Raw genomic sequence first — 105,829 nt, forward strand, 5'->3', positions numbered from 1 at the left:
TGACCCTTACGCACAGAGATTGTTCCAGATTCTCTGAATCTTCGGATGATGTTATGCACAGTTGATGATGATAGATGCAAAGTCTTTGCAATTTTTCGCTGGGTAACACCTTTCTGATATTGCTCCACTATCTTTCTGCGCAACATTGTGGGAATTGGTGATCCTCTACCCATCTTGGCTTCTGAGAGACACTGCCACTCTGAGAAGCTCTTTTTATACCCAATCATGTTGCCAATTGACCTAATTAGTGTTTATTGGTCTTCCAGCTCTTCGTTATGCTCAAATTTACTTTTTCCAGCCTCTTATTGCTACTTGTCCCAACTTTTTTGGGATTTGTTGACACCGTGAAATTTTGAATCAACATATTTTTCCTTTAAAATGATACATTTACTCGGATTAAACGTTTGATCTGTCATCTACGTTCTATTACAAATAAAATATTGACATTTGCCATCTCCACATCATTGCATTCAGTTTTTATTCACAATTTGTTTAGTGTCCCAACTTTTTTGGAATCCGTATTGTAAATGCTGTGCTGTGCTGTATATCTACTGTATGTACTAATGCACTCCAGGTTTATAGAGTAGTTTACTGCAAAACACACTGTGTATAGTACAGTAATGACTGTATTGCATAACCTTACCTGGACGTATTGGTGATGGAGTACTGTGATGCGCTCACTGATCCTTTCAAAAGGAACTTTGTATAGTTATTTCATTCGAACTCTGTGTTTAGCTAGAGTCCGAGAAATGGATGATATGCTGTTTGCTGCAATGTTCCCAAAGACAAGGTTCTCCTCTACAATTCTGGAGTGAATGTCCTTCAGTTTTATTTCATTGTCAGCAATCACCATGTTGACAATAGCATGTTCCTGTTCTTCATTCAAGAGCTTTCCTCTGCCCCCTGAGGGAGGCAGACGTTGAATCCTTAGAGGGACAAAATACAGTTACATATTAGAGACCGGAGGCACACAGTCACTCTAATACAGTAAATGGTAAAATTATTTACACTTTGCTGTAGGAGAAGGAATATCCTACCTGTTGGTTTCTCTAAAAATACGGACAATGGATGCCACTGTGTCCCGGCTGAGATTTGGCTGTACTCGTTCACCAGCCTCTCTGTATGATAGCCCATGGTTTATGACATGGTCAATGATAGTAGCTCTTACTGTATTTTGATCAGTTACGCTAGCTCTGGTCCTTCTTTGAGTGCCACCACGCATTCTAACTCCTCTCCCTCTACCTTGCCCCACTCCTCTCAATTGTCCTGGTACTCGTCTTCCTCTCCCTCGTGCAGGCATTCATTCATTCATTCATTCATTCATTCTTTCTTTCTTTCTTTCGCTCTATATTGTTCCTTTTCCACACAAGATCACCCCAAAGAGTCCTCTTTTAGAACATATGATCATGTGATTGGAAAAACCTCAACACCTGAGTGTGGTTCCTAGATGGGAATCGGCTGTGATTTATATATTTGCATAACTGCAATAAGCTGTTTCTCATTGGCAATGGACTAAAATACAGGGAATATATACTCAGCAAAAAAAGAAACGTCCCTTTTTCAGGACTGTGCATTTCAACAATAATGTTTTAAAAATCCAAATAACTTTACAGATCTTCATTGTAAAGGGTTTAAACAATGTTTTCCATGCATGTTCAATTAACCATAATCAATTAATTAACATGCACCTGTGGAATGGTCGTTAAGACCTTAACAGCTTACAGAAAGTAGGCATTTAAGGTAACAGTTCTAAAAACGCAGGACACTAAAGAGACTTGTCTACCGACTGTGAAAAACACCCAAAGAAAGATGCCCAGGGTCCCTGCTCATCTGCGTGAACGTGCATTAGGCATGCTGCAGGGAGGCATGAGGACTGCTGATGTGGCTAGGGCAATAAATTGCCATGTCCGCACTGCGAGACGCCTAAGACAGCGCTACAGGGAGACAGGAAGGACAGCTGATCATCCTCGCAGTGGAAGACCACGTGTAACAACACCTGCACAGGATCGGTACATCCGAATATCACACCTGCGTGACAGGTACAGGATGGCCACAACAACTGCCCGAGTCACACCAGGAACACACAATCCCTCCATCAGTGCTCAGACTGTCTGCAATAGGCTGAGAGAGGCTGGACTGAGGGCTTGTAGGCCTGTTGTAAGGCAGGTCCTTACCAGACATCACCAGCAACAACGCCGCCTATGGGCACAAACCCACCTTCGCTGGACCAGACAGGAGTGGCAAAAAGTGCTCTTCACTGATGAGTCACGGTTTTGTCTCACCAGGGGTGATGGACGGATTCGTGTTTATCGTCGAAGGAATTGAGCACGTCTGGGACCTGTTGGATCGCAGGGTGAGGGCTAGGGCCATTCCCCCCAGAAATGTCCAGGAACTTGCAGGTGCCGTGGTGGAAGAGTGGGGTAACATCTCACAGCAAGAACTGACAAATCTGGTCCAGTCCATGAGGAGGAGATGCAGTGCAGTACTTCAAGCAGCTGGTGGCCACACCAGATACTGACTGGTACTTTTGATTTTGAGCCTCCCTTCATTCAGGGACACATTGTGAAACATTTTTAGTTTATGTCTTATGGTGTTGACTCTTTTACTGTTCATACAAATATTTACACATTAAGTTTACTGAAAGTAAAAACAGTTGAAAGTCAGAGGACGTTTCTTTTTTGGCTGAGTATATTTGTGTTTCAATTCACAATATGAACAGCTGTTCACTTTGACTTTAGCCTATATAAGTTATGTTTAGAACATGATGTTATCTGTTCTGACATACAGTGTGAAAGCATTTGTAAATTTGACTGTAAAATTACATTGTTTTGGTCTTGGTTGAGCTTGTGTGTAAAAGAAGTTCAAGCATTTTAAATTGGTGTTAACTGTATGCATTTTGTATCAAAGCAACAAGAAACGTGTTAATTGTATAGCCTACAAAGACGGATGTTGTGCTAACCATGTTCAGAGTTTAGGAAACTTGCTATGACAGTTTTGAAAAAACTGTCATAGCGATTGTAAAAAACTGTAGTCACACGGAGAGAAAAAAGTTAAGAGGGCTGCACACAGTCCTGCACTCAATTGTGGATGACGAAGAGATCATGTACTTCTGTTTTATACAACAAATCCAAGATTTCCAAATAAAGGTAACCTAAAATGAATTTTCACCCAAACTCAAAAAAGGAATGACGTAAGTAAAGGGAATACAATCAAGAATGCAGTAAAGACCCCTCAATAGAGGACAAAGAAATCAAGTAAATTAAAGAAAAACCACTGGAAATGATCTATATAGACAACTACATGGACGTCCAAAGAGGAGAAGTTACGGAGAATATCATTAAACAATACCACATGCAGTATTAAAGTCAAGGTCAACAAATCCACAACTTACTGTAAATAAAGCAAAACCAGCAGCATATGATGAACATAACAGTCGACGGGATCAGAACTGAGCATTAAAGCTCATCGCTTCTCAACCAACAAAGCAAAAGAAAATCAGATGAAGGAGAAACCGATAAAGCAGCAGCACACCTTGGATGAAACAAATGAAAGAAAATAAAGAAGCTGCGTTGGGAAGTGTCATTAATCCTGGCCAACAAGAAATATATGTCAAAATACGAAGATGTGAACTTCACAACAGCAAGTGGGATACTCAAGTTAAGAACATGCAAACAAAAGCACAAAGAGAAGATGCAGAACACAATTGTTCAAGGACAACCCAGAATATTTAATGGAGTGCCTCGGAAGTAACTACGGTACACCACCAGACAAGGAAGAAGTTGAAATATTTTGGAGAAGCATATAAGAGTATGCTCAAGAATAAAAAAATGAAGGAGATTGGTTAAAAACAAAGTACAGACAGATGAAGAAAACAATGAAATTAAAGAGATAAAATGTGCAAAGGGGGCAATCGAAGAAACCAGGCAGCTTAAGACATCCAGTCCAGATGGCTTACCCAACTTCTGGTGCTAAGAACTAAATGCACTGCGCCAGGATATGTCCGAGTGTAAAGACATGTTAATAAAGCATCTGCAGTGTGTAGATGGCCCCTGATCAATCCTCCATGTTGTTTCTGGGGTGGGGTTCTGGATCTCATGGTGTTGCTGACAAATAAATTGGCTAAACGCTCTGGTGATGGATGGATGAATTGGCCTAAAAGTTTTGATCACAAATTTATGTGCAAAATACCTCATCTGCTCAAAGGTGTTTGTCTGGGCTGTGTGAAAATTCTCAGTGGGTAAATGCATCCCACCACTGAGTTATAATCAAAGAGTTCTCTTTGACCTAGGAATGTAATGTGAGTTAAAAGGACACAATTCTGTAAAGACTGTAATTCTATCTATTTAATTGATGAAAATATAAAGCTGAGTCCCATGGCCTCTGCCCCAAATGGAAAATATTTATAAGTAAAAGTTTAGACTTTGTAGGGAAAAAATAGTCCTCAGTAGGTTCAAAGTTCACAGCCACTCACCCGGGGGTGGTGGGGTGGTGGTAAGGGTTTGATCTCTTCATCTCACACCCAGATGTCATCTAGGTGAAGTTTGCACCTTTGCACCATTTTCTTAGCTATAGCATCAAGTCAATGAAACTTATGGGATATTAATCTGGTCAGTTAAGTAGCAGAGGGGGTTGTTAATCAGTTTCAGCTGCTGTGGTGTTAATGAAATTAACAACAGGTGCACTAGAGGGGCAACAATGAGATGACCCCCAAAACAGGAATGGTTTAACAGGTGGAGGCCACTGACATTTTTCCCTCCTCATCTTTTCTGACTGTTTCTTCACTAGTTTTGCATTTGGCTACAGTCAGTGTCACTACTGGTAGCATGAGGCGATACCTGGACCCTACAGAGGTTGCACAGGTAGTCCAACTTCTCCAGGATGGCACATCAATACGTGTCATTGCCAGAAGGTTTGCTGTGTCTCCCTGCACAGTCTCAAGGGCATGGAGGAGATTCTAGGAGACAAGCAGTTACTCTAGGAGAGCTGGAGAGGGCCATAGAAGGTCCATAACCCATCAGCAGGACCAGTATCTGCTCCTTTGGGCAAGGAGGAACAGGATGAGCACTGCCAGAGCCCTACAAAATGACCTCCAGCAGGCCACTGGTGTGAATGTCTCTGACCAAACAATCAGAAACAGACTTCATGAGGGTTGCCTGAGGGCCCAAATGTCTACTGCGCCCTGTGCTCACTGCACAGCACCGGGAGCTCAATTGGCATTTGCCATAGAATACCAGAATTGGCAGGTCCACCACTGGCATCCTGTGCTTTTCACAGATGAGAGCAGGTTCACCCTGAGTATATGTGAAAGACGTGAAAGGGTCAGGAGAAGCCGTGGAGAATATTATGCTGCCTGTAACATCATTTAGCATGACTGGTTTGGTGGTGGGTCAGTGATGATCTTGGAGGCATATCCATGGAGCGACTCACAGACCTCTACAGGCTAGACAACGGCATCTTGACTGCCATTAGGTATCAGGATGAAATCCTTGGACCCATTGTCAGACCCTACGCTGGTGCAGTAGGTCCTGGTTTCCTCCTAATGCACGACAATGCCCGGCCTCATGTGGCAAGAGTATGCAGGCAGTACCTGGAGGATGAAGGAATTGAAACAATTGAATGGCCTTCACGATCCCCTGACTTAAACCCAATAGAACATCTGTGGGACATTATGTTTCGGTCCATTAGGCGCCAGGTTGCTCCTCAGACTGTACAACAGCTCAGGGATGCCCTCATACAGATCTGGGAGGAAATGCCACAAGACACCATCCGTCGTCTCATTAGGAGCATGCCCGACGTTGTCAAGCATGCATACAAGCTCGTGGGGCCACACAAGATACTGAAAAGCATTTTGAGTAGCAGAAATTAAGTTTTTGAAAAATGGCCTAGCCTGCCACATCTTCATTTCACTCTGATTTTAGGGTGTCTACACAATTGAGCCCTCTGTAGGCAGAAAACTTTTATTTCCATTAAAAGACTTGGCATCCTTTTGTTCCTAAGACATTGCCCTGTCGTTATTTGTATAGATATCCAACTTCATATTGAGATCTGATGTATCTAATGTGTTTCTTTAAAGTGTTCCTTTAATTTTTGTGAGCAGTGTATATATATATATATATATATATATATATGTATATATATATACACACTAGCAAAATACCCGCGCTTCGCAGCGGTGAAATACTGCCTTAAAATTTTTATTAAGAAGAAAATTAAACCTGGGAAAATATGCCAATAATTACTTAAGGATCTCTTTGTATACAACATTGTGAGTTCGGCCCTCTGGTTGTAACATGACCAAGCTGTGTGCTGAGCTTACTCTTGAGCATGCAACGTACAGTTGGCCATGTGAACAGTAATCTTGTTTCAAATCTCACAGCATGGATTTCTGCTGTCATAATCGGTTTGAGTTTCATGGTTTGTTTCAATTACGACAGTATTTGCAGGACTTGTGTTGAAGTGGCATTTGGCATCTGTCAAGCGTTGTAAGTATACAACCGGTTTCATCAATAACTTCACATCAAGCTTTTGAGAGTTTAAACATTCATAAACATCAAAGTGTCCACTACTCAAATCATCACCTGTCAATCTAAGATGTTTAAGAGGCATTGGCGGTTGTCGAAAGGTGTAAAATATTTGGCCATTTTGGTACACTTGAAGTGACAACCAAACAATTCAGCGGAAGCCATCAACTCACATGAAGAACCATAGGTGAAGGGCTTAAGCATTTCACTCTTCTAGTGCTCCTGTGTAGTATAATTATCTCCTGTACCGTCATCAGTCCACACCTTGAACCTGTCCCAGTCATTCAATACATAAGACACAAAGTTCCTCCGGATATCAAGAGTGAGCCTGATATGGCCGCAATATGTAACAAAGAGAATGGAAAGGCAGGTGCCATCTCCGGGCATGGAAACCACTCGGTAAGTGACAGTTCTTTGATCGATGGTGATCACCTCGATAGACATGTTAATGGGGGTACGGTTGGAATGATAAAGGAAATGGGTACCTGAGCAATGTAAAGTAAGTCTAAAATACCTACACAATAACTATAATCGTAATAAACAAACAATAAAACACCGGATAAGCCTTGGATTAAATAAAAAGGCTGTAGTTATCAGCAGGGAGATGTGAATCCTGTCGCGAAGCAAGGAAGGGAATGTAGAGACTGGAGCGACAGATGGCCTTATATAGGCAGGCAGCCAACAACGTGGGAGGCGTTGGAATGGGGGACCCAACGCCACCTCACACGGTGACCAAGCTGCAGGCTATGGACGTATATATGTACGTAAGTAGGATTCAGTTAGCGTTGGGAACCCGCGTACCAAATTTTTTGAAGATGGGCCCATAAGTAACAAAGACCGTTGAAAAAAGTTCAACGTGGCGGACGTTGTTGACCATTTTGACCGTTATGCGTAGAATTTCGAAATGAAACCTGCTTAACTTTTGTAAGTAAGCTGTAAGGAATGAGCCTGTCAAATTTCAGCTTTCTACCTACACGGGAAGTTGGAGAATTAGTGACATTGGAATGTTCAATATGGCAGCCGACAGTGGCATCATACCACTGTAATAAGTACGTACATCAGTTTTGGTTAGCGTAGGGAAGCCACCTACCAAATTTCGTGAAGATGGGGCCATAAATAAGAAAGTTCAACATGGCGAACGTTGTCAACCTTTATAGGTAGAATTTCGAAATGAAACCTGCTTAACTTTTGTAAGTAAGCTGTAAGGAATGAGCCTGACAAATTTCAGCCTTCTACCTATACGGAAAGTTGGAGAATTAGTGACGTTGGAAAGTTCAATATGGCGGCCGACAGTGGTGTCATACCACCGAAATAAGTATGTACATTGGTTTCGGTTAGCGCAGGGAAGCTACCTACCAAATTTCTACCTACATGGGAAGTTGGAGAATTAGTGATGTTGGAAAGTTCAATATGGCAGCCGACAGTGGCGTTATACCATCGAAATAAGTATGTACATCGGTTTCGGTCAGTGTATATATATATATATATATATATATATATATATATATATATATATATATATATATATATACACCGACAGATAGGGGGCGCTATCGCTCCCTTGAACCCTTGACCAAGACGTCAGACACAAGGTAAAAGTCCAATATTCATAAATCAATAATCAAATACACTACAATAAACAATCCGCCACACCCAGACGCATTGCCACTCTTGCACCCAGCTCAGCTCGCTGTCTGGGAGTTCCCGCAATTCTTTTATAGTCCCTGACCTAGAAGTGTTTCCCATCCTTCAGTCCATGATTCCTTATTACTTTCGGGTCAGATAAAAAGTCCTTTTCTTCACCCCGGAAGCACGTCATTCCTCTTGTACACATGACTCAGACTTAATTCCGGGGCGTAGGTCGAATAATCTTTTCTCCTCCCTGCAGCTCCATCTAACGGCCCCTGTGGTATCCAGCAGGTTTGAGGATGAAAACTCCACTGTCCATAATTCCCTGCTGGTATTCGGGGCACCTCCATGCTGCAGGGAGGGCTCCACCTGGTGGTCTGGGGGTATTGGCTGGGATGACGGGCCAGCAAATACAGCTATATATATATATATATATATATATATATATTTTAAAGTGGTACCTCGGTGTACATCCTTAATCCGTTCCAGATCTTTTGACTTATACCAAACAGGACATATACCAAACAAATCTTTCCCATTAGAAATAATGGGAAAATGATTAATCCGTTCCCATGAAAAAAAAATCCTATTGTAATTGGCATATTATACATTGATGGGGTTGTATAAAATAATTTAAACACTGCTTGATACTAAAATACATAAATATAAAAGCAATTAGATGAAATAAATGAAAATTTATCCTCACTTTACTTTTTAATAACGTCTTTGTTTTTCACAATTGTAGATACTGTCATTCTCGCCATACGGTATGCAGCAGCCAAGTCCCAGATACACATGCCACCTTCACACTTTTCAACAATCAATTCAAATTTACACGAAAAAACACAAAATCACGTGAAAATTTACAGAGAGTTATAGCGCTGGTTGTTCACTGAATGCTAGCAACTGGCGTACTGATGCTTGTGGGCCGATGTGGCTTTGTCACGAGAGAGACAAACAAGGGTAGTTGCGCGGTGTTCTTGCATGCAAGTCGTATTCCAAACAAAGGTCGTATACTAAGCAAAATTTTTCGTGCCCAAACAGGACGTATACCAAGTTGGACTTATTCCAAAGCAGACGTATACCGAGGTACCACTGTATGTGTATGTATGTATGTATATACACTGTGTGCACAATTATTAGGCAAGTTGTATTTTTGAGGATTAATTTTAATATGGAACAAACACAGTGCTATCAGTCAATCCAAAATGTTAATAAACCTGAAACTTGAATGTTTCACAACGGAAATGTGAGTGTGAACATCATCAGGGGAATACATATGTGCGCACAATTATTAGGCAACTATTAGTGTGCAGATTTATTATGCAACTAAAGGAAAAATGAAAATTTTCCCATCTCACTTGTTTATTTTCATCTGTTATAGTGAGAATAATAAACAAACACCTCAAAATTTACAAATAAACATCTCTGACATTTAAAAAAAAATCAATCAATCAATCAATGACCAATATAGCCACCCTTCTTTCCAATAACAGTCATAAGCCTTTCCATTCATGGAGTCTGTCAGTTTCTTGATCTGTTGACGATCAGCTTTTTGTGGAGCAGTGACTACAGCCTCCCAGACACTCTTCAGAGAGGTGTATTGTTTTTCTCCCCGTAAATCTAGCGTTTAAGAAGTGCCCACAAGTTCTCGATAGGGTTTAGGTCAGATGAGGAAGGGGGGCCATGTCATTATTCCTTCATCTTTAAGGCCTTTACTGGCTGGCCACGCGGTGTAGAACTTTGATGCAAGTGATGGAGCATTGGCCTGCATACAAATCATGGTCTTTTCCTGTATCACTGTTTGAAGAAAGTGTCTTCAAAAACTGGCAGTAGGTTTGGGAGTTGATTTTGAGTTCATCTTCAATGCAAAAGGTCCAACTAGCTCATCTTTAAAAATACCAGCTCATACCAGTACCCCACCTCCACGTTGGAGTGGAGCTCTGTGCCCATTACTGATCCACAGGTCCATCCATCTGGTCCATCAAGAGTCACTCTCATCTCATCGGTCCATAAAACCTTTGAAAAAAATCTGTCTTCAGATATTTCTTGGCCCAGTTTTGACGTTTCAACTTATGTTTCTTGTTCAGTGGTGGTTGGGTTTCAGCCCTCCTTACCTTGGCCATGTCTTTGAGCACTGAACACCTTGTACTTCTGGGCACTCCAGGTAGGTTGCAGCTCTGGAATATGAAAGTACTGGAGGATAATGGGTTCCTGGTAGCTTCACGTTTGATTCTTCTCAAATCTTTGGCAGCTAATTTGCGTCTTTTGTTCTCAACACGTTTCTTGCGACCCTGTTGACTATTTGCAACAAAATGTTTGATGGTTCTGTGATCACACACCAATATCTTAGCAATTCCAAAAGTGCTGCATCCCTCTGAGAGACTTTTTACAATTTTTGACTTTTCAGAGTCAGTTAAATCTCTTTTTTGGCCCATTTTGCCCGAGGAAAACTAGCTGCCTAATAATTCTGCACACCTTGATATAGGGTGTTGATCTCCTTAGGCCACACCCTCCCTCATTACACAAATACACATCACCTGACGTGCTTAAATCCAATAAGCATTCAAGTTAATACAGCTTGGAGTTGGAATATACGCATTAAAAATGATGATATGGTCAAAATACTCACTTGCCTAATAATTGTGCACACAGTGTATAATATATACACACACACACACACTAGGGGGCTCCATCCTCTGCTCACTTCGCTTGCCCACCCCCAGGTTTGGTTTACTGGATATACAGTTTAAATAAACTGTTATTTTCATGGGAATTGTTATGTATTATTTTCACTTTTAATTTAAAACTTTTGTAAAAACAATACTTGTCCTTTTTTTCCAGCCCTGTCGTGGTTAAATCTCTTTCTCACAGGACGTATAATGCAGTTCGTGTTGTGAAGGGGGGTTGGCTGAACGCACGCTAAGGAGATACCATCAGATAAGCTGCTGTCTTTCTGCTGCTGGCGAGCTGCGTGTTTTGTTCGTCACACTGTGCATCGATCATTTTAAAACCTATACACCAGCTGTCCTTTTGCCACTTTGCGTCTCTGCCACTCGCGTTGTGAAGGAGGAGTGGGCTGAACGCACGTTAAGGAGGAGCGGTTGGATCATCTGCTGGCTTGCTGCTGCTGGCGAGCTGCGTGTTCCGATTCATTGTTTTAAGAGCTGGGAGCACATGACGTGTGTCTGCCCAAAGCATTCCAACAACTGCTAGGTTAGATGTCCGTGAACTTGTTTTAAATGTTGTCTCACGTGACGTTAAAGTGCTTCTCGCAGTAACGTCAAATTGTCTTCCAAGAAGATCACGTCTCATCTCCCTCGTCTCCCTACCAAGATTTTTTTTTTTTTATAATAGAGAGAGATCTATTATAATAAAAATAAATCTTTGGTCGATACATGATCTTCTCGGAAGACACGTTGATGTCCCGCCAGAGACACTTTAACATCCCGTGAGACAAAATGACAGCTGCTGTACAGGCTTTTAAATGATCCACACGCAGCATGACAAGCAGAACATGCAGTTTGGCACCAGATAAACAGCAGCTGATCCGTCTGCATCTCCTTAGTGTGTGTTCAGCACCCACCTTCACAATATAAGCGGCAAAGACGCAAAGAGGCTGATGTGTAACTGCCCATTTGGGGGGTTGGGCAGGTGGTTGAGCAAAGCGAGCAGGGGGCTTTGCCCCCTAGTATATATATATATATATATATATATATATATATATATATATATATATATATATATATATATATATATAAAATCGAACATCTGTCTGTCCACCTTTCGCAAAAGAACTACTTAACGGAGTTAGATCTGATTTTTTTTCTATAATTTTCTTGAACATTCCGGCTGATTTTGCGACTTCTGTCATCATAGTAAGTATCATGGTTCACTTGCAGTTCCAATTTATTTGCGCAAATCCGAAAGAGACGCAGCGAGCTGAGGGGATGGGGGTGGGCGTTGCCCTCCTCACTCACACACCTGCCTCTGGCTGTAACCTTAACTCCGCTTAGCTAGCAGATTTAGATCGGGCTTTTTTCTAGATGTTGTTTGAACATTCCTGTTGATTTTGCGACTTCTCTCATCATACTAAGAATCATAGTTCGCTTGCAGGTGTGATATATTCGCACTATTATGAGACAGAGGCTGCAGGCCGAGGGGAGGTGGAAGCGTGACGTCAGGAGTGGGGAGCCGGGCAGGGCCCTTCTTGCTGTCCTGTTTCACTACTACACTGGCGAAGCTGCAGGGGACGGCTAGTGTAGTATAAGTTCGTCTCCTTGGCAATTCCAAGCTGGTCCTGTGTGAGTGTGGGTGGGCGCATGAGTGGCCCCTGTCCATGGCTGTTTCCTGCCTATGCTTTGATTCCTCTTGGATGAAGTCAATTTGAGAAAGCTGCCACAAGTCTTTTTAAACTGATGCAAGCTTCAGAGCGGGGAGCTGCCCTGTCTGTCATTTAACACAGCTTACAAACAGGCGTTTGGGTCTTTTTATTTATCATTGTGAGGATTCTTCTTTCCTCAGCAGTGGTGGTCCTCCTTGGCCCACCAGCTCTTTTTTGATTCCTGAGCCCACCAGTGTATTCTTTCTTCTTCATGATATTCCAGACAGTTGATTGAGGTCATCCTAAGGATTTACCGATGTCTCCAGTGGTTTGATTCTTGTTTTTCACCCTTATGATGGCTTCTTTGACTCTCACTGGCATAGCTCGTTTCCATGTTGAACAATGATAACTACAGACTCCAAAGGGTAGAAGCAGGCCGAGGTATCTGATGAAGCAATAGAACCCACCTGAGGAATCACAAACACCTGGGACACCAATTGTCTCACACATTATGGTGCCCTGAAATGAGGGGGACTTTGTAAAAAAAAAAAAAAGTGTTGTGTGACCGAAATGTGTGCAGATTCCCTGAAATGAAAGTCTGCAGTGTGCTCTTTACTCAAAATATCTGAATTGTTTGATTTGTAATTTTAAACGGGGAAGCAGAGGGGAAAATCAAGGAGAAATGTGTCTCTGTCCCAAATACCTCAGTATGTGCATCTCGGGAACTGCAGGTCTGATATTGTGGGCAGCAGCACAGGAGCGCCGCAGGGGACTGTACTTTTCTCCGGTCCTGTTCAGCCAACATACATCAGACTTCCAATACAACTCAGAGTCCTGCCACATGCAAAAGTTCACTAACGACACTGCTATCTTGGGCTGCATCAGGAGTGGGCAGGAGGAGGAGTATAAGAACCTAATCAAGGACTTTGTTAAATGGTGCGACTCAAACCACTTACACCTGAACACCAGCAAAACCAAGGAGCTGGTGGTGGATTTTAGGAGGCCCAGGCCCCTCATGGACCCCGTGATCATCAGAGGTGACTGTGCAGAGGGTGCAGACCTATAAATATCTGGGAGTGCAGCTGGATGATAAATTGGACTGGACTGCCAATACTGATGCTCTGTGTAAGAGAGGACAGAGCCGACTATACTTCCTTAGAAGGCTGGTGTCCTTCAATATCTGCAATAAGATGTTGCAGATGTTCTATCAGACAGTTGTGGCGAGTGCCCTCTTCTACGCAGTGGTATGCTGGGGAGGCAGCATAAAGAAGAGGGATGCCTCACGCCTGGACAAACTGGCGAGGTGTGCAGTCTCTATTGTAGGCATGGAGCTGGACAGTTTGACATCTGTGGCAGAGCAACGGGTGCTGAGCAGACTCCTGTCAATCATGGAGAGTCCACTGCATCCACTGAACAGGATCATCTCCAGACAGAGGAGTAGCTTCAGTGACAGACTGCTGTCACCGTCCTGCTCCACTGACAGACTGAGGAGATCGTTCCTCCTCCACACTATGCGACTATTTAGTTCCACCCGGTAAAACGTTAACGTTATACAAAGTTATTGTCTGTATACCTACATTGTTATCACTCTTTAATATTCTTTATCAGTATGCTGCTGCTGGAGTATGTGAATTTCCCCTTGGAATTAATAAAGTATCTATCTAATGAAAAAGTGTTTTTGGGAAAAGCTTCATTTCTTAATATTCAAATTTATTTTTATTAGACTTTCACAACATTTTCTTTCTGAAACTCCCCATCAAGCGATTAAATAAATTTGCCAATCTTTCAAACACTCTGCTTCCTCCATTACAAATCAACCAGCGGAGGACTGGAAATATCAAATCCGGTCGTCTGTAAAAGGAAATGGCATCTCCTCCCACCAAAACGAGGAGAACAAAGAAATGCAAGCAAGTTTTGAAATGCATGCGATTAGTTAAGTGAAAACAGTGCAAATTTAATATCTTTAGCATTGATATTTTTTACTAGGAACATGAACGCTAAAAACATAGCAGCAATATCAGCACAATACACAGCAGGAGCTGTCTATCTTTGGTGCCAACGAGTTAATATTTCAATTAGTCTTAAAAAAAAAAATTAAAATCAATCACTCAGATAGCAGTAATAATGTTGGACTGTTGCTTCCATCAGCTAGACTCTCAGCGTCCTCGTTCATTTTGGAGGGTCATTCAGTAGAAGCCTTCTTCGTTACACCTACTGGCATGCGACTCCATTGCTTATGTTTCTCTTTCTGCAACTTCCCCATGGAGCAACCAGACTATATACACATGTGTATACTTATAGTAGGGTTAGTATATAATGGTTTGTATCAATCAATTGGGGCTTACAAGATCATAAAAGGCCTGTACAGCTCACACACAGGCTAGTCACGTCACTTGGTCAGGCTTCTTTCCATTTTTGCTTAACTCCAGTGTTTGTAGCCCAGAGGATTAGAGAGGAGCTACACAGCATGGGACCTTATTCTTCTTGTGTTCCTTGCTTTCCTATATATTTTAGTTACAGACTTGTTTCCCTTCCATATAAAAGGTTGTGTTCAGTGACATTTATTGATATTTCCTGGTGTTTTTCCTCTACTTTCTGTCTCAGTGAGGTCCAGAAGACTTTCTTTTCATTCCTGGGCCCCTTTGTCCGGTGTCAATAGCACTCCTCCTGCCTTTGTGCAGGTTTATTTGCCCTCCTGACCTTCCATTATCGGTCTTGGACTTAATGGTGTTCAGCATACTTAGTTCTAGCTTTATACAAGAGATGATCTTGTCTTGAAGACTTGTGCACCTTGTTTATGAGGTCTTTGTCACTTTCAATCATCCCATGCTCAGTAAACCCCCTGCACACTCCTCTTTATTGTGCTCACTGCATATTTTTTTAATGTGTGCCATCATTCTTGTCAATGCAGCTTCCCTCTATAGAATTAATTTCTGTCCCATGTGAATTCGTTCATGACACTGAAGACTCCTCTTATCTTTGAATTGCCTGCCACATTCTAAACAGTTGAATGGCCTTTCTCCCGTGTGAATTATAATGTGTCTCTGCAGACCACTCCTGTAAGTGAATTGTTTGCCACATTCTGAACAGCAAAATGGCCCTTTGCCTGTGTGAATTTTACTGTGGCTCAGAAGATCACTCCTGAGAAGGAATTGTTTGCCACATTCTGAGCAGCAAAATGGCTTTGCTCCCATGTGAATTTTACTGTGCCTCTGAAGATCACCCATGAGAGAGAATTGTTTGCCACATTCTGAACAGCAATATTGCCTCCTACTCTTCAAATTCTCCCCCATGTGAACTCTACTATGGCCCTGAAAACCTTCCTTGCTGCAGAATTCTTTGCCACATTCCAAACAGCAGTACGGTTTCACTCCAGTGTGAATCCTTTTGTGACTTTGAGCAGTTCTCTTATCTTTGAATCGCCGGCCACATTCCAGACAGCTAAATGGCATCTCTCCGGTGTGAATCCTAGAGTGTCTCTGAAGATTCTGCATCTGTGTAAATTCTTTTCCACATTCTGAACAGCAGTATGGTTTGTCTCCGGTGTGAATTCTACCGTGGGCAGTAAGGTCACGATCACTCCAGAAGCGTTTGCCACACTCCAAACAACAATATTTCTTCTCTACAGTATGAAAACTTTTGTGGCTCTGTTGATTGCTTCTTTGCGCAAACGGTTTGCCAAATTCAAAAAAGGCATGAGATGCGCTTCCTATATGAATTTAAAAATTAAAAAAAAAAAAAGCTTAAATTTCAATTCACTTCTCTAAATTTTTCCACATTAGATAGAACCATTAAAAACCGTTTTACGACATGCAGAAATCAATTTGACGCTATCTGGGAAATGACCACACACTATCTGTTCTCTGTTGCTCTTCACACTCTACTTTTTATCCATCCCTATAACATTATTAACTATATCTATATCTATATATATATATATATATATATATATATATATATATATATATATAGGGGTCAGTTTGCTTCTTAAAGGCATGGAGGGAACACTACAATGTCCTTTAAAAATGTAACAGGAGAATGTCAGGGTAGAACAAGCATAACAGAAGCTGGGTGATGAAATGAGAGAAGGAATGGAAACACAGGAAGAATTCAACAACTGAAAGGATTAAAACAGGAAGTAACTGGTGTTCTGGAATAGCCAGAGTCCATAACCCAACAGAAATGGAAATGTTGGCATCTGATCTGAAGAGAGCTGGACATGCAAGAAATCTCAGCAATAGTTTGGAAAGAAAGAAAAGGCATATCAGCAGCTACAGGAAATAGTTGGTGGAGGTCACTGAAGCTAAAAGGAGGGTCAACAAGTTAGTAAAGATTTTGAGTGATGGGTTCAAGATGGACAAGCCCAATTGTTTGTGCTGTTAATAGTTTAAGACAGGTCTGTTTGTCTGTTATTGGGACTTAACAGAAGAAGAACACACCACATTGTTTGGAGGAATTAATGCCGAAATCTGAAGAATTCCAAAAAAATGTTGGCAAACATTCTTACACTCATACCCTTTGTATAACAAAAACCTGAGATTTTGTACTGGATTAAGGCATTTGAAACTACATTTCTATGCTTTTTTTAAAAAGCACCCATCTTTCAGGCCCATACCTTTAACTCTAAATCTTAGATGTATTCGTATTTAATATTCACCTGTGCCAGACTGATCTGTAGGTAGCTCATGACCTTCTTGAGTTCCAACGGATGCATTTTTCTTAATTCCTTCGGTGTCAAACTGCAGGGATTCAGTCATCACCTTGACAGATGAACACTGTCTGCTTTGTGCAGAGACTAGCACAGTCATTGGTTCATCTTGACATTCATAATGAATTTCTTCAACACTTTGATTACAGTGTGCCTCAATGCTGACAGACCGCTCTTCAGCCTCTTCTTTAATTTCCATGGACCCCAGCTCACAATCCTCTTCCTTAATGGCCAGACTTTCCTGTTTTGGGGGGAGAGACTCCCACTCACAGTCCTCCTCCTTAACATTCATGATCCTTACTTCTAGGATATCCGCCTTGGTAATCTCCTCTTTCACATCCATCTGGATAGTACAGTAAAATGGCAGCTTTTTCCTTTCTCTCTGCAGATAAAACAGGATTAAAAAGTCAATCATAACTGCATCATTCAGATAAAAAGGCATTTCAGTTTCATGATACAGCATTCAAAGGTTTATGGTTTACTTCATGTTGACAGAAACTCGGTTGCCCCTGAGATCAAAACTATCAGGTGTGAAATTTGGAAAGTGTGGAGTGAAGGTCCAACACGCTGAAAGAAGACCTTCTCCTGCAGTTATGGGCCAGACGTGTTCAACACTTGGATTCTCAGGGTCCTGGTTTTGAGGAGGAATGTTTATACAAGCAGAACCTGAGGATTGTATTAAGAAACAAGTGAATGTTGGAAAGAGGAAGACGAAAGAGGAACAGCACTTTGCTGAACCACACAAGATGCCAAGTGACCAAACTAATGGGTTTTCTAACTTCTCACCTGCTTAAATTTCTGATGATTATCCTCAAAACCTTGATTTCCGAGACCAAAAGACATTGCTTCTGGTTCCGAGGCCCAAAGACACCACTTCCCTTTACTGACCTTAAAATCCCACCACCTTCCCCACACTGATCAGTTCTGTTCTGGAATCAAGACTGTCCTCAATGTGCTTGTTATTTGCCTTTTGCAGGCAGGGTGCAAGTATGTGCGTGGCCACCCCACACCTTTTTTTCGTGTAGCGTGGCTCTCATTTCAGTGTTTAAAAGTCAGAGGGCTGTATGGCCGAAAGATTTCCTTAATTTAATCAAAAACACATTAAGTGAAACCTCTATGGCAACTTAGTGGATATCAAGTAAATCTGTCCCTTGTTTTCTTGAACAACTTATTTTGAGAGAGATAGATCAATAATGCATATACATAACGAAATTTTTTTGTTGGTAGGACTTGGCTTCAAGGCAAAATACTTAAATACACTTAAAATAACAAACAGAAGTATAAAAGACAGCAGCAATAAAACATCATCAAGTTCAGACTTTTCCTGAAGTAGTACGCCTGTAGAGACCAGTGATCTGTGAGTGCAGGTCTGCAGGGGAAGAATACGAGGGGAAAATGCGTGTGCATGTCTACAGGGGGGCAGGTTAGGAGTAGATGTAGATTTGTGTGTGTGTATGTATGTATGTATGTATGTATGTAGGTCAGCAGTGCAGATGGACTTCATAGCTCTGGGGGAAAAAAGCGGTCTTTCAGTCTGCTGGTACGTGTTTATGTTTCTGTACCGCTTTCCCAAAGGCAGTGGTACAAACAGTCCATTTCCCGGATGGGTGAGATCTGCGGCTATACATTTGGCCCCGTTCTGCACCGTTCCAGCATATACAGAGTCCAGGTCTAGAAGAGGACTTCCCATGATCCCCTGTGCTGTTCTCACCACCCGTGCCAAGTCCTTCCTGTCCTGTCCAGCTGCCGTACCACAATGTCATACTGTGACAAAGAATGCTTTCTAAAGCTGATCTGTAGAAGTTTTTGAGCAGCCGAGAGGTGAATCCAGCACATCTCATCTTCCTGAGGAAGAAGAGTCTTTGTTGGGCCTTCTTTACCAGGCGAGATGTGTTCAAAGACCAGGTCCGATCCGATGTGCATACTCAATAACTTGATATTGTCCACACACATTACAACCTTCTCATGTATGAATAAAGGAGCATGTTCTGTTCTTCTGGACCTCCCATAGTCCACAATTACCTCTTTGATCTTCTTAGTGTTCAAGATAGTTGTTGGTGGAGCACCATAGTGCTAGGTGTTGTATCTCCTCTCTGTAGCGAATCTCATCATTGTCTGATACGAGACCCACCACAGTCATATCATCCGCAAACTTCACAACCATATTTGTGGCATGAATGGCAAAGCAATCATGCATAAATAACGTGAAGAGTGCTGGGCTGAGCACACAACCCTGTGGTGTGCCTGTGTTCAGAACCAGTGTGGCTGATGTACGATCTCCAATTCTAACCACCTGAGGCCTGTTGGTGAGAAAGTCTCTGATCCAGAGACACAATGATGTGGACAGATCCAGATTATGAAGCTTTTCTACCAGCTTCTCTGGGATTATAGTGTTAAATGCTGAACTAAAATCAACGAATAGCATCCTAACAAGTGTTAGGGCACTGCAGACGAGTCAGGGCTGTGTGAAGTGCTATTGAGACAGCATCCTCTGTCAATCGGTTTCTCCTGTAGGCGAACTGATGGTTGTCAAATCCAGCAGGGATTGCCTCCTTGATGTACTTTACACTGTGTGCACAATTATTAGGCAAGTGAGTGTTTTGACCATATCATCATTTTTATGCGTATATTCCAACTCCAAGCTGTATTAACTTGAATGCTTATTGGATTTAAGCACGTCAGGTGATGTGTATTTGTGTAATGAGGGAGGGTGTGGCCTAAGGAGATCAACACCCTATATCAAGGTGTGCAGAATTATTAGGCAGCTAGTTTTCCTCAGGCAAAATGGGCCAAAAAAGAGATTTAACTGACTCTGAAAAGTCAAAAATTGTAAAAGTCTTTCAGAGGGATGCAGCACTTTTGGAATTGCTAAGATATTGGTGTGTGATCACAGAACCATCAAACATTTTGTTGCAAATAGTCAACAGGGTCGCAAGAAACGTGTTGAGAACAAAAGACGCAAATTAGCTGCCAAAGATTTGAGAAGAATCAAACGTGAAGCTACCAGGAACCCATTATCCTCCAGTACTTTCATATTCCAGAGCTGCAACCTACCTGGAGTGCCCAGAAGTACAAGGTGTTCAGTGCTCAAAGACATGGCCAAGGTAAGGAGGGCTGAAACCCAACCACCACTGAACAAGAAACATAAGTTGAAACGTCAAAACTGGGCCAAGAAATATCTGAAGACAGATTTTTTCAAAGGTTTTATGGACCGATGAGATGAGAGTGACTCTTGATGGACCAGATGGATGGACCTGTGGATCAGTAATGGGCACAGAGCTCCACTCCAACGTGGAGGTGGGGTACTGGTATGAGCTGGTATTTTTAAAGATGAGCTAGTTGGACCTTTTGCATTGAAGATGAACTCAAAATCAACTCCCAAACCTACTGCCAGTTTTTCAAGACACTTTCTTCAAACAGTGATACAGGAAAAGACCATGATTTTATGCAGGCCAATGCTCCATCACTTGCATCGAAGTTCTCACTGCGTGGCCAGCCAGTAAAGGCCTTAAAGATGAAGGAATAATGACATGGCCCCTTCCTCATCTGACCTAAACCCTATCGAGAACTTGTGGGCACTTCTTAAACGCTAGATTTACGGGGGAGAAAAACAATACACCTTTCTGAAGAGTGTCTGGGAGGCTGTAGTCACTGCTCCACAAAAAGCTGATCGTCAACAGATCAAGAAACTGACAGACTCCATAAATGGAAAGGCTTATGACTGTTATTGGAAAGAAGGGTGGCTATATTGGTCATTGATTGATTGATTGATTTTTTTTTAAATGTCAGAGATGTTTATTTGTAAATTGAGGTGTTTGTTTATTATTCTCACTATAACAGATGAAAAACAAGTGAGATGGGAAAATTTTCATTTTTCCTTTAGTTGCATAATAAATCTGCACACTAATAGTTGCCTAATAATTGTGCGCACATATGTATTCCCCTGATGATGTTCACACTCACATTTCCGTTGTGAAACATTCAGGTTTCAGGTTTATTAACATTTTGGATTGACTGATAGCACTGTGTTTGTTCCATATTAAAATTAATCCTCAAAAATACAACTTGCCTAATAATTCTGCACTCCCTGTAGGAGGATTTTCTCAAAGCACTTCATTATTGCTGGGGTCAGAGTCACAGGACGGCAATCGTTAAGACAGGTGACTGCTGTTTTTTTTAGGCACTGGCACAATAGTGGAGGATTTGAGGCAGACAGGGACCATTGCAAGTTGTAGAGACTGTCCGGTCCTGCAGCTCCGTTGGTGTTGAATCTCCTCAGGGTGGACCTCACTTGGTGTAATTGCAGGACTAGAGGCTGATGCTACTCCTCCTGCCAAGGGAGATGTATGGTCTCCCTACTGCTAGATGCATCAAAGCATGCAAAGAAACTGTTCAAGGTGTCAGGGAGACAAGGGTCATTGCTGACCTGCTGATCGCTGCGCTTATAATCCGTTATGGTCTTTAAGCCTCTCCACATGTTCCGTGGGACGATGATCTCAAAATACTCCTTGAAACGCTGTTCGTATCTGTATTTTGACAGGTTTATTCCTTTTTTTTTTAGTTCTTTTTGGGCTTTGCTATATGCCAGCCTGTCGTCTCACCTATAGGCAGCATCCCGGGCTTTAAGCAGTGGCTCCACCATACTGTCCTGCCATGGTTTCTGATTTCTTAACATGGACTAATTGATCAATTAGTGAAACTGATAATTGATTCATGTATTGTCATTTGAAGCGAGTTTGAGTGAGAGGAAGTTTGCCCAGAGGGGACTGGGCGGTCTCGTGGTCTGGAATCCCTGCAGATTTTAATTTTTTTCTCCAGCCGTTTGGAGTTTTTTTGTTTTTTCTGTCCACCCTGGCCATTGGACCTTACTTATTCTATGTTCAATAATGTTGACTTATTTTTATTTTTTATTGTGTCTTCTATTTTTCTATTCTTCATTTTGTAAAGCACTTTGAGTTACATTTTTTGTATGAAAATGTGCTATATAAATAAATGTTGTTGTGAGTGAGCAAAATGTCATGTCATTTGGACAATAGGAAGTGGGTTAAATATCGATGACAAGGTTTGTACCAGACAACAAAACAGGTGAAATTAAAAGAAGTGGTGGTAATAATAATAAAAAAAACTGGAAAGCCAGATTTATTATTTCTAATGGGACAAATAATTAAAAGGTGCTCACATTGCTAAGCAAATCTTTATTAGTAATCTGGTTGTCTAAATGGATTATGAGCCAATTTATATTTTTATTTATGCATTTCATGGGCAGTAGAGGTACAGTAAGGATTTGTTTTGATGAATTTCATAATTCCTGGTAAATGATGCCAAAGAAAACTAGCAGTTAACTACTTAGATGAGGTAAATGAAAGTTAATTTGATTTAGCACTTTATAACCAAGTATTTTATTTATAAAAAGTGTACACAAATACAACCATAGGACAATAAAAGGACTGGGTTAACTGCTTGAAGGTAGCTTCATTTTGCAAACAGAATGGCAGTGTTACAAAGTCAACAATCATAATAAAAGACCCCCTTTCTCCTCCTCCCCTTCTACTTTATGATTTGTAGCACTTCGACGCCTTTCCAACAACATGAAGTTGGCTAGAAGGTCACACCACACCTCAATCACAAAGAATTCCAGAAGACCCGAGACAGAAAGATGCAACTAATTCACCTAAACGTCACAGCCAGCCGGCCATGTTTGCTTAGGGAAACAGTAATAATGACAATAATGTTAATAACAAAACTACATTTGACATTTGAAATAAAGAAAAGCCATTAAAACAAAGGCACTCCTCCATGTACTCAACACATGGCCATTTCATCTTTAACATGGAGTGCATGAGAACATTGTAGAGGTCTCTGTACAGAATTGTGGGTATCTAAAAATAAATATTTTTAGGTACTAGTATGTTGGTACACATGCTTTTGTCACAATTTACATTCTATAACAGAGCACGGAAATAATGAGACGAGAGCAGGCCATTCAGTCCAGCAAGCTCAACTGTTCTGTTCACTTTGATTATTCAAAATAAAATCAACTCAAGATTTAAAGGCCCCTCAAACTCTGCTCTCTATCACACTACAGGGTCCCATCTTCCATGTGCCTGTGGTTCCTTGCATGAAGAAAACCGAACACAAGTTTTTAAAAGGGACAAGTGGGAACTACCGTGTCAATTACTTGAATAATATTTAAACACTTTGGGAAGATCAACTCAGAATCTCCGCTTGCTTAAACTCGCACCTCTTAAAATTCAGCTCTCTCATATATTACCTACATGCACAGTTGATCACGGCAGATTAAAAATAAAATATACAGTTTAAAAACTTGTAGGAAACATTCAATGGTAATGGTTATCTACTGTGCTGCCTTGCAAAAGAAACACTGTGTGGTTAAAATGGTACACAGCATCTTTAACACTAGAATTACCAGAGTCTACGAAAAAACTCGTAGATCCGTCCCACCTTAAATCGCTTCTTAAAACCGTTCTCACCTCTCCGCCAGCCTCCTTTGTCCTGTAAATGTGCCGATAAAAACAAACTGCAAGCAGCCGGCTATTCCATCCCCCCACCGATTTAGAACGTGCACGAACTTCTCCGAGCTCATGCCTCGATTATCTGGGAACGAAGTGGAGTTTTAGAGTGGAAATAATAGATCGTTATTTGGAACACACGCATTTCATGTGTGTTCCGTTTCTACGGTAATCTATGTAAACACAATGTTAAAACAGAAACTTTTTCATATTTTAGTAATAAACGTTACAAAATGTAGGCATAAACTATAAAATGTGTGAATAAATAATAATCAAATAAACACTTTCACAAAAGGCTCAAGAACTTAATGTGGCGTACTGGTAAGATTTCGTCACTTAGAGCGCAGCAGACTTGCTGTATTTTAAGAGATACGAGTTCAATTCCCCACTGGGGAGAAAATTTATATTTAACCTTTGCCGTTCTGCCTGCCTGAACTCCCTGTCTGTCTATATAGTAATAACAGTAATTTTATTATTATATAGGAGCTTCCCTGTCTGCCTATCATATAGTACCTTTCCTTCCTATCTATATATCTATCCCCTTAGCTGTTTTTTATTTATCTAATATACAGTGCCTTCCCAGTTTATTTATATACTCAGCAAAAAAAGAAACGTCCCTTTTTCGGGACTGTGTATTTCAACAATAATGCTTTAAAAATCCAAATAACTTTACAGATCTTCATTGTAAAGGGTTTAAACAATGTTTTCCATGCATGTTCAATTAACCACAATCAATTAATTAACGTGCACCTGTGGAATGGTCGTTAAGACCTTAACAGCTTACAGAAAGTAGGCATTTAAGGTCACAGTCCTAAAAACGCAGGACACTAAAGAGACTTGTCTACCGACTGTGAAAAACGCCCAAAGAAAGATGCCCAGGGTCCCTGCTCATCTGCGTGAACGTGCATTAGACATGCTGCAGGGAGGCATGAGGACTGCTGATGTGGCTAGGGCAATAAATTGCCATGTCCGCACTGTGAGACGCCTAAGACAGTGCTACAGGGAGACAGGAAGGACAGCTGATCATCCTCGCGGTGGAAGACCACGTGTAACAACACCTGCACAGGATTGGTACATCTGAATATTACACCTGCGTGACAGGTACAGGATGGCCACAACAACTGCCCGAGTCACACCAGGAACACACAATCCCTCCATCAGTGCTCAGACTGTCTGCAATAGGCTGAGAGAGGCTGGACTGAGGGCTTGTAGGCCTGTTGTAAGGCAGGTCCTTACCAGACATCACCAGCAACAACGCCGCCTATGGGCACAAACCCACCTTCGCTGGACCAGACAGGAGTGGCAAAAAGTGCTCTTCACTGATGAGTCACGGTTTTGTCTCACCAGGGGTGATGGACGGATTTGTGTTTATCATCGAAGGAATGGGCGTTACACCGAGGCCTGTACCCTGGAGCGGGATCGATTTGGATTGATGGCTAGGGCCATTCCCCCCAGAAATGTCCAGGAACTTGCAGGTGCCTTGGAAGAGTGGGGTAACATCTCACAGCAAGAACTGACAAATCTGGTCCAGTCCATGAGGAGGAGATGCACTGCAGTACTTCAAGCAGCTGGTGGCCACACCAGATACTGACTGGTACTTTTGATTTTGAGCCTCCCTTCATTCAGGGACACATTGTGAAACATTTTTAGTTTATGTCTTATGGTGTTGACTCTTTTAGTGTTCATACAAATATTTACACATTAAGTTTACTGAAAGTAAAAACAGTTGAAAGTCAGAGGACGTTTCTTTTTTTGCTGAGTATATATCTAGTGCCTTCTCCGTCTGTCTGATTGCATATAGCGCTGAACTTACTGCTCTGTCCTCTGCATGTCCTGGAGTACAAAAGAAACAGCACCATACAGCAACATGTGCGAACTGGCAAGATCGAGGAAAAAAAACATGCGGCCACTGATTACAAACCGCAAGATGAATGAAAGAGACAATATATGTAAAAACATCATCGCACTAATGCAATATTATTTGAAAATGAACAGCGTCAGATCGGGTTTGAATATGATCCGACGCTGTTCGTTTTCAAATAATATTGCATTTACTATGTGTGGAAACTGCTGCACTGAATAAGCCGACTCCTTCTGTAACAGCGTCAGCGTGTATTCAAACCCAATCTGACGCTGTTTGTTTTCAAATAATATTGCATGTACTGTACTATTTTAGAATAGAAACGTACATTTGATTTCAGTCAGTCTGTAAGAGCCAGTGTAAATGCATGATAATTGTAAAGGTTAGCTTTTTTTTTTTAAATTCAGTTCCATTCTCTCAGTCGCATTCACGATCCCCCCTCTCCCCATCTGACAATGCTGTTTTCACATAAAGATGCGTTATAACTCAAATGTGATTTATTTGGAGACGCGCTATACTCAAATGTTATTTATATAGGGAAGAAAGTACAATGTCAGGTGCTCATTCAGTGTAATAGGAACCATAGCACAGAGAGATGTGTACACTGCAACAAGTACACATGTCGTGAATGTAGGAAGGGTGTGTGGAAATTGTTAATATTTGAATGTGATGATTTTATATAGCACGGATCGGAAATCAGCAGCTCTTAGCATTGAACCGCACAACCTGTCGTATCAACCACCTACTGTAACTTGCTTTATTTTTTCTTCACTAATAGTCTTGAATGAAAAGTGTACCTGTCTTGTTATACTTGTACACCAACATATGTTCTTGTGTTTGAGCGACACGGGCAGAGCTTTAGCGCATCTTTATGTGAAAGTAGCCGTGTCAGATGGGGGGTTGTGTTGGTAGGGTAGGATCCTGAACACGACTGAGAATGAAAAGTGAATAATAAAAAAAAACCAAAACTAACCTTTACAAGTATCATAAATTACATCGGCTGTTACACACTGAAATCAAATGCATGTTTTTATTATAAAATAAGAGTAAGAGCGAGCCGTTTATTTCTCAAAATTGAATCGTGTAGGAATCGAACTCATGACCTTATAATTACCAGTCAGCACCGGACACCATTACGCTACCGTGGCTATTGTAGTAAGTATGTGTCAATGTGGCATGCTAAGGCGGCTTTTCTTCTGCAGTTATATTTTTGAATAAAAGCATACTTATTCTGTTATATTTGTACCTTTTGTGAAAGTATTTCTTTGATATTTGGACTTCAAGCTTCTTACATTATATAGTTTATGCCTATATTGTCATTTACTACTACAATATGAAAAACGTTTGTTCTAAAAATGAGTTTACACGGATTACTGTAGAAACGGAACACGTGAAATGCGTGTATTCCAAATAACGATCTATTATTTCCACTCTAAAACTCCACTTCACTCCCAAATAATCAATCAAGGCATGAGCTGGGAGAAGTTTGTGCACGTTCTAAGTCGGTGGGGGGATGGAATAGCCGGCTACTTGCAGTTTTCTTTATCAGCCCATTTAGATTACAAGAGACGCTGGCGGAGAGGCGAGAATGGTTTTAAGAAGCGATTTAAAGTGGGACGGATCTACGAGTTTTGTAGGCTCTGGTAATTCTAGTGTTAATAAGCCGATCCGTCGGTGTTCGATTGAACTCTCATAGCTGATGTGTCGGCCCATTCCTTCCGCCAGAGGGCACTCGTTCCTACAGTGGAGCCTTTGCCATATAAACACACACACACACACACCGTCTTCCACATCGCTACTCCATCCTATCAATGGTAGGACGACGCTCATCTACACAGTTGAGCGCCTTTTTCATCTAAATAGCCTTCTGTTCTTAAAAATGAACACTAAAGATCTAAAACTTAGCTAAATCTACTAAATAAAAATAACTCTGTGCTCCTCTGTCTGTTCCCCTAGAAGGGACACTCATTTACAAGACTACAGCTTCTTGAAAAATGAACATTATAATTTAAAATTGTATCTAAATATTGTGTCAAATCTATTTAAACTGACTTTACATTCATAACAATAAAAGGAGCCAGAGTGGTTCTTTACAGAAATGCCATAGGGAAACCATTTTTGGTTTAAAGATCATCCACCCACACAAAAGGTTCCAGAAAGAATCCACAACAGGCTCCAAACATTAAATAACCCTGATTAGATGGTAACAGATACGCGACAAGGAGCACCGATTTTAGAATACAACAGCACAGGCCAAGTCCAAGTTATCTTGATCCGTTAGAGTTCTGCTAGGTAGCCCACCACACTAACGATTTTGTATCTTTTACTGCAAGCCGAAAACCATCTACTGTGGGGAGCCGGGGCACTCATTTTCATAACTGGAGTACAGCCATGGACTTGTGTGTCCCAAGTCTGCGGCTTGCAAAATAAATCACTGGATAAAGGAGATTGTCAAAAAACACGCCAATAATCTATGAAGTGGACTCTAAAAGGGTATTACTCCAGCTCTCCAGTACTGGTTTAGCAGGAAATATAGTGGGCACCGTAAAACAATTGAACAAGGGGCACGGTGCAACCCGGTAAAAAATACGTAGCCTAATAGATCTGAAAGCATAAACCGCATTGCAGACTTCAAGACATCGACTACGTGCGAGACGAAACAGCAGACAGGATCTTTGCACAGAGCATGCGTTAAATCAAAAGTGGCGCAGAATGAAGCGCGAACGTGAGGAGATCCGTGACAATGACACCGCAGCGCGCCTCCGCTGAATAAAAAGGATACCACGCAGATATCTCTGTAACAACCCCTGCTCTTGTGCTCCGCTACTTGTAAAGTTAGCCCATTTATCTGAGTAAATAAGAAGTTCCCCGTAACTATAATATTCTCCGCTAAACTTGATGAGATAAATCTGAAAGATATTTTCTTCTCTCCTTTAACGGTGCGGTCGCGCGTGCAAGTTATCGCCGCACCGGACTATGGCACGGAGCATGCGCAAAATCAAAAGGTAAAACAAAGCGCAGAGGTGAGCGAGCACGAAGATAATCAGGAACCATCTTAACGACTAAATACTGCGTTTTGCTGGGTTTATCTTTTCACCTTAATCATGGCTATTAACATATTTCCTCTTTTAGGATTATATCAACGAAATGAACGGCGACGAGTCGTAAGTGCAAAGGGAAACAAAGAATCGAGCTTTTAAACACCCCAAGACTAAATAAACCATGAAAAGGTTCCGCGTTCTGCTCAAGGACAATAAGCAGAATATGTGACGATGGTAACCCCGAGTACACACTCTCTATGTCCCTCTCTCTCATATTCAGATGCAGCTACATACCTTATCCTTGCGGGGGTTTGTTTCTCCGGCGTCTGTGCACAAACTGCACTCAAACAACCCAATGAGTGACCACGCCGACCTTTCGACACGACACTGCAGCCTGAATTGTTCTTATGGTTTTTCTTTTTTTTATTGGCGCCCGCTACGACGACGGCCACGAACCGCCCTCTGACGTCAGTCTGGCCACGCCCATCGTCAGCTTTGTGGGAGTTGGGAGGAATTCCAGTGTTTGAATAAATCTTTGCAGCCAATTATTGAGTAAAGAGGAACAAGACGGAGTTAGAGTTTTAAATCAAGATGGGAGTAACCTTTGCTAATGTTAGATAACATTTGCTTTATTACTAAGGACCGAACCGAACCTGAATGTGATAAAAATGTTAGTTGAGTAGCTATGCAAGTAACGTGGTAATACTAAGTGCGCTGAGATAAATTTATTAAATGTTCACCAACAAAAATGTCAGTTGGTGTAGCGTAATGCTACTGGGGTCTGTGGAATACTACATTCTGAATATTAAATCGATGCACTCAGTCAATTATTTATTATAGTTGTTATATATTATTGAACATTGTTGTTAAATACTATAGTTAAAGGTAGCAGACTGTTATCAAGTCTCAATGACCGTAAGTGATTATAATTGTCAGAAGATATGGCCTGTGAGTCATGTATCCCCTGCTGGATCATCAGAAACAAAGGCTGTACTGTGGTATGTTATATCCTAAAATATAGAGCTAAAATTGTTCACAATTTTAAAAATACTTCTGTATCAGTTTAATAATAAATGTGCTAATTCATCCCATCCACTACAGGGTGCACTCATTTCCACGGCTGAGCCTTTGCCATAGAAATGCATTATAACAATGGTAACAATTATGCCATTCCTATTTGAAGAGATTGTAGGTCACCTTCCATATCATCTTCTCCACTATGTCACTCCGTCCCATCCACAGGAATAGACACTCATCTGCACAGCGGAGTCTTGGTCATAGACACACTCTTCTCTTTAGATAGATACATCATTCTTCCTCTGTGTGCCCCTTTGTCCCTTCCACTGGAGGGGAAACTCATTTCCAAGACTGGAGTAGAGCCAAAGAAATGTGTGAAGCCCGTGTGCTTCTTTCAAAATGAACACTGAACAGCTGTAATTGAGTCAAATCTATTTAAACTAATTGTACACTCTGAAAAACAATGGGTGCCAGCGTGGTTCTTGAGAGCAATGCCATAGGGGGTCCATTTGTGGTTCTCAAAAGACCCATCCAAAGAAATGTTTCAGAAAGAGCCTTTATTATTTTTTTGTTTAGATCCTTAACACTAGAATCCCTCGTAATCCCGGCCCACTTTAAATCCCTTCGCACCTCTCCATCAGCGTCATTTGTGTTGTAAATGTGCCAATCAGCACAAGCAGCAAGCAGCCTGCAATCCCATCCTCCTGCCCACTAACGCAGAAAGGGTAGAAAGTTCTCTCAGCTCAAGTCTGTTTACCTGCGTGTCAGTTGCCGGGAGTTGTAGAGGGTGAATAATATATCGTTATTTAGAATACATGCATTTCATGTGTGTTCCGTGTCTACAAAGGTTTGGGCAAGTGCAGGAAGAAAAGAAATGCTGAACACATACCTAAAGCAGAAACTCTTTCCATGTTATACTAATGATGACATGAAATGTGTGAAGATTTTCGTCCAAATATCAAATAAACGTGCACTTCTATTCAAGAATATACAGGGAGTGCAGAATTATTAGGCAAGTTGTATTTTTGAGGATTAATTTTAATATGGAACAAACACAGTGCTATCAGTCAATCCAAAATGTTAATAAACCTGAAACCTGAATGTTTCACAACGGAAATGTGAGTGTGAACATCATCAGGGGAATACATATGTGCGCACAATTATTAGGCAACTATTAGTGCAGATTTATTATGCAACTAAAGGAAAAATGAAAATTTCCCCATCTCACTTGTTTATTTTCATCTGTTATAGTGAGAATAATAAACAAACACCTCAAAATTTACAAATAAACATCTCTGACATTTCAAAAAAAATAAATCAATCAATCAATGACCAATATAGCCACCCTTCTTTCCAATAACAGTCATAAGCCTTTCCATTCATGGAGTCTGTCAGTTTCTTGATCTGTTGACGATCAGCTTTTTGTGGAGCAGTGACTACAGCCTCCCAGACACTCTTCAGAGAGGTGTATTGTTTTTCTCCCCCATAAATCTAGCGTTTAAGAAGTGCCCACAAGTTCTCGATAGGGTTTAGGTCAGATGAGGAAGGGCGGCCATGTCATTATTCCTTCATCTTTAAGGCCTTTACTGGCTGGCCACGCAGTGGAGAACTTCGATGCAAGTGATGGAGCATTGGCCTGCATAAAAATCATGGTCTTTTTCCTGTATCACTGTTTGAAGAAAGTGTCTTCAAAAAACTGGCAGTAGGTTTGGGAGTTGATTTTGAGTTCATCTTCAATGCAAAAGGTCCAACTAGCTCATCTTTAAAAATACCAGCTCATACCAGTACCCCACCTCCACGTTGGAGTGGAGCTCTGTGCCCATTACTGATCCACAGGTCCATCCATCTGGTCCATCAAGAGTCACTCTCATCTCATCGGTCCATAAAACCTTTGAAAAAAATCTGTCTTCAGATATTTCTTGGCCCAGTTTTGACATTTCAACTTATGTTTCTTGTTCAGTGGTGGTTGGGTTTCAGCCCTCCTTACCTTGGCCATGTCTTTGAGCACTGAACACCTTGTACTTCTGGGCACTCCAGGTAGGTTGCAGCTCTGGAATATGAAAGTACTGGAGGATAATGGGTTCCTGGTAGCTTCACGTTTGATTCTTCTCAATTCTTTGGCAGATAATTTGCGTCTTTTGTTCTCAACAAGTTTCTTGCGACCCTGTTGACTATTTGCAACAAAATGTTTGATGGTTCTGTGATCACACACCAATATCTTAGCAATTCCAAAAGTGCTGCATCCCTCTGAAAGACTTTTTACAATTTTTGACTTTTCAGAGTCAGTTAAATCTCTTTTTTGGCCCATTTTGCCCGAGGAAAACTAGCTGCCTAATAATTCTGCACACCTTGATATAGGGTGTTGATCTCCTTAGGCCACACCCTCCCTCATTACACAAATACACATCACCCGGCGTGCTTAAATCCAATAAGCATTCAAGTTAATACAGCTTGGAGTTGGAATATACGCATTAAAAATGATGATATGGTCAAAATACTCACTTGCTTAATAATTGTGCACACAGTGTAACTAACGTAAAAAAGAATAAAATGAAAAAAAAAAAAATCACTTAATTTATGTGTTGCAGTCTACAAGTTAAAAGCCCAAGCTCAAATGTCAATTGACAGAAAAATAATAGATATTCCTGGATGGTGCAGAGGTAAGAGCTGCTGTCTTATAACCAAAAGGTTGCCGGTTAATCCCTGGCACTTCATGTTTTGAGTAGTGAGCTGCCATTATTATATTTACTATAATATAATAAAAACATACATTAACGGTAGGGTACATAGATACCGGCAATCAAACATATGATGTCTCGTGACAGCTAAAGGCAGAACTGTAACAACAGACAGCTTCTTTACAGCACTTTTGCTGGCTAATAGACTGCTGCACCACAACACAACTCTGCTTGGCACCATAAAGTGGGACTTCCACCTGCAGCTAAAGTCACTTCAGTATGTGAGCATTTCACCACGCTAGTGTTTAGATCTGGCAGTGCCATGCATATCCAAATGACAACTCATGTTGAAATGTCATAGTGTTTTCACATAGAGACGTTTTCATGTATGAATGTGTGTGTGCACGCGCGAGAGAGGCAGAGACAGATTTGATCTAATTCAAGTGGTTACAGGAATATAAAATAAACACTTTCACAAAGGTATAATGAAACAAGTGCGCTTTTATTCAACAATGAAACTGAATAACAAAAAAGTCAAGTGACAACAAGATACAGACGTGATTCAGCAGCGTTTGTGTGTCTATCTTATGTCCAGTCTGATAGCGGTCAGGGGACATCGTATTTTTGATTACTAGTACAACAAATAGTTCTTAGCAGGTATCAAACACAGTACCAACTGTGGTCATTGCTGCTCTTGTGAAAAGAATGAAGATCAACGCTGTCAACTCAGAGAGAGAGAGGCAAGTTTGTTGTAACACATGAATGTGACTAGGAGAATAAAAATAAAAAATAAAAAAAAAACACTAACTTCTACAAGTAGCCAAAATTTACACCGGGTGTTACAGACTCAAATCAAATGTACAGTGGGTATAGAAAATAATCCCCCTTCGAAATATTCCCATTTTTTTGCTTTACAGCCTTAAATGAAAACACACAAACCAATATTTCTTCCCAGCTTTACTTACTCAATGCCACCTCTAACATCCGAGTGAAAGATATCACAGCTACAGTTCAGAAGAATTATAAAAAAATCAAAAACAAGACCTACTGAGATGAATAAAGGATCCCCCCCCCCCCAATGTCAATGTCATTTTGTTGAACCCCCTTGTGCTTTAATGACAGCCTTGAGTCTGTTGATTCTTCTCTATCAGTTTTGCACATCTAGATTGAGCCCACTCAGTATTTGCCCCCCACTCTTCTTTACAGTTGAACTGTTCAAGTTCGGTCACATTGGTGTTCTGCTATCTTCAGATCTTTCCACAGATTTTCAGTGTGATTTTGCTCTGAGCCGTGACTGGCCACACCAGAACATTCACTTTTTTCTCCTTCAGCCACTGTGTGCTCCATTTTGCTGTGTGGTTTGGGTCGTTGTCCTATTAAAAGGTGAACATTCTGCCCATCTTTAACTTTCTGGCAGAGGGTAGCAGGTTTTCCTCAAGAATTTGATGGTATTTTGCAAAATCAATTTTTCCTTCTACCCTAACGAGAGCCCCAGGCCCCCCACAACAGGATGCTGCCCACTCCATGCTTTACTGTAGGTATGGTGTGTTGTGGATGGTGAGCTGCACTGGTGTACCGTTTGGTATTGAGGCCAAATAGTTTGATTTTGGTCTCATCTGACCATTAGACCCTTTCCCACTTGGCATCAGAATCTTCAAGGTGAATTCTGGCAAAGCTCAAATGAGCCTTCATGTGGCCTTTCTCGAGAACTGGCTTTATCCTTGCAACCCTCCCGAACAAGACACAATTGTGTAGCACACACCATTAATGACCACTCTGTGCCATCAAATCCTGTAACTCCTTCAAAGTGGCCATTGGTCTCTCGGTAGCCTCTCTTACCAGTTTCCTCCTTGCTCTTCCATCCAGTTTGGAGGATCCAGGGAGGGTCCTAGTAGAACCAAACACTTGCCACTTCTTTATTATGGACTTTACTGAGCTTCTGGGGATTTATAAAGCCTTTGAGATTGTTTTGTCTCCATCTCCTGCCTTATGTCCATCCACAACTCTATCCCTGAGATCTTTTGAAAGTGGCTTGCCACCCATAGTCAGTGGTTTGCTGTCAGTTGCTCTACCAAGCAAGAGAATGAATGCTCCAGGAACAGCTTCACTAATCACACTCATTACAACTGATCACCGGTGGAAGGAAGCCAGTAACCGCAATGGAAATGGTGGGCACTTACACCTGATTGAGTTTTGGGGGATTGTCCTTTATTCATCTCAGGATTTCTTGTTTTTGATTTTTGAAAATTCTTCTGAACTGTAGCTGTGATATTTTTCATCTGGATGTTAGAGGTTGCATTGAGTAAGTAAAGCTGGGGAGAAATATTGGTTTGTGTATTTTCATTTAAGGCTGTAAAGCAAAAAAAAAAAAAAAAAAGGGAACATTTTGAAGGGGGGGGTTCTTTTCTATACCCACTGTATGTTTTTATTATAGTAATAATAAATAATAATAATAATAGCAGTGCACTACTCAAAACGTGAAATGCCGGGATCAAACCAGCAACCTTTCGGTTATAAGACAGCAGCTCTTACCTTTGCACCACCCAGGAATACGTATTAACTTTCTGACAATTGACACATGAGCTTGGGTTTCTAAATCATTGGCAGCAACATAAATTGAATGTTGTTTTTTTCTTTGGTTATATTATTTTGAATAAAAGTGCATGTGTTTATTTGATATTTGGACTAAAGTCTTCACACAATATACACTTCACATCAATATTAGTATAACATGGAAAAAGTTTCTGCTTTAGGTATGTGTTCAGCATTTCTTGCATTTCCTTCCATCCTATACTTACCCAGATCTTTGTAGACTTGGAACACACATGAAATGCATGTATTCCAAATAACGATATACTGTATTATTTACCCTCTAGAACTCCAGGCACCTCACATGCATATAAGGAGCCTTGGCTTGAGCTGGGAGAGTTGAGCTCTGTCAAGGCAGGGGATGGGAGAGCAGGCTGCCTGCTGCTTGTGCTGATCGACACATTTACAAAACAAAAGACGCTGATGGAGAGGTCCAAAGGGATTTAAGGTGGGCCGGGATTACAAGTTTTTCATTAACAGGCTCCACACAGTACATAACCATTAATAAATGGTAACAGATTCATGAGATACCAATATGTCAAGTTATTTAAAGAACTGTTGCTGCATACAATAACAAAGGCAGAAATAAAGTGTTTTGTGCCGTGTTCTAGTGCTTAAACTGTACTATACAGTTGGGAAATGGGGGAAGGCATTTCCCATGAGGAAAAAGAAAAACAAAATATTTAAAATGTGTGTGCATCTGTCTGTGTCAGGTTTGGACAACAGGAGCTCCCCCTGCAGGCCACAATATGTTAACATACAACACTGCATTGTCATCTGTTGCACATTTGGTTAACGACTTGCAATCTCAATCCTTCGATCTAGGCTTTAATGAGTCTCTGGTCTATAGTGGTGGAACCAGCAACACTGCCCATCTAGTCGGTAACCACAAAGGTTCATCAGAAGATGTTGCACTACTGCTGCTAGTTTTACGTTCCCTAAAAGTAGTTTGCCTTAATAAGATTTAGTTTGGACTTTAAACAATAAAGCCCACAACATAAATGCAGTCAACAAGCTTTGAGTAGTTAGGTGGATGACTTTTGACTCGGTCCTCAGGGCTTCTTTTTAGTGTAGATTCTAGTGTGCCTTTGAAGATAACTCATAGAATTGTTTTCCACATTCCAAAGAGCAATATGATTCAACTCTGTGTGATATCATGTGTGTATCTGCAGATCCCTCTCTCCCGTATGAATTACACTGCGTCTCCGAAGACTCCTGTAATGGACAGTGCTATGGCTTCTCTCTTTCCAAATTCACTCCATTGCGTTTTGGAAGACAACTCTTGTAAGGGAATTGTTTGCGATATTCTCTTCAGCAATATGGCTTTTCTCTCTCCCTCCCTTTCTCAATTGTCTTCAATGTGAATTCTGGAGTGTTTCTGAAGAGTCCTCCTGTCGCAGAATCTTTTGCCACATTCCCAGCATGAAAATGGCTTTTCTCCTGTGTGAATTCTAGTGTGGCTTTGAAGATCACTTCTGTCACGAAACTGTTTGCCACACGTTGAACAGCAATACCTCTTCTTTCTCTCCAATTTCTCTCCAGTGTGAACTCTAGTGTGGCTCTGAAGGTTACTCTTGCTACGGAATTGTTTGCCACATTCCAAACAGCAAAATGGTTTCTCTCCAGTGTGAATTCTAGTGTGGGTCTCAAGACTGGCGATACGTGAGAATCGTTTGCCACATTCAGAACAGCAATACGGCTTCTCTCCAGCATGAATTCTTTTGTGGATCCGAAGAGAGCTCTTGTCATAGAATTGCTGGCCACATGCTAAACAGCAATATGGCTTCTCTCCAATGTGAATTATTTTGTGGCTCTGCAGAGTACCCCTGTTACAGAATTGTTTGCCACATTCCAAACAGCAATATGGCTTCTTTCCAGTATGAATTCCTTCGTGACTTTGAAGAGTGGTGGAACACGAGAATTGTTTGCCACATTCTGAATAACAATATGGTTTCTCTCCAGTGTGAATTCTTTTGTGGCGCTGCAGTTGACTACTCTCACGGAATTGTTTGCCACATTCCAAACAGCAATATGGCTTCTCTCCAGTGTGAATTCTTTTGTGGCTCTGAAGAGAGCTCTTGTGACAGAATTGTTTGCCACATTCAAAACAGCAGTGAGGTTTGTCTCCTGTATGAAGTTTAAAAGGAAAACAAAACAAAAAGCTTAAATTCACTTTCCTATTTTTTTACATTGAATCAAAACATTAATGCTGATTGAAATGATGTACACACTTTTATAAGAATATGAAATTACAGAACTGCATCACAGTTTTTTTCATATCATACACTTAAAACACTGAGTTACAGTCGGGTCCATAAGTATTTGGACAGTGACACAATTTTTACTCTGTATGCCACCACAGTGGATTTGAAATAAAGAAATCATTATGAGATTGAAATGTATTCTTTCAGTTTTAATTTAAGGTGTTTACCAAAAATATACAGTATGAGGTGTTTAGAAATGACAGCCATTTTTAAAAATGGTCCCCCCCGTTTTTAGGAGCTCAAAAGTATTTGGACGTTTGACTGACAAGATGTTCCATGGACAGGTGGGAGCAGGTCCCTCGTGATTTCATTAACCATTAAGCACATAGAAGGTCTGGAGTTAATTACAAGTGTAGAATTTGCATTTGGAAGCTGTCACTGCAAACTCTCAATACTAGGTCCAAAGAGCTGTTCATGCAAGTAAAAACAGGTCATCATTAGGCTGAGAAAACCAAACAAAACAAGAGTCACTGCAGAGACTCCAGGAGTGGTCAAACCAACCATTTAGTACATCCTTAAAGAAAAGTAACACACTGGTGAGCTCAGAAACACCAGAAGGCTTGGACAACCACAGAATACGATTGTGATGGATGATTGCAGAATTGTTTCCTTGATGAAGAAGAACTCCCTCACGACAATTAGCCAAACCAAGAACACTCTCTGGGAGGTAGACCTATCATTGCCAAAGTCTACAATCAAGAGAAGACTTAATGAAACTAAAGACAGAGGGTTTACCATAAAGTGCAAACCACTGGTAACCTCAAGCATATGAAGGACAGAGTAGACTCTGCCAGAAAACATTTAAAAAAAAGTCCAGTTCTGTAAAAGTTTTCTTTGGACAAATTAAGCTAAGATCAATATGTACCAGAATGACTGACAGAGAAGAGTATGGAGAGGAGGAGGATGGCTATTGAGCCCATGAATACCACATCATTTGTGAAACATGTGGAGGCCATGTCATGGCATGATCGAACATGACTGCCAATGGAAGTCGGTCACTGGTGTTTATTGATGATATGACTGCTGACAGAAGTACCAGGATGAATTCTGAAGGGTACAGGGCCCTACCATCTGCTCAGATTCAGACAAATGCTGCAAAACTCATAGGACAACATTTCACGGTACAGATGGACATTGAGCCAAAACATACTGTGAAAGTAAACCAAGTGCTTTTCAAGGCAAAGTAGTGGAATATTCTTCAACGGTCAAGTCAATCAACTGACCTCAACCCAAGTGGACATGCAGTTCACTTGCTGAAGACAAAACTGAAGGCAGAAAGTCCAACGAACAAGCAGCAACTGAAGAGAGTGGCAGTAAAGGCCTGGCAAAGCTTCAGTAGTGTGGACACCAAGCACTTGGAGATGGCCATGACTGGAAAGGATTTAAACCAAATATTGAAAATGATCATATTTATGATTATGTTAGTGTGTCCAAATACTTTTCAGCCCTTGAAAAAATAGTGGACTATGTATAAAAATGGCTGTCATTCTTAATCAGCTCATACAATATCTTTGGTAAACCCCTTACACATAAATTACGCAATGATTGCTTTATTTCAAATCCATTGTGGTGGCAAACAAAGACAAAATAATGAAAAAACTGTGCACTCTCCAAATATGTATGGATGTGACTGTATATGTTGTTCTTGTGTTATTCAATTATTGGAGGAAAAGAGTGATAATGTTTAGTTAATATAATATTGAAGAGAGTTTCTGCAACAAGCGTGTGAAATGCTCTTTTAATAATTAGGATTTCCCACACTTGGACAAAAGTCACTTGACTCCAAAATGTATATAAAAATCACCTGTTCAAATCAAAGAAAAGCAGATGGATAAGCAAAGTGATTTATTCATGTACAGGCCTACAGGAGCTGCAGGGGGTCTGGGAGATAAATTAAAAGATGAGAAAACCCAGGATCAGTGCAGTTATTTGAGTGTATTCAGAAAAGAGGGTAGCAAGTGAAGCCAAGACTGGTCAGCTTTGTGACATATGGGAGTCAATGTGATGCTTATGGAGAATGATAGCACACTAGCTGCTCTCTGTTGCTCACCTCTTGCTCCACAGTCTCTACCATATATATTTTTTTTGTGTTCCTGTACCATTATAAATAAGCTAAAGAATTAATCTCCTTATTTGTTCATAATGATAGCCTCTCTTGAGTAGTACTCCTGATTCAGCAACTCTTAGCCTAGTAAAGAAAACCCACAATACCAGGCACAACACCACCTTAATGGTTGATCCTGACCAGTCATCTTCGATAATGATCAAGCACAAAAATTTTATGGTGTGGCGGTTGGCTGGGACCCTTGCCCAGCCAGGATGCCTGGAGAATGGACGAGGTGGGAGAGAGGCAATATCTACCCCGTGGATGCAAGACAGCAGCCCCCCTACATTACATCGGGGTCACAGGCTTGGAGCATGGTAACCCAACCCTGTGAGGGCCCATGGCCACTGCCAGGGGGAGCCTGGACAATCCTGGAGCCCTGGACTAAAGCACTTCCACCAAACCAGGAAGTGCTGCCAGAAGAGAATCCAAGTGCAACATAAAAGGGGCCACCTCATTCCATTCGAGGAGTCTGAGTCGGGAGGCAGAGGACAGACCTTGCGAGAAGGAGTGGGGGCGGCAGAAGAACAAGAGGAGGAGAGGAAAGGACTGTGAGATTATGGTAGTGATTGGAGCACTGTTGGTAATTTGTGCTATAAAGGAAAAACTGTAAATAAATGTGTGTGTTTTGGGACATTGTGAGTCTGTGTCTGTCTGTAGCTGGGCTGAAATTTCCACAATGCAAGTACAAAATATTACACTTCACGTTTCAATACATGCAGTTAAAGTAGTTTTCAGATTTAATTTAATGTAATGCCCTGATGGGCAAGAAGAGCAAATCTTCTAAATCTTGCAACTTTTTTTATCAGGGCGGACTTGAATGACACAACCTGGATATTTCCAGGCAGAGTTTATCTAACACACGCAGGCTCACACCTTCTCTTCACTGATCCTAAGATGACATTAGAAGCGATGGATATCTTTCTCTCCATCAGTGCTGGGCCTATCTGATTGTTTCATGTGATTATTTTCCAGTTGGCTACTGAACAGAGTCAGCCACTCTTATCTGGACATTAAAATTCAATAACAGTACTTGCTGACAAAGTACACGCTGGACTAAAACATACCACGTCCCCGAGGCGGAAGGGTTCCATGTAGGAAGATGAGGGGGAAGGCCAAGCACACAGCAAATTTCATTTCAAAGGGATAACTCTCACAATATTAATAATAATAATAATAATAATAATAATAATATATTTTATTTATGTAGGTGCTTAAGGTGTTTAAAATGTTTGGCGTGAAGTCTCAAAAAGGGATATATTTTGGTAAGTTTAAGGTCTTTGTTTTTCACATTTTGACTCCAGTGCCTTTAACCTCCATTATAAAGTGCATCAGCAGGTTCGGTATTTTTTAAAAACATTAAAAAAAAATTCACTTTAGAACACAACTTCATGTGGCAAATATACTAGGAGTGTGAAGAAATAATTTCGAACTATCTATTCACATAAAGTGAACAAGACCTCCCTTTTGGGTCCATAATCCCAACAATACAACTAATGCTTATTTAATTCCACACTTACTTTCTCCAGACTGATGTGTCGGTGGTGGTTGATCATCAGGAGTTCCAACAGGCAAAATATCCTCAGTTGTCTCCGTGTCAGACTGTAATGATTTAGACCTCAACTTGACGTCGTCGTGTTCCATGATTTTATATTTGTGCGTGTCAATGCCGACGGACGTCTCCTCAGCCTCTTCTTTAATGCCCACAGTTACCAGTTCATAAGCCTCATCTTTAATCTGGAGACTTTCCTGTTTAGGGTGAACAGATTCCACTTTCAAATCCTCCTCATTAATATTCACACTAGTTATCTCCATGGTGTTTATTTCAGCCTCACATGTCTCCTTTTTCACATCCATCTTGGTGTTACAGTAAATGGTAGATGCCTCCTCGGGAACGGGATTTAATTCTGTCATAAATACACCGATCAGATCTAAAAAAATAAATAAATAAAAACTATAATACTATATTAATTAGTTAATGTTTATGTCTTGTCAGGCAGTTTAGAAAAATCATATTACTGCAAATTGACTGTAACTCATTATTCACCACATCATCTCTTCTTCCCAGTCACATTTGCTATTGAGGGTCATGGTGAGTAACTCATTAGTTCGATCATCATTACTCATTAATTAGATCAAATTAGGATGTGTGGGGTAAAGATCCAAAATGTTTGAGGAAACCCACCCCAAGCAGTTCTGCACCCACTGGTATTCACTACTTTGCTTACACAAATTGTGTTTAACAGTAAAAGTGTTGAATGGCAGGCCTCTGGATTTGCTTCATGTATTAGTTTAACTTGTGCTCACTGAATTTTTATTAAGACATAAACGGAACAAAGCAGTGACATGTGACCTACTAAGACATACTTACAGTGTGAAAATCAAACGGACCTTAACACAGATGGCATTACTGACATTAGGTGGCATAATATGAAGGTACAGCTGTCAGTATGCTAGGAGGCAACATGTAGGAAAAAATCCTATGAATATCCCATGAGCCTGTGTGATTTAGTACATGCATCAGCATTTCAGTACGGCTGTACACAAAACATGTCTACCCCAACTAAATGGCACCTCATTCATTACAACGTCCCACATTATATCTGTTCTTCCAGCTTCAACATGGTAAACTCTTCAGTGTGTGTCAGTATTTTCACGTGGCACAAGCAAAGTAAGCCGACTGTTTAGCATTTGTATACATTGTCAGGTCTGCCGTGTTTGTAAGCAAGCAGCTTTCAAGTTCCTGACTTGCTTCATCCACAAAGTGCCATCTTACGTGTTCTCCTTCCCCATGTCAGACTGATGCTGGCTCTAAACCTCATATACCAAACTGTATGGAAAAATACTGTGATCCAATTTCAAATAAGTTTATATTAGTCGTCTATTTAAATGAAGTATAAAGGGCAATAACAAATTTTCCAGATTTGTTTAGTTTTCTCTTTATCACATGCAATAATAACAATACAAGTGATTACAAGTGTGATTATTTTCTGGTTGCCTGCAGTAGGCAGAAAGCTAGGTAACTGTGTTCAAAAATGTCAGTAACTGTGGCAGGGTTGAGGCAAAAGGGATATGAAAATATGATCAAGCTTCTTAATTTTATGCAGAAAAACAATCCACAAAATTGAAGAGGTGGTGATTAAAAATAGAATACCAGAGAAATGAAGCTCTCTGTCGGAGGTCTCCACACTCAACATAACTATTCAAATTAGCCGTACCAAAAAAGGTTTCTTAAAAAAATCCTTTTAGCAAATCAAACTAAAATACCCAATTTCATTGTTAGCAAAATTCTCAGGTCAGAGTTTCTGCTGTTATGACCCGGCAAAAAATAGTAAGGTACCGATAAAATTGACTGCTATTCATTAACAAGTATGGATGAGTTGGCTTTTAATAAATAAACATACAGTGGTGTGAAAAACTATTTGCCCCCTTCCTGATTTCTTATTCTTTTGCATGTTTGTCACACAAAATGTTTCTGATCATCAAACACATTTAACCATTAGTCAAATATAACACAAGTAAACACAAAATGCAGTTTTTAAATGATGGTTTTTATTATTTAGGAGAAAAAATCCAAACCTACATGGCCCTGTGTGAAAAAGTAATTGCCCCCTTGTTCAAAAATAACCTAAATGTGGTGTATCACACCTGAGTTCAATTTCCGTAGCCACCCCCAGGCCTGATTACTGCCACACCTGTTTCAATCAAGAAATCACTTAAATAGGAGCTGCCTGACACAGAGAAGTAGACCAAAAGCACCTCAAAAGCTAGACATCATGCCAAGATCCAAAGAAATTCAGGAACAAATGAGAACAGAAGTCATTGAGATCTATCAGTCTGGTAAAGGTTATAAAGCCATTTCTAAAGCTTTGGGACTCCAGCGAACCACAGTGAGAGCCGTTATCCACAAATGGCAAAAACATGGAACAGTGGTGAACCTTCCCAGGAGTGGCCGGCCGACCAAAATTACCCCAAGAGCGCAGAGACGACTCATCCGAGAGGTCACAAAAGACCCCAGGACAAGGTCTAAAGAACTGCAGGCCTCACTTGCCTCAATTAAGGTCAGTGTTCACGACTCCACCATAAGAAAGAGACTGGGCAAAACGGCCTGCATGGCAGATTTCCAAGACGCAAACCACTGTTAAGCAAAAGAACATTAGGGCTCATCTCAATTTTGCTAAGAAACATCTCAATGATTGCCAAGACTTTTGGGAAAATACCTTGTGGACTGATGAGACAAAAGTTGAACTTTTGGAAGGAAATGTCCCGTTACATCTGGCGAAAAGGAACACAGCATTTCAGAAAAAGAACATCATACCAACAGTAAAATATGGTGGTGGTAGTGTGATGGTCTGGGGTTGTTTTGCTGCTTCAGGACCTGGAAGGCTTGCTGTGATAGATGGAACCATGAATTCTACTGTCTACCAAAAAATCCTGATGGAGAATGTCCGGCCATCTGTTCGTCAACTCAAGCTGAAGCGATCTTGGGTGCTGCAACAGGACAATGACCCAAAACACACCAGCAAATCCACCTCTGAATGGCTGAAGAAAAACAAAATGAAGACTTTGGAGTGGCCTAGTCAAACTCCTGACCTGAATCCAATTGAGATGCTATGGCATGACCTTAAAAAGGCGGCTCATGCTAGAAAACCCTCAAATAAAGCTGAATTACAACAATTCTGCAAAGATGAGTGGGCCAAAATTCCTCCAGAGCGCTGTAAAAGACTCATTGCAAGTTATCGCAAACGCTTGATTGCAGTTATTGCTGCTAAGGGTGGCCCAACCAGTTATTAGGTTCAGGGGGCAATTACTTTTTCACACAGGGCCATGTAGGTTTGGATTTTTTTTTCTCCCTAAATAATAAAAACCATCATTTAAAAACTGCATTTTGTGTTTACTTGTGTTATATTTGACTAATGGTTAAATGTGTTTGATGATCAGAAACATTTTGTGTGACAAAACATGCAAAAGAATAAGAAATCAGGAAGGGGGCAAATAGTTTTTCACACCACTGTAATTGTTCTTCACATGACTTTTGTCTCTGAGAAACTGAACACATCTGCCATGAGACTGCTATTCTTAAGCAAATGGTTTAATAACATTCTTATCAGTTCACTAATTGATTGATGAAAATCATCTTAGGATTGTCTATTCAGACTTTTGTTTAAAATTTGGAGATTTCTTTTCAATAAGAGAATATAAAATTGTATGCAATTTTTTTTTTTTGTCTTTAATTAAAGGCAATCACACCACTCAACTCCATTTTTTTAAATAAATTATGCCATATAAATGGAGTGAACATAACAGACAGGTAATAATTTTATACAGAGCTTAATAATTCATAAAAATTAATAAATTGGTCACCTCAAGAAAGGAAATGCTGCCAATCTGAACCTTTTCTTTATATTTAATCAATAACAAAATGAGAGATTGGCTGTTTAAAACACTGCACAGAGACCATCCAGTTAATAAAACACCGTTTCAGTTCTTTGATATGCGTGATGCTTCTAGGGCTGCAGAATCTACTGAACTCTTATTTTTAATTGTACATTTGTCAGCTCTTTTTGGAGTGTTGTTTTCTTAGATTCAAAGAAGAGAAATGTTAGGGAGATCCACCTCAAAGTTGCTGCCATTACGTTGTGAGTAAGCCTCCTTTACCTGAGATGAACACGATAAAATCAACTGACTGAAGTACCCAGCGTTGCTAGGGGGGAAAATAAAGTTGTTTTTTTTTTTTTTTAATTGTTTGAGAAAAATTATTAAAAAAATACAACTTTAAAAATAAAAATAACAAACAACTAATGTGCATGTAGTGCTTACTGAAGTGTCTTGTTCTATTCAGTGTTTTTAGTTTTTCCATCTTTAGCCAATATAGAAAAGGTTCTTAGGACTTCCCACTCTTGATTGTGCCACATAAAGTTGTCCACATTGATTCAAGCAATTTGCAATGATTCTCCTTGAGATTTATCTATCGATATGGCAAAAGACAAAATGAACCAAAAATATTTGGTCTATACTTTACCTTCGATTTGATAACAAATTAATTTTTTGATTAAGAACGTATTAAAAAAAAACAAAAAACTGCCTATTACATTTTTTTTACAAAAAAGCTGTAACACCAACACATTAGCGATGATGCTGTGAAAACAGATGACATTTCCTTTATTAATGAATAAATAAAAAAAAAAAATAATCACAAAGAGAGCCTCTGAATCCACAAAATAAATATAGAATGTTTATGGTAGATAAAAAATAAAATTGCTTACTTATTTTATACATAATATAATCTTCATATATAATATGTTACCGTGCCTGTCCGTTTGTCTGTCCAGGAATTTAAATCACATGTAGCTTGCAAACAGTTTGACCTGGAATTTGATACATATATACTACGTGACCTCTACTGTCTGCTTTTGGGGTGATGATTGACCTCCAAGGTTCTTCCTCTTTTAATTTTTATTTTATTTTATTGTAGAATCAACTCTCGGTAGCAGGGTGGCCATGCAGCGTATGCGTACAGGTGCGGTTGTCATTCCTACCACCTTCACAGTCACTTCCCCTACCTCTTCATATCTTAAGTGTTGAATCTGCCTCAAGAATGACTTAAGTGCCAGATTAAGAGAAAAATTAAGAAAAACGTACTAAGTAATTGCAACACAAATACTGACCTATTCAGTTTTAATGTGAAAAGATGCCGACAGAAGAAGAGAAGAACCAGGCCGCTAGGGTGGAGAAAAGAAGAGCTGCTCAGGAAACAGCAAGCGCATCAACCTCTGCACAAACGAATGCTAAACGTACAGAGAAAGAAAGAGGATGAAAACTAGGAATGCTGAAGTCAAGTGTATTCCCTGCACGTTATTGTGCAGTGCGCCGTTACTGGTAGACAGCTTATATTCATCAAAATATAATCATGGAATATATTCAAGGTAGTGTAAAAACGATGGTAAAAGCAAAGCCTTTTTTAAGGTTTTTTGACAGATACATTTTTGTTTTGTGGTGTAGTAATAAGTTTTTAAATGCAGAATTTTTGCCGACAGAAAAAAAAAAAAAACTCAACTAAATTATTATTAGTATTAGGTTTATTTAATTTGATTACCACTACAACATTGTTACAATAAGAATAATCTTCTTCTTCTTTCGGCTGCTCCAATTAGAGGTTTCCACAGCAGATCATCTTCTTCCATATCTTTCTGTCCTCTGTATCTTGTTCTGTTACCCCTATCACCTGCATGTCCTCTCTCACCAAATCCATAAACCTTCTCTTTGGCCTTTGTCTTTTCCTCTTACCTGACAGCTCAATCTTAAATATCCTTTTCCCAGTACACCCAGCATCTCTCCACTGCACATGTCAAAACCAACACAATCTTGCCTCTCTGACTTTGTCTCCTAACCTGAGCTAACCTTCTAATGTAGTCATTTCTAATCCTATCCATCCTTGTCACACCCAATGCAAATCTTAGCATCTTTAACTCTGCTACCTCCAGCTCTGTCTCCTGCTTTCTGGTCAGTGCCACCGTCTCAAACCCATATAACATATCTGGTCTCACTACCGTCCTGTAGACCTTCCCTTTCACTCTTGCTGATACCCGTATGTCACAAATCACTCCTGACACTCTTCTCCACCCATTCCACCCTACCTGTGCACTCTTTTTCACCTCTCTTCCACACTCCCTGTTACTCTGTATTGCTGATCCCAAGTATTTAAACTCATTTGCCTTCTCCAGTTATACTCCACGAATCCTCACCATTCCTTTGACCTCCCTCTCATTTACACACATGTATTCTGTCTTGGTGGTCCTACTGACCTTCATTCCTCTCCTCTCTAAAGCATATCTCCACCTGCTCCCTAACAATGCATGCAGACAATAACAATAATACAATATGAAAATATAGTTAGCAAAAACAAACATTAAAATGACAAACAAATAATACGGATTTTTGATGATAAAACTGTTGGTTATTTTTACAGAGCACACCAGAGAGGGTGGAAAGAAATAAGGAGATAGATACATAGAACTGGGATTTTAAATAACATAGCTACACTAACAAGTCTGTGATGCCGCCAAAACAAACTATTAAGCAAATTTACTACTGAAAGGCTTTTTAATCCCAATAGGTTTACGCATAATCTAAAAAATATTAGCATCCAGTGCTTTTTTCCTTACTTTGTATATAAATATCAGATTATCAATGTTTACGTTATATATTCTTCATTTAGCAAAGCATTTATTAAAAAAGTAAACTTCAAAAGCATCTTATGGCCTGCACACATATCCATCTTGCTTAAATGGAAGAATCAAAACATACCTCTCGTATGTCAACGTAAAAAACAAATGTAGACCTTAAATCGAGGGGAAAATGTGTTTCTCAGAGGATCGGTTTTCTTTTTCTTCAACGGATTTTAACATAACAGCTGCACTTTGACTAAGTTGTGTGTTACTGTGGCCGTGCTGCTTTTCTTTAAAATAAACAAACAAATACATAAATGAATGAAAGCGACGCCTTTTTGATTTCAAAGTATTCCCCAGGGGACTGAAGAAACAGACGGCACAGAATGAATAGGAATAAGTGGCGGTGTTCGTGGGAGCTCTAAAGCAGAAACGGGAATCGAGAAAGTGCAGTGAGCCGCAGAAAGCGGTAAAGAAATGACAAACAGAAATTCAGTGAAGCAGAATGAAAAATCCCACATTCCTTAAAGTGACGGACCCGACCGCTTAGCGCTTACTTTTCTTTCCAAGTATTGTGACAAAGCCGAGTCACTCAACCACACGAGCACAGGGTCTTCTTTTCTGCCTCCAGCTGACTGCTCAAGTTTTGGGACACTACTGTTTTCGTCGCCCTTGATGACGTACTTGGAGTACTTTGGCCTGTGACGTCACTGAAAGCGGCAGATACGGAAGTCGGCGCGCGTTTCTCGCTTTCCTTGCAGGCAGCAAACCGAAATAGGCTGCTGAGTAGGTCGGCTTTAAACATATAACATTGCACACAGGGTGAAGGTAAGTGATATGGGTTTGGGGCCGTCATGTTATGAATGGGGATTTTTCATTTGCTCCAGACGGTGTCAGTTTTGGAAGAAAATCTTTACCGAGAGACGGAGGGTAAGTATTCTTGGTTTGGGCTCGTCAGTTTACGAATGCGTGAGTTTCCATCCGCTCCAGTCAAAGTAACTAAGCAGAGGTAAGCAGGTCCTTTGTGTCTATCACGTCAATTTCACTAACACACACGGCGCTTTACTTTGTACTTTTCTTTCTTCTTTGTCAATTCCGTGGTGTTCGTGATCGGTCGGCATTTCAGAAAGTAGCGAGGAGTTAGTCGGGCTTTACACTTCTGATCAGAAAAAGACAAACACGAAGTGAAACAAACTGGCGTCCGCGACCGTAGAGAAAAGTCGAAGTGCATGCGAAACCAAGAACGAAAACAAATGTATGGAGGGAGAAAGTGTAGCGCTGTCGTGCTGGTATTCCTCGGGTAACCCGCCTGGAGAAGTCTAAATGTAATGTTCATATCTGTTGAAGACGGGCGTCCATAATCAGTATGTGTGTATTTATATACACGGCTTAGCATTCTGAAACCTGCTTAATTCAATGTAGTCACCATATTGTACAGTTAGGTTCATAAATATTTGGACAGAGACAACTTTTTTCTCATTTTGGTTCTGTACATTACCACAATGAATTTTAAATGAAACAACTCGGATGTGCAGACTTTCAGCTTTAATTCAGTGGGGTGAACAAAACGATTGCATAAAAATGTGAGACAACCAAAGCATTTTTTTTTTATAACAATCCCTTTATTTCAGGGGCTCAAAAGCAATTGGACAAATTAAATAACTGGAAATAAAATGTTCATTTCTAATACTTGGTTGAAAACCCTTTGCTGGCAATGACAGCCTGAAGTCTTAAATTCATGGACGTCACCAGATGCTGGGTTTCCTCCTTTTTAATGCTCTGCCAGGCCTTTACTGCCACGACTTTTAGTTGCTGTTTGTTTGTGGGCCTTGCTGTCCGAAGTTTAGTCTTCAACAAGTGAAATTCATGCTCAATTGGGTTAAGATCAGGTGACTGACTTGGCCATTCCAGAATTTTCCACTTCTTTGCTTTAACTCTTTCATGGCTGATGTTGACATTTGTCAAAATTCAGGGGTAGAGGATGGTAATTGGCTGTAAACTGAGACAAAACTCACTTTTTAGTTCGACTCTCTTTGCTTGAAGGAAAGTTATGTAGCTTTGTTGATTTGACCTCGATTCCTGCGCGTACAGGAGTAGTGAAGAACAAACAGCCTCAAAAATGTCATCAGCATCTGGTGAGACTAAAGCAAATGTGCAAAGCAAAATACTCCATGGACGTTTTGTATATTATCACTGAATCAGACTCTGACTTTTTGTACTCTGAGTTTGATGCATGTGATCTGGAGATGGATATCAGAAAACGAAATTGAGTACCAGCATCAGCCTATTGGTCCCCAGTTGATAGTGGTGCTGAACACGTTTGTGTAGCTGATACGCTTATGGCAGCGTTCGCCTAGGAGGACCACCACTTATGATGACAAGAGGTACAAACCATATTGTATCACACTGCAACTGCCACCTTCGCCCACCTGCTGTGCAAAGACAGAGAGGTAGCTGGCCTGCCATGCATTCCTGCTGGCCATCAAGCCACCCCTGTGCAGCCACTGCTGCCAGAGATGCAAAACAGGTGACAACAGCAGCCACAGCACGTACCAACAGACGTTTTACATTAATGTATGTGTGAAACTAGTGCATTGTGTGCTTTTCAGAAAACAGATTTTTGGAAAAAATATTCAGCCCTCAAAGAGTTAATAAACTCCTGGGTTGCTTTGGCTGTATGTTTTGGGTCGTTGTCCATCTGTATCATGAAACGCCAGCCAATCAATTTGACTGCATTTAGCTGGAATTGAGCAGACAGTATGTCTCTGAACACCTCAGAATTCATTCGGCTGCTTCTGTCCTGTGTCACATCATCAATAAACACTAGTGTCCCAGTGCCACTGGCAGCCATGCACGCCCAAGCCATCACACTGCCTGACTCCACCGTGTTTTACTTTCATGCAGTCTTCTCTTTATGGTAAACTTGGATATCGATACGCCTACCAAGCCCTGGAGAGTGTTGTTCACTTGGTTGGCTGTTGTGAACGGGTTTCTCTTCACCATGGAAATGATTCTGCGATCATCCACCACTGTTGTCTTTCATGGACGTCCAGGTCTTTTGCGTTGCTGAGTTCACCAGTGCTTGCTCATTTTATCAGGATGTACCAAACTGTACATATTGCCACTCGTAATATTGTAGCAATTTCTTGGATGGGTTTTTTCTGTTTTCACAGCTTAAGGATGGCTTCTTTCACCTACATGGAGAGCTCCTTTGACCGCATGTTGTCTGTTCACAGCAAAATCTTCCACATGCAAGCACCACACCTCAAATCAACTCCAGGTCTTTTATCTGCTTAATTGATAATGACATAACGACGGACTTGAATACACCTGCCCATGAAATAGCCTTTGAGTCAATTGTCCAATTACTTTTGAGCCCCTGAAATGAAGGGATTGTGTTAAAAAATTCTTTAGTTGCCTCACATTTTTATGCAATCGTTTTGTTCAACCCACTGAATTAAAGCTGAAAGTCTGCACTTCAATTGCATCCGAGTTGTTTCATTTAAAATTCATTGTGGTAATGTACAGAACCAAAATGAGAAAAAAGTTGTCTCTGTCTAAATATTTATGGACTTAACTGTATTTACATGCATTGCATGGGTGCTGGGCTGGATTAAGGTGGGTGCTATTGATGCTGCAGCATTAGGCCCATTCCTGAAATAGGCCTAGATGAAAACAGACTGGAATTTTCCAGAAGCTGAACAGTTTTCCTTTGCTATATTAACCTCAAAATAATTCTTAGAATGAAATTTGGAATCCGACTTAAGGAATGCCTTGACACGGCATTACATATTATACAATTACTATTGTTCTTTAGGCTGAGACGTAACTATAACGTCATTGTGTTTATTGTTAAGCGAAGATTTTAAGATAATGCTATCAATTTTACGTTAAATAATTTACTTAGTAATTTAGCTGCGTTTTTTGCAGTATCTTGGGAATTCTTGCCACTTTATTTTTGTTTGGTTAGTGCCACGTAGTAAATTTTTCACCTTGAAAGTTAGTTATACAGTAAAAATCAATGGCCATTTAAATGGTTATCTGTAATGGTAAAACTAAAAGCCAGCCCACGGGCCCGGCATGGATGTTTAGAATTTTTAAAATCCTCGACAGGATTCTGGTCTATTATGAAATTGAAATTTTGGACAAATTTTTACCGTCAAAAGCCTGAACTGAGTCACTTTGACCCAATGTCTCTGCAGATTCATTTTTTCTTACTCTGTTTCGTAAGAGAATTGCGAAATTTTGTGTATTTCATTGTTAGGTTTTCTGCATTAAGTGCACTTTTCAGACAATTGCTATTGAATGTTGATGTTACATAGTTTGATGATCTCGAGTTGTTGTGATACTACGTCGTTATTATTGTTCATGTTCAATAAAGGCTGGTTGGTTGCATTGTACGGTGAGCGTCGAATGCACTTGCTCCAATGGCGAGAAACAATAGTTCTTTTTTGCGCTGCAGCATCAGGCCCAATTTCGTCTTAATCCGGCTCTGCATGGATGAACAATTCTATGGATATTGTTTTGTTTCTGTCATAGCCTGTGTCATATGTGAAAAAGCCCATGTTTTGGTGCGAAAATCCAAAATCAGTAATGCATGTTGATGAATATTGGGAGGTTAATAGAAATTTGTGGTTGGCGTAACTGCCTTACAGTTCCAGCAAAATAAATATTATGCTCTGTATGCATTTTCCATGTGTCCTATATTTATTTAATTTTTTCCTTCTTATTTCTGAAGATTCCCAGGTTTAGTGGGCTGGCAAACCTAACCTGACTTACTATGGTAGTGGATACGCATGCACTTGTATCCTATGATGGCCCGTAGTCGGTTCCTACTTTGCACAGCTACTCTGTTTTTCTTCCCATATCTCAATGACACCAGTTTCTATGTGCTTTGTACTAGATACAGAGATGAGGTGGATGGTGAAACTCATGGCAGCTGCTCACTACATGTAGTTTTATCACACTGAGCTCAGCCAGGGTGTGTGGGTCACCTTTTTGTGCCACTAGGAACTCTTAAGTGTACACCACAGACTGGCCTGGCACCCCTCATCTCAGCAAGGCTCTGCTTGATTTAATTAAAATCTTCATGAGGGTCAGTAATTGGTTGTTTTTTGTCTGGCCCCTCCCCATGGGGGTTACCCATGGTACTTTGGTCACTGAGGAGCACAGATCTCCAGACAATGGAGCACCAAGGATGAGTGAGGCAGTCAAGGTCTCAATACTGGGAGAAGTTATTTAGTAGGAGTTTATTACTATTTTTAAATGTTTTTTTCTTATGGTTTTGTGTGTTTCTGTGCAACATTTACTTCCATATGTTCGATCTGATAAACTTAATACTGGATTTGTGTTGTTGGAAACATCAATAAAGTCCTGTTTCAGAGGCTTAGAAGTAAGATCTACAAACATTTGTTAAGACTTGCACTATTTAGTTGCTGTCCACCATTATTATTAAGCATTTTTTTCAAGACTGTTTTATTTCTCTCTCTCTACACACACATATGATGTCCATTATACACGACACTCCTTGAGTCTTCAAACTGTGAGGTCAAAATTGATGTTATAGCCTTGGACAGAAGTAGATTATATTAAAAAAGAATTCAATAAAGAGGGCAGTAAAAGATTATGTGAATTAAGAAAAGTGCACAATGATGCTGGTTCACTGAGTATTTTACTACACATATTCACTGGGATTATATACATTTAGTTGTCTTTGAATTTGAGGAGGAAATTTTCAGAAATAATAGTTTTTATTACTGTGAAGTCCTTCCAAATGTTTGATTACTCACAGTAGACATCAGAATCCGCTACATTGACAGTAAACCCCCAATTAGTAGTGAGCAGCCATTGTAGCAGTGTATTGGCTTAAAGAATTACAAGCCTTAAATTTTTTAAAAGAGTCTCTACCTGTGTGATTTGTAAAACTTCTTTAATGTTTTAAATTTGTGAGTTGAGATTTTTTAGCTCCTCCTGATACCTGCCACTGTTGTATTTGTTTTTTACACTTGCAGTGTTCTTTCTACTGTACTGACCAGTTCAATTCTCTTCATGTTTTATAAATTTAGTAAAAGTTGGAAACCTGTGGTTGATACGGCCTTCCAAAATAAAGATTAGATGTTTGTCTTATTAAAAACTGTTCCTCGTGTGCCGTAATCCTACTGCTATCCCTCACTTTTTATAATCTTTATATCTTTAAATGTGCTTTTGCAGCTCTTGTTAATTTGTAACCAATATGTATTTCCTAAATTGAAGACCCGCTCTTCTGTATTTACATCTACTGATTTGACAAAATGCCTGCCTGCAAAGTCCTTTCAGTTGCCCGACAGTCCAGAGGATGAAGAGCACACCATAGTTTGAGGTCAGATGTTCATATAATGATGTCTTGTCCTCTCACTGTTTAATAGTACTGTGATTATGTTTTACCTTATTAAATGTCGATCCCCCACACCATATTTTTATTAGGGCTGTGCTACCCCATACCAGCTTAGTTCAGGACTGGGATGCTCAAATCGTAACACAGGCCAATATCACTGGTTATTTCTGTTCCTAAGAATTTGTTTGAAATGTCATAATAAAGCTTGAACCACCATCTTATCAGAGTTGTTATAGTCAGGTTTACAAGTCTTAGGAAAAATACAAATTGAATCAAACTTCAATCAAAACTCCACATAATTAATATTAATAAGTCTGTATGAATTCTCAAAGGAAGCATAGAAAATGTGTTGTGAGTTACAAATTAAAAAGCTAACAAAAATCCAGCAGACCATGTTCACCACAAACTGAAGGTCATGTAACACAGGCTAACAAGAAAGTGCTGACAATAGAAATACTGTATTTGAATTCTTCCAACTAAATGAGTATTTGTGTGAGACATGTAGTGTAGGATCGTTTACTTTTTATTAAAAAAAAAAAATGTACATATGCCAAGAATACTTGACATGACAATTGATATAACCAATATAAGGCCTACGGTTCTTAGTTTTGTAATACGCAGGATAAAATCGGAAAAAGCTACACATAGAAAACTGAATACCAAACTTAGATTAAGTTAAGAATTCTTAAGAGAGCAGTTGATTTAGTTAATGGTTTGTTTTTGTTGAGATTACAAACCTATGAGTGTAGTTGAGTTTATTTAATAATATATTGGTTCATAGCCACTTTATTCTGCAAATGATGGTATCCATCTCTTACATGTGCTAGTATTTGGTAGGCTGCCAATTCAAATCTCTTTACTGCCAGAAGGACCCTTGAGCAAGGCCCTTTAACCTGAAAATTTCTTCAGGGGCTCTTGCTGTACAATGGCCGACCCCGCACTCTGTCCCATTAAGGTTTTGCAAAAAGACAATATTACCTCAGGGATTATTACAGTATACCAAATTAAAAAATCTATACTAATAAAAGGAAAACCCTCACTGACTGACTGACTGATTCACTCTCTCACTCACTGACTCATCACTAATTCTCCAGCTCCCCGTGTAGGTAGAAGGCTGAAATTTGGCAGGCTCATTCCTTACAGCTTCCTTACAAAAGTTAAGCAGGATTCATTTCGAAATTCTATGCATAATGGTCATAACTGGAAGCTATTTTTCTCAATATACTGTAATGGAGTTGAGCTCGAAAGCCGTGGTTGACGGAGTTTCGTGTGACATCATCACGCCTCCCACATAATCACGTGAACTGACTGTCAACGCAGTACGTAGAAAACCAGGAAGAGCTCCAAAAAGCGCTGAAGAAAACATGCATTATATAATTGAGAAGGCAGCGAAACAATAAGAAACGAGCGAGTGACCTATACAACCATATTCGTGAGTGCTGCTACTTCGGAAACAAAGCACGGTGTAAACCTAAAGTGTAAATTAAGTTCATAGACAGGCTGCCGCTGGCGTTTGTCATGCCCACGGGTAATGCGGGATACAAGTTTAATGAGAGGACGCAGGATATAAACGAGAGTTTTGATCACTTTGTAACTAAGTTAAAATTGCAGGTGAAGGGCTGTGCTTATGCAAATTCCGAGAGACTGTGTTTGTGGGGGATTGACAGTTAAGGCGGGTGGGGGAGTCACGTCATCATCTACCCTCCCATTCACCTCATTTCGCTCTGAGCTGAGCTCCGCAGCTAACGCACGCAGTGTTACGGAAGCGACTTTGTGATGCTGCCACCAAATACTCACAGAAAAATCCACAAGTTAATACACACGCTGTCTCTAGAGTTTCTCCACACTGAATCCTCCAGGCACTACTTACAAAAGGTTACATTGACAATCGTGTTACGTTATTTTTAAAATGTTTCCTTTTCTTAGCACAGGCACAGCTGAGAAGCTTCGATGCATGTGCTCCATAACGCATTAAAAAATAATGCATTTAATCACTTTGCATTCCAAGCAAAGGGGAACTTCTGTCAATGCATGATTTCCTGGTACACCGATTACATTGATCAGCGCATCCCGATTCATTTTACCCTCGCACCCACTTGGTTTGAGAAGAAGTATGAAAAAATATGAGGTTAACACAGAAAAACAGATCATCAATTGAAGCTTTATGAATAATCGATTCGCCATCAATAATTGTTTTGGTAAAGCCATACTCCGTGTAATCCTCCTTCCATTTTATAAATTTTCCGCCACTAGCCATGATTAAATGAACGGTAAAAAAAGTAAGAGCGAAGCCAGGGTGATTTCATATTTTTTAATTGCAGCTTTGAAAGAAATGTGGGATAAATTACCTTGTTCATGAATGTCAGTCAAGTTATGTTAAAGATCTTAATATTTCTAATAGTTTCTGTTTGATTTTAGACTTGACTGAATATAATGAATTGCTTTCTGTAGACCCAGTGATTCTATTTCTTGATATTCAAAGGACATTTGATACAATAAAACATGAATTTATCTTTTGGCAAAACTTTATTTATGAATTTTGGGTAACCCTACAAAAATTTTAAATTTAATTATTTTGTTTTTTTTGTAAAAAAAATTATGACACTTTATAAGTGAAGTTATGACTCGGTTAAAGTTTCTCATCGAACCTCCCCACAATTTGAAATTCACAGAAGAATTTGTCGACGTTGCCTCTTAGCACCCATACCCCCTGCATTTTCTTCTTACTTCTCAAATTCCTAGTTTGTTGGTCACTCAAAGTGAACTTAAAGGTATTTAAACTCAAAAAAAAAAAAAAAAAGAAATGAGGATCTCACAGCTGGCAGACGACACTACTTTTGTTTTTTTGGAAAATGTCAGTGAAGTGCATACAGCACTTGATGTTACTCAAGCAAATGTGAACTACTGTCGCTGAAACAAAGTAATCAAACTAAATTCTGTGAAATTCCTGTTAAAACACAGCTACTTATTTGGAAATTAAAATCAACAAAACAACAAGAAGTGAAAACAGTGTGCTAGACCTTAATTCAGTTGTTATTCCATTAAGAAAAGAATTAACTCATGGCTGACTAGAGATCCAACCATTCATGGCAGATTCTTACTAAAAGCTGAATACTTATCTCATGTTTCCTCTTCATTTTCAACTCTATAAATTAAATACTCCTCTAGTACCCTTCTCTTCATTGCCAGCCTTTAGCAATTCAAAAATAAAAAGTAAAAGTTTATTAATAGACGTCATTGAACTTAATTATCAGTTTGTGTAACGTTGATGCAAATGGCCAGGAGATGTCACTAGGGAGGTGAGTGTTGAATGCTTCAACGTGATTTCCAACGCAGTTGCTTTAAATGTTTTGATGCTTCTTGAGGCTTCCCTCCGCCCATTACCTTACACTTCTGATAAGTCTTCTTCTTTCAGCTGCTCCCGTTAGAGGTTGCCACAGTGGATCATCTTTTTTCATCTCTTTCGGTCCTCTTCCTCTGTCACTTCTATTAAGCCTTCCTCTTTTCCTTCTACTTGGCAGCTCTATCCTTATCATTTTTCTCCCAATATTCTCAACATCTCTCCTCTGCACCAAACCAACACAATCTTATCTCTCTGACTTTGTCTCCCATGCTGAGCTGACCCTTTAATGTCCTCATTTCTAATCCTGTCCATCCTCGTCATCTTTAATTCTGCAACCTGCAGCTCTGTCTCCTGCTTTCTGGTCAGTGCCACTGTCTCCAATCCATATAACATACAGTGGTGTGAAAAACTATTTGCCCCCTTCTTGATTTCTTATTCTTTTGCATGTTTGTCACACAAAATGTTTCTGATCATCAAACACATTTAACCATTAGTCAAATATAACACAAGTAAACACAAAATGCAGTTTTTAAATGATGGTTTTTATTATTTAGGGAGAAAAAATCCAAACCTACATGGCCCTGTGTGAAAAAGTAATTGCCCCCTGAACCTAATAACTGGTTGGGCCACCCTTAGCAGTAATAACTGCAATCAAGCGTTTGCGATAACTTGCAATGAGTCTTTTACAGCGCTCTGGAGGAATTTTGACCCACTCATCTTTGAAGAATTGTTGTAATTCAGCTTTATTTAAGGGGTTTCTAGCATGAACCGCCTTTTTAAGGTCATTCCATAGCATCTCAATTGGATTCAGGTCAGGACTTTGACTAGGCCACTCCAAAGTCTTCATTTTGTTTTTCTTCAGCCATTCAGAGGTGGATTTGCTGGTGTGTTTTGGGTCATTGTCCTGTTGCAGCACCCAAGATCGCTTCAGCTTGAGTTGACGAACAGATGGCGGACATTCTCCATCAGGATTTTTGGTAGACAGTAGAATTGATGGTTCCATCTATCACAGCAAGCCTTCCAGGTCCTGAAGCAGCAAAACAACCCCAGACCATCACACTACCACCACCATATTTTACTGTTGGCATGATGTTCTTTTTCTGAAATGCTGTGTTCCTTTTACGCCAGATGTAATGGGACATTTGCCTTCCAAAAAGTTCAACTTTTGTCTCATCAGTCCACAAGGTATTTTCCCAAAAGTCTTGGCAATCATTGAGATGTTTCTTAGCAAAATTGAGACGAGCCCTAATGTTCTTTTTGCTTAACAGTGGTTTGCGTCTTGGAAATCTGCCGTGCAGGCTGTTTTTGCCCAGTCTCTTTCTTATGGTGGAGTCGTGAACACTGACCTTAATTGAGGCAAGTGAGGCCTGCAGTTCTTTAGACCTTGTCCTGGGGTCTTTTGTGACCTCTCAGATGAGTCGTCTCTGCGCTCTTGGGGTAATTTTGGTCGGCCGGCCACTCCTGGGAAGGTTCACTACTGTTTCATGTTTTTGCCATTTGTGGATAATGGCTCTCACTGTAGTTCGCTGGAGTCCCAAAGCTATAGAAATGGCTTTATAACCTTTACCAGACTGATAGATCTCAATTACTTCTGTTCTCATTTGTTCCTGAATTTCTTTGGATCTTGGCATGATGTCTAGCTTTTGAGGTGCTTTTGGTCTACTTCTCTGTGTCAGGCAGCTCCTATTGAAGTGATTTCTTGATTGAAACAGATGTGGCAGTAATCAGGCCTGGGGGTGGCTACGGAAATTGAACTCAGGTGTGATACACCACAGTTAGGTTATTTTTGAACAAGGGGCAATTACTTTTTCACACAGGGCCATGTAGGTTTGGATTTTTTCTCCCTAAATAATAAAAACCATCATTTAAAAACTGCATTTTGTGTTTACTTGTGTTATATTTGACTAATGGTTAAATGTGTTTGATGATCAGAAACATTTTGTGTGACAAACATGCAAAAGAATAAGAAATCAGGAAAGGGGCAAATAGTTTTTCACACCACTGTAGCTGGTTTCACTACCATCTGTTTGACCTACCGTTTCACTCTTGCTGATACCCGTCTGTCACAAATCACTCCTGACAGTTTTTTCCACCTATTCCACGCTGCCTATACTCTCTTTTTTACAATCCCCATTACTCTGTACTGTTGATCCCAAGTATTTAAACTCCTCCACCTTCTCCAACTCTACTTGCATCCTCACTATTCCACTGACCTCCCTCTCATTCACACACACGTTTTCTGTCTTGTTCCTACTGACCTTCATTCCCCTCCTCTCTATTGCAGATCTCCACATCTCCAGGGTCTCCTCAACCTGCTCCCTACTATCGCTACAGATCACAATGTCATCAGAACAGAACTTTAAAATTCTGAATAGTAAAAGAGAAAAATGAACTGAGCAGTACTTGAGTCTGTGACCATGGTGGACAGAAAATGAGATGAGAACAAATACAAATGTATAGAGTTGGAGATAAGTGTAGTTCCTCACTGTAATTTTTCTAATTTAAATGTAGACGTTAATAACTGGCAAAGGTTGGCCATCAACTTTCTGCACACTTTGTGCTGTGGATTTAATTTTAAATTTGCCAGTTTTACCCAACAGTGTACAATCACAAACCCCTAATGGCAAAGTGAAGAAATGTCTTCTGAAAGGTTTCCAAATGTAATGCAAATCAAGAAACTGAATCTCTCATTCATCTAAGTATTCAGACTCTTACTTCTGTACTTTGCAGAAGCCCCCTTGGCAACAGTTCCAGCTTTGAGTCTTCCTAAGTAAGTCTCTATAGGCTGAGCACACCTAGATTTGGGCAGTTTATTGAATTCTTCTTGGTAGATCTCCTCAGTCCTGTGTGCCATTTTGGAGTTTTGTGAAGTTATTTTATGGTGACTGGAGTGCCAGTCATGCTGGCAACCCCCAAGTTTTCCCTGTAAGTTGGAGGACCACTTGCAGGACCGGATGCAGTTTAACGTCATACCCAGGACTGAACAGGGTATTGCCAACAAGGATCGCGAGCTGTTTTGTCATGTGGTGGGTGTGGCAACATGCTGTACCAGTGCATGCTGTCCAGCCTGACCTGACCTGAGATCTTTTCAACCTCTGTTAGATTGTATGGAAGCATCTGAAAATCTGCCAGGTCTCTCCACAGCTGTTCTATGGGGTTTAAAGTGTGGTCTTTAGCTGGACCACTCTTAGACACTCAGCAGCTTGCCCAAAAGCCAGCACATCATTATCTTGGTGGTATATGTCATTGTCATACTGAAAGGAAAGTCATCTCCCCAGTCTGAGGCTGTGTGTATTCTGGAGCAGGTTTTGCTCAACGCCCTCTCTCTATTTGACTACATTCATTCTTTCCCCAGTTCTGACCACTTCTCCATCCCTGCTGCTGAGGAGCACCCCATAGTATGATGCTGCCACCACCATGCTTCAATGAAGGGATAATATCAGGCAGATGATGAGCAGTGCCTGATTTTTCCATCAGACAGTACTTGGAATTTTGGCCAAATAGTTCAAATTTGGTCTCTTGCAGCCAGAGAGTCTTTTTCCTCATGCTCTCAGAGTCCTTTAAATGTCAGTTGGCACACTCCAAGTGGTCCGTTATATACATTTACTCAATAGAGACTTCCATCTAGCCACTCTACCATAAATGCCTGATTGATGGAGTGCTGCCAAGATGTTCGTTCTTCTAACCGGTCCTCCTAACTTCTGAAGCTTTGTTACAGAAACCATTAGGTTTTTGATCACCTTCATGACCAATGCCTATCTTGGAGTGTTACTCTGTTTGGCTGGACTGCACATTCAAGGTGAAATCCTGGTGGTGCCAAACTTCTTCCATTTCACAATTATTGAGGCCAAAGTCTTAAATGAATTGCCCACAGCTTTAGAAATGTTTTTTATTCCCTTATCCTTATCTGTGCATCACCAAAATTTGATTGCAGAGGTCCAAAGAGAGTTCCTCGGACATCTTGGCTAATGTTTTATTGTGGCATGCAGTTTGAATCATGGGGCCTCACACACACAGGTACGCGTGTGCTTTTCTTATCTTTGTCAAATCAAGTCAGTTTGTCACAGGTGGTCTCCAATGAGTTTCTAGACACATCTCAAGAAGAATGAAAGAGAAAAAGAATGTTTGGAATTAAGGAGTTTCAGAGTTCCTGAATAATCAAGTGGGGTGCTAATAGAATTATAAGAGTGTGTCACTTATGCATTAATAAGAATGTGCTATGCATTAACTAACAGTATAACATTAATTCTTTTATAAGCTGAAATAAGATTCTTAAATTGTAACTGCCACGTAGCCACTGAAGTGTTGTAACCCTGGTGGTGCAGAAGAATAGGGAAGTACATGTTTTGCAAAGTGCTGTCTCTGTAACTGTCTCGTAAAACTAGCCATAGCTGAATTGCATAGCCTAAGCTGGATGGGGAGCCTGGGACTATGGGTGTGCCAACAGTTCCTGTTATCTAAAGACTACAGTGTACTTCTGCACATAGTGATCTAATATGTCGTCTTAAGCTACTTGCAAACTTTGCATGACCTCAAAATGAACTGCCATTCTTCCTTTTTTTGTTTAGTAAAGAAGTTTGGATTAAAAAGAGGGGAACTTCCTGCTAACTTTGGAATCAGAGAGGATGTGGGAGGGGGCTGTCTGTTGCAAACTGAGCTGCCAGCTGCTGTAGTCTTCTGCTCACCAAGAATAAAGAAATTGCTTTTTACTTTACATTGGTGTCCGTCTCCTGTCGTTCCTGACTTTCAGCGACCTCAAAAGCAAACAGGATGCACCTGAACACAATCTGAAGACCTACAGCAAAGTGTATGAATACTTCAACTGCTTTTCTGAAAATGTATTTTCATGTTGTCATTATGGGTTATTGAGTGTACATTGATGGGCAAAAGTGTCAAATATATCCATTTAAAATTAAACCTGCAACACAATAACGTGTGCAGAAAATGAAAGGCTCTGAATACTTGATGAAACCTCCATACGGTTTATGTAATCTGCTTAATCCAGTTTACATGACATACATTTCCATGCCTTGAGTGGGATTGGATTTTTTTTCTCTTTCTTATCCTATCCCGCTGTACTGCAGTTCAACTGGTAATGCCTCATAAAGTGTATTAAAGAAGTTATTAACAATTTGAAGTCTGCGTTTCTGTCGCATAGTTCTAGTGTGAATTTAAACCTCAGCCTGTTTACTTCCCATGTATAGTTTTTATGTGTCCACTGTTTCTGCCTTTATTATTCTCATTTATTCTCCCACGTTCTAAAGATGCACTGACAAATCTAATTATGCTTTGCAAGGTAGTTTTATATTGATACAAAACGTTTTGAATTTGGTATCCATACCAGCTTTCAGACTGCAGTCATCCCTACATACCACCTTAACTCTTTCCTCTTATTAAGATCCTCTTTGAGTAGAATATTCATGAAGGTTAGTAATTTGTTGCTACTTATGTGGTTTCTCCTCTTAGGGTTACCCACAGCAGCTTGGACCTTCCCTCCGCTCCCAGGATTGTATACACTTCTGATAATTTGAAATAAAGAGTAATATGTTACTGTCAGCATGCTATGAATGGTCAATCTTTATATTAACCTTAACAGAGAGGGTGTTGTGAAATGACATTCAAGTGACTTCAGATCTAAGTGATGAAGTTTGAATGAAGTTAATTGCTGTTCTTTTTACAGAGAAAAAGAAAAAGGTGATGTTTACTGGAACATCTCAATGGATGTGAAACGGGAGAGCTGCGACGTGGACACAAATATCATGGATATTAAGGAGGAGGACTGTGAGTTGGAGTCCATCTACCTTAAACAGGAAAGTCTGAGCATTAAGGAGGAGAACAGTGAACTGCAGTCAATAGGCATTAAAGAAGAAGCTGAAGAGAAGTCTGTCAGTATTGAGACACTTAACCATACAAATCTTGACAGTGCAAAAGAAGACAACCTTCAGGATGGAGTGGTGGCCTGGATAGACTCTTCTCAAAGCAGACACTGTTCATCTCCAGAGCCTTCTGTGAATGTGAAGACTGAATCATTACAGTCTAAACCAAAGAGGACTAAGAAAACTACTTATGTTAGAGCTCAGGAAAATCGGCCACCATCTACTAAGAAGTCTGGAAAAAGTAAGTGTAAAATAAAAAATGGGCAAGTTTTAGGATTGGGGTTTATGGGCTTGAAAGGTCGGGTCTTGCGTTTTTTATGAGAAATACTGCGTTTTATTGTGTGCTTAAATGTAGTTTGAGATTTCATCAATGTTTATGTAAGGTTTAGCAATTTTTCAGGCAAAAGTCCTAAATATGTCCTTGGTAAAGAGTGCTATACAAATGTGCACCTGCAATAGAAGGCTGTGAACCCTTTGGAATTCCCAGATATCTGCTTTATTTCATCTTAAGAATGTGGTCTGATCTGCAACTGTGCTCCAAATACAGGCCACCCCATTTGTCCTAGGCTAATAACTCACAAACAATTGGATGACTTCTTGTCAGTCCTGAACACATCATTTTAACATTCACAGTCCACTCTGTGACCCTCCTATATTTACCGACTGGTTGACCCTTCTTTAATAGTAATGGCTTCCACCAAACTTTTCATGTAGCTGCTGATCAGCCTTGAATTTTAATCTATCCCTTCTCTTCAAACATTTTTGGTTCCTTTTATTCCTTTGAAGTTGCTGCAGTGAAATTTTGGCCAAATGGACTCGCCTGCCTACTGCATCATTTTTCCCTTTGATTTTCCGGGTGTCTTTGAATTCAGCCCTCTCTAGGTTGATCATTTTCATTTCCATCAAACGATATGGCTGCCATCCTTGCATTCCTAACACATCACCATATCAGTCCATAGCAGTAGAGATGGCCAGCAGGATTTGTTTTTCTTCCCATTGAGATCTGATGGGCTTTCAAAATGTTCCTATAATTTTTTTTAGCATTTTATGTCCCTTCACGTGGACACATGCAGAGATTTTTCTGCAGGCCCTTTGCTCTTCCCTGCTGTGTTTTTTTTCTTTTTTCTTTTTTCACCTCTGCTTTCACACTGTGGTCTTTGCTGGATGCCCACTCCAGTACTGATTTTGCTCCATCTTTGTAGACAGTTTGGCTGCCTGTCAAGCCTTTCAAAATGCTTTGTTCATGTTTTCCAGTTTTATACAGTTCTTCAGATCTCTTAAGGTCCTTGTGACAACCCTTAAGAGGTATCTGGATGGAACATTGAAGCACTGAATTGGAGCAACAACGTGAAGTGACCCGCTAACATCATTCTTGCATTGTAATGTGAAAAAGGCTGTGCGTATGTGTTACTTTTGTGTGAGTGTGAGTTAAATATAACTTTTGCTGCTGAAAACTTTGTTTTTGTGGTTATCGTTAAGGACCTTTGAGGGTGTTTCATACCTTTTCTCTATCTGTTTTTTTTTTTGCCATTTACACAAGAGCTAGTTCAATGTTTAATAAAGGTACTTGTATTCAAACCTTTGTGTTTGTTGGTCAGAGGGCAGAGAAAGCTTTTACAGTTGCCGGCAAGTCAATAATTAACTGATGTCATAGCAGCAAACAGTAGAGCAACTGGGATTCCTTACTAGGAAGAAGTTAAACATTTGACATATGATGCAGGACAGATTTAAAGAAATGAGTAAGAATTCTACAGTGGGTCAATAAGACTAAAGATGCTGCAAATGTAAAAATTAACTACATAAGTCATAGAAGTCAAATTACCCAAATGCTATCAGTTGGGCAATTAGAGTAAGGGGGCAATCATTAAGAAATATATCAGGGAAGCTAAAATGCAGGTCCAATGGAATGTTGCAGATAAGGCAAATAGATGGACAAAAGAGAGATTTTTTCAGTATTTCAGTAGTAAAAGCCAAGGAGGTGAAGCAGATCAGGAACAGTAAAAGGGAATTCCAATACATAGACAGTGAAATCTCAAATGCACTAAACTTGTTTTTTTTCTGAAGTTTTCACAAGTGAGCAAGTGGATAACCTCCCAGTGGTATCAGGGACTACTAAGGAGGTACTGAGAGATTTGGAAATTGTAGAGAGAGAAGTGCTGCTCAGATTAAATAGGCTGAACTCAGACAAATCACTAGGACCAAGTAATATTTATCCTCAAGTGCTTAAGGGGATAAGTGAATACACATATAAACCTTTGACACTGTCAAAACACAAAGGGAGAGCAGAAAAAGATTTGGGGATCTGCCCCCTATATTATAACACGCAGTCTAAGAAGAAAAAAAAAAGATGGCTCCAGAGTACTCTGTGGTTCCACGTCCAAAAAGGGACAAACTAAACAGGGAAGGTGCTGGGTTCTTATAGAGGCAAGGGAGCCAGAGGTGGGCCCAAAATCAAAGAGCAGGAAATTACATTAATGGGAGGTGTAGCAAGTAAAAGGGGTACAGGAACTGGAGGAAGCTTTAAAAGCTTATTTCTCCTCGGGTGATCTGCAGAAGAGGGATAAGAAAGGTTTGTGCACTTTGTCAAAGCCTTCTCATATATCTTGCCCTCAGTTAAGCACTTAGCCTGCCTCCCAAGCGCACGTGTGTGACAACACATTTTTAGGAATTCCTTGCACACTGTAGAAATTTATGTTGACTGGAAAATAGAAAATATTATCTTTGTTTTATAAAAAAGGTGATTGGGATGATCCAAGCAGCTATAGGCCAGTAAGCTTAACATGGATGCCAAATAAATTAATGGAAGGAATTTATTAAGGAAAAGATTGAGCAAGACATGGAAAGTTTTACTGATCAGACCTCCCTTGTCTGACGTGTTATTTTGGCCACACAGCTAACTTAAAGCACAAGCTCTCCCTCTGTCACCATCCTTATTTCAGTGCTGCTCCATTACTTTATCAAGCAAATCACCAGGACCAGATAATATTCACCCTCGAGTTCTTACAGAGGCTAGAGACTACAGATATAAACCCTTGACACACATTTTTAGGAAGTCACTGTGCACTGGAGAGATTCTGAAGGACTGGAAAATGGCAAATATCAGCCCATTATATAAAAAGGGTGAATTGGGCAGATCCAAGCAACTGTAGGCCAGTAAACTTAATGTGCATCACAGGAAAATGAATGGAAGGAATTATTAAGGATAAGATTGAGCAACACATGGCAAGGACAGGAGTTATTCTGAAGAATGTTCAGAAGAGAGAGGTCGTGTTTGACTAACATGATGGAATTCTATGAGGAGGCAACAAAAGGATACAATCAAAGTGGAGCAGATGACATTATTTATTTTGACTTTCAGTAAGCATTTGATAAGGTGCCACATGAGAGAGTGAGCATCAAACTAAAAGAAGAGGCAGTTCTTTTTGATGTTTGTAGGTGGGTGCAGAATTGGCTCAGACACAGGAAGCAGAGAGTGATGGTGAGAGGAACCTTATCAAAACTGGCTGATAATTAGGTGATTGTAAGTGGTGACCCATAGGGTTCAGTGTTGGGGCTATTGCTATTTTTATTATATATACATTTTTGGATATTAATATGAATAACAAGCTGGTTAAGTTTTCAGATGATACTAAGCTAGGTGGATTGGCAGTTAATTGAGAATCTGTTGAATTATTACAGAGAGACAGACAGCATAAAGTACTTGGGCAGAATTGTAGAAGACAAAATTTAATGTTAGAAAATGTAAAGTACTAGGGGGTTTGCCCCCTGATCTCTTCGCTTGCTACCACTTGCGTTGTGAAGAGAGGGCTGAGCACATCCCAAGGTGACATGGTCGCTCCTCTGAAACCCCCTCTTAAACGGTGATAAAATGGAAAACAAAGTTTTTTTTTTTTTGTTTTTTTTTTACCTCCTCTTTGCTTGATCAACTGCTTGATGGCTGCTGCTGCTGCTGATCTGCATTTCGTGCAGCGTTTTGAATATTTAAAAGCCTGTACAGTTGCTGTCCTACTCTTTTATTTCCAGTCCCAAGTGTGGTTAAATCTGTTGGCACAAAGTCTCGTCTCACAGGACGCCAGTTATTGATATTTTTTTAGTTTATAATTTAATAACTGAATAAGAATCTGAAAATCTAACAAGGTCACATTAAAGTTCGATATATTCTAAAAAGAATGATACCAAACATATACATGTAGGTTTTAAAAGAAGCCTGTTTTAAAGTGTGACATAAAAACATCACATAAAATCATTGCACAAAATCACTGTATTTTTAGGCTTAGGATTTTATATACTGTATACAGAGTAGATTTGGATAGGAATACGAATAACAAGCTGGTTACAATTTCAAAAAATACCATTATTGGTGGATTGGCAGATAATCGAGAATCTGTTGAATTATTACAGAGAGACTTGGACAGCATACAGGCGTGGCTAGATTTGTGGAAGGCGAAATTTAATGTAAGAAAATGTAAAGTATTACACATAGGAAGCAAAAGTGTATGGTTTCAATATACAATGGGAGGTCTGAAAATTCTAAGTACGCTTGATTAGACGAATTTAGGAGTCATAGTGGACTTGTCTCTATTAACTTCCAGACAGTGTTCAGAAGCCATTAAGAAGGCTAACAGAATATCAGTTTATATAGCACCTTGATGTGTGGAGTACAAGTCACAGGAGGTTCTGTTGAAGCCTTATAACACACTGATGAAGCCTCATCTGGAGTCCTGTGTGCAGTTTTGGTCTCCAGTCTATAAAAAATACAAAGCAGTGCTAGAAAAAGTCCAGAGGAAAGCTAATTCTAGGGATGAGAGGTAGAATTATCAGAAAAGATTAAATGAGTTCAACCTTTTCAGTTTAAGCAAATGGAGATTAAGAGGAGGCATGAGTGTTTAACATCATTTAAGTAATTAGAGCAGTGGAGCCTGGCTGTTACTTTAAAAAGAGTTCAACAAGAACATGAGGACACAGTTGGAGACTTGTTAAGGGATAATTCCACATAAAGATCTCTAGCAGACTAAAAAACCCAGCTAAGATTCCCACCATTGGTAAGATGGTGATTTATTTTTTTTTTTCAGTGTGGATCCCAGGAACACACCCAGCCTTTGCCCGACACACACACTCCCTCGCAAAAAAGCAACCGGTAATAGAAATTAAAAGAATATTAAATGAAAATGATCCTACTCCAGTTCCTCTTACGGAGATATACAATAAACACGAATTCAGCAATAATAAACCACTAACAAAAACCACACATGAAGAAGTCCATGTAAGCGGCAACTGATGAAATGAAATGATGGCGGTAGATAGTCCAGAGATCAGCACGCTGTATATTGGGGTGCCCAATGCGTCAATCGCAAAGGTAGTGCAGGTAGATCGCGTTGCATTCCAAAAAACAATTTTAATCGTTAGTCTATATATCCTCCCTATGGCATTTGCCACTTGATTGATATACAGGGCAGCCAGTCTGAGATGTCTTTCCTTCTAGGACACTGGTCATCTTGCACACACGATCAGACGCACGAGCTACTGCAAAACTCCAGCTGTGATCTAGTTAACCTTCTAATTTATATCGACTAAAGAAGGGATTTTAAAAAAAAAAAAATTTTTTTTTGGGGAGGGTATGGGCTGGATGTGGAATTGGAAGAGGATTTTTTATTTTCTCCCAATGTCACAATCGAAGTGCGTTTGTCTGATCTGTCAATCTATCATTGCTATTCCAAAGAAGGAAAATGTGGAAAGGCACTTTCGAACTGTTCATCAAAACTACAAAACTGACTTCCTTCCGAAAAGCGATCTGAGAAAGAGAAAGGAATGGGAACTAAAATTGCAGTTAATCGGACAGCCGTCATTTTTCACTCTGCTGAATTCAAAAGCTTCTTGACTGCATTATTCGGCTCTTCTTATTTATGGGAGTCAACATTTCCCACATGAAGATTATTAAATCCAAATACTGTAGTGACCATAAATGTATTGAATTGTTATTGTGCCATAAAGGTTATTCAGTTATGCAAGGTACGACAACATATATTTTATGTATTTTTAATGTAGGTAGATCATTTCGACCTGGTCATTTTAATTGTAGCGAGCAAGCCGAATAAAGTGTGGGCACCCCTGCTGTATATGAATGTAAAGGTCAGTCCTACTGGTATTTCCTGATGAGATGATGACGTGTCAATTGGATCAGGAGCGCTCCTTTCTTTGCGTGATGACCATACATCCTCAGATAGTCCTCATGCTCCAGGAAGACAAAACGAGAAAACATAAGTAGCAAAATGGGAAGGCAAACAGACAGGCAACTCCAGTTATAAAACACAAAAAAGTTTTTGTCCCCTGTTAAACTGGCCTCCTTTTAATGTTGCGCCTGCCTCCTTGTTCACAGCAGCCCCTGCATCCTCAGTAGATGACCAATCAAAGCCACTGCTGGGAGTTGAATTTTCATTCTCCACTAGCACCGCTACACATTAAACAGTTTTTCTTCACACAGAAAACAACAGCCACCATTACAAGGTAGTCTGATGGAAAATAGAACTTTTAGGGACTTTGAAAACTCAAACAGATGTTGTTTTGGAGAGGTTAGGTGGATCAGATTGGCAAGAGTTGTTGGGCCTAATTGCCTATTCTCAACAGATTTTTTTTGTAATATTTCCAATTTCTGTTTAGTCAAAGGAAAATAATTTTGTAAGGCTGTAACTTTGTCCACCTTTCCTTTCTGTGTATGAAGATGGAGTCTACATCGTTTGTATGAAATTGTGCTATATAAGTAAATGTTATTGTTGCTATCTCTGGCTGTTAGACTGATGTCAAGGTGACTCACGCACACTCAATTTAAGATACTGAGTAATACCCCCAGGGTACCGGCTGCAACACAAGCCCGAAAGATGATCGATCTTCTCCCATTGCTTAACAGTCAGAAATGTGCTCTTGTTATTGAATTCGGCTACCTTTTTATTCCAAACCCACCTTTGCACATTGTGGCCAACAAGTTCTGTTTTGACTTCATTAGTCCACAGGACTTGTTTGCAAAATGCATCGGGCTTGTTTAGATGTTTATTTGCAAACTTCTGATGCTGAATTTTATAGTGAGGACACAGGAGAGGTTTTCTTCTGATGGCTCTTACATAAAGGTCATATCTGTGGTGGTGTCACTGCACCAGAAGAACAGCACATCACCACTCCAGAGTGTGACTACAAAACATCTTCATGAAGCTGTAGGGGTTTTGAATTGCCTTTCTATCAATCTTATCAGCAGTTCTCTTGGAAATTGTTTTGGTACAAACTGAGGAAATGGCTCCTTGAAAACTCTTCTTCTTGTAGCCTTTTCCTGCTTTGTGGACGCCACTTATTTTATTCCTCAGAGTGCTAGGCAGCTGCTTAGAGGAGCCCATGGCTGCTGATTGCTGGGACAAGCTGTGAGGAGTCTGAGAATTGATACAGCTTTGACATTTGCATCACATGGCCATTCCTAATGATGATTGTGAACAAGCCAAATCCCTTAAGGAGCTTATTTAAAGTCTGACATCTTGGTCAGAGGTGGAGAGTTATCTGAGATATCTGATCACTTGGGGTGCCCATACATTAATGGAGTGTTTCTTTTCTCATACCACAAAACATCAATAATATATAAATCTTCTTTAAATTGCAGAAAAGGATCGTTTATCTTTAACTTTGTGGCTTTCGGAGATTAATTCATCTTCTGTTGACTTAACTATTCCCAGTAACAGTTATTTTGATCCGGGGGTCCCCACACTTTCGCATGTCACTGCATATGAAATGTCATGAAAGTGTATGTCTTGTGTAATGCTACGTCTGAAAAGAACCATTGTCTCGCCTGTGTGTATCGTGCATCCATATTATAGGACTTAAATGATGAAATCCTAAACTTTCTACTATAGAAAATGGCTGATTATCTAAAATGATAATTTGCAATTATTTTTGAGTGATAATCTGATGTTTTTTTGTCCTGTCCTGATCATTTTTCTGGTTCTTTTCAAACATTGCCATTACTGACAGCTAAGACACATTTGTTTCCTTAGTGATTTTCTGCTTTCACTGCATTGTTGAAAGTCGATGCGCTCAGCTGAGTGTTGTACCGACAAGTGTCTCATCAAATAAGTTGCTTCAAATGTCTTTGATTTAAATCCACCACAACTATCACCTAAATTGTTCATTTTAAACTTCACATATAACATTCCTAATTAAGTCAAAATCATGAGCCGAAATGTCATTTTGATATATATATATCTAAACTCACTTCTTGTGTAGCCTGTCAAACATCAGATTGTGAAATATGCAATGAAATGAGATTTTCTGTTGAGTTTGTTTTTCCACCAGCTGTTGCTAAAATGCCAACACAAATGAAGTCTGCATGGAACTTACAAATGCTGAAAACTTGCCGTAATTGTAAGCCAATTTAAACGGCAAGTTCTAGTTTTAAAAATCCGAACTTTTGTGTGAGAATTGGCTTACAGATGTTGCTGAGTATAAGGAAGTTTTATACATGTGGCCCTGCTAAGTAATTGTAATAGAGAACGTAAAATTAACAAATTGAGTGTACTTTCCACGTACGAATAAAGTTTTGTAATTGCTTATGCTTATCAAAGGTTGTTCCTAATTTCAGCCATCATGTATTTAATGTGAGTTAATGTTAATAAAAAGGCAGTAGATTGAAAGTAAGCTATTTTTCCCCTTTTCTTTTAAATTTTGTACAGGAAACAAAGATCAGTGCAGTTTGGAATGTGGAAAAGAATTCTCTGGCAGGAGTACTCTTCAGATCCGCACTAGAGTTCACACGGGAGAGAAGCCATATTGCTGTACTGAATGTGGTAAACAGTTTACACGTATAAGCAGTCTGAAGAACCACACTAGAGTTCACACTGGTGAGAAGCCGTATTGCTGTAATGAATGTGGTAAACAGTTTTCACAAGTGGGCGATCTTCAGAGACACACTAGACTTCACACTGGAGAGAAGCCGTATTGCTGTAATGAATGTGGTAAAAAGTTTTCACAAATGATCAGTCTGAAGAGCCACACTAGAGTTCACACGGGAGAGAAGCCTTATTGCTGTAGTAAATGTGGTAAACAGTTTTCACATATAAACAGTTTGAAGAACCACAGTAGAGTTCACACGGGAGAGAAGCCATATTGCTGTAATGAATGTGGTAAACAGTTTTCACAAATGAGCAATCTTCACAAACACTGTAGAGTTCACACCGGAGAGAAGCCATTTTGCTGTGCTGAATGTGGTAAACAGTTTTCACGTATAAACAGTCTGAATGACCACATCAGAGTTCACACGGGAGAGAAGCCGTATTGCTGTAATGAATGTGGTAAACAGTTTTCACAAATGATCAGTCTTCAGAGACACACTAGAGTTCACACCGGTGAGAAGCCGTATTGCTGTACTGAATGTGGTAAACAGTTTTCAGAAATGATCAGTCTTCAGAGACACACTAGGCTTCACAACAGAATAACAAGGGTAGCAGTTCAAAAATCAGTCCAGAAAAAAAGCAACCTTTAGAACTCAAGAGTGAGGTTCACTCCTGTCTGGAAAAGTAAGCAAACTAAACTACTGTTGTATTTTTCACAAATTAATCTCTGAGAGAAGCCATATTGCTGATTGGAATGTTGCAAACAAATCTGTCAGAGGAGTTCTCTTCAGAGACTCACCAGAATTCACACCGGGGAAAAGTACAACTGAACTGTCCTGACTAAAGAGTGAGGTTCACTCCTGCCTGGACAGTAAGCACATGTGTAACTTACTGGAATCCATCCTTCTCAGTGTTGTGGCAGAAACAAATCAACACAGAAGACAATGAGAAGTTTATATCCTTTTTCCTTTTTCAGAAACAAAATAAAGAACAGGGCGTCATGCAAATCGCTTCTCACCAAACCCTACATCCTCCACCGTGCGACTAGCTCTGCTTTCATAACATAAGTATTACATATAGAACTATTTACAATATACTATATACATTTAATCAGAAGTCTTTACAATATACATAACCTCACATAATAAATCCTAGTTCAGCTATATAATATATATTTTTATATTTTTATATTACAAAAAATAACATACCTTTCCAAAAAAAAAAAAATTGTGCCATACAAACATCTTCTCGCCAATTCTTATTAAATAATAAATCAAGTCAGTTACTTATAATTACAAACACAAACTATTAATACAAAATAAATAAAATGCAAAGTAAAAGTGAAAATCTAAAGTATCCATATGGTCATGTTGTACACCATGCTGAATTATATTAAAACGCTGTGGCAGTGCACTAAAAGAATCAATGCTGTTTTTTAAAATTTAATTTTGTTTTTGTTTGTTTGCTTTTGATAATAAAGCATACAAAAACTGTATATAAGAACTCAGTGGTAGGGGAGTCACATTAATTAGCATTTGTACTACAAAATACCATTGGTATGAAACTAAGTACACACAAACAATTGCTTTTGGTGGAAATTCAAAACTAAAAGCTACAAAAAAAAAATTAAAAATCAGAATTCACTTTGCTACACATACACACGCCAAGAAAATTTGGAGGAATTAATCTCGAGAAGCCATATTGCTGTACTGGATGTGGCTGACGAGTCTCACAAACCAGAATCTTCTGAGCCACAAAAGAATTCAGACTGGGTGCCACCTCCAGAAGTGGGCTTAGTTGGAGAGGATCTACAATGGGGGCATCAAGCTCTTTGTCTTGGCGTACCACCCCAAAGAATTTAAATGTTGTGAAGTTCCTTCTTTTATTTTGGTGTTAAATTGTTAATTCCTGAACTGTTATTATGTACAAGTAACAGTGGAATTTTTTTCCCCACCCAGAAAAATATTCTTTCAAAGAGCTTTCATAAGGTGCTAGCAATTGTAACCTGTCAAAGATGTGTTTTAGAATGAATTTCAAAAGGATTTGATATGTTATGACTGATAGACCCTGATAGTGTGTCACCATGAGGAGGTCACTACACCTGCTTGTGCTAATAGTGAAAAAACAAAAGAAATGTAAGCAATTGTGTCTCACATGTTGTAAGTCTCCTTAGCATCAGTCACATAATAATAATAATAATTACAAGAAAGTTTAGTAAAATAACACCCTCGGCCAAAAGGGATTTCATGTTCCCGATAGATTTTGAGTTCTCTCTTGATTTACTTAAAAGTTTGCTTTCTTGTGTGTTATTGTAAATTGTTTGTTGCTTTGAGTAAATTACAAAATAATCCAATTCCCCAGTTTGTCATCTCCAGTCATCTGACAGTGATTCCTGCACTCGGCTTTCTGTTGGCCAAAGCCTGTGAATTAATACATTTTTCAGAGGTCGATGAAACCCCTCTATTATGTGGTCTTTCAACTCAGAAGTTAAACAGACTGACTGAAACCAAAATGGCCAAGGCGGTGTGTGCGGAGGAGCCTAACCTCATCTCTAGTGAACTGGGCATCGTTGCAGAAGAGAACATCTGAGCTGATATCTCCACATTCATCCAAACCTCAACTCTCACACTGCAGACCACCCATCTGTGGGCACCGCTACATCCTTTCAGACAATGGGCTCGGTGCACAAAGCTTGAAGTGCTTGGCCAATGCTGCTGAGAGACAAAGATTTCATCCTATCATTTAGACTGGGATGTGAGATACTGTCCTTAGAGATGTGACGTGCCCTCCATCATGAGCTCCAAGGAAAGCACTGGTAACAAACCGAGAAGTGCAGTTAAGTAACCGATCAGTTAAATCTGACAGCAACACATTCAGTGGATGTAAAGCTTTAATCCGACTCTCTGTTTTTTCCCCCCATCGAGAAAAGTGAGGAAAAGAAATGCGCTGAACTGGAGGAGATTAGGATTTTATATTTAACACTAGAATTACCAGAGCCTACGAAAAAATTGCTTCTTGAAATTGTTCACAGCTCTCCACCAGCATCTTTTGTCATCTAAATGTGCTGATAAAAATCAGGCTGCAAGAAAGCAAGCTATTCCATTCCCCCAACGACTTAGAACATGCACAAACTTCTCCCAGCTCATGCCTTGATTGATTTTCTGGGATTAAAGTGGAGTTTTAGAGTGGAAATAATAGGTCACACGCATTTCATGTCTGTTCTGTTTCTACAGTAATCTGTGTAAACACAGAAACGTTTTTTATATTCTAGTAGTAGATGAGAAAATGTAGGCATAAACTATATAATGTATGAAGCCTGAAGTATCAAAGAAATATTTTCACAAAAGGTAAAAATCTAGCACAGCAATTGCGCTTTTATTCAAAAATATAACTACAGAAACAAAAAGCTGCCTTAAAATGCGACACTGACACCCATTTATTATATGACTTCCTCCGTGTCGCAATAGAATCAGCTGCCGACTAGGAATCAAAAGGTCGCGAGTTTGATCCTGCACCACTCAGTGTCAGTTGCTTGGAGTTGTATAGAGTGAAGTCAAGAAAAAAATCACACCTTTTATAAATACTATATCGTTATTTGGAACACATGCATTTCATGTGTGTTCCGTGTCTACAACAATCTATTTAAACACATCGTTAAAACAGAAACGTTTTTCATGTTTTAGTAAAAATTGACAAAATGTAGACATGAAGTGTATAATTTGTGAAGCCTGAAGTCCAAATATCAAATAAACACATTCACAAAAGGTACAAATATAACAGAAGAAATGTGCATTTATTCAAGAATTTAACCAAAAAAAAAGAACCCGCGTTAGGGTGACACGCATTTGCTACGACTGCTTTGGTGGCGTAACAGTATCAGATGTTGATTGGTAATCAAAACTTCACGGGTTCGATCCCGGACGAGTACGTTTTGAGAAGTGTGCTGCTTGTATTCTTACTATTTTAGAATAAAAACATACATTTGATTCCAGTCTGTAACAGACGGTGTAATTTGTGATACTTGTAAAGATTAGCTTTGTTTTTGTTTTTTTTGGTTTTTTTTTTAATTCAGTTTTATTCTCCCAGTCGCATTCACAATCCCCAACCCAAACCGCTTCGCATTTGACACTGCTGTTTTCATATAAAGACGTGCTATAATAGAGGTGAACTCAGGTCATGACGACGCTTCTACATCGGAGCAAGAATGCACTTTTGCCATCGCTGTACTTTGTATATGTACATGGGAAGCTCTGCACTCTACTTGTGACTTTACGCTGTAGGAAGTAAGTAAATGAATAAAGGTAAATAACATTTGATCTGGCTCTTACATACAAAGTACAGCGACGGTAGCTTCCACCTGCAGCTATAGACTCTTCAATGTGCAAGCAACTCTACACTGTAGTGTTTAGATCTGGACGGTGTATGTGCCCCAAAAAAAAGTCTAACTGCATTCTCATACAATTGCTTGCTTACTAAAGTGTCAGTAGGCACTTTTCATGGCATTACACGTATTGTTATAGCGCGTCTTTATGTGAAAACAGCAGTGTCAAATGCGGGGTGGGGGAGGGGGGATCGTGAATGCGACTGAGAGAATAAAACTGAATAAAAAAAAAACCAAAGCTAACCTTTACAAGTATCATAAATTACACCGGCTGTTACAGACTGGAATCAAATGTATGTTTTTATTCTAAAATAGTAAGAATACGAGCAGATCGCAGAATACTTCGGGATCGAACCCGTGAAGCTTTGATTACCAGTCAACAGTTGATATTGTTGCGCCACCGAAGCTGTCGTACCAAATGTGTGTCAGTGTCGCACCCTAACGCGGGTTCTTTTTCTTCGGTTAAATTCTTGAATAAAAGTACACTTGTTCTGTTATATTTGTACCTTTTGTGAAAGTGTTTATTTGATATTTGGACTTCAGGCTTCACACCTTATACACATGTCGTAAATTTAAGGAGCACGGTCCTTGGGTTTGTGTGGAAACTGTTAACATTTGAGTGTGATGATTGTATATAGCGCGGAACTGACCTGTCTGTATTATTCTGTCCTCTGTATCTCCTGGAGTTGACATGCAGCAATATGTGGACACTGGCCAAGATCGGAAAAAAACCAAAAACAAATGCAGTCACGTCATGACTACAACCGCATGAAGGTATGCAAATGAATATAATGTTGCATTACTGCAACAACGTTTTCCGAAATGTACAATATGGGTCATAAAATGAATTATTTCAAATGTCATATATATTTAAGTCTCTCTTTTTTTGTCAGAGCAGCTTTGACATCGTGGATCAGTAGGCACATACTAATTCAGTGTGAGCAGGAACACTCAAGAATAAAACTGAATAAAAACAATTCGCGTCCACAGTCATTCTCAGTCATGCACAACACTCACACCCACGTCCACAGTTTTCCCAGTCTCGTTCTTGCACAAGATCTGACACAGTTTTCAAATAAAGAGGGGGTGTAACAAAACAAGTTTGTACCTACCACGCCTTTATCTGAAAAAGGTGTCACATTGTGGAATCTTGAATGTGAGTGAGAGAATTCAACTGAAAAAAAGAAAAAAATCGACACGCACTATAAATTTACAGACGCAAATCAAATGTATGTTTTTATTGTATGATATAAACAATAAGAATAGCTCACTACTCAAAGTGGTAAATTTGGGAAGCAGCTGATATCGAAACTGCGACCTCTTGATTGAAAGGCAGCAGTTCTTAGCATTGCACCACACAAGCTGTCATATCAACCACCTACCATAACCTGCTTTCTTTTTTCTTTGGTTAAATTCTTGAATAAAAGTGCACTTGTTTTGTTCTATTTGTACCTTTTGTGAAATTGTTTCTTTGATATTTGGACTTCAGGCTTTACACATTATAAACTTCATGTCTACGTTTTGTCAATTCTTGTTAAAAAAGAAACATTTTTCATGTTTTAGTGATGTGTTTACTGTGCATAGATCGTTGTAGACACAGAACACACAAGAAATGCATGTGTTCCAAACAACAATATAGTATTTATTAAAGGTGTGATATTGCTTGACTTCTCACTCTATACAACTCCAAGCAACTGACACACAGGTAAACAGACTTGAGCTGAGAAAACTGTGCGCCGGTGGAGGATGTGATAGCAGACTGCTTGCTGCTTATCAACACATTTATAGGACAAAAGACACTGATGGAGACATGCAAAGCAATTTAAGGTGGAACGGATCTACGAGTTTTTTCATAGGCTCTGGTAATTCCCATTTTAAAACAAAAGCACTCCTCCATGTACTCAACTCATGGCCATTTCATCTTTAACATGAAGTGCAGGAGAACATTGTAGAGGTCTCTGTTGTGTCTTTGTACAGAATTGTGGGTATATAAAAATAAATATTTTTAGGTACTAGTATGTTGGTGCATGTGCTTTATGTCACAATTTACATCCTATAACAGAGCACAGAAAAAATGAGATGAGAGCAGGCCATTCAGTCCAGCAAGCTTAACTCTTCTGTTCACTTTGATAATTCAAAATAAAATCAACTCAAGATTTAAAGGCCCCTCAAACTCTGCTCTCTACCACACTACAGGGTCACGTCTTCCATGTGCCTGTGGTTCCTTGCATGAAGAAAACCGAACACAAGTTTTTAAAAGGGACAACTTGGAACCACTGTGCCAATTACTTGAATAATATTTAAACACTTCGGTAAAATCAACTGAGAATCTCCGCTTGCTTAAACTCGCACCTCTTAGCACCAATATATTTTAAGGCTACAAGTGAAACTTGTGGTCGCTGAAAGTCAGGAACGACAGGAGACAGACACCAATGTAAAGTAAAAAGCAATTTCTTTATTTGTGGTGAGCAGCCTGTCAGCAGGAAGTCTTTCCTTTTTTTATAACCAGCTTGTTTATTAAAAATGAGGAAATATGGCAGTTCATTTTGACATCATACATAGATTGCTATAGCTTGTGTTCACATCCTGGATTTAAAAGTGCAGGAGTGCACAGTGGTTTTTACAGATAAAAAAGGAGTTATCGGCACACTCACAATCTTAAGCAACACGCCCCTGGTAGCCCCACATGGATACAAGACCAGTTAAGGCAAGTTTGTCCTAATGGTCACAGGGTGTATGCATCTTCAGCAGATTTAGACAATACTCACTTCCTTATTCTTTCTGTATGCACATAGCTTATACAGTATCAAAGGTTACATAAAAGTTAGTTCAGTACATTACATTAGTTACAAAGAAATAACATTCTTATAGATTTAGTATCTGCTTTAGATTACATTTGTTCAGTTAGCTTAATACATCCTTATTTAATACATGCGTGACACACTTCTTATAGTTCTATTAGCACCATACTTTTATTATTTAGAAAGGCTGAAGCACCTTAATTCTAAATATTCTTTCTCAAACTATACATGAAGTATTTTTTTTTATGGGTGTTCCCCACCCAGTCCCCATAGGAAAGCATTTGTTGTGTAACTCAGCTTTCACCACCTATACCATATGAGTGATAAAAATTTTGACAACAGAATAGTTCAAATTATTGCCACAAAAAATACTCGCTTGTCATGACCACCCTTTAATTCAGCGAGGAGTTTAATTTTCACAGCAGCTATCATCTTATAAAATTCAGCTTTCTCATATATTACATGCACAGTTGATCATGGCAGATTAAAAATAAAATATACTGTATATTTGCACTTTCATATCTAATGTGTCGGCCCATTCCTTCCACCAGAGGGCACTCATTCCCACAGTGGAGCCTTTGCCATATAAACACACACACCCCCAAAACCCCCTGCCCCCGTCTTCCACATCACCACTCCATCCTATCAATGGGAGGACGACACTTATTTGCACAGTTGGGTGCCTCTGTCATCTAAATAGCCTTCTGTTTAGAAAACGAACGCTGAAGATCTAAAATTGATCTAAATCTGTTTAAAAAAAATAAAAATAACTGTACTCCTTTGTCTGTTCCCCTAGAAAGGACACTCATTTACAAGACTGCAGCTTCTTGAAAAATGAACATTATAATTTAAAATTGTATCTAAATATTGTGTCAAATCTATTTAATCTGACTTTACATTCTTATCAATAAAAGGAACCAGAATGTTTTTTACAGAAATGCCACAGGGAAACCATTTTTGGTTTAAAGATTACCCACCCACCCAAAAGACTCCAGAAAGAATCCACAACAGGCTCCAAACATTAAATAACCCTGATTAGATGGTAACAGATACGCGACAATGGGTCCTGGTTTTAGAATACAAAAGCACAGGCCAAGTCCAAGTTGTCTTGATCTGTTAATGCCCTGAAAAAAGGGGAAATGGCAGGTTGTTAATTTACAAAAATGTATTTAGTTTAGATTACATGTACTGTTTATGTTCCACTTTTTTAACATAACTTGATCATGTTTAATCTATTGAATCTAAATTTACTAATTTTAGTCATTTAGGCAGAAGTCAACATAGTTAGTTATATTTAGTTCTCACCGAAAATTAATAATCAAGTAGATTCATCGTCAGTGGAAGTTGGATAACTTGGCAGTAATGTCATGAGACTTTCAAAGAAAGAAAGAAAGAAAGAAACATGTTGTGGTTTTGAGTTATTGTCGCCGGTTAAGAGCAAAAGGTTAGTGAAATAAAAGTTAAAAAACACAATAATAATAATAATAATATCTTTTATTTATATAGGTGCTTAAGGTGTTTAAAATGTTTGGTGTGAAGTCTCAAAAAGGGACATATTTTGGTAAGTTTAATTAGTTAATGTTTAAGTCAAGTCAGGCAGTTTAGAAAAATCACATTACAGCAAATTGACCGTAACTCATTATTCACCTCATCATCTCTTCTTCCCAGTCACATTTTCTATTGAGAGTCATGGTGAGTAACTCATTATTCATTAGTTAGATCATCATCACTCATTAATTAGATCAAATTAGAATATGTGGGGTAAAGATCCAAAATGTTTGAGGAAACCCACCCCAAGCAGTTCTGCACCCACTGGTATTCACTTCTTTGTTTACATGAATTGTGTTTAACACTAGAATTACCAGAGTCTTAGAAAAAACTCGTAGATCCAGCCCACCTTAAAACCATTCGCACATCTCCTGATTTTCAGATTTTCCAGATTTTTATTATTCTCTTTATCACATGCAATAATAACAATACAAGTGATTACAAGTGTGATTATATATCTTAGAAAAAACTCGTAGATCCAGCCCACCTTAAAACCATTCGCACATCTCCGCCAGCATCCTTTGTCCTGTAAATGTGCCGATAAAGACTGCTGCAAGCAGCTGGCTATTCCATCCCCCCAACGACTTAGAATGTGCACAAACTTTTCCCAGCTCATGCCTTGATTGATTATCTGGGAGTGAAGTGGAGTTTTAGAGTGGAAATAATAGATTGTTATTTGGAACACACGCATTTCATGTGTGTTCCGTTTCTACAGTAATCTGTGTAAACACATTAAAACAGAAACCTTTTCATATTTTAGTAATAAATATTACAAAATGTAGGCATAAACTATAGAATCTGTGAAGCATGAATTCCAAACATCAAATAAACACTTTCACAAAAGGTTCAAGAATGACACAACAGCTTCCGCGGTTTAACGGTACAATTTGCTGACTCACAGCACAGCAGGCTTGCTGTGCCTCAGAGACCCAAGTTTGATTCCCCGCTGGGGAGAAAGTGTTGTTTTTTTTATTCTTTTTAACCTCAAACGGACATAAAATTTATACATTTGTATGCACTGTCAGTTAGTGAGATCGTTATATTTTCATGTGGGATGCTCCTTTTAAAATATTTTTTAACAATTGAGACTGCAATTAACATGAACAAGTGTCCTTATAACTGTTATTTTTAAGATCCATAACACACAGACAGACAGAGCACTGCGTGATAGAGAGACAGACAGGCAGAGAAGTCACTAGATATATAAATAAACAGGGAAGGCACATGTACTCAAAGAAAAAAAAGATCAACATGTGCGTTGATCCTGCTGCACTGAATAAGCTCACGCGCTCTAACCCCCATCTGACTCTAATAGCGCAAGTATAGACACAAACCAAGTGTATGTGTGTACTGTATAATATTAACAAAAAGAGCAGCTTACTACTGAAAACCGCAAATACAGGAGTGAGTGGGGATCGAACCGGGGACTCTTGATTACACTTGGTTTGCGTCTGTAGTTACGCTGTTACTTAGAGTCAGATCGGGGGGATGGGGGGGGTTAGAGCGTGTGAGCTTATTCAGTGCAGCAGGATCAACGAACATGTTGCACGTTCTTTAGTTCTTGCAGCTTGTCTTTATCGGCACATTTACAGGACAAAGGACGCTGGCGGAGATGTGCGAATGGTTTTAAGTTGGGCTGGATCTATGAGTTTTTTCGTAGACTCCGGTAATTCTAGTGTTAACAGTAAAAGTGCTGAATGACAGGCCTCTGGATTTGCTTCATGTATTTAACTTATGCTCATTGAATTTATATTAAGACATAGTAGGAACAAAGCAGCAACATGTGATCTTCTAAGGCAAACTTACAGCGTGAAAATTAAACGGACCTTAACACAGATGGCGTTACTGACATTAGGTGGCATAATACGAAGGTACAGCTGTCAGTATGCTAGGAGGCAACAAGTTAGGAAAAAATCCTATGAATATCCCATGAGTCTGTGTGATTCAGTACATGCATCAGCATTTCAGTATGGCTGTATGCAAATCATAAATTAAACAGCACCTCATTCATTGCAAAGTCCCGCATTCTATTTGTTCTTCCAGCTTCCACATGGTAAACTCTTCAGTGTGTGTTAGTGTCTTCACGTGGCACATACAAAAGTAAGCTGACTGTTTATTCTTGCATTTGTATACATTGTCAGGTCTGCCGTGTTCGTGAGCGAGTAGCTTTACAGCTCCTGACATGCTTCATCCACGAAGTGCCACCTTAGTGTTGCTGGCTGTAAACCTCATATACCAAACTGTATGGAAAAACACTGTGATCCAATTGCAAATGAGTTTATGTTAGTCTTCTATTTAAATGAAATATCCAGGGCAATAACAGATTTCCAGATTTTTATTATTCTCTTTATCACATGCAATAATAACAATACAAGTGATTACAAGTGTGATTATTTTCTGGTTGCCTGCAGTAGGCAGAAAGCAAGGTCACCCTGTTCAAGAATGTCAATAACTGTGGCAGGGGATGATTTGTCGAAGGGATATGAAAATATGGTCAGGATTCTTAATTTTATACATTGCAACAATCCGCAAAATTAATGAGGTGGTGATTAAAAATAGAATATCAGGGAAATGAAGCTCTCTGTCTGAGGTCTCCACACTCAACATAACTATTCAAATTAGCCGAACCAAAAAAGGTTTCTTAAAAAATCCTTCTAGCAAATCGAACTAAATACCCAATTTCATTGTTAGCAAAATTTTCAGGTCAGAGTTTCTGCTGTTATGACCCAGCAAAAAAATAGTAAGGTACCGATAAAATTGACTGCTCTTCATTAACAAGTATGGATGAGTTGGCTTTTAATTAATAAACATAATTGTTCATCACATGACTTTTTTCTCCGAGAAATTGAACATGTCCGCCATGAGACTGCTATTCTTAAGTAAATGGTTTAATAACATTCTTATCAGTTCACTAATTGATTGATGAAAATCATCTTAGGATTGTCTATTCAGACTTTTGTTTAAAATTTGGAGATTTCTCTTCAATAAGAGAATATAAAATTGTATACGATTTTTTTTGTCTTTAATTAAAATTAATCACACCACTCCAATCCATTTTTTAAATATGTTATGACCTATAAATGGAGCAAACATAATGGAAGACAGGTAATACTTTTATATGGAGCTTAATAATTCATAAAAATTCATAAATTGGTCACCTAAAAAAGGAAATGCTGCCAATCTGAACCTTTTCTTTATATTTAATCAATAACAAAATGAGAGATTGGCTGTTTAAAACACTGTACAGATACCATCCAGTTAATAAAACACTGTTTGAGTTCTTTGATATGCGTGATGCTTCTAGAGCTGCAGAATCTACTGAACTCTTATTTTTAATTGTACATTTGTCAGCTCTTTTTGGAGTGTTGTTTTCTTAGATTCAAAGAAGAGAAATGTTAGGGAGATCCACCTCAAAGTTGCTACCATTACGTTGCGATTATGCCTCCCTTACCTGAGATGAACACGATAAAATCAACTGACTGAAATGCCCAGTGTTGCCGGTAGGGGTAATAAAGTTTTTTTTTTGTTTTTTTTATTGTTTGAGAAAAATGATTTAAAAAAAACACAACTTTAAAAATAAAAATAACACAATGAAGACTCACTAATGTGCGTGTAGTGCTTACTGAAGTGTCTTGTTCTATTCAGTGTTTTTAGTTTTTCCATCTTTAGCCAATATAGAAAAGGTTCTTAGGACTTCCCACCCTTGAATGTGCCACATAAAGTTGTCCACATTGATTCTAGCAATTTGCAATGATTCTCCTTGAGATTTATTTATCGATATGGCAAAAGACAAAATGAACCAGAAATATTTGGTCTATACCTTCGATTTGATAACTTAAATTAGTTAATTGATTTTGAACGTATTTAAAAAAAAAAAACTTCCTATTACTTTTTTTTTTTTTACAAAAATAGCTGTAACACCAACACATTAGCTACGATGCTGTGAAAACAGATGACATTTCCTTCATTAATGAATAAAGAAAAAAAAAATCGCAAAGAGAGCCTCTGAATCCACAAAATAAATATAGGATGTTTATGGTTGATAAAAAATAAAATTGCTTACTTATCTTATACATAATATAATCTTGATATATAATACGCTACAGTGGCTGTCTGTTTGTCTGTCCAGGAGTTTACATCACCCGTAGCTCGCAAACAGTTTGACCAGAAATTTGTTACATATACACTACGTGACCTCTACTGTCCACTTTTGGGGTGATGATTGACCTCCAAGTTTCTTCCTCTTTTAAATTTTTATTTTATTTTATTGTAGAATCAACTCTCAGCACTGGCCAGCAGGGATTCCATGCGGCGTATGCGTACGGGCGCCGTTCTCATGCCTACCACCTTAGCCATCACTTCCCCTACCTCTTCATATCTTAAATCATTCTTGAGGCAGATTGAAGACTTAAGTGCCAGATTAAGTGAAAAATTAAAGAAAAATGTACTAAGTAATTGCAACACAAACACTAACTTAATCAATTTTAACTCGAAAAAATGCCGACGTTTGACGAGAAGAAGTAGGCCGCTAGGGTGGAGAAAAGAAGAGCTGCTCAAGAAGCAGCAAGCGTGTTAACCTCTGAGCAAACGAATGATAAACGTACAGAGAAAGAAAGAGGATGAAAACTAGGAATGAGTAAGTCAAGTGTACTCCCTGCATGTTATTGTTCAGTCCGCCGTTACTGATAGCCTATATTCATCAAAATATAATCATGGAATATGTTCACGGTAGTGTAAAAATGATGGGAAAAGCAAAGCCTTTTTAAGGTTTTTTGACAGATAAATTTTTGTTTTGTGGTGTAGTAATAAGCTTTTAAATGCAGAATTTTTGCCGATGGAAAAAAAAAGTCAACTACAATATTGTTACAATAAGAATAATCTTCTTTTTTCAGCTGCTCCTGTTAGGGGTCGCCACAGCAGATCATCTTCTTCCATATCTTTCTGTCCTCTCCATCTTGCTCTGTTACCCCCATCACCTGCATGTCCTCTCTCACCACATCCATAAACCTTCGCTTAGGCCTTCCTCTTTTCCTCTTCCCTGGCAGCTCTATCCTTAGCATCCTTCTCCCAATATATTCAGCATCTCTCCTCCGCACATGTCCAAACCAACTCAGTCTCGCCTCTCTGACTTTGTCTCCCAACTGTCCAGCTTTAGCCGACCCTCTAATGATCTCATTTCTAATCCTGTCCATCCTCATCACCCCCAATGCAAATCTTAGCATCTTTAACTCTTCCTCCAGCATTGTCTCCTGCTTTCTGGTCAGTGCCACCATCTCCAACCCACATAACGTAGGTGGTCTCACTACCGTCCTGTAGACTTTCCCTTTCACTCTTGTTGATACCTGTCTGTCACAAATCACTCCTGACACACTTCTCCACCCACTCACCTCTTTTCCACCTTCCCTATTACTCTGTACTGTTGATCCCAAGTATTTAAACTCATCCACCTTACCCAGCTGTACTCCCTTCATCCTCACCATTCCTCTGACCTCACTCTCATTTACACACATGTATTCTGTCTTGGTGGTCCTGCAGACCTTCATTCCTCTCCTCTCTAGAGCATATCTCCACTTCTCCAGGATCTCCTCAACCTGCTCCCTAACAATACATGCAGACAATAAGAATATAATACAAGATGAAAATGTAGTTAACAAAAACAAACATTAAATGACAAAGTTAGTTAGTTGTTTTTCCGGAGCACACCAGAAACGTTCAGTGCATCAACTGAATGATAACATACATACAAGAATGCAAAATTGTTAGTCTTTTTTATATGTAAGATTATAGCACTAGATAAGTCTTACATTAGGTTAGAAAGGTTAGAAAGATAACATCAGACAGATAGATAGCCAGCACTGGAATGTTGAATAACTTAGCTAAACTAACAAGTCTGTGATGCCGCCAAAACAAACTTAAGCAAATTTACTACTGAAAGGCTTTTCAACCACATTAAGTTTGAGCATAATCTAAAAAATATTAGCATCCTGTGCTTTTTTCCTTATTTTCTATATAACTATATCACATCACTATGTAACACAATTTTTGTTCCTGGCTTCCAAGAGTTATATTTCAACTACTTATGTCTAAAGCCTATGGAAAAACGACTACATTCAGCACAAACTTTGATTTTATGACCACAGCCCAGAAAATTTCGTATTTATAGTGACAAAACAAGGAATTTTATCTTTTCGTTCATGCGGTCTGATAAAGAACAACACTTGCATGGTAAATAGACAAAGACAGTCAAAACCACTCAAAAAGGTTCAGAAATGAGTAGGTTTTCTAGATTTGCGACTGTACTGCAAATTGCTTTCTCGAAGAAGCCCCCAAATGTAGTCCCCCATCATGTTTTCATTATACTGTCCTTGGTAACGACGTTCAAAGTCCAGTATATCCTGATGAAAGCATTCGCCTTGCTCCTCTGAGTAAGCTCCCATGTTCTCCTTGAATTTGTCAAGATGAGCGTCAAGGATATGGACTTTGAGAGACATTCTGCATCCCATTTTGGCGTAATTCTTTATGAGAACCCGAACCAACGGCACATAGTTTTCAGCCTTGTGATTACCCAGGAAGCCGTGAACCACTGCAACGAAACCTTTCCAAGCCGTTTTCTCTGTCCTGTTCAGCAGCTTGGCGATTTCATCACATTCTATGATGATCTTAATCTGCGTCCGATGAAGATACCAGCCTTGACCTTTGCCTCGGCCAGCTTTGGAAAGAGATCTTGGAGGTACTTGAAAGCTGCTGACTCCTTGTCAAGAGCCGTGACAAACTGCTTGATGAGGCCTAACTTGATGTGCAGTGGTGGCATCAGAACCTTCTGAGGTTCTATCAGCGGCTCCCACTTGACGTTGCTCTTCCCCATAGAGAACTCGGTCTGCTGTGGCCAGTCCTTTCTGTGATAGTGCGCCTTAGTGTCACGGCTGTTCCAGAGGCAAAGGAAACAAGGAAATTTCGTGAAACCACCTTGAAGGCCCATCAGGAATGACACCATTTTGAAGTCTCAGATGACCTCCCATTCATAGTCGTCATACTTCAAGGCACTCAGCAACATCTTGACACTGGTGTAGTCCTCTTTGAGATGCACAGTGTGAGCCATAGAGAGAGTCGGGTAGTTGTTTCCATTGTGAAGCGGCATGGCTTTGAGGCTCCGGGATGAACTGTCTATAAATAGGCGCCATTCACTCGGGTTACAGGTGATACCTATAGCCTCGAATAGACCGGGTACAATATTGCAGAAGCACAGCCCATCTTGCCGACTGAAGAAGTTGGAAAATATTTGGTGACGCTTTCTCTGATTTATGACTTGCATGCTTTCATCCAACAAGTTCCACTGCTTGAGCCTGGATGTCAGAAGCTCAGCATTGGACTTGGTAAGACCAAGGTCTCTGATCAGATGGTTGACGTCTTTCTGGTTAGGGAAGTATGGCCTTCTCTCCTCAGCCGCATCTGTGAAACCGCAATCTGGATCTGCAATATCTTCCTCGCTGTCTGACTTGCTGCTGTCTCCTGAAGATGGCTGATCCCTCTTCGAGGAGTGGGAACAGGCAGCTCAGTGCAGTGTGGTACTGGGGCAATGGAAGAAGGAATGTCTGGATAAACGATTTGAGGCGCATTCTTGCCAGCGCGACTTTTGGTAGGATCCACCATGCAGAAGTAGCAGTTGCTTGAGTGGTCGGTCGGTTGCCGCCAAATTCGCGGGATAGCAAACTTCATGGCTCTTTTCTCCCCTGTACCAACCTTCAAGAGTTTTTTCTTGCAATATTCGCATGTGAAATGAGGTGCCCAGGGCTTGTCTTGATCCCCGACAGGCATGTCGAAGTATGCCTTGTAGGCCTCGCACATCTTACGACATGCTTTCACGGAATACTTTCTCGCTTTTGTCTTTATAAATTGTCCACAGACGTAGCAAAATGCATCTGCTGGTTGCAAGCAACCTCTTGATGCCATCTAAATCAAATCAAAAAAATAACATAAACCGAAATGTTGGCTCGAGTCACCTGTGCTTTTATACTTGTATGACTACTATTGGACAGTCCGAGAATGTTCTAGAAAGTTCTAAAAGTTTCTTGAAAGTTTTAGATAATTCTGGAAAATTCTAAAAAAAACTTCTGGACAATTCTAACAGTTCAAGAATATTCTAGAAGACTACTCAGTATTGAATGCGAATCGAGAATTTTCTCGAAAACAGACAAATTTCAAAATATCATTGTCCTGATCACAAAAGCAAAGTTTTTGTGGAACAACAGCTATTTTCTAATTTTTTTAGGCATAACGGGTTAGGAAAACACACTTTGTACCCAGGAACAAAATAAAAATAAAAATTTGTTACGTAGTGTTATGAATGTTTACATTATATATGAGAAATCCCACATTCTTTAAAGTGACTGACCCGAATTCGGATCACTTACTTTTCTTTCCAAGTATTATGACAAGCCGAGTCCCTCAACCACACGAGTACAGCGTCTTCTTTTCTGCCTCCAGCTGACTGCTATCGTCACCCTTGATGACGTATTTGGTGTACTTTGACCCGTGACATCACCGAAAGCTGCAGATATGGAAGTCGGCGCACACTTCTCACTTGTATGCAGTAAACCGAAACAGGCTGCTGAGTAGGTCGGCTTTAAAAAGTATCACATCACACACGCGGTGAAGGTAAGTGATATGAGTTTGGGGCCGTCATTTTATGAATGTGGATTTTTCATTTACTCCAGTCACAGTTACAGCGTGTGATTTAAATGACAGGAGAGCAGCGCATTCGTGCCATTCAACCCACTTTGTCTTAACACTAGAATTACCAGAGCCTACGAAAAAACTCATAGATCCATCCCACCTTAAAACCATTCGCACATCTCCGCCAGCGTCTTGAGTCCTTTAAATGTGTTGATAAGCAACCTACTATCACATCCCCCCACCCCGCATAGTTTTCTCAGCTCTAGTCTGTTTACCTGCGCGTCAGTTGCTTACAGTTGGCTGAAATAGTTTCTGTTTTAACAATGTGTTTACACAGATTACTGTAGACACAGAACACAAATGAAATGCAAGTGTTCCAAATGACGATATAGTATTTTTAAAAGGTGTCATTTTGCTTGACTTCTCACTCTATACAACTCTAAGCAACTAACACGCAGGTAAACAGACTTGAGCTGAGAAAACTATGCGGGGTGGGGGGATGTGATAACAGGCTGTTTGCTGCTTATCCACACATTTAAAGGACAAAAGACACTGACGGAGAGGTGCGAAGTGTTTTAAGATGGGACGGATCTATGAGTTTTTTCATAGGTTCTGGTAATTCTAGTGTTAAGCCTTTTTCTCGACTTGAACTCTGTCTGCGGCTCATTTCACTTAACGTTACGTTTTCAAGTCCAATTTCTACTTAAAATCACCCAGAAATGTCACCGCCTCTGATTAATGTTCATCCCTTGTTGTATAATTCAGTACTTCTGATAGTGGGACCGACGTCCTCTTTTAAGGTCGAGTGTTTTGTCTATATATGACATTAACATACCTGCACTGACAAACAACATTAAGTCATAGATATAATCTCCACGAAAGTCTGTATACAGTGCATCCAGAAAGTATTCACAGCGCATCACTTTTTCCACATTTTGTTATGTTACAGCCTTATTCCAAAATAGATTAAATTAATATTTTTCCCTCAGAAGTCTACACACAACACCCCATAATGACAACGTGAAAAAAGTTTACTTGAGATTTTTGCAAATTTATTTAAAAAAAAAAAAAAAATTGAGAAAGCACATGTACATAAGTATTCACAGCCTTTGCCATGAAGCTCAAAATTGAGCTCCGGTGCATCCTGTTTCCCCTGATCATCCTTGAGATGTTTCTGCAGCTTAATTAGAGACCACCTGTGGTAAATTCAGTTGATTGGACATGATTTGGAAAGGCACACACCTGTCTATATAAGGTCCCACGGTTGACAGTTCATGTCAGAGCACAGACCAAGCATGAAGTCAAAGGAATTGTCTGTAGACCTCCGAGACAGGATTGTCTCAAGGCACAAATCTGGGGAAGGTTACAGAAATATTTCTGCTGCTTTGAAGATCCCAATGAGCACAGTGGCCCCCATTATCTGCAAGTGGAAGAAGTTTGAAACCACCAGGACTCTTTTTAGAGCTGGCCAACAATTTAAACTGAGCAATCGGAGGAGAAGGGCTTTTGTCAGGGAGGTGACCAAGAACCCGATGGTCACTCTGTCAGAGTTCCAGAGGTCCTCTGTGGACAGAGGAGAACCTTCCAGAAGGACAACCTTCTCTACAGCAATCCACCAATCAGGCCTGTATGGTAGAGTGGCCAGATGGAAGCCACTCGTTAGTAAAAGGCACATGGCAGCCTGCCTAGAGTTTGCCAAAAGGCACCTGAAGGACTCTCAGACCATGAGAAACAAAATTCTCTGGTCTGATGAGACAAAGATTGAACTGTTTGGTGTGAATGCCAGGTGTCACGTTTGGAGGAAACCAGGCACCGCTCATCACCAGGCCAATACCATCCCTACAGTGCAGCATGGTGGTGGCAGCATCATACTATGGGGATGTTTATCAGTGGCAGGAACTGGGAGACTAGTCAGGATAAAGGGAAAGATGACTGCAGCAATGTACAGAGACATCCTGGATGAAAACCTGCTCCAGAGCGCTCTTGACCTCAAACTGGGGCGACGGTTCATCTTTCAGCAGGACAACGACCCTAAGCACACAGCCAAGATATCAAAGGAGTGGCTTCATGACACCTCTGTGAATGTCCTTGAGTGGCCCAGCTGGAGCCCAGACTGGAATCTGATTGAACATCTCTGGAGAGATCTTAAAATGACTGTGCACTGACGCTTCTCATCCAACCTGATGGAGCTTGAGAGGTGCTGCAAAGAGGAATGGGTGAAACTGGCCAAGGATAGGTGTGCCAAGCTTGTGGCATCATATTTAAAAAGACTTGAGGCTGGAATTGCTGCCAAAGGTGCATCGACAAAGTATTGAGCAAAGGCTGTCTCGTGGGTCTTTTAAATGTCTACTGAGAACTTCTAATTCGGATATAAATAAAATGCCAGATGAAGGACTTTATGTCCTTGAGTTCTGAACACCCTACCAAAGTGAGTCGATTGAAATAACTCCTTAAAAATCCTTCTAATAAATGGAATTGCATACTCAGTTTCATTTTTAACAGAGTTCACAGACTACAGTATCTGAACTTATTTCCCTTCATATTTAGTTACTCATCATAAACAAGTTTTAATGGGTCTGCTTTTACTTTACAAAGGCCATTACTCTCTGCATAGCTTTTCTTCCCCCTCTGTGGCAATAAATAAACTGCTCAAAAAAATTAAAGGAACACTTTGAAAACACATCAGATCTCAATGGGAAAAAGAAATCCTCCTGGATATCTATACTGATATAGACTGGGTAATGTGTTAGGAACGAAAGGATGCCACATCGTTTGATGGAAATGAAAATGATCAACCTACAGAGCCCTGAATTCAAAGACGCCCCAAAAATCAGAGTGAAAAAATTATGTGGCAGGCTAGTCCATTTTGCCAAAATTTAATTGCAGCAACTCCAAATTGTACGCAGCACTTTGTATGGCCCCTGTGTTCTTGTATACATGCCTGACAACATCGGTGCATGCTTCTAATGAGATGACAGATGGTGTTGTGGGGGATCTCCTCCCAGATCTGGACCAGGGCATCACTGAGCTCCTGGACAGTCTGAGGTGCAACCTGGTGGCATTGGATGGACCAAAACATAATGTCCCAGAGGTGTTCTATTGGATTTAGGTCAGCAAAGTGTGGTGGCCAGTCAATGGTATCAATTCCTTCATCCTCCAGGAACTGCCTGCATACTCTCACCACATGAGGCCAGGAATTGTCGTGCACTGTACCAGCATAGGGTCTGACAATGGGTCCAAGGAATTTCATCCTGATACCTAATGGCAGCCAAGGTGCCTTTGTCAAGCCTGTAGTGGTCTGTGTGACCCTCCATGGATATGCCTCCCCAGACAATCATTAACCCACCACCAAACTGCTCATGCTGAATGATGTTACAGGCAGCATAATGTTCTCCATGGCTTCTCCAGACCCTTTCACTTCTGTCACGTGCTCAGGGTGAACCTGCTCTCATCTGTAAAAAGCACGGGGCACCAGTGGTGCATCTGCCAATTTTGGTATTCTATGGCGAATGCCAATCGAGCTGCATGCTGCTGGGCAGTGAGCTCAGGGCCCATTAGAGGACATGGGGCCCTTGGGTCACCCTCATGAAGTCTTTCTGGTTGTTTGGTCAGAGACATTCACACCAGTGGCCTGCTGGAGGTCATTTTGTAGGGCTCTGGCAGTGCTCATCCTGTTCCTCCTTGCCCAAAGGAGCAGATACTGGTCCTGCTGATGGGTTATGGACCTTCTATGGCCCTCTCCAGCTCTCCTAGAGTAACTGCTTGTCTCCTAGAATCTCCTCCATGCCCTTGAGACTGTGCAGGGAGACACGGCAAACCTTCTGGCAATGACACGTATTGATGTGCCATCCTGGAGAAGTTGGACTACCTGTGCAACCTCAGTAGGGTCCAGGTATCGCCTCATGCTACCAGTAGTGACACTGACTGTAGCCAAATGCAAAACTAGTGAAGAAACAGTCAGAAAAGATGAGGAGGGAAAAATGTCAGTGGCCTCCACCTGTTAAACCATTCCTGTTTTGGGGGTCATCTCATTGTTGCCCCTCTAGTGCATCTGTTGTTAATTTCATTAACACCACAGCAGCTGAAACTGATTAACAACCCCCTCTGCTACTTAACTGACCAGATTAATATCCCATAAGTTTCATTGACTTTATGCTATACTCTGATTAAAAAGTGTTCCTTTAATTCTTTTGAGCAGTATATATCACTTATGATAGAAGATCACTATTCCTAGACAAGAATTATCATATATGAGCTATTCTGACTTTTGTTCATACTTTGTAAATTTCTTGTCATTAAGAAAGTATAAAATGGTATTTGACTTTATCCCAGATGCTTTTTGCTCTTATAATAAAGACAGTCATACCAATGTGAACACGTTTTTTTATTAGATAGTTTATTATCTATAAATGGAGTTAACATATCAGACATCAACAACAACATTTATTTCTATACAAATGATGTAGCTTAAAATACTTTACATGATGAAGAAAGAGAAAAAAAACAATACATTAGAGAATAGAATTAGGTAGCACTAATTAACAAAGAATAAAAGTAAGGTCTGATAGCCAGGGAGTACAGAAAAAAAAAAATTACCAGAATTGTAATAACCGTATATGGCACTCATTGAATCATAACACTGCTCACTGCTCAGTGATGTTTCAATTGACAGCTCAACAGTAGAAATGCTGTTGACTCCATCTGTACATTATTAAAAAACAAAATGAGAGAACTTCTGTCTAAAATATGGCACTGATACTAACCAGTTGATAAAACACTATGCAAGACCCTTGACGTAACATGTGCTTGTATGTTCAATAAAGTGGTTATACATTCTGTTCTTCAGATTTACTTTTGAGTATTTGTTAGCCATTTTTGGAGAAGTCGGTTATTGAGCTAGAATAAAATAGATCCATCTTCAAAGCTGCTATATACATTATAGTAATACCATCAGGTAAGCACTATATAATTATAAATAATACAAGATACATGTTATAAATATAAGAGAAGGATACCATCATTTACAGATTAAAGTTTGTAAGCGCAAGTTTATTAAATACCTCAATGCCACTCGTACATTTGCAATCTCAACAAAACAAAACATTAAGTAAATCAGCTACCTGCTCTGCTGCGGTGGGCTGGCGCCCTGCCTGGGATTTGTTCCTGCCTTGCGCACTGTGTTGGCTGGGATTGGCTCCAGCAGACTCCCATGACCCTATGTTAGGATATAGCAGATAGGATAATGACTGACTGACTGACTACCTGCTCTGTTAGGGCTTTTCAACTTCACTTAAATTTAAAATACATTGGTATTCAATGATCTATGCATAGGTTTTCCTTTTTCTGTCGTCTGTATTAAAAACTAAGAACTGTAGGTCTAGTGGTTATGACAATGCTTGCAGTATGCATTCTTAGTATGTGAAATCTTTAAAAAAAAAATCTGTCCTATACGTGTCTCTCAATAGCCTTGAACATGAGAAAGGCACTATATAAATAACATGTATTATTATTATTATTACTACCACCATATATATGCTCACGTATAAGTTGGGTCTTGAAACCTGTAAAATTGATCATAAAATCAGACCCCGACTTCTACTTATTCAAAAATGTGACGCTTTATTTTTTATTTACATCTTCTTGCCTCCTCCAGTCTCACTTCAATTTCTCAGACGCATCAAATTTTGTTGCAGCGGCGCAGTTAATTTCTTTCGCCACTTCAACGACATTTAATTTAAAATCAGCTTCCTATTTTCTTCTGATTGAACACTCCATCGTAGATAAGGGATGCTCTTACGATAAAGGTGTATGAGGATGAGAGATACGAAAAACACAAAACCGTGCAAACGTCACTTCAGAATAGTTTGGGTATTACTGTGTGGTCACGTAGGCACGATAAATAGAAACAAACGGCCGTGTGCTCTGTGGTTACTCTCTCAGGTGGGCTTTAGCATATCATAATCTCTTTGATCAATAGCGTGAGTTTTCCGCATTCAACTTATACAACCGACATTATAAAATACCGGAAAATAAACTCAAGAACGACGTATCCGCGGAAGAACTTAAATGCGAGTATATACGGTATTTGTATGAGTTCAAATACACCCCTCGTAACTCAATGGAGCATGAGGTCTTAACTGCAGTTAGATAAAATGTAATTGTCTCTCTGAGGACTTGTTCAGGTTCCTATGGAGTTTACTTCAAATTGCCGGGTATTCGGATGAGTTTTACTGCCATTTTAAGGGGAAACACAATGAGGCTTTAGTTGGCTACCGGCTCATTTTTACCTTCTTGTTCTCTGATGTCGATACAAGGTGAAGGTTGTGTGTGTTCTTTATTTTATATGTTGGATTTTTCTGGAACATAATACTGCTCTGTTTTCACTGGTATATTTTTGATTTAACTGTGAACAGCCGTGGCCAAGTTTAGAGAATGACCCAAGTGTTGGCTTTCGCAAAGTTTGCTGCTTCAGTGTTTTTGACAGATGTTTCTATGGTATACTGATGTAGAATTACAAGCATTTCATAAGTGTCATAGGCTGTTATTGACAATTACATTAATTGTATGCGCAGAGTCAATATTTGCCCCTCTTTCTTTATCAAGACCTCTGCAATTAGCCCTGGCACGCTGTCTGTCAATCAACTTCTGGGCCAAATCCTGACTGATGGCAGCCCATTCTTGCATAATCGTTTGTCAGAATTGGTAGCTTTTCGTTTGTCCACAAGTTCTCAAAGGGATTAAGGTCTGAGGAGTTTCCTGGCCACTGACCCAAACGTTCGATGTTTTATTCCCCGAGCCACTTAGTTCTCACATTTGCCTTCTGGCCCGGTGCTCCGTCCTGCTGGATTGTTCATTGTTGGTCACCAAACTGTTCTTGGATGGTTGGGAGAAGTTGCTCACGGAGGATGTTTTGGTTTTCCTTACACTTCAGTATATCGTAGAAACATCTGTGTTAGAGAGATATCAATTATAAAGAGACACGGATCGCATTTAAAGGTGCACCTCCCAGCATGCACGAGAGTGTCTATTATGGGATGTTAAAAAAAGCGAAGAAGGTGCACGAGTGCCGCAATTGTCAATTCCGCATAGAGAAGCATCTGTTTGAATTAAGAATCAGCAGTGTACCGAGTTAAGATATGTTTGCGTTTTACTTGTATTTTATGTTTTTATATGTTAAGATGTAAAGTCGTTTTAAATGTACTGATTACATTATTGATTTAGATTCTATACTGCCGGTAAACTAGTGCTTAATTTGAGTAATACTGTCATCTACCAGACTTTGGGTACTTTATCAATAAGTTGTATGTATTCTTTTTTTATTGTAGACCACACATACAAATACACCTATACCTAATCGAATACAGGCGTATATCTTCAAATAAATGAGTTCAATTTCAATCTAAGCTGCTGTGTGGAATTCTCTGCATCATTTGCCAGTGTCCTGATCGACACTCCGGAGTGGACACTATACGTCCTGAACATAGATAAAGATAACGTGGTCCTTTGCTACAATCTGAGAAAAAAGGTCTAAAAACACTGAAGCAGCAAACTTTGTGAAAACCAACACTTGTGTCTTTCTCAAAACCTTTGGCAACGACTGTATTACGGTGGGCGTTTTAAGCCGTAATTTTTTCAAAGAAGTGAAAACTCAAAGTACATTTTCACTATGAAATCGCCTTCTCCTCAAGTTCATAGAAGTCGGCGACCCCATGGTACACTGACAGAAGATACGGCTAGGAATGGCGGAGTGTTTCGACGCTTTGAACGTAGAATCGGGACTCGACAACGCCAAGTGAAGCGAGCTGCAGACAGATAACAGTGAATGGCGTGTAAAATCCTGAACGTGCTGTAACTGAGTGAAATGAAATGAGAAAAAATTCCATATCCGAAAAGTTTTGACCCCAAACTCGATCCGCTTAACTGCTGCTGCCGCGTGGCGTGATACTTTCTAAAAGTCTGCTCACTCCCTTGACTCGTTGCCTTTCTCCAGTTTACTACTCAGAAGCGAGAGACACGAGCCGCGCGCCAGCTTTAGTTTTGTCGGCATTGATGACGTCACAAGCGAGGCCTGTTTGGGGGATCGGCACTTGGCCACCGCACTGGGTGATACCTGCCATTATGACGTAACTGGTAGTTGAATGAGATTGACTCACGCCTACCGAAGGGGAGGAGTCTTACAGTTAGAGGCGTTCTGAAGGGGCGGGACTATCCTGAGATGCCGTGCAGAGGGCGTGTCACTTAGAGATCATAAATGACTTGGAGAGCAGCACTGCTGTTTACATTCATTAGTCAGGATATGTGAGCATCTGGCTATCGGAGGAAAAGAAAACTTCTTCGGGGCCACGTGGAAATGCTGATGTAGTGCCGGTCTCTCGAGTTGAAGACAAGATTTGAAACAGAGGACAAGTACGTACTTGTTGGTTTGGTTTCGTTTCAGCAAATAGTGACTGCCGATGTGAAAGTCATTCACGTGAAGATTCGGAATGGGAGACTCTTTGTTTCCTGTCTGACCGATGGTCCGTGAACGCAGGCGCGCAAACGAGTGATTGTTTCTATCTCATTTCTTACCTGTGCGTGGGGTTTCGCGTTTTGATTTTGCCTAAAGTCGCCATGCCCGTCGGTAGTGTACATGCGCAGACGCTTATTTTTCCACAGATGCACTCCTCTTTTATCTGCGTGTTCAGTTCGTTGTGAAGTTTGCTGTGTATTTGTAAGCTTGTAATTGTTTTAAACGCTATAGAACACACACAAAGTCTTTATTTTGTCTCATCGTTCATTATGTTGTAGCCACTTTGCCACATTCTATAGTCCAGAAGACAAAGGCCATGTCTGTCCTCGTCGTTTTCTTTAAGACTTTCCAGATTGGGGTCGCGCTGATCATGTATTTTAAATGAGATGTCCGGCAAGAGTGAGGCTGACTTCGGCGTGATAAACCACGACTGAGGGAAATGGACTGGCGTTACCGGTTTTGCGGTCACCACAATGGCTCCGGTCGTCGCTTTTTCTGAGTGCGTTAGCCAGACGCATTAACGACTGATTGTTTCCAAACTCGTCTCTTACCTGTGCGCGCTGTATCGCGTTTTGGTTTTGCATGATTTCATTTAACCTTTAGAAAGTTTTTTTTTTTTTTTTAACGCGGTGAACACAGAGACATTGAACAAGTGGTATGGTGGGGTGGGAGTATGGAGATGGCTTGTAATAAAACACTAATTAAACGTCTCGTGATATCCAGGCATGTGCGAAGACATTTAGTGGACAAACAGACAAAGCAATCAAACGACTCCTTTAAAAACATAAATCAATAAATGGATGGTTCTGGACACTCGGGCACAAAATATATAATGGAGTTTGGTGAATACATGGTGTATAATCACTTAAAGCTGTTACTAAAGATGTTACTCACATCTATACATGTGCTTTTATTTCTCCACAAATTAAGTCCCACACAGCACAGCCTTACTCTGGCCTTCACTTGTCCGGTGTGGCGGAAGTGCGTGTTTCCTGGGCTCCACGACGCTCGGGGTGCCCCCTGGCGGTGGCCACGGGCCCCAGTGGGCTTGAGCCTCCTTGCTCCTTTCCCGTGGTCTCCTCAACATCCAGGGCGGTTGCCCTCTTGTGGCTTGGCAGACGTATAAGCCACCTCTCGGTCCTTCCAGGCATCCCAGCTGGGTCTGACCCCCAGCCTCCTGTGACTATATATATATATGATGTGCTCGATGCTATTCCCTATGCAGTAAAATCTTTTTTTTTCCCAGCCCTTGCACTCTCCGTGTCTTCTTGATACTTTTGATCAGATGCAGCCTCAACGTCTCATATCTGCCTTGGAGTTCGAATTATAAGACACTTTATTGGTTAATGTTTGAGATGTAATTTAAAGAATGTCTTAAACAGTACAACTCATTGTTTTTAAGTTGTAGTCCTGAAGATCATTAATTGTGTTTATTAAATTTCTCCACAATATGACTCAGCACTTTGTCCAGGGACTGATAACTTGAAGTTCATGAATTGTTATTCAGGTTTCTGTCTCATTGTTGAGCGTTTGATGTTGATTCTGAGATATCTGTTAATCTTGCACTTTTGTGCCGGTACTGTACAACAATAACTCTATGTTGATAGATTTACATTTTATGTATTTTTATTTTCATTTTCCCATTCACTTTTTCTCATTCGTAGTACTGGTAGCCTAACCCATTTTCAAGTTCAGTGCCTTTCCCTCTCTTCCTCTCCCTTATTGGTGCCCTTCTTCTTCCTCAGCTGATGTTCAGGTCTTTCACTCCACTACATTCCATTCAACTCCATTGGTCTTTTCTTTGCTGTGTCCACTGCTTTCACTTTCATTTCCATCACATTCCCTCAATTTGGGTCAGAAGATACTCCATCTGCATTCACTTTCCAAAACTCAGTCAGCAGATCCAAGCCATGATCCTTCCATCTTCTGATTGTTCCTTTTCTCTTACTGCCCCATTCTAACAGTCTCTCTTACACTGTGTGACCAACACCTCAATCCCCTTCCCACTTGTCCAATCACAATCACCAATTTCCTTGCCAAAGTGCCAGTGTTTTAGAGGGGTCTCATTGTAATGAGCTGTGAGGAATGTCTGAATGAGTCGCCTGCAATGTTTGTTTAGTTTTGGAGAACTTTTCAGTTGTACTTTTCTCTTCCTACAGATCACAAGAAGGCTGCTATCTCCACTTGTCCAATATGGAGATGGTAAACTCATCTGTTCAAGGACCTCAACATGAGAAATATAAATGTGAAATGGTGTTCTCTGATAAAGTGTGTAACTATGAGCAAGAAACATATCACAGAATGTACTGGGGCCTCCTTTTGATGCATGGTATAGAGGTTGATGAAGAGTACTGTAAATGGAGGTCTGGACATCTGGAAAAGGAGAGCATCTGCATGAACAAGCAGGAGGATAGTGGACCTATGGACTTTACAGTGGACTCTGAGCTGTTGTCTTACCTCAGTGATGTGCAGAAAAACAAAACTGTCAGCAGCATAAAGGATGAAGTCCTCAGCTCTGAGTCGGACAGGCAGTGTTCTTATCCAGATGAAGAGGGTCCTGGATTGGGATTGACCCCCAGTAGACATTGCCCCCAACAGCAACTTTCTGTCAATGTGAAGTTGGAATCTTTGGAATCTGACATGAAGAGGACAGTCAAAGCATCAGATTCAAGTCCTGCTGGAGAAGGTAGGTGCTAAACTACAAAAACTACCCTGAGGCCCTGGGCTTATGGGGTTGACTGGACACGCACATCATTTTCTTTATCGCTGATCTCAAAATTTCAGGCAGGTTTTGGTTTGTGCTTTTTGTGACAACAAGTTAAATCATATGTATCACATTTTATAAATCTCCCCAATACAATTGTGCCCCCCACACCATTAACCCCCAAAGGTGTAACTGCTTTTCTCAGCATTTTCTTGAGCTTCAAAGGATGTAATGAAGTCATGAACTGGACTCTGGTCGATTATCTTCACACTGGAGAGAAGCCCTATTGTAAGAGGTGTCCTCCACCCATTTCACAAATGGCCATAGCATTTTCTTATCCGTAATCAAGGGTTTAGAACTGTTAGGGATAGAAGTTACAATAGCTTACTTTAAGAAATCTATTTCATTCTTTTAAATATCTTGAATTAGCTTTTTAATATTCATTTCAGAATATGCTTAATATTACAAATACAAAGAAATGTGAAACAATCACAAAAGCACATTAGCAAAGCAATGTTTCAGAAAACAACTGTAATTTGGTGCAGTCCTTAAACTCAGCTTATTTCTCCTCTGCATATTTTTATTTCCAAGTATATTTTTGTCCTAACTAGATTTACTTATCTTTGTTTCAATTCTCTTGTAAAGATTGTACCGGTCCAGAAAGCATGTACAGCATTGCTATAACAAATGTATTACAAAACAAATTCAATAGCTTAAGTTTAATTTAAATATAATAATCAGGGATGGCTAAAAACTAAAATAATTGATGTCCATCCTCTTTTCTATCCCTCTGGGACTCAATTTTATCCTTTTTTTTTTTTTTTCCTTTTGTGGTCATGAAGTCAAATCAGAATCAGTAAAAAGAAACTGGGTAAATACTGACATGAAATGGTTGTCTCTTGACAGATCTCTTTCGAAAGCTCACCTTTATCTCCATATTTTTATTTTCTGCAGCTTTACAAGCCAATGGCGGCAGCTTCTTCTCCCCATTGGCTCAGACATCTCCTCAGTGCAGATCTCAACAGACTGTGGATGATAAGAATATGAAGAACGTGACATTAGCATCAGAGAATGGGATACCCGCCTCTTTCCGGGATGATTCTCAGTCGGTGACGAAACTAAACACAGTAGGTGTGATCACCACTGAAACTCAGATACCCAATACGGACTTAACCAAAGTCTACAAGACACAGAGGGAATTGGTTAAAAGAAAATGTAAGTCCAGGGATGGTAATCTGTGTCAAACACAACAGGAGCCATATAAGTGTTCTGAATGTGGCAAGATCTTCCGAAAAATGAGCAATCTAAAAAATCACAGAATAGTTCACACTGGAGAGAGGCCATTTTCCTGCCCAGAATGTGGAAAAGGATTTCCCACCATTGGCACCCTTCATAGACATGTAAGAATTCACACTGGAGAGAAGCCCTACTGTTGTTCAGAATGTAGGAAGCAATTCCGAACACGCAGCAATCTTCAGGAGCATATAAAAATGCACACAGGAGAGAAGCCATATTGTTGTTCTGACTGTGGTAAGCGATTTCAACAACTGCACAGTCTAAAGACGCACAGACAAATTCACACTGGAGAGAAGCCCTACTGTTGTTCAGAATGTGGGAAGCAATTCCGAACAAAGTACAATCTTAAGGAGCACAGAAGAGTTCACACTGGAGAGCGACCATATTGTTGTTCTGAATGCGGAAAGCGATTCCTACAATCGCGAAGTCTGAAGACCCACAGAAAAATTCACACTGGAGAGAAGCCCTATTGTTGTTCAGAATGTAGAAAAGGATTTACCACCATCGGCAGCCTGCGTAAACATGTAAAAATTCACATGGGACAGAAGCCATATTATTGTCCATAATGTGGTAGGACATTTACCAGCATTGCCAACCTTCAGAAACTGCAAAACATGTAAAACGCACACAGGAGAAAAGCTATATTGTTCTGATTGAGGAAAACAATTTGCCATAATGAATAACCTCCAGATCTACACAAGAACTCATAGTGGAGAGAAGGCTCAATTGGGATGATATAAGTACTAAAACAAGGCAAGAGTGAGGTTCTGTCTTAAAAGTACTCAAATTAATCCATTGCTGAGAATTTAACTTCGATAGAAGCCCTAAAGTAGTAGGCTGGAGGGTGAAGAATGAAGGATGAACAGGGATGAGAGAGTTGTAAGTGTCCATACTGTTCGAAACTTGATGAATATCTTCATATTGTGGGCTTTGTTGCATACCACACCTCTTCAAGGTAAATCTATTTTTATAAAGGACCCTAAAATTAATTCAAGGTGGCCATTCATCTCCCTCAATGAAAGGTGCCCACCCCCTGTGTCAGCAACATGGTAGGTGATGGTATTAGCAATAGTGCAACATCTTCAGATGAACAGAAGACCTCCAAATGTGGTGGCAGTCCAAATGGACAGTATTGCTGGTCCCACCACAGTGGACATGGTCAGGACACAAATGTGCAACATGAGCAAGAAATGAAGGAAACTGCAGAGTCCAGCGGTCACCTGAAGATAATGCAAGGAGGGAACACAAGTGCACGCTTGCTGCCGCTCCTCTCTGTGAATAACACTTTTTGTTGAATTTTGCTGCGATTCTTGTACAGTTTGTATTGCTTTTCACTTTGTCTCACTGTATGTTTTGTTCAAGGATCCAAATAGATACTTTTTATTACTCCGTTTGGATTTATTTTTATGGTTATGCTTTGCTGGGTTTACGGCCTGTGAGACAATTGATTTGAATTTCTGTGAGCTTCGCTGAATTAAACTTTTTTTCAATTGTCCAGCCTCTAATCTGATGTGGCAGTCGAATTTTTGGGAAAGTTCCATTGCTGTCTGCACTTTCTCTATGTGCTTGAACAGAGAAATGACCCGATGCCTGTGCCCACCTCGAAGTCTTTTCTGGTTATGGTGGCCCTGCTTGCCAATTTATTTTTTTCTTTGTGTACTTCAGTCGGTGTTTGTTGATGTTTTTGTGTGGATTGTTGACCAATTTGTCATCAGCTTTACTTGGGAACTTGTGACACTATGGGGATCACACCTGCTGACTGCCTGTTTCTGTGTACTGAGACCCCCCAAGCTTTCTTATGGACTGTTGTTGTCTCCTCTCACCTTCCCTGCTGTGCTGCTCTGTTTTTACATCAGCTTGCTGTTTCTCAGTTAAGTCCTGGCTTAGCTGTTTGATGAAATACTTTTCACAAAAAGTTTCTGTATATTAAGCAATTTATTCAGAGGAAACGGTCAGACTGGAATACCATAAAAGACTTTGGTATTGTGTGGCATCCAAAATATGCACAACGTGGATCCGTGTCAAGAAACGCGACTGGGGCTTCTTAGACTAAATTCTAATTGCCAGGCATTCAACTACAGCTGAGTCTAATGATTCATTTAAGAGGAGTCCAGCAGACAAGTAATGCCCTTTTATAGTCACCTAACAAAGAAAAGCCCTTCCCATTTCATGCTGTCAGCATTGGCTCCACATGGAAGAGAAATGTCTAAAAATCTGAGAAAGGAAATCATTACTTTACACCAAAAAGGTGAGGGCTACAAGAAGATCAGCAAAGCTTTACATATCAGTCAAAATACTGTAGCAAAGTGATCCAAAAATTTAAGAAAGATGGCAGTGCAACCATCTTACAGAGACATCCAGGCCATCCACGGAAGTTAACATCTCGACAGGAGCGTCTTCTGATGAGAAGGGTTGAAGAAAATCGCCATGCAAGTTCACTGCATTTAGCTAAAGCAGTAGAAAGCCAAACTGGAGTGACCGTTTCCCGTGACGCCATACGGCGCACACTGCAGAGGAATGGCATGCATGGGTATCGTCCACGGAGGAAGCTGCTTCTAAAGCCCATGCACAAAAAAGCACGCCTAGAATTTGCTAGGGCCCATGCTGAAAAAGATGAAGATTACTGGGACTCTATACTCTGGAGTGATGAGACAAAGATCACTGTTTTTGGAACTAATTGTTTCAAAACTGTATGGCATCGTAAAGGTGACGATTTCAAAGAAAAATGCATGGTGCCTACAGTGAAACATGGTGGTGGCAGTGTCCTTATGTGGGGCTGTATGAGTGCTGCTGGTGTTGGGGAGCTGCATTTCATTGATGGTATCATGAACTCAACAATGTACTGCTCTATACTGAAGGAGAAGATGCTGCCATCACTCCGTGCACTTGGTCGTCATGCACTTTTCCAACACAATGATCCAAAACACACATCTAAAGCTACTGTTGCATTTCCGAAGAAGAACAGGGTGAAGGTGAATGATATGTCTCCAGATCTGAACCCAATCGAACAGCTGTGGGGAATTCTGAAGCGACAAGTTGAGCATCACTCTCCATCCAGCATCCAGGCTCTGAAAGAGGTTACAGGGATATCCTGGGCATATATATACAGTGGTGTGAAAAACTATTTGCCCCCTAACTGGTTGGGCCACCCTTAGCAGCAATAACTGCAATCAAGCGTTTGCGATAACTTGCAATGAGTCTTTTACAGCGCTCTGGAGGAATTTTGGCCCACTCATCTTTGCAGAATTGTTGTAATTCAGCTTTATTTGAGGGTTTTCTAGCCTGAACCGCCTTTTTAAGGTCATGCCATAGCATCTTAATTGGATTCAGGTCAGGACTTTGACTAGGCCACTCCAAAGTCTTCATTTTGTTTTTCTTCAGCCATTCAGAGGTGGATTTGCTGGTGTGTTTTGGGTCATTGTCCTGTTGCAGCACCCAAAATCGCTTCAGCTTGAGTTGACGAACAGATGGCCAGACATTCTCCTTCAGGATTTTTTGGTAGACAGTAGAATTCATGGTTCCATCTATCACAGCAAGCCTTCCAGGTCCTGAAGCAGCAAAACAACCCCAGACCATCACACTACCACCACCATATTTTACTGTTGGTATGATGTTCTTTTCTGAAATGCTGTGTTCCTTTTACGCCAGATGTAACGGGACATTTGCCTTCCAAAAAGTTCAACTTTTGTCTCATCAGTCCACAAGGTATTTTCCCAAAAGTCTTGGCAATCATTGAGATGTTTCTTAGCTAAATTGAGACGAGCCCTAACGTTCTTTTTGCTTAACAGTGGTTTGCGTCTTGGAAATCTGCCATGCAGGCCATTTGCCCAGTCTCTTTCTTATGGTGGAGTCGTGAACACTGACCTTAATTGAGGCAAGTGAGGCCTGCAGTTCTTTAGACGTTGTCCTGGGGTCTTTTGTGACCTCTCGGATGAGTCGTCTCTGCGCTCTTGGGGTAATTTTGGTCGGCCGGCCACTCCTGGGAAGGTTCACCACTGTTCCATGTTTTTGCCATTTGTGGATAATG

The 105,829-nt window shown here is 40.0% G+C and overlaps 3 protein-coding genes across 6 annotated transcripts; 1 reads left to right on the top strand and 2 right to left on the bottom strand.

Annotated features, from left to right (window-relative positions):
* Positions 1 to 14,177: 14,177 nt before the first annotated feature.
* On the bottom strand, positions 14,178 to 29,005 carry LOC120533466 (gastrula zinc finger protein XlCGF52.1-like). The gene is made up of 3 exons (XM_039760381.1): positions 28,909 to 29,005; positions 17,132 to 17,564; positions 14,178 to 16,183 (listed from the first exon to the last, which is right to left on the bottom strand). The coding sequence occupies exons 2-3, from the start codon at positions 17,523 to 17,525 to the stop codon at positions 15,393 to 15,395; spliced, it is 1,185 nt and encodes a 394-aa protein (XP_039616315.1). The 5' UTR covers positions 17,526 to 17,564; positions 28,909 to 29,005; the 3' UTR covers positions 14,178 to 15,392.
* Positions 29,006 to 35,300: 6,295 nt separating this feature from the next.
* On the bottom strand, positions 35,301 to 48,092 carry LOC120533440 (zinc finger protein 239-like). The gene is made up of 3 exons (XM_039760337.1): positions 47,992 to 48,092; positions 40,787 to 41,197; positions 35,301 to 37,025 (listed from the first exon to the last, which is right to left on the bottom strand). The coding sequence occupies exons 2-3, from the start codon at positions 41,178 to 41,180 to the stop codon at positions 36,244 to 36,246; spliced, it is 1,176 nt and encodes a 391-aa protein (XP_039616271.1). The 5' UTR covers positions 41,181 to 41,197; positions 47,992 to 48,092; the 3' UTR covers positions 35,301 to 36,243.
* Positions 48,093 to 48,164: 72 nt separating this feature from the next.
* LOC120533418 (zinc finger protein 501-like) lies at positions 48,165 to 103,188 on the top strand. Of its 4 annotated transcripts, none has more exons than XM_039760292.1 (3): positions 48,165 to 48,262; positions 62,831 to 63,267; positions 71,732 to 73,080. In XM_039760292.1, the coding sequence occupies exons 2-3, from the start codon at positions 62,868 to 62,870 to the stop codon at positions 72,538 to 72,540; spliced, it is 1,209 nt and encodes a 402-aa protein (XP_039616226.1). In that variant the 5' UTR covers positions 48,165 to 48,262; positions 62,831 to 62,867; the 3' UTR covers positions 72,541 to 73,080. The 4 variants fall into 4 exon arrangements, with proteins under 4 accessions (XP_039616226.1, XP_039616229.1, XP_039616225.1 ...); XM_039760295.1 differs by lacking the exon at positions 48,165 to 48,262 and adding an exon at positions 61,874 to 61,957 and having other exon boundaries at positions 71,732 to 73,082; XM_039760291.1 differs by lacking the exons at positions 48,165 to 48,262; positions 71,732 to 73,080 and adding exons at positions 99,962 to 100,488; positions 101,461 to 103,188 and having other exon boundaries at positions 63,190 to 63,267.
* The last annotated feature ends 2,641 nt before the right edge of the window (positions 103,189 to 105,829 follow it).

Source organism: Polypterus senegalus, chromosome 8 (assembly GCF_016835505.1).
Source record: "Polypterus senegalus isolate Bchr_013 chromosome 8, ASM1683550v1, whole genome shotgun sequence".
Taxonomy (NCBI): Eukaryota; Metazoa; Chordata; class Cladistia; order Polypteriformes; family Polypteridae; genus Polypterus; species Polypterus senegalus.

Bases quoted from the DNA above. Each gene is read 5' to 3' on its own strand.
- LOC120533440 (XM_039760337.1), bottom strand. From the start codon at position 41,180: ATGACAGAATTAAATCCCGTTCCCGAGGAGGCATCTACCATTTACTGT. The intron at 37,026-40,786 runs GTAAGTGTGGAA...AACTTCATACAG, and splicing joins GACACATCAGTCTGGAGAAA to GAGACAAACCTCACTGCTGT.
- LOC120533418 (XM_039760291.1), top strand. From the start codon at position 99,996: ATGGAGATGGTAAACTCATCTGTTCAAGGACCTCAACATGAGAAATAT. The intron at 100,489-101,460 runs GTAGGTGCTAAA...TATTTTCTGCAG, and splicing joins TTCAAGTCCTGCTGGAGAAG to CTTTACAAGCCAATGGCGGC.
- LOC120533466 (XM_039760381.1), bottom strand. From the start codon at position 17,525: ATGGATGTGAAAGAGGAGATTACCAAGGCGGATATCCTAGAAGTAAGG. The intron at 16,184-17,131 runs GTGAATATTAAA...AAATTCATATAG, and splicing joins TACAGATCAGTCTGGCACAG to GAAGCGCATCTCATGCCTTT.